Consider the following 121,896-nt stretch of genomic DNA (forward strand, 5'->3'; position numbering starts at 1 on the left):
GAGAAAACTGGCTAGGGCTATCCTATATCTTTTGATGGGAGCATTTAGTTCATTTACATCAGTGATTCTCAACCTTCTGACCCTTTAAATATAGTTCCTCATGTTGTGACCCAACCATAAGATTATTTTCATTGCTACTTCATAACTGTAATGTTGCTACTGTTATGAATCGTAATGTAAATATCTGATATGCAGGATGGTCTTAGGCGACCCCTGTGAAAGGGTCATTCGACTGCCAAAGGGGTCGCAACCCACAGGTTGAGAACTGCTGATTTACATTAAAATAGTTATTGATAGGTATGTAGCTATTGCCATTTTATTATTCATATTTATGTTCTTCTCATTTTTCTTCTTAAAGAAGTCCCTTTAATATTTCTTGTAATACTGGTTTAGTGGTGATGAACGCTTTTAGCTTTTTCTTGTCTGGGAAGCTCTTTACTTCTTCAATTTTCAATGATAGCTTTGCTGGGTAAAATAATCTGGGTGTAGGTTCTTGATTTTCATCACTTTGAATATTGCATGCCAATCCTTTTTGGCCTGCAAAGTTTCTGTTGAGAAATCAGTTGACAGTCTACGAGAAGCATCCTGACATGCAACTAACTGTCTTTCTCTTGCTGCTTGTAAGATTCTCTTTTTACGTTTAACCTTTGCCATTTTAATTATGATGTGACTTGGTGTGGGTCTCTTTGGGTTCATCTTGTGTGGGATTCTCTGCGCCTCCTGGACTTGTATATCTATTTCCTTTTACAGGTTAAGGAAGTTTTCAGTCATTATTTCTTCAAATAGGTTTTCACTTCTTGTTTTCTCTCTCCTTCTGCTTTAGAATGCAGAACAAATGTTTCATCAAACATGGTAGATTTACTTTTGGAATATATTTCTAAAAACTATACAATCTTTATTAGGGCTTTTTGCATAGTGAATTGTTTGCACCAGGCTACTAACAGTGATTTTCAAACTGTTCATTTTTTTTAATAATTATAAAATAAATATATTTTCAAATTCAACATTTTCTTAGAAAATCTTACATTCTATAAGATTTTTTTCCCTTTTCTGTCTTTATTTTATTTTTAAATATATTTTATTAACTTTTTACAGAGAGGAAGGGAGAGGGATAGAGAGTTAGAAACATCGATGAGAGAGAAACATCTATTAGCTGCCTCCTATACACCCTCTACTGGGGATGTGCTTGCAACCAAGGTACATGCCCTTGACCAGAATCGAACCTGGGACTCTTCAGTCCGCAGGCCGATGCTCTATCCACTGAGCCAAGCCAGTTAGGGCTCTGTCTTTATTTTAATGAAGCATTTGATGTACATTTATAAAAATTGCGAGCAGAGAGTAAAAAGAGCTCCAGTTGCTCCTCATGCTTGTCACCACTTGGTAGTGTCAGTCTTTTTAATTTTAGTCTTCTCATGGATAGGAAGGATAACTCATCCTGGTTTTAAGTTGTCTTTCCCAGGCACTGTTTTAAATTCTTTATTAATTTACTTCTTACAACAACCTTATGAAGTATGTACTACTTTTAAAAAATACATTTTTATTGATTTCAGAGAGGAAGGGAGAGGGAGAGAGAGATAGAAACATCAATGATGAGAGAGAATCATTGAATGGCTGCCTCCTGCATGCCCCCTACTGGGGATTGAGCCCACAACTCAGGCATGTGCCCTTGACTGGATTTGAACCCAGGACCTATTGAGCCAAACCAGCGAGGGCTGTACTATTATTATTATCCCCATTTTATGTATGGGGAAAAGGAGACACAGAAATGTTAACTAGTTTGCCCAAGGTCACGACATACTGAAGTGGCAGGACGAGGGTTCAGTCCAGGCATTCTGCCTCCAGAAGTCAGGCTCTTAATCCCTTTGCTGTGCTAGCTCTTCCCACGAAGTTCCTGGGTCCCACCATGGGGGTCATTTATATGGAGGGTTGGAAACAGCAGCCAGTCACCTGGAGAGAAGAGGTGTTGCCTGAGACAAAGCTTGATAGCCTAACGATAGAAGTATGAGGAGCCATACACAAGGAAACAGAAGAAGCTGCAGCTGCCAGCCCGTAGTTGGGGCTGGGCCAGGATGAGGGCCAAGGGCCCCGCGTCGCCATCTCTGTGTTTCCCTGCTGACCCTGCCAAAGGGTAACATGGCAGCTCTGCTTTCAACAGAGTGTGCACGGTCATTCACCCCCTTCAAACTGAGTGCCTCATTCACCCCCTTCCACTGTTCAAACACTGTTGGTGCCTGGGGAAGGGCCCTGTCTCACCCAGTCACAGTAATGCTGTAAGAATCTGTGGTGTGCCAGGGAAATACTATCCTGCAGCCTTGAATCTTTTTTGTGGGGAACAGGTGGGGTATAAATTATCAATGAACACACGTGCCTGTCCTATAAGGGAGTAAGGGACAACTAACGAAAGCACAAAGCCCTGCAATAATACCAAGTTTCCACGCATCCACGCCCGATTCGATGATACTCAAGGAACAGGCTCCTGGACTTCCGATTTTCAAACACAAGTGAGGCTTTTTTAAAAAGTAACTGAAGGAAATGACATAGTTTGGTAGCTTTTTACTTTGCCAAGAAGGCCATTAATAAAACAATAATCAATAACTTCTAGCACCATTATGTCATAAACGAAAGGACATATTAATAACTTCAAAAGTGAAAAAGACAATCTCAGAATGAGCTGGTCTTTTAGATGGAATACATTCGCTTATGAAAAATTCAGTACATTGTCCTAATTTTTCTCAATGGAAATGCTATCATTGCCAGGTGCTGGTTCCCAGAAACTACTGGTAAAGTAGGAAGTTTATGGTCTAAAGCAAGCATGTCAAACTCAAAGGCTAACACAGGCCAAATAAACAAGGTTGAAGTTTATGTGGCCGCAAAAAAACAAAAGCTTCAATTTTCATAGAAACATAGGTTTATTTCGATAGAGACATGCTGAATACAAAGGGATGAAATAAATGAGTCATCATTAACATAAAATAATAGAACACTTTAATAATAAAAATTAATATTTTTCTTGAACATTAACTTACCAGACACTGAATAACTGCACAAATTAATAAGCGTAACATAAATAAACCTATTTTTCTTGTTCTCTGAAAGCGAAATATTTCCTGTTGGGCACACCAAACAAGTCCAAGACTAATGATGTGGCAATTGGCTGCCAGAATATTCGCTGCTAGTATTAGTGGAGAGAAATGGTGCACAGGCGCGTAAGGAAAATGAATGCAACACGATAATAGTAATCAGTCATTAGAGAACATTGTAGTTCATTATTAATAATTATGTATAACAGGATATTGTAAAAATTAAGTTACGAAATTTTTATTAAAACGTACCTCACATACCGTTATATTGGCTGGGCCACAAAAAGTATTCATTGTGGCCTCGAGTTTGACATGCTTGGTCTAAAGAATCAGAGAAATAAGTTTAAATCCCATCTCTGTTACTATACCTGGAGCTTTGCCTGGCATTCTGGTTACCTATCTATTACTGTCTAACAAACTACCCCAAAACTTAGTGGGCAAACAACAACCATTTTATTATACGTATACATTCTCTGGGTCAGGAATTTGGACAGGGCACAGTACAGTGGCATGTCTACTTCAGTATTTACTAGAACTCAGCTGGGAAGACCCACATGGCTGGGGGTGACTCTAGTGACTAGGACCTAGTCACCTGGAGGCTTCTTCACTGACCTGCCTGGTGCCTAGGCTGGGATGGCTTGAAGGCTGGGCTCCGCTGAGACTGTCAACTGGAGTGCCTACCTGTGGCCTCTCCATGTAATTTGGCTTTGCTTAGAGCATGGAAGCCTCAGTATAGTCACACTTCTTTTATTTTTAAAAATATGTATTTCATTGATTTTACAAAGAGCAAGGGAGAGGGATAGAGAGTTAGAAACATTGATCAGCTGCCTCCTACATGACCCCTGCCAGGGATCCAGGACACGACCAAGGTACATGCCCTTAACCGGAATCGAACCCGGGACCCTTCTGTCCATGGGCTGATGCTTTATCCACTGAGCCAAACTAGTTAAAGCATCACACTTCTTTTATTAAGCCAGTTGGCTCAGTGCTCCAAGAATGAGTAACAGATAAGGCAGAAACTACATAGCTTTTTATGACATGGCTTTGGAAGTCATATGTTGGTGGGATCATTCACACCTTCACCCAGATTCAACAGGATGGGACATAGACCACACCTCTTAATGGGAGACATATCAAGGAATTTGCAACCACTTGTTGGCCACAGTGGGATGGTGGAGTAGGTGATCTGGCACCCTAGATCAAGGTGGGGTGCCGGTTGCTGTCATTGGGGCGAGCCTCTGGTGGTTACTGAAAATTCTTTGCTCCCGCACACCGCAGTACGGCCCAGTGCTTGCACCTGCTGCTGGTGCCAGCCCCGCTTGCACTCGCAGCCGGCGCTGGAGCTGCCACTCGCACTCGCTGCCGGTGCCCCGTGCTGGTCCTGATCACTTGGCATCATCAGCGGGTGCAAGTGGTGGCTGCCAGCCCAGATTGCCCCTGAGGGTTTCTCCACCTCCCCCTGCTCCTGAGGGGTGATCGGGGCAGCAGTTGACCCCGCTTGTACTCGCTGCTGATGCCGGCCCCAATCACTCTGCGCTGCCAGCAGGTGCGAGCAGGGCACCATCAGTGCATGGGAACAGCGGCAGTGGGAGTGGGGCTGCCAGTTGACAGGGGCTCGGTGGGAGGGGCCAGGCAGGGGCTCAGAGGATGGGCTGAGACCCGCCCCTGTGCCTACCTCAGCCTCGTGGCCCACAGTTCCTTTCAAGGTGCACGAATTCATGCACTGGGCCCCTGGTTGTAAGTAATGCTGCAATAAACATACACGGATGCATATATCTTTACATATAAGTGTTTTCATGCTTTCAGGTAAATACTCAGGAGAGAAATTGCTGGATCATATGGTAGTTGTATTTTTAGTTTTATGAGAAACTTCTATACTGTTTGCATAGTTGTAGCCATGTTTTTGAAACCACCACTTTGAGGTTATCACATTGGACCCTCACATGAACAACACAAATTATCATTATCCCCATTTTATAGAAGAAAAACCCGGGGCTCATAATGACCATAAAATTCACCCCAAACTAGTAAAGTACTGAGCTAATATATCTGGCTTCCTACATTTTCCTATGCTCATGGCCTCTCCTTTAAGCCTGCAGACCATACCCTCTCCCTAAGCAAGGGAAGGAATCGCAGGTGCCTAACGCTGCTCGAAGAGGGGCCAGGTCCTGCCTCCCTTTGGCTGATTTATTCCCATAAATTAGCCTTGCAGGCCAGGCCCGAGCTCCGCCTCTTGTTCTTTGGTTCCCATGCTGCCCGTTGGGCTCTGTGTTGGGTTTTGCTCGCTTGAGTTTTAACCATCTGTTTGCCTTCAGGGACCTTGCCTGACTCGTCCTCTGCCTTCAGCAGGCTGAAGCGTGAGGATTGACCCACTTGGCTGGCACCTGTTGCCAGGGGATTCGGACAACATAAGATATTCACCAGCGATGACACAGGTATGATAAGAGTTAGCAGTGACAGCTGGGCCATTCCTCACTGAGGTCCCTAAGGAGTTGGGTTGGTCAAGGGCCAGGGCCCTATAGTCAGAGTAATTTATTTATTTCTCTTGCTTGCAAATGCCAGAAGCCCATCCCACGTCCAAAGGACTAGGAGAGGGCTGCAGCAGCATCAGACAATATGTTCTTGCACATACTGTCCAAAGGCAAGAAAGAAAGAGCAGGACTTCTGGCATTCTTTTTTAGCCTCAGCCGAGGATATTTTTTCTATTCATTTTTAGAGAGAGCAGAAAGGGAGGGGACAGGGAGAGAGAGAGAGAGAGAAAGAGAGAGAGAGAGAGAGAGAGAGAGAAACATCAATGTGAGAGACACACATCAATTGGTTGTCTCCTGCACTGGCCCCATTTGGGCCAGGGATCGAACCTACAATGGAGGTACATGCCCTCGACTGGGAATTGAACCCACAGCCCTTTGACCTGCAGGCCAGTGTGTAACTATAGAGCAAAACCGACCAGGGCAAACAAGGATGAACTATTTGCCAGAAGCTCTCCACCCCTAGACTTCCCCTGGCATTTCAGAGGCCAGAACAGGGTCAGATGTCACCCCAACCAATCCCTGGCAAAGGGAAATGAGTTATTATACATACATAAAGTTTTAAAATAGACTTTACTAATATTCTAATGACTATGTATGGTATCAGGGGTGGGGGTGGGTATTAGACTTATTGGGGAGATTACTTCATAAGTGATATAAATGGCTAATGATTATGCTGTACACCTGAAACTAATATATTGAATGTTAACTTTATCTTTTTCCTTTTTATTGAATTTACCGGGGTGACATTGGTTAACAAAATTATACAGGTTTCAGGTGCTCAATTCCACAACACATCACCTGTACACTGTATTATGTGTTTGCCACCCCAAGTCAAGTTTCCTTCTATCACCATTTAGCCCCCTATACCAGGGGTTCTCAACCTGTGGGTCGCGACCCCTTTGGCGGTCGAACGACCCTTTCTCAGGGGTCGTCTAAGACCATCCTGCATATCAGATATTTACATTATGATTCATAACAGTAGCAACATTACAGTTATGAAGTAGCAATGAAAATAATTTTATGGTTGGGTCACAACATGAGGAACTGTATTTAAAGGCCAGAAGGTTGAGAACCACTGCGGCTATACCCTCCCCCATCGCCCCAACCCCCATCTTCCCCCAACAGTTACCACACTGTTGAACATCAACTTTAACTGAAAAATTTAAAAAATTTTTTAAAAAGCTTAATGCCACACCCTCAATGAAATGAATATGTGTCTGAGTAAGCTGTAAAATAAATGAGGGAACTCATTTAAAAATGAGTGTTTTTAATGTAAGGAAGGCCTGTATAAGCATAATTACAAACCTCAGAAGCCATAGAAAATACATCAATATGACCATTTAAAATTTTTGAGCAGTGTGAAAAGAAGAAAGTACCATGAACTATGGCCAAAGGGGGAAAAATGGCAAATTGGGGAAAAAAAACATTTTCAACTTGGATTGAAAGGCTTATTTTCTGAACATAAATATAAAATTTAAACCAATCAATAAGAAGACCAATTAAAAAACATAGTTACTGAAGTGAGATTCACATAATACATCATAATATTTTTTCTAATTTTTAAATTAACTTTATTGAAATATAATGTACATACAATAAAATCCACCAATTTTAAGTGTAAAGTTTTGTGACTTTTGACAAATATATATGATTATGCAATCAGGGCATAGAAATTTCCCTCTTACCATTTTGCAGTCATTTCTCTTTTCCCATACCTTGCATCTGAGGACCACTGATGAACTTTCTTTCTCTGTGTGTGTGTGCGCAAAAAAACCTCAATGGTGTGGCTTGATGTACTTTCTATCACTATGGTAGAGTTCAGAGAGGTAAAAGCAGTTAGCATTTGTAGAGGAAAACATTTTGTTATGTTTAGACTATCATGTAAATGGGATTATACAAGATGAGTCTTTCGTATCTGACTTTTTACACTTAACATAATGCTTTTGAGATTCATCCATGTTGTTGCAATTATCAGTAGTTTGTTCCTTTTCATTGTTGTGTAGTATTCCATTGAACGGATACTCTAGTGCCCTTTATCTTCAGCAGATAAACTCCAAGACACCCAGTGGATGCCTGAAACCACGGATAGTACTGAACCCTGTGTGGACTTTGTTTTTTTCCTGTACAAACATACATACATACATACATGCCTCACTTAAAGGAAGCCCTTTGGCTTCTCTTGGCATATTTAAATTTTGCCAGCATCACTACTCTTGCACTTTGGGGTCACTATTAAGTAAAATTAGGGTAACTTGAACATACGTCCTGTGATACAATGACAGTACATCTGATAACTGAGATGGCTACTACGTGACTAATGAGGGTGGGTAGCCTATACAGCCTGGCTCTCCTGGACAAAGGCATGAGTCACGTCTCTGACGGGATGAAGCACGTTAGCTGGAGATTTATGACACTGCTCAGGATGGCACATCACTTACAACTATGAATTATTTCTGAAATTTTCCATTTAATATTTTTCAGGTCAAGGTTGACCACAGGTAGCTGAAACCACTGAAAACAAAACCCTGGGTAAGGGGAACTAAAGTATCACAATTTGTTTATCCATTTAATAGTCGATGAACATTATTTCCAGCTTATGCACTTATAAATAAAGCTGCTATGAACACGTCTTTATATGGACGTGTGTATTCATTTTCCTTGGCTGAATATCTAAAAAGTGGAATTTCTAAGTCATACATAACTATATGTTTAACTTTAAAAGAAACTGCCAAACCACATTTCCAAAATCGTTGTACCATTTTACATTCCCTCCGGCAGTGTGTGTGAGAGTTCTAGTTGCTCCACATCCTTGTCAGAACTGAGTATGGTCAGTCTTTTTGATTTTACTAGTAGACATTCTGATAGATGTGTAGTGGTATCTCGTTCTGATTTCAAGTTGTATTTCCCTAACAATGTTGAGCATCTTTTCATGTCTATTTTTTTTGTATTTATATATTGTCTTTGGTGAAATATCTGTTGAAATATTATATATTTTAAGGTCTTTGCTAATTACATTATGTCTGTCTGTCATTTCTTGGTCCATTTCTATTGATTTATCCTCCCACCTCCAGCTTATGAGTCATGCTCTTTTCATACCTGATAATATTTTTGTTTGCATGTTAGACATTGTGAATTTTACCTCATTGAATATTGGGTTTTGTTGTTTTTCACTAAATAGGGTTGAACTGTTTTTTGTTTTTCTTGGAGCACAGTTAAATTACTTGGGATAAACTTGGTCCTTTTGAGTCTTTTTCCCCCCTTCCTTTATTAATTAAAATATTACATATGTGTCCTTACCCCCTTATTGCCCACCCACTCATGCCCTCACCCCCCACCCCTCCGTATCTGTGTCCATTGGTTAACTTATATGCATGCATAGAAGTCCTTTGGTTGAGCTCTCCCCCTTACCCCCACCCTCCCCTACCTTCCCTCTGAGGTTTGACAGTCTGATCAATGTTTCTCTGTCTCTGGATCTGTTTTTGTTCATCAGTTTATGTCGTTCATTATATTCCACAAATGAGTAAGATCATGTGATATTTATCTTTCTCTGACTGGCTTATTTCGCTTAGCATAATGCTCTCTAGTTCCACTCATGCTGTTTCAAATGGTAAGAATTCCTTTTTTTTTTTTTTTTTACCGCAGAGTAGTATTCCATTGTGTAGATGTACCACAGTTTTTAATCCACTCATCTACTGATGGGCACACGTAGGCTGTTTCCAAATCTTAGCTATGGTAAATTGTGCTGCTATGAACATAGGGTGCATATATCCTTTCTGATTGGTGTTTCCAGTTTCTTGGGATGTAGTCTTAGAAGTGGGATCACTGGGTCAAATGGGAGTTTCATTTTTAGTTTTTTGAGGAAACTCCATACTGTTCTCCATAGTGGCTGCATCAGTCTGCATTCCCACCAGCAGTGCATGAGGGTTCCTTTTTCTCTACATCCTCACCAACACTTGTCATTTGTGGATTTGTTGATGATAGCCATTCTGACAGGTGTGAGATGGTACTGCATTGTTGTTTTGATTTGCATCTCTCAGATGATTAGTGACTTTGAGCATGTTTTCATGTCCCTTGCCCTTCCTTATGTCCTCTTTCAAAAAGTATCTATTTAAGTCCATTGCCCATGTTTTGATTGGGTTGTTTATCTTCCTTTTGTTAAGTTGTATGAGTTCCCTGTAAATGTTGGAGATTAAACCCTTATTGGTGATAACATTGGCAAATATGGTCTCCCATGCAGTGGGCTTTCTTGTTGTTTTGCAGATTGTTTCTTTTGCTGTGCAGAAGCTTTTCATTTTGATGTAGTCCCATTTGTTCATTTTCTCTTTAGTTTCCATTGCCATAGGTCCTAGGGCCTAGGAGCAGTATCGATGAAGATATTGCTTCAGCATATGTCTGAGATTTTGTTGCCTTTGGATTCCTCTAGTATTTTTATGGTTTCCCGTCTTACATTTAAGTCCTTTATCCATTTTGAGTTTATTTTTGTGTATGGTGTAAGTTGGTGATCTAGTTTCATTTTTTTGCATGTATCTGTCCAGTTTTCCCAGCACCATTTACTGAAGAGACTGTCTTGACTCCATTGTATGTTTGACAAAGGAGACAAGGTCCTTTTGAGTCTTGCTTTTAAGCTGTGTTAAGGTAGACCCAGACAGTTTGCTATTTGTATTATTTTTAATCTTCACCCAAGGATATTTTCTATTTACTTTTAAAAAATTAATTAATTAGTTATTCAATTTAATATAGTTTTATTGATTTCAGAGAGGAAGGGAGAGGGAGAGAGATAGAAACATCAATGATGAGAGAGAATCATTGATTGGCTGTCTCCTGCATGCCCCCGACACTAGGAATCGAGCCTACAATCCTGGCATGTGCCCTGACCAGGAATCTAAACCCTGACCTCCTGGTTCATAGGTCGATGTTCAACCACTGAGCCACCCTGGCTGGGCTCCTTTGATTTTTAAAGAGAGAGTGGAAGGAAGAGAGGAGGGAGGGATGGAGGGAGGGAGGAAGAGAGAGAAACATCAACATGAGAGAGACACATCAATTGGTTGCCTCCCACACATGCCCCGACCGGGGCCAGGGATTCAACCTGAGGTAGATTCCCTTGACCAGGAATCGAACCTGTGACCGTTCAGTCCAAGGACCAACACTCTAATCACTGAGCCAAACATGCTAGGGCTCAGATCAGTTTTTAAACTAGAGCAAATGTTGCCCCAATACTAAGTTTGCCTTTGAAGACTCTGTCCAATGCTTAATGTTTTAAGAGGTCTCTCCATTTTGGCTGGCGTGAAGACAAAATATACCAGCCCTGTGTGAGCTCCAGGAAACGTTGGTATGCTGCTCTCTGTGCTTCCCTCCCTGACCTCCTAGCTCAGTGATGGCGAACCTTTTGAGCTCGGCGTGTCAACATTTTGAAAAACCCTAACTTAACTCTGGTGCCGTGTCACATACAGAAATTTTTTGATATTTGTAACCATAGTAAAACAAAGACTTATATTTTTGATATTTATTTTATATATTTAAATGCCATTTAACAAAGAAAAATCAACCAAAAAAATGAGTTCACGTGTCACCTCTGACACGCGTAATAGGTTCGCCATCACTGTACCTAGAATATCACCCATGCAGGTTCTGAACAGCACTCAGCTAAAGACTTGCGGGGCTCCCTCTCAGATGTCTGCAGCTCTCTCTGTGCCCTCCTCTCTGATACTCTGCTCCACAAATTCCAGCGGCTTCAGTTTTCCTGAACTCTGATTTCTGTCTCCTGAACTCTGTGAGGTTGCTGCGCTCCGTCTGGGTTCTCCTTCCGCAGTGACACCTGGAAACTGTTTTGAGACAGCAGCCTGAGGCAACTGTAGGCCCCACATCATTCATTGCCCTTTTGATGGCCATCACAATCCCGTGCTGCTGCTGCCCGATGCTTGAAAACAGTTGTTGGGTGTCTGTTTGTTTGTTTTTCTGGTTGTTTACAATGGAGGGAAGTTCCCAGGGCAGTTAGTACTTCATGGATGCAAGTAGAAATCTCTTTTTCCTATTTTCAACTGTAAAAATCCAAGGGGAAAATTTTGGCTCAGCTGATGTCTAGTGATCACTCAGGAACCAATCCAGGTGGCGAGAACATGTGAGAAAAGGACACCTTGTAAGACTGGGGTTCAGGAAGAATTATTCCCCTATACACAACGGAGAGGGCTTCCCAGGAGAAGGGGAAAAGGGTGCAGGCAAAAACAGACAGCAAGCACCCACTACAAACAACAGTTCATGTGAAAAGGAACGTCAAGTGAACCAGCGAATGGAGCTGTAAGAAGCGCATTGTCTAGAAGGCTGTATCTCTTTCCTGGCCTCGTGTTGTCCAGAGTCAAGGACAAACTGGAGGGGGGCTCGGTGGAGAGATGCAATATGTGTAACAGTTACACTGAAAGAGATAAAGCGAAATAAAAAAGCAAGTTTCTTCTCTGTTTGTTCTTTCCCCAATCTGTCCGTTGAAGCTTTCTCAATGGAACACATTTTTTTCCCCAACCCTGAGTGACCTCTGGGGTTGGTCCCAATAACTTTCTGTTCCTCTTCAGATAACAGAAAGACCTCCAGACGCTTTAATCTCATGAATAGTCTCATTTCATGAATTTAAATGCCCAGTTCTGTGTAATAGACAAACCTGAGGATTCCATGTATATGTACAGGGGACATGCTCCAGGAGAGAAACAGCATGCATAGGGCTTCTCCTCCATTTTTCCACCAAGACGATCTCTTTGGATCACAATATTCCACTCACCAAGATTTTTAACAGCATCTTCTGACCTCTCCAGGGAATGGGGTGGGGCTGGAGGGAAGGTTCCGTTGGCTTGGTACTGTGCTGATCTGCCCGGTAGGGGCCCAAGCTTTTTCCTGTGGGATATTGTCTTAACCATATTACCTTGGGAAAGGTATGGTGAGATTAGACACAGACCAAGAGAAAGACACCGAAAGTTTTCTTACACTCACACTTCCCTGGACAGAACACCGCATGCCAAGCAGGGCCACTCGGGGTAAACATGGGTGGGTTGCAAGGCAGAGGGAGAGAGTGTAACTGTGGTTTTTGCAGGAGAAAAGGACCAGGCAGGACAAGCAGTCTGATTGGCTGGTCTGAATAATTTCCATGGGCTTTCGGGCACAGGGGCTGCCCCTGGTTGTCTGGTACCTGGTCCTGGGGTGATTAGGGCAGGTGTATAGTGACCTGGATTTGACAACCTGATAAGAGAGGTGGTTGGGGGCGTGGACTTAATTGGCTGCCTAAGAAGGGAAACTGACCCACCTCTAGCCAGGGCCTCAAAACTGGATCAAGACAGCATTTAAACAAATATTACAGCTGGCCAGGGTTGCCAAATGGTTAGAGTGCTGGCCCCGTGCACCGAGCAGTCTCAGGTTTGATTCCCGGTCAAGGGTATGTGCCTGGGTTTTAGGTTCAATCCCCTGCCCCGGTCAGGGAGTGTAGGGGAGGCAACCAGTTTAGGAGTCTCTTTTGCATCTCTTTCTCTTTTTCTCTCTCCCCCTTCCTCTCTCCCTCCCTTTCACTCTTTCTAGAAAGCAATGGGAAAATATCCTCGTGTGAGGATTAACAAAAAACCCACAAAACCACACACACACACACACACACACACACACACACACACACACGACAGGTATTTTATGGGTTCTTTGGAGACCCTTGCCATAGAAGATGTCCCCTTATTGTGGTACATTTCCAGCCCCCTTTAGCCAAAGCTTGAGGTTTCCTTGCCTCTGCCAGCTCTCCCCTGTGCCTCTCATATCTGACACTGAATTATACATCACTTGAGCATCCGCAAAGGAGAGCGGTGCTCTTAGGCAGCACCAGAACAGGAGGGGAGGAAGGCAGCAGCAGAGCTGAGGAGCAGGGGACAAAGATTTTCCAAGCAGAAGGGAACAATGTGCAAGGACCTACATGATAAGGGCCAGGACTAGGGTGAGGAGAGAGGGGCACTTGCCCCAGGGGCAAAATTTAAGGGAGTGCCATAAAACACAGTAATCAAGATAAATAAATGTAATCTGTATTTTTAACCCCTGTCCCCCCTCCCCCCAAAAAAAAGAGTATGTACAGGATGCACATTTCCCCTTTTGCCTAAGGCTCCAAAATGGCTCAGCAGGACAGTGGTGCTGTGCAATAGCAGCTCTGGCTTCCTCCTGGCCAGGTTGTACCTCTGAGCAATTCCACACCAAATGCTGGGCAGCCCCCTGTGAAAGGCCTCCCCCAGGAAGTCACCTTTCAGCCGAGCCTTGGAAAAGCGGAGGTGTCTGTACAGCATGAGCAGGGACGAGGAAACAGCACCTATGTACGTCCAAAACGTTTGAAGTAAAGAGAGCTCTGGGATGTTGGGGGAATGGTGGTGGCAGTGAGTCTGCAGGCAGAGACTGGGTCAGGTAGGGGCTCAGACGTTTTCATTCGGGGAGATATGTGCCCAGATGTGGGGCAGATGGGAGGGGTGCGTGTGAGCCCCTCCTGCATCCGAGGAAGGGATGCCGGAATCCCGACCGGAGCAGGTAGACGGATTCCCAAGGTCCAGCCAGGTCCCCGCCTCCGTTTCCCCACCAGAGCACGGAGGGTGGGGCGCCAGCCAGCTCCCGGCCCAGCCAGCGGGGCCACCTCCGGTTTCCACTCCCGCGGCGGGTGCCCAGGGCGCACGGAGGAACCGCCCGAAACCGGCGGCGGGCCGGGGCGAACGGGCGGGGCGGGTCAAGCTGGTGCCCGACCCGCTCGCCGCCCAATCGCCGCGGGCCCCCCGAGCCCCAGGGGCTGGGGCCGCCGCAACGTGCCGCGGCTGCGCCGACGCGCGGGCGCAGGGCAGCGGGCGAGCGCGCTCAGTCTGGCGGCGGCGGCCGTGCGCGAACGGACGTGCCTGGAGCGCCGCAGCCGCCCCGCCGCCCCGCCGCCCCGCCGCCCCGCGCCCGCCGCCGCCCGCCCGGGCCGCGCCGCCCGCCCGCCGCCCGCCATGGTGTCATGGATCATCTCCCGGCTGGTGGTGTAAGTGGCCTTCTTCCCCGCGCCCCTTCCTTCCCCTCCGGCTCCGCGCGCGGCCCTCGGCTGCGTCCGCCGGGCGCTGCGGCTATTAATACGCGGCGGCCGCTAATTTTAGCAGGTACAGTAGCGGCCGAGGTCGCCGGCGGGCGGGCGGGCGCAGGACGCGGCTGCTGCCCTGCCGGCCGGCCGGCTCCGGGGACCGCCGGGCGGGGCCGCGAGCGCCGGGGCGCCCTGACGCTTTGTTCCCCGGGCCGGTGGGGTTTGCGGAGGCCCCGAACGGGCGCGCCGCGGGGACACGCGGCTCTCCTTTGGGAGACGTGCTGGCCGGGGTCGCCCGTCGCCGCGCCCCGCGGGCCGCCAGGCTTTTGTCAAACGAGCATGACAGGCTGAGCCCAGAGGAGCCTGGGGCGCTGCCTGCAGGGGTCCGCGCGGGGAAGGGTGGAGAGATGGAGGCGGGGCTCCCCGTGGGATGGAAAACACTCCTTTTTAGGTTTCTCCGATTGACAGCGGCCGAGGCGAGTCCTCCGTGCCCGATCCCTCCGGCGGGGGCATCGAGAGAGGTGGGGGCCGACATCTCCAGGAATGTACGGGGAATGCCCAAGTGACAGCCACCTGGGCCGCCGCGATGACACCTCCCAGGCCCTCAGAGCAGAGTCCTCTGGGGTGAGGCCTGTGTGAAGTCGCTGGGTGTGGGCGTGGGGGTCGTTTTTCTCTGTCCAGCCCCGGAGCTGAGGAGACATTTGACGAGCTCCTTCCCTCGTGGGTTTAGTCCCCTTTGGAGACAGACATGGCTGTCCCAGTCTTCTCTTTCCCTCACCATCCTCGCCTGAGTCGGGACAGATGTTGACGCCCGCTCGATAGAACCAGGGCTGGCATGGGTGGCGGTGGGGTGGGGTGGGGTGAGGGTTGGGGGGGGCAGGCTGGGAGGTGTTCCTGCGGCTTTCCTTTGTCTGGACTCCCTGGATCAGGCACCATGGCTCCCTGCGTTTGGAAACATCTCCCATTTCCTGCAGTTCCTCACTGGTTTTCAAGAAGCCGTTGGGGCAGCCTTCCGAAGTCTTTGTCAGCATTGTCTCCTGGCCACCATTCTGGGCTTTCCTACCAAAGCCAGAGAGTGTGCCTCGGCCCCCAGGTCTCTCCTTCCCTGCAGGCCCCTCCACAGCTGTTGCTACTGCTGGGGGTTTGTGCTGTACCTCGAGGTGGCATGTTAAATATTTAAGAGCTTTCTGCGGGCAGGACTGGCATGAATAATACAGGGAAGAAGCTGGCACGCCCAGCCCCACCTCACGCCTGACCAAAGCCTGCCTGGCCTCCAGGGTGGTAATTTCTCTCCTAAAGGAGTGCTGTGATCTTCATCCTTGCCAGTGGCTTCTGGGCGGCTGCAGGTGGGGCCAGAGAGTGTCAGCCAGCCTGGCTGGGCTCACTCTGTAGATACTATTGGGTGGGGAGTGTGGGCTTCTGGTCTGGGGTCGTCCATGTGACTGTTTCTTATTTCATTCACGTACCCCCAACTGCACAAGGCAATTGAAGGGGTGGAGAGGAAGGTCTATTTGGGAGGGGTATGGGGACTTGCTTTTACTTTCTAAAAATACCACACTTCCCAGAGGTAGAGCTTCAGAGACCTTAAATGACTGTGAGAACTGCCCCTCAAGTCAGCCTGGGACCCTCTCAAGTGAGAGTTTGTGGGATTCGGATTGTTATTCCCATTGTTGGCACCAGAAGGTCAGAGATATCCACCTGTCCCCTCAGTCCCTAGTTCTCCATAGAAAACCCAACATGGAGTGTGTCAGTGGGGAATTAGTAAAACCACTTTAGCCCTGGCCAGTAATCTCAGTGGTTAGAGCTCTGACCCACGCATAGAAGGGTTTTGGGTTTGATTCTCTGTCAAGGGCACGTACCTGGGTTGTAGGTTCGATAGGAAGCAACTGATTGATGTGTCTCTCACATCGAGGTTTCTCTCTCTCTATTGCTCCCTCCCTTCCACTCTCTCTAAAGATCAATGGAAAAAAACAGCTTCTATGAGCATTAACAACAACAAAAACCACTTTCATAAGCAGTAGCTGTTTCTTGTAAATAATACCTGTTCATTATAGGAAAATTAGAAAATAACTCAGAGATAGCTAATGATCATTTTGAGAGGTATAATCTTCAAGATCTTTTCCTCTATGTATATACTAGAGGCCCAGTGCACAAATTTGTGCACGGGTGGGGTCCGGCCAGCCTGGCCCCAATTGGGGTGGGGCTGGGCCTGTCGGGAGGAGGAGATGGTGGGAGGTTGGCCAGCTGCCCACCCTGATCAGCCTGATCAGGGCCGGGCCAGCCGTAGGGAGGGCCGAGGGTGATTTGCGGGCGGGCCCTGCCCCTGATCAGGGTGGAGGGGCCGATCTTGGGTGTGGCCGGGTGGGGGGAGGGGCTGCTGGAGGTTGGCCAGCCAGCCCCGCCCCCTATTGGGGTAGCGGGTGCGATCAGGGGTGGGGTTGGCAGGGGGAGAAGGGCTGGGGGGGGGGGGATGTTGTTTGGCCCACCAGGCCTGCCCTTGATCTGGGTGGGAGAATCTGATCAGAGGCGGGCTGGCTGCGGGGAGGGGCTGTGGGAGGTGGGCCGGCAGCCCCACCCCCAATTGGGAGGTTCCCTAGCCACAGTGGGTGTCATAGCGACCGGTCATTCCAGTCGTTACCGCGTTATGGTAGCTGGCTTTTATATATATAGATGTACATTATATTCATAATTGAAGGAAATCATGGACTTAGCCTAAATTTCCCCATACCTCTTAGCAAGGAGTAGGAATACTGCATTAGGAATCACAAAACCCTTGGTTCAAATCCCAGTCCTGCTTCTTGCCAAGAAATCGCAATTTACAAGAGATCCTAGTTCACAGGCTAGTCCACCTGATGTTTCTGTGCAAAGATTTCAATGACATAATATATATATAAATGGCCAGGCACCATGAAGAGCAGTAAATAAATGATGATTTCTTCTTTCTGCCCTGCCTGGTACCTAAGAGGATGTAAGAATTCTGGAAGGGGCTCTGGCTGGTTTTGTTCAATGGATAGAGCATCAGCCTGTGGACTGAAAGGTACCAGGTTCGATTCTGGTCAAGGGCACGTGCCCAGGTTGGGGCTCGATCTCCAGTGCGGGGTGTGCAGGAGGCAGCTGATCAATGATTCTCATCATTGATGCTCTCTCTCTCTCTCTCTCTCTCTCCCTTCCTCTCTGAAATAAAATTTTAAAAATTTAAAAAAAAAGACGTCTGGAAGAGGCTATCTGACTTAATCTATTCCTGTGGTTTTCAAACTGGCTTCCCTGAGGGCCACCCAGCTTTGGGCTCCCAGCCCTGAGTCAGCACAAGCAACTCCCCTTTTGTTTTATATATTGGGGTTTTAGATAAAATAGAACATGCAGAATGTATGGGTTTTACTAATAAAACCCATTGCTCCTATCCTCCCCTCTCATCTGTAAAACTGCAGAGAGCGAGTGCCTTGCCCAAGGACACGAGGTGAGCTGGTAAAGAAACAGGCTCTGGAGTTTTGGTCCAGTACCCTCTCTGCTTCTGCCCGGCTTGACAGTGGCTTTAAAAATCGATCTCTTTCACCCTCCCACAACCTCTGGTATGGAGTCCTGTAATTTTTGTTCACAGGCCGCATTTTCTGGAAGCAATTTTTTCATGGTTTTATAAGCCTCTGTCACATCAAAGAACCTTTCAGGAAGACCTGGTACTATGTTCTGAGGATGGAGAGGAGTCTTCCTTCTACCAGAGGCCTCAAGACGAGCTGGTGGCACCAGGGACAGCCAGCTGGTGCTGTGGATGTCTGTGTCACCATTGGCCGTGAGTGTTTTTAGGTCAGTGATTGTGGCTCATTTCCCTCTCCAACCTGTTGCCCCCTTACAAGGCTCTTTTTTGAAGTACCTAGCACCTGAGTGCACTCCGCAAAGGGTGGTTGTGTTGAAGGAAATCAGAGGTCCTGGGCTAAGCAGATGAGTCTGCCGGCATCATCCCCAGGAGGTGGAAGTCAATGGAAATATCCCTGGATTAATTTTTCCATTGATTTTTAGAGAGAGTAGGAGAGAGGGAGGAGGGGGAGAGAGAGAAAACATCTACATGAGAGAGGCACATCGCCTGGTTACCTCCCGTATGTGCCCCAGTTCCTGCAACCATGATATGTGCTCTTGACCGGGAATTGAACCCTCGACCATTCAATCCCTGGCTGACACTCTAACCACTGAGCAAGCCAGCCAGGGCAATATTTTGTTATCTTTACAAACAACTCAAGACCTAGGCAGGAAAGAATTTCAGCTGGGGAGAGTAGTATGTTCATGTGCACTGGAGAGGCCACACAGAGGTTGCCCTGTGCCTTCTTGGGAGAATGCTCTGTTTTGAAGCATTTATTCTAAAGAGCAGGAGTTGCCTCATTGTCTCCAGACAGAATTTTGACTGATGGCCAGAATGTTAGAGCCAGAGCATCCCACCATTGCTGGGGTTAGTGGACAAAAACTCCAGGTTGCTCCATGGGGAAAAAGAGAGTCCTACTTCAACCAGTTTTCTAAATAACGGATAGGTGTGCAGAAAAAAACTTATTTCTACATTGACATTTTTTTAAATGTTATTTTTTTTAGAAAGTACAGTGTGATATTTAAAATAGAATCTTAGTTTGTGGCTGAAAATTTGGCCAAGTGCTGGGACTGTGATTAAAATATGAGGTCCATGGGTCAGCGATGCACAAAGTGGGGTGGATTGGAAGGAATGTGGGTCATCCCAAGATGTTCCCCAACTGTTACAAAACAAGTGGGAAAGAAGAGAAAGACCATAAATTCTTAAACATCAGCTTGCCTTTCCTTTGGGGCCTGTTTTTAAAAAGTAGAGTGCAGAAAAATGATCCTGTTAATGGAGGGTTCAGGCTGGTTGAAGAGTTATTTCCTGGCACTGTGTTGTGACACAGGGCAGGAGCTGGGTAAATATTTAAATTGAATTGTGAGAGGAAAGATGCTGGGCTGGAAGCATTTTTGGGTTCTATCCCTAGCGCTGGTCTGACTCAACCTCAGAGACCTAAGGCCAAACTGCCCCAGGGCCCAGTTCCCCATCTGTAAGACAAGTGTTGGCCAGCACTACCTTGGAGGTCTTCTTAAGACATTAGCTTTAAGAGCAGTGCTCCTGCGGACCCCTTCCCCCTCCTCCCCAGCTGGCCCAGTGCACCATGTTTATTTATAAGCAGGAGTATCCTCAAGGAAGTGAAAAATACCAACTTAGGTTTCGCTGCTGTTCTGCTGCCTTGTCCTTTGTTTGGGAATCCCGCCTGCCTATTGAGAAGTAGCTGTTACGTACTTCTTCCAGCTGTGTCTTATTTGAAGGTTAGCTGACGAGTGAGGGTCTCACCTGGTTATTACTGGCTCAGTCCTCCCCCTCCTGCTGAAGTGGGAACCATCTTCGTTGGGGTGTTTATTATGTGGTGGGAGGAAGAGCACTTGGGAAGAATGAGAGAAAGGTGTCAGGCCCTCGGTAGCCACCTAGTGAGTCAGTCACTTTGTGTTGTATTTGTGTGTTTTCCTAGGGCAGTGGTCGGCAAACTGCGGCTCGGCAAACTGCAGCTCGCGAGCCACATGCGGCTCTTTGGCCCCTTGAGTGTGGCTCTTCCACAAAATACCGACTTCTGCGCATGGGCCACGAAGTTTCAATCGCACTGTACGTGCGCGCCCGCACGTGGTATTTTGTGGAAGAGCCACACTCAAGGGGCCAAAGAGCCGCATGTGGCTTACGAGCCGCAGTTTACCGACCACTGTCCTAGGGGGTTCCAGGGGCTGGGGCAAGGGAAGACTTGGCCATGTAGTAGTCACTGTATATGGAGGCACCAAGGATGAGCCACACACATGCCCATCCAGTTACCAGGATTCTTGGTGTCTGTGGGAATTTTTCTGAGAACCAACAAGAGCTAAGGGCGTTTATAGTGGGTCTATGGGGATGTTTTCCTTTCATTTCTGGGCATGGGAAGGCCCTGATAGAATGGAAGATGGGTAGTTATATACATACTAGAGGCCCGATGCATGGATTCGTGCACCAGTGGGGTCCCTTGGCCTGGCCTGCGGGGATCTGGTCGAAACCGGCAGTCCGATATCCCCCCAAGGGGTCCCGGATTGTGAGAGGGTGCAGGCCAGGCCAAGGGACCCCACTGGTGCACGATCGAGGCTGGAAAGGGACCACGGGAGGGCTCCAGGGCGTGTCCGGCCCCTCTTGCCCAGTCCCAGTCGGCTGGACCCTAACAGCAAGCTAACCTACTGGTTGGAGCGTCTATCCCCTCATGGTCAGTGCACGTCATAGCGACTGGTCAAATAGTCAAACGGACACTTAGTATTAGGCTTCTGTATATACAGATAGCTTGTCCTGAACTTCCCCATCTCATCTGTCTTCACACAGAAAGAAGCACATTGTTTTCCCTTTTGGTTTTTCAGTCATACCCAGGGGCTTTCCTGGGATTATAGAGAAAAAAGAAATACAGATAAAGGACCAAATACCTGGCACACAATGAGGGTCTGTGAAGGAATCTTGACAAGTAATCTGGTATAATAGGCCTTCAAGCATGGAGTGCCTACCTAGACCAGGGATGGCTAATGAGTTTCATCTCTCATGATTAGGAGGAGGCTGCCTCAGACACAGGAAGCTGGGTTGGGCTCTCTAGGGAATGAGTCCCTTGAGTGATTTGTGTAGGGAGGGTGGTCATGGGGGTACACATGTTGGTTCAGTGTTTGCTCTCCCAGACTTAGCCTGCTCCCAGTCAGAGGAGGTCTGTGCCTCTGGCAGAATTCTCTGCACTCCCCTAAATTGGTAAACAGAGAGCAGCATCCTTTACCTGAGTTAACACTTCCTCCTGACTTTCACTCCCACCAGGCCTTGTTCTTCACCTGGCAGCTCTAAGCCAAAGGTGCCTCCTTGATGCCAGCACAGGGAGCTGTCCAGCCTAGGGCCTCTCGTCTGCCTCTTTTGGGACAATCCCGCACATACCACGTTTTCCCTTTTCCCTTTGCCTTTCACCAATCACAGCTCAGTTAAAGTCTTCCTTGGCTTTGTCTTGTGTAGTAACGCATTCACATCCTTTCTACCTCCTTGTCTGGGTCCTCAGATGGTACTTTGGGCTTCAAAACGAGTTTCCCATTTCCTTCTGGTAACATACCCCATCCTGCCTCCTGCCACTCAGCCAAAGGAGTGGGCACATGACCCAGGCCTGGCTACACATTTCTCTGGGCACAGAGGTTGGTCCAGAGGTGGATATGTGGCCCAGACTGAGTCACTAGATCTTTTTTGATTTGAAGCTGGGAGAGGATAGCTTTGCCTACAGAGCCCAGAACTGGGAAGATGTGAAGGTGGGGTTGCTGGTGGCTAAATGCCCTGGTACATGGAGAAGGCCTGTAGACAAAAGGGATGAGTCTGACAAAGCAGAGATAAACAGATGAGAGATGGGCAGAGGGAGAAGAAAGCTGGCACAAGTCTTGATTCTAGCTACTCAGGCCCCATTTCCTGCCACTTCTTTGATGCCTTGAACTATTCCATATTCTAGAAGGAAAGCCTTGAGTAGTGCTTATGTTATTAAATATGTATTATAATGGTGAGGATGTACTGGGTTATGCTGCAGTAACAACTCCCAAATCCCAGTGACTGAAGACAGCAAAGGTTTATTTCTTTTTTGTTGTTGTTAAATATATTTTTATTGATTTCAGAGAGGAAGAGGGAGGGAGAAGAGATAGAAACATTAATGATGAGAGAGAATCATTGATTGACTGCCTCCTGCATGCCCCCTGCACTGGGGATCAAGCCTGCAATCTGGGCATGTTCCCTAGCTAGGAATCGATCCATGACCTCCTGGTTCATGGGTCAACACTCAACCACTGAGCCACACCAGCTGGGCCAAAGGTTTTTTCCTTGCTTTACCTGCCTGCTCACCGTGGTTGGACAGAGGCACTCTGCTCATTGTAATCCTTAGAGTCCCAGGCTGACTGCATCTCCTCTGTCGTAGGGTGCTATCATTGACCCACAAGGTAGCAGGATTCACTGGGGTAGAGAAGAAAACTGAGAATCATGCACTGTCTCTTAAGTACTCTAACTAGGAGTGACACATGTCATTTCTCACATTTCATTGGCCAAAGAAAATCATATGGCCAAGCCTGGATTAACGTGATTGGATAATTACAGTTTTACTAAACATCTGTGACCAGCCCTAGTGACCACCATATATGTTGAATGGATGAATCCTAGTCAGCTTTTCAAATCTCTGAATGTCTTTTTCTGTTGCTAAAGTTGGTATAAAATGGGATTTCCCCCTCTTGCAACTGGGAAAGTCCTGACACACTCCTGTACCTTTTTACTTGACAAAAATCTCACTCCCCTTTGACCCCTTGTCTTTATTCTCTTTGTGAGTTTAAAAAGGTTTTACTTTTGCCCTGGCTGGTTTGGCTCAGTGGATAGAGCATCTGCCTGCGGACTGAAGGGTCCCGGGTTTGATTCCAGTCAAGGGCACATGGCTGGGTTGTGGGCTTGATTCCCTGTAGGGAGCGTGCAGAAGACAGCCAATCAATGATCCTCTCATCATTGATGTTTCTATCTCTCCCTCTTGCTTTCTCTCTTAAATCAATAAAAAATTTGTGTTAAAAAAGAGGTCTTACTTTTGAGGAGAAATTAGCAGTTGTAAAGAACTGGTGCTGTTCCATGGCTCAGCCCTCGAAGGTGCCCTGTGATGCTCATTGTGCTCTATGTGTTTGTCTGATCTGTCTTTCTCCATGGAGCCTTGAGCCCCTAACTGAAGACTGATTTCTGTCCTCTGGGTCTCCCAAGTGGCCCATTCACATTGTACCTTCTGAGTGGTAGTTTGTGCATTTTACCTCCCCTTAAGGACCTCATCTGTTTCTTTGTCTCCCTCGCAGTTCTTCGGGTGTAGTAGGTGCCCACTCAGTACACATGGGGTCACAAATGAGTCAGGACCTTGCAGCTCAAATTGTAGCCTGCATAGCAGCAACACCGGCATCACCAGCAGCTAGCCAGGAATGCAGAGCCCCAGGTCCCACTTGTGACCTACAAATCCCTATGAAGCTTGAGAAGTGCTGAGTCAGGGACCACATCGCCCCAGTGAAATGAAAAGACATAGACTTGCCTAAGGTTCCCATTATTAGCTGTAGAGCCTCTCTGTTCTGAGAGATCCCAACCCTCATTTTTTATGAGTTATGAACGGCGTAATTGGACTCCCCCAACCCATTGTCCAACCAAGAGCCTTTCACAGATGGGCTGCCTAATTGTGATCTGTGTAAAATTTTGGGGTTTTGACTGTTGAGGTAAAACCTGTCAGACAGCATATTGAACTGAGAGACACTGTGAAACAGTCAGCAAATGCTGGGACGCCCAGTGGATTTACAGAAACGTGAAAGGACTTTTACTCCTGAGAGCATGAGGCTGAGAACCAGTGGTCCCCATGCGTCCATCTGAGGAAGTCTCAGTATTCAGCCGGCTCTGGCCCTCTTCAGGCCAGGCCCTGTAAGCTGTGGAATTCAGCCTTACCCGTGAGTCCACCGAGCTCCACCTCAAAATCCTCCCTGTCCAATCGACTCCCACCTCCACTACCACCACCCTGTTCCACCCCCAAATGATTGCTCTCTGCACCATTTCAGAACCCTCCTAATTGTTCTCCCTGTGCCTACTCCTGTGCCTCCAGTGATTTGTTTACAATGTAAAATAAATCATGTCATATCTATATAAAAGCTGTCCAGAGACTGAGTCACACTAAGAGTAAATTCAGACTCCTTACCATCCTCAACAAGATCGAGCAAGGCCTGGCCCCTGCCCCTGCCCCGACTTCACTTTATATTGCTCTCCCCTCCCTCACTCGGAGCATCCTCCTCATTGTTCCCAGAATATGACCAACTTGTTTTCTCTGCTGGAACACACTCCCCTCTCCCTCTTTCCGTGTGGGTCTCTGCTCACGTGTCACCTCTGCAGGAGGGGCCTTTTCTGACCACCTTCTCCAAAATACACCCCCCACACTCTGGCCTCTCACCACTCCCTGAAACAATGCTTTTTAATTCACTTGCCTACTTGTTTGTAGAGACTTGATCCTGTTTACAGCTGTTTTCTCAGTGCCTAGAGCAGTTCTAAGTTCATAGTAGGTGTTTAAAAATTTTTTGTGGAATGAATGATAACTTAGTATTCCCTTTGGGGTTGGAAGACTCTTTTTAAACAATAAATTTGTAGAAACTTGATTTGTGACCATGGCAAATAACCTAACATCTGTAAGCCTCAATTTTCTCATCTGTAAAATGAAAGATTTGATTTCTATTTCTGACAGTATAGTCTGAAAGCCCTCCCATAATAAAATGGAATTTTAAAATCTCAAATTTTTGAGTAAAATATAACAGCAATCCCCTTAAAATGTATAGCTGAGCATTTAACTGTAAGAGAATTTGCCAGAAGACAAAACAGAGATGGAATCATTTTGCAAGGATGTAAACTAGTGCTGTGGCAGCTGCCTACCAGGCTACCCTGAATTTTAGCTAAACAAAGCCATTTTGTTATCATCTCCCCTGGTTCTACAGGTCAGGAATTTGGACAGGATACAGCACACAAAACTCATCTCTGCTCCAGGATGTCTGGGCCCCAACTAGGATGAGGCAAATGGCAGCGGCAGGCTGGGCATAGCTTTCTTTTCATGTATTCTAGGGCTTCTCCCTATGATCTTTCCATGTGATTTCCTCAGCTTTGAGGCCTCAGGATAGTGGTGTCTCAGGGCTCCAAGAGTGAGTGTCCAAAAGCATCACTAGAAACTGCAAGACTTTTTATGGCCAAGCAGGTCACTAAGGCCATCTTAGATCTGAGAGGAGGAGACCCCTGTAGCCAATGGGAGGGGTAGCAAATAATTTGCAGCCATCTTTAGAATACCAAGCTGGAGAATAAGCCTTTAAAATGAAAAAGGTAAATAAAGGAAAGAATTGAAAATATAAGATGACTGTAGATCCTGGGGTGGACTGGGCATTAGGAAAAGAAGCAATTCTAAAAGTAGAAAATAAAGTATTGAAATTGAAATCCCATTGGATAGTTTAAAATGATGAGGGATTGAACACTGAGGGGATGATGTGTCCCATGCTGCATCTGGAAGCTAGAAGGGATCTTAGCGATCTCGGGCTGTTGTTTGACAGACAAGGAAGACAGGACCAGAGAGGAGGTCATTCATCAAGGTCACTAGCCTGATGGGCTAGGCCAAGACTTGAGGCCAGGTCTCCAGTTTCTGAAAGTATTAGGATGTGGAAGAAAGAGGAGCTTTGCTTATGTGGTTAGAGCAGCCGTGGGCAAACTACGGCCCGTGGGCCGGACCTGGCCCGTTCGGCTGTTCTAGCCGGCCCGCAGAGCCGAAGAGCAGAGGGTTCTCTTGCTCTCCCCTCCGCTCCTTCACCAGCAGCAGTGTTAACATGTATTAGTTCACACAAACACTCCATCCATGCTTTTGTTCCGGCCTTCCGGTCCAGTTTAAGAACCCATTGTGGCCCTTGAGTCAAAAAGTTTGCCCACCCCTGGGTTAGAGGGTTGGGCTAGGACGAGTGGGTGTCTAGAAGACAAATTTTTGGCTTGATAGAAGGAAAAGGTTTCCAGTATTTGGTGCTAATGTGAGGCAATGAGCTCCTGGCTTCAAACCCTAAGTCCTTCCAACTCTAGGCTCATTATTTTAATCTCTTCCCTCATAGCGGTTGAAGAAGAGAGGTCAGAGGTATTGGAAAGTTTCTCTTTTTCAGTGGGTAGGCCTTCCATCCTTGTTCAAGATCAATTGATTTCGTTTATTTATTCACTGTCCTCTTATTGACCATTTGCTTTGTGCCAGGCACTACACTGGGCACCAGGGGTGTAAAGATGAATGAGTTTCAGTTACATCTTTGAGAAGTTTATTAGGTTACATAGCCAGTCAGTGGGGAACTTGGACTTGAAGTCAGGGTTTTCCTGCCTGGCCAGTGCTCTTTCCACTGGGTGAGTATTTTGTGGGTGTGTGTGGAGGACTTCCCTAGCTTAAACATGGTATTTATCTCTATTTAGGCCTTCTTTAATGATTTTAATAAAATGTTGTCAATTTGTGTAAATTTCTTGTGCATTATGTTAGACTTGATATTTGTTGGTGCTATTATATTTAGGATCTTACTAAAAATTTTAGAAGGATGCAATCTTGCCAAATTGTAGATTCTTTTGGGCTTTCAAAGAGTTATGTCATCGGAGAATAGCATAGTGTTGTGTCTTTCTGATAACTATTCCTTTTGCCCCCTTACCCCTGCTGTCCTGGTTATGATCTCTAGTGTAAAATGCCTACAGGTGGCAAAGGCAGACATTCTTGCCTTATTCCCGATTTAAAAAGGAATGCTTCAACATTTTCCCATCACGTGTTGTGCTTGCAGTCGGATTTTCAGAAATGTTCTTTATCACTCTAAGTTTTCTTCTCTCCCTAATCTGCTAAGAGTTTTTATAATGAATGATGCTATAATTTATCTAATGCCTCCATTGAGATGATAACCTTTTTTTTTGCCTTTAAATTTATTAAGTGGCAAATTGTATTCGTTTACCATTAACTAACTTTGCTTTCCTGGAGAAACCTAATGTGGTCATATAATTAGGTTTATTTTTGTTATTGTTGGAACAATTCTAGATTCAATTTGTTAACTTTTTTTAAGCTACGTTGGAGAGGGGTATTGGCTGTATTATCCTAGTCTGGTTTTTGTATAAAGATTATGCTTGTCTCTTAAGCTAAGATGGGGTATATCCTCTTATCCTGTACTCTGGAATAGTTTGTGTAAGATGGGATCTCTTTCTTGCATGTAAAATAGATTAATTTGTCAGTAAAATCATCAGATCCAGGTGCTTTCTCTGTGGCAAGATTCCGATTTCTTTAATGGTTATACTAGTATATTTGATTTATTTAATGGTGATACTAGTATATTTTCTGTTTTCTTCAGTCAATATTAGCTTAGGAGTTCATTTATTTTGGTAATTTTCCAAATTTGTTGGGTTCCCCATTAAACTGTTTACATATAAGTACACAGTTTTTATACTAATTATTCATGTTTAAAAGTCTGGTAAAGTTAATGTCTTTCACTCAGATGTATCAAATGTCAGTGGAAGACCAGTGTGACTTCATTAGGTGCTTAGTGTATTGATTGATTGATTGCTTTTTTTAGAGACAGGGGAGGGAGGGGGCAGGGAGAGACAGAGGCAGGGGGCGGGGAGGGGGGAGAGAGAGAGAGAGAGAGAGAGATTGATTGATTTGTTGTCCCACTTATTTATGCATTCATTGGTTGATTCTTGTATGTGCCCTGAGCGGGGATTGATCCTGAAACCTTGGCATATCAGGACAATACTCTAACAAACTGAGCTATCCATCAGGGCCTGTTTAGTGTATTTAAAATGTGTAAATTTGTGCTTTGAACTGTCGTTTAATAATGTAAAATGGCATCACTTAAAAAATTTGCTGATAGCTTTAACATCGCGTTTGTACCCCATTCCTTTTTTCCTCTTTTTGTAGCCCTCTCATTAGATACATGCTAGATGTTCTTACTCTGTCTTCCATATCTCTTCATTTCTTATTTCTGATTCCTTTTTCTGTTTCTACTGTAAAATATTCATAACTTTCATGTCTGCCTTCTTAGCCATATCTAATCAGCTGCTGAAAATAGTCATTGGTTTTAAAATTCCAATGATATTTTGGAAATTTTATTTAGTTCTGTTGTAAAACCAGCCATATTTTGTGGTCTCTATTCCTTCTACATAGTTTATTTTACTTTTAAAAATATTTTTTATTGATTTCTGAGAGGGAGAGTGAGATAGAAGCATCAATGATGAGAGAGAATGATTGATCGGCTGCCTCCTGCACGCCCCACACTGGGGATTGAGCCCACCACCAGGGTATATGCCCTGACCGGGAATTGAACCGGGTTCAGGGGTCAACACTCAACCACTGAGCCATGCTGGCCAGACTCCTTCGATATATTTTAAATTAACTTTTATTCCTTTAACATATTAAACATTTATTTTATATTCCGAGTCTGATAATTCTAGTATCTAAACTCTTTTTGAAGGTCTAAATAGGGGTCCTCAAACTTTTTAAACAGGGGGCCAGATCACTGTCCCTCAGACCGTTGGAGGGCCGGACTATAGTTTAAAAAAAAACTATGAACAAATTCCTATGCACACTGCACATATCTTACTTTGAAGTAAAAAAACAAAACGGGAACAAATACAATATTTGTATTTGCACGTGGCCCGCAGGCCATAGTTTGAGGACCCCTGGTCTAAATCAATGGTCTCTTTCTTCTGTTGCTGTCAATCAAGGTATATTTTATGCTTTCCAATTTAAAGATTATATTCTTATTTATTTATTTATTTTACAATGATCCTATATTCTTTGAGACCTGGGGTAAAGATAGATTCCTTCAGAGATTTACATTGGCTTCTGCTGGGTGTCTAGAGGCACTACTAATACTAGACTACTAGAAAGTAATCATTGATCGGCTGCCTCTTGCACGCCCCCTACTGGGGATTGAGCCTGCAACCCAGGCATGTCTCCTGACCGGAAATGGAACCCAGACCTCCTGGTTCATAGATCGACGCTCAGACACTGACCCACAGTGTCTTGTGACTTTTTTACCTGACCATTTGGGTGGTGTAAATTTGGACTGCAAACTTGCGTGAGGGAAAGCTAGTGGCTACAGAATCGCAGGGGAAATATTGTTTTCTTTCCCCACACTGTAACAGCTAAAGAATGAGTATTATTTCCTTTTCTGTACCTTCAGGTGTGGCAGCAGGCTTATCTCTAGGTTACTTCTTTGGGGTCTGTATTAGGTTCCTAGGGCTGCTGTAACAAAATGCCACAAACTGGGTAGCTAAGAACAACAAATTTATTTCTCACAGTCTGAAGGCTACAAGTCCAGAATCAGTGCATTGGCAAAGCTGTGTTCTCTCTGAAGTTTCTACAGGAGAATATGTTCCTTGGTTCTGGTGGTTGTTGGCAATCCTTGGCCTTCCTTGGGTTGTAGATGCATCCTTACACCTTCTCCTTAGGTTGTCATGTGGCTTTCTCCCTGTGTCTGTCTCCTTTCCTCTTCCCGTAAGGACACTAGTTATACTGGGTTAGGGCCCATGTAATGACCTCATCTTAACTCGACTACAATTACAAAGGCCTATTTCCAAGTAAGTAAGGTGACATTCACAGGTATTGGGGATCAGAACTTCAGTGTATCTTCTTGAGGGACACATTCAATCCGTAACAGAATCCAGGCTTTACGGAGGGATGGCCTGTGCTAGTGTTACTCACAGTGTGATCTGAGGACCCCAGCATCACATCACTTGGGAATTTACTAGAACTCTAGATTTTCAGCCCCTGCCCCTGCCCCCAATGAAAATACCTGGATGTGGGACTGGGAATCTGTGTACCGATGAGCACTCCAGGCTTCCTTATGCAGCTGCAGCTCCAGAAGCATTGCCTCAGACTTCGCCCCTGTAGTTGACACCCCATTAAACCTTGTAACCTGAAGCTCAGTGCTTCAGTTCAGCAAATGCCCTTAATTTACCTTTCTGAGGATCATGTCTTACTTGGATTTTGGCATATGAGGTACCTTGACATTGATATAGTATAGCACTATGTCTTTAAAATTCTTTAAATTGATTACATTTTTTATTTGGAACCCACAGAAACAGTCAGAAGGGAAATAACAATGAATACCTGCATTAGTCTGACCTTGCATACCCACTCCATCTCTTTCGCCATAAATGCACGTCTCCCTCTTGCTTTAACCGTCTGAAAGTAGGTTGCATTCAGCATGCCGCTTCACCCCTCATACTTAAGAATGTCACTCAAGGACAAGATTATTCACTTACACTAGGGATCCTCAAACTTGTTAGTTTCAGGTTCCTTTTACACTCTGAAAAAATTGAGGAGCCCCCAAAACTTTTATGTGGCTTAATATCTTTCAATATTTACCCTATTAAAAATTAAAATGGAGACATTTTGAAATATGTATTTGTTAATTTAAAATAACAATAAAGCCCTAGCCAGTTTGGCTCAGTGGATAGAGCATCGACCTGCGGACTCAAGGGTCCCAGGTTCGATTCCAGTCAAGGGCATGTACCTTGGTTGCGGGCACATCCCAGTAGGGGGTGTGCAGGAGGCAGCTGATTGATGTTTCTCTCTCATCGATGTTTCTAGCTCTCTGTCCCTCTCCCTTCCTCTCTGTAAAAAAAATCAATAAAATATATTTAATAAATAAATAAATAAATAATAAAATAACAATAAAAACCCATTACATGTTAAAATAAATACCATATGTTTTATTAAAAATAACTAGGTATTACAGAACAAAAAAATGGTGAGAAGAAGGCATCATGAATTTTTGCAAGTCTCTTTCTTTTTTTCTTTTTGTTAATCCTCACCTGAGGACATTTTCCCATTGATTTCTAGAGAGAGTGGAAGGGAGGGAGGGTGAAGGGATGGGGAGAGATAGACAGAGACAGAGACATTGATGTAAAAGAAACACATCGATTGGTTGCCTCTTGCACTTGCTCTGGTGGGGGTGGGCGAGGCAGGGCAAGGATCAAACCTGCAACCCTTTCGTATATGGGCCAATGGTCTAACCACTGAGCATACTGGCCAGGGTGCAAGTCTATTTTATGTCAAGATTAATTGCAATGTGGAGTCTGAAATCTAATTCAAAAGGTTGATCTAACTTACACTTTGAATAGATCTTTTATCCATGTATGATTTTGTAGCATCATGCATTAGTTATTTGGAAATGATTGGTTCTGTATCAAATTAAATATAAATGTGGACATATTTTATTACACACTATCCAGAAATCACATTCACTAATATCGGCATCACTTTAAGTATTGGGGCACTGTCAAGTTCATGATGATGGATACAGCTTTTCCAAAATTCTCATTTTTGCTTGTAATCTCAAATTTTGTCATTGGCAACAAACACTATTTGCTTTTCCTGAAGTAATGGGCTCATTTCATTAATTTTCTAGAAAATGCTTGCCAGATACCCAAGTGGAATAACCATAGTTTGGCATTCATTCAAGTAACAGTGGTGTTCCATCGGAAAAAGCGGATAATCAGCACCCAGCTCAATGACAACAATTGCTTTTCCTCAAGACAATCGTCATACTTAGGTGTGCAGCAGTACTGTATGCATACTTCCTATTTCGTCACAGAATGTTAAAAACACCTGTCCTCAAGGGTTGATTTTTAATATAGTTGATTTTCACTGCATCATCATTCTTAAATGAGACAGGCATTTTCCCTAGTGCATTATGGTGAAGAGTAAATACAGTGGCTACTGCTGAGCTTGGTGCTGGAGCCTTGATTTGTACAAAGGCACCAGCAGCAGTTAACTTCATTGTTTTTTGCACACAATGAAAAAGGCAAATGTCTTAGTATTATTATTATTAAAATAGTTTTGACCTCGTGGACCCTCCTAAAGGGCTCCAGGAAACCCCTGAACGGGTTTTGGAGTCTGTGGATCATACTCTGAGAACTACTCACTCGTCTGTACAGTCAAAAACCTTTACCACACCTACGATATCACCTCTCATTCCATACCTTCATCCAACATGTGGTCCATACTCAACCACAATTTTTAAAAGATCCTTTATTGTTTTTTCTTTTCTTGTTTTTACTTGGATCCGGTTAAAGTTCACACATTGAATTTGGCTACCCTAGAACAGCCCCCCTCCCGCCCTGGAGTTTGTGGAGAGTCTAGGCCAGCTGTCATGCAGGACATTCTGGATTTGTCAGACTTGTCCTTAGGATTAGATTCAGACCAAGCATGGTGCTGCCTTTTGTCAGGAGAACAGAATGCCGGGCTGTCCCACAACTGGTAGTACTAAACCTGACCACTGGGCTCAAGGTTTGCTGTTTCTTTACATCAGAATTTTTAGTTTTAATGGGAGGGTAATTTGGACTGTCTTGTCTGATATTGTTGGAAACTGTGGTCTCCTTTTGATTCTTCATTGTCAAGGTTTGAAGGTATATCAGTTAGCATATTCTTTTGGTTATAAGAAAATAATACAACTCATGTCCTTGTTCTCCCACGCTAAAACCAAAAGTTAAATTCATTTTACCATAATACAAATAAGGACTTTATTGACACATATCTATACTCTCTGTCAGATGTTGCGTCTGCAGTTTGTATGCATTGTTTCACTTAACCCCCACTGTTTCTGGTGGGATAGGTATGTAGTATGACTTGCATTTTACAGATGAGCAATATGAGGTTTAGAAAAGTTAAGGAACTTGCCAGTTCTGAAATGTTAGAGCCATCGGGTCTGCCAGATTTCACAGCCTTTGCTGTGTCTGTGTTGAGTGTTGTGAGTCCCCTGTCTCTCTGAAAGCACCATTAGTAGTGGAAGGCGGTGTGAAAGCACCATTAATAGTGGAAGGCGGTGAGAGTGAGGGTCCAGTGCTTCTGCCAGCAGTGAGACTCATGGAGGCTCCGACGTTCTGTGGTCTGGACTGGCTGGTGCAGAGCAGCTGCATGGAAGAGGAGTAAATGGTCTTCTAAATGCAGCTTGGGTTCCCGTCTGCGGGGAGGGAGGCATGTTCCCGACAGCATGAGGTCAGGTGGAAGGGTGAGAATGTGCCCGTTGTGTTTGAAGGACCCGGGCTTGGGTTGAGAATTAGTGTGGTGACATCGTGGGGGTTCAGGTGGGAACGGTAGATTTCAGGTCAAATTACAGAGCTTTGACTTTAGGCAGGGGTGAACCAATGGAGGTTTCAGTAAGGGGGTGCCATGTGAAAGCAGTGTGTTGATGTCACGTATGAAGCAACAGAGGTGGAACCAGAGTCTTGTAGTGAGAATGGAAGTGATTGACAGAACCTTGAACCTCACATGTGTGGAATCAGAAAGAATTCTGGAAATCCTCTGGTCCCACCTTGTCCTGGTGCAGGGCCTCCTTCTGTGGTGAGATCTGTGACAGCTGTGCACAGGGTCACTTCCAGTGCAGGAGAGCAGAACTGTTTATTATATGGCCGTTAGCTTCAACACATAATAGTGAGAGTTACTCAGCATCTGCACTGGGGTGAATAGTGTCCCCCCAAAAGTCATGGTTACCTCAGAATGTGACCTTCTTTGGAAATAAGGTCTTCTCAAATGCAATCAAGTTAGAATGAGTTCATACCGGACTAGCATTGCTTCTAATCCAGTGGGGGGTGTCCTTGTAAGAGGAAGAAAGGTTGAACACACACGGAAGCATGCAGGGCACTTCCCCTGTGACTACGAGGCATTTTGGAGTGATGCTGCTGCAGGCCAGGGCGCACCAAGGGTGGCTGAGATCACTAGAAACTAGGGAAAGGCGAGGAAGGGTCCTCCCTTAGAGCCTTCGGAGGGAGCACGGCTCTGTTCACACATTGATTTCAAATTACAGCCTCTACTACTGTGAGAGAAGACATTTCTGTTGTTTTAAGCCAGTGGTTCTCAGCCTTCCTAAGGCCGCGACCCTTTAATACAGTTCCTCATGTTGTGGTGACCCCCAACCATAAAATTATTTTTGTTGCTACTTCATAACTGTAATTTTGCTACTGTTATGAATCGTCATGTAAATATCTGATATGCAGGATGTATTTCCATTGTTACAAATTGAACATAATTAAAGCATAGTGATTAATCACAAAAACAATATGTAATTATATATGTGTTTTCCGATGGTCTTCGGCGACCCCTGTGAAAGGGTCGTTTGACCCCCAAAGGGGTCGCGACCCACAGGTTGGCGACCCACAGGTTGAGAACCGCTGTTTTAAGCCATCAAGTTTGTGGTACTTTATTACAGCAGCCCCAGGGAAGTAATGCAATTCCTGTTACCTTGAAAAAATCATAGCTTCCTGTTGGCCTCCCTGTCGTAAGAGGAAAGGAGGCCACCCGGCATGATTCGTGCTTAGAGAGCCTGTGCAGGTGCCGGGTACTTGTCTCTCTCCTTTCTAGTGCTCACAGTCATTTCAGCAGTTCTATCCAGAATTGTACATTGATGTTCAGGGCCCTCCATGTGTAGTTCTTTTTTAAAAAATTTATTTTTCAATTACAGTCGGCATTCAATATCTATTTTACATATTATTAAACTTATTGGGATGGCATTGGATAATAAGATTACATATGTTTCAATTGTACAATTCTATAATTCATCATCCGTATATTGCATTGTGTGTTCACCAACCAAAGTCAGATTTCCTTCCGTCACCATATATTTGGCCCTCTTTGCCCTCTTCTACTCCCCCGCCACTTCCTCTCTGGTAACTTTCATTCTGTTGTCTATGTCTGCGAGTTTTTGTTTTATTTTTTTTATTTGTTGCTTTCTGTTCTATATCCCACATAGAAATGAAATCCTAAGGTTCTTGTCTTTTTCCATCTGAATTATTTTGCTTAACGTAGTATTCTCAAGATCCATCTCTGTTGTCACTAATGGCCATATTTCATCTTTCCTTATTGCTGTGTAATATTCCATTGTGTGTGTGTGTATGTATATATATATATATATATATATATATATATATATATATGCCGTATCTTCTTTATCCAGTCATCCATTGAAGGACACGTTATACACGTTATACACGTTTCCATGTCTTGGCTATCATAATAATGCTGCAATGAACATAGAGGTACACATGTTTTTACGAATAAATGTTTTCAAAATTTTCTGATAGATACCCAGAAGAGGGATTGCTGGGTCATGTGGTAGCCCTATTCTTAATTGTTTGAGGAACCGCCATACCATTTTCCACAGTGGCTGTACCAATTTATTTTCCCATCAGTAGTGTATGAGGGGTCCCTTTTCTCCGCAACCCCTTCAACACTTGTTATTTCTTGTCTTGTTTTTTTTTTTTTTTTTTTATTTTTTATTTTTTATTTTTTTATTTTTTATTGCTTAAAGTATTACAAAGGGTATTACATATGTGTCCATTTTATCCCCCCGCCCTAGACAGTCCCCTAGCCTCCCCTATCCCCCAATGTCTTATGTCCACTGGTTATGCTTATATGCGTGCATACAAGTCCTTTAATTGATCTCTTACCCCCCTACCTCCTGCCCCGCAACCCTCCCCGGCCTTCCTGCTGCAGTTTGACAATCTGTTTGAGGCAGCTCTGCCTCTGTATCTATTATTGTTCAAAAGTTTATAATGGTCTCTATTATCCATGAATGAGTGAGATCATGTGGTATTTTTCCTTCATTGACTGGCTTATTTCACTTAGCATAATGCTCTCCAGTTCCATCCATGACGTTGCAAATGGTAAGAGTTCCTTCCTTTTTAGAGCAGCATAGTATTCCATCGTGTAGATGTACCACAGTTTTCTAATCCATTCATCTACTGATGGGCACTTAGGCTGTTTCCAGATCTTAGCTATGGTGAATTGTGCTGCTATGAACATAGGGGTGCATATATCCTTTCTGATTGGTGTTTCTGGTTTCTTGGGATATATTCCTAGAAGTGGGATCACAGGGTCAAATGGGAGTTCCATTTTCAGTTTTTTAAGGAAACTCCATACTGTCTTCCATAGTGGCTGCACCAGTCTGCATTCCCACCAGCAGTGCACAAGTGTTCCTTTTTCTCCACATCCTCTCCAGCACTTGTCGTTTGTTGATTTGTTGATGATAGCCAGTCTGACAGGTGTGAGATGGTACCTCATTGTTGTTTTGATTTGCATCTCTCGGATGATTAGTGACTTTGAGCATGTTTTCATATGTCTCTTGGCTTTCTGAATGTCCTCTTTTGAAAGGTGTCTATTTAGGTCCTTTGCCCATTTTTTGATTGGATTGTTTAGCTTCCTTTTGTTAAGTTGTATGAGTTCCCTATAAATTTTGGAGATTAGGCCCTTATCGGATATGACATTGGCAAATATGTTTTCCCACACAGTGGGTTTTCTCGTTGTTTTGTTGATGGTTTCTTTTGCTGTGCAGAAGCTTTTTATTTTGATGTAGTCCCATTTGTTCATTTTCTCTTTAGTTTCAAGTGCCCTAGGAGCTGTATCAGTGAAGAAATTGCTTCGGCATATGTCTGAGATTTTGTTGCCTTTGGATTCTTCTAGAATTTTTATAGTTTCCTGTCGTACATTTAAGTCCTTTATCCATTTTGAGTTTATTTTTGTGTATGGTGTAAGTTGGTGGTCTAGTTTCATTTTCTTGCATATATCTGTCCAATTTTCCCAGCACCATTTATTGAAGAGACTATCTTGGCTCCATTGTATGTTCTTGCCTCCTTTGTCAAATATTAATTGAGCATATTGGTTCGGGCCGATTTCTGGGCTCTCTATTCTATTCCATTGATCTATATGCCTATTCTTGTGCCAGTACCAGGCAGTTTTGAGAACAGTGGCTTTGTAATACATCTTGATATCTGGTATTGAGATCCCACCTACTTTGGTCTTTTTCAGGATTGCTGCAGCTATTCGAGGTCTTTTTTTATTCCAGATGAATTTTTGGAGAGTTCGTTCTAGATCTCTGAAGTATGCCGTTGGTATTTTAATGGGAAGTGCGTTGAATTTATAGATTGCTTTGGGTAGTATGGACATTTTAATGATGTTGATTCTACCAATCCATGAACACGGTATGTTCTTCCATCTGTTTATGTCTTCCTCTATATCTTTTTTCAACGTCCTGTAGTTTTCTGAGTAGAGGTCTTTTACCTCTTTAGTTAAGTTTATTCCTAGGTAGCTTAATTTTTTTGGTGCGATGGTAAACGGGATTGTTTTTATAATCTCTCTTTCTGAAAGTTCACTATTGGTGTATAGAAATGCCTCGGATTTCTTGGGGTTAATTTTGTATCCTGCTACATTGCCAAATTCATGTATTAAGTCCAGTAGCTTTTTGATGGAGTCTCTAGGGTTTTGTATGTATAATATCATGTCGTCTGCAAATAAGGACAGTTTTACTTCCTCTTTTCCAATTTGGATGCCTTTTATTTCTTCTTCTTGCCGAATTGCAATGGCTAACACTTCCAGTACTATGTTGAACAGGAGTGGTGAGAGGGGGCATCCCTGTCTTGTTCCTGTTCTTAGGGGAAATGGTGTTAGTTTTTGTCCATTGAGTATGATGTTGGCTGTGGGCCTGTCATATATGGCTTTTATTATGTTGAGGTATGATCCTTCTACTCCCACCTTGCTGAGAGCTTTTATCAAAAATGGGTGTTGAATTTTGTCAAATGCTTTTTCTGCATCAATTGATATGACCATGTGGTTTTTTTCTTTCAATTTGTTTATGTGATGTATCACGTTTATTGATTTGCGGATATTGTACCATCCTTGCATCCCTGGGATAAATCCTACTTGGTCATGGTGTATGATCTTTCTGATGTACTGCTGGATCCGATTTGCTAAGATTTTGTTGAGGATTTTGGCATCTATGTTCATGAGGGATATTGGCCTGTAATTCTCTTTCATTGTGTTGTCTTTACCTGGTTTTGGTATTAGGGTGATGCTGGCTTCATAGAATGAGCTTGGAAGTGTTCCTTCCTCTTGAATTTTTTGTAGTAGTCTGAGGAGGATAGGTTTTAGTTCTTCCTTGAATGTTTGGTAAAACTCCCCTGTGAAGCCGTCTGGTCCTGGGCTTTTGTTTGCTGGAAGCTTTTTGATGACTGCTTCAATTTCTTCCATAGTTATTGGCCTGTTGAGATTTTTAGATTCTTCCTGATTGAGTTTTGGAATGTTGTATTTTTCTAGGAATTTGTCCATTTCCTCCAGGTTGTCTAGTTTGTTGGAGTAGAGCTGTCCATAGTATTTTTTAACAATCATTTGTATTTCTGTGGGGTCTGTTGTTATTTCGCCTCTATCGTTTCTGATTTTGTTTATTTGGGTCCTCTCTCTTTGCTTCTTGGTGAGTCTGGCTAGAGGTTTGTCAATCTTGTTTATCCTTTCAAAGAACCAGCTCTTGGTTTCATTGATTTTCTGTATTGTTTTTTTGGTCTCTATGTCATTTATTTCTGCTCTAATCTTTATTATCTCCTTCCTTCTGCTCACTCTGGGGTTTTCTTGTTGCTCTCTTTCTAATTCTTTGAGTTGTAGAGTTAGATGATTTACTACCATTTTTTCTTGTTTGTTGAGATAGGCCTGTAGAGCTATAAACTTCCCTCTCAGGACTGCTTTCATTGTGTCCCATAGGTTTTGGATTGTTGTGTTTTCATTGTCATTAGTTTCCAGGATGTTTCGAATTTCTTCTTTGATTTCATTGGTAACCCAATCAATATTTAATAGCATGCTATTCAGCTTCCAGGTGTTTGAGTATTTTGGGTTGTTTTTATTGTAGTTTATTTCTAATATTATGCCATCGTGGTCTGCGAAGACGCTTTTTATGATTTCAATTTTCTTGAATTTGGGGATACTTTGCTTGTGACCCAATATATGGTCTATTTTTGAATATGTCCTATGAGCATTTGAGTAGAATGTATATTCCCTGGCTTTCGGGTGAAGTGTTCTGAAGATGTCTATTAAGTCCATCTGATCTAGTGAGTCATTTAGGATTGCTGTATCTTTGCTGATTATTTGTCTAGAGGACTTATCCAGTGCTGTCAGTGGTGTATTAAAGTCCCCTACTATGATTGTATTGTTGTCGATGTCTCCTTTGATATCTTCCAGGAGTTTTTTTATGAATTTGGGTGCTCCTGCATTGGGTGCATATATGTTTACCAGGATTATATCTTCTTGTTGTATTGATCCCTTTAGTATTATGAAGTGGCCTTCCTTATCTCTTGTTATGGCCTTCACTTTGAGGTCTATTTTGTCCGATATAAGTATTGCTACCCCAGCTTTCTTTTCCTTTCCATTTGCCTGAAAGATATTTTTCCATCCTTTCACTTTCAGTCTGTGTGAGTCCCTTCTAATGAGGTGGGTTTCTTGTAGACAGCAGATGTATGGGTCATGTTTTTTTATCCATTCAGCCACTCGATGTCTTTTGTTTGGAGCATTTAGTCCGTTTACGTTTAAAGTTATTATTGAAAGGTACTTGTTTGTAGGCATTTCTTTTTTTGTGTGGCTGTTTTCTTTCTGAGCTTTTTATTTCTTATTTTTATACCAGTCCCTTTAGCATTCCTTGCATTGCTGGCTTGGTGGTGATAAACTCCCTTAGCCTTTTTTTGTCTGTGAAGCTTCTTATTTCCCCTTCAAGTTTGAATGATAGCCTTGCTGGATAGAGTATTCTTGGATTCAGTCCTTTGCTTTGCATCACTTTGTAAATTTCGGTCCATTCTTTTCTGGCCTGATGTGTATCTGTTGAGAAATCATTTGACAATCTAATGGGAGATCCCTTGTATGTAACTTTCCGTCTCTCTCTTGCAGCCTGTAAGATTCTCTCTTTGTCCTGAACATTTGCCATGGTAATTATGATGTGTCTTGGTGTGGGTCTTTTTGGGTTCACCTTGTTTGGGACTCTCTGGGCTTGTGTGACTTTTTTCTTCCCCACCTCAGGGAAGTTTTCTAATATTATTTCTTCTAATAGGTTTTCTAATCCTTGTTCATCCTTCTGTTGTTCTGGTACCCCTATTATTCGTATGTTGTTTCGTTTCATGTTGTCCCAAAGCTCCCTTAGGCTCTCCTCCTGTCTTTTCATTTTTTTCTCCAATTGCAGTACATTTTGGGTGTGTTTTGCTTCCTTGTCTTCTAAATCACTAATTCGGTCCTCCGCTTCTCCTAGTCTACTGTTGATACTTTCAATGGAGTTTTTCATTGCAGCTATATCACTCTTCATATCTTCTTGGGTCTTACTTAAGTTGTTGATTTTTTCATCTGTTTCTTCTAGCTTCTTCCAAATGTTATCGATTTTTTCATCTCTTCTCCCATTTGGTTGGCTGCCTTTTTGTTTTGTTGGTTTGTTTTGCTGTGCAGAAGCTTTTTAGTTTGACATAGTCTCATTTTGCTTTTCTCTTGCATTGAGGGGCAAATTAATAAAATCCTCTCTAAAAACAAGATCCGTAAGTTTATTACCTATGTTTTCTTCTAAGTATTTTATTGTTTTAGGTATTGTATTTAGATTTTTTATTTATTTTGAGTTAATTTTTGTGTATGGTGACAAATAGCAGTCTCATTTCCTTCTTTTGCATGTGGCTTTTCAGTATTCTCAGCACCATTTAATGAAGAGACTTTTTCTTCAAAGTATGTTTTTGGCTCCTTTGTAAAAAATTATTTGCCCATATATATGTGGGTTTATTTTCAGGCTTCAAGTCATTGATCTGTGTGTCTTTTTTTCTGCCATACTATGCTGTTTTGATTGTTATTGCTTTGTAGTAGAATTTGAAGTCAGATAGTATGATACCTCCAGGATTGCTGTGTATACTCAGGGTCCTTTGTGGTTCTGTACACATTTGATGGTTTTTTGTTTTATTTCTTTCTGTTTTCTGATTGCTCTGGATAGATCTTCTAGTACTATGTATCTTTTGGTCTCTTAGTTTTTCTTTGACCCAGTTATTGTTTAGTAGTGTGTTGTTTAATCTCCACATATTTGTGGGTTTTCCCACTTTCTTTTTGTTGTTGACTTCCAATTTCAAAGCACTGGGGTGGAGAATATCCTTGGTATGATTTTAATCTTTTAAATTTGTTGAGGCTAGTTTTGTGTCCCAGAATATAGTCTGTCCTTGAGAATGTTCCATGTACCCTGGAGAAGAATGTATAATCTGGTGTTCTGGGGTGAAAAGCTCTGTAAATATTGATTATGTCAATTTGGTATTATGTGTCATTTAAAGCCAATATTTCCTTATTGATTTTCTGTTTGGATGACCGTATCCATTGCTGTCAATGGGGTATTTAGTCCCCTACTATCATTGGGTTTTTTTTTTGGCAGTTTTTTCCCTTAGTTCTGTTAGTGATTGCTTTATATATGTTGGTGTTCCCTGGTTTGGTGCATATGTAATTAATGTGTTATGTCTCCTTGATGTAGTGTCCTCTTTATCATTATAAAACATCCATCTATGTCTGTTGTTACCTTTTTTATCTTGAAATCTACTTTGTCACTTACAAGTAAGATTACACCTGCTTTTCTCTGGATGCCATTTGCTTGGAGTATCATTTTCCACCCCATCTACTTTGAGTCTATGTTTGTCCTTGCAGCTGAGATGTGTCTCCTGAGGGCAGCATATTGTTGGGTTTTATTTTCTGATCCAACCCACTACTCTGTGCATTTTATTTGGTGAGTTCAGCTCATTTACATTTAGGGCGAGTATTGATATTATGAGGACTTACTATAGCCATTTTTTTCCCCTGAGAGCTCTATGTCTCCATTGTTTCTCTTCTCTTGTTTTTCTGTCTGTTGTTTGAATTTGGTGGTATTGTCTGAGTTTTTCCCATTTCCTCCTTTTTTTATGTTATGTGTCTCAGTTCTAGAGTTTTTGTGTGGTTACCATTAGGAATATGTAAGTTTCATATACAGGGTGGGACAAAAGTAGATTTTCAGTTGTTCGTTTGGAAAATAATACAATAATGCCCAGCTGGCATGGCTCAGTGGTTGAGTGTCAACCTATGAACCATGAGATCACAGTTTGATTCTGGTCAGGACACATGCCTGGGTTGTAGGCTTGATCCCCAGTGGGGGGCATGCAGGAAGCAGCTGATTAATGATTCTCTCTCTCCATTGATGTTTCTCTCTTTCCCTCTCCCTTCCTCCCTGAAATCAATAAAAATATATTTTTAAAAAGAAAATAATACAATAATGAATAAATAATAATACAAGAATAAACTGTGTTTTGTGTTCTCACAACCCTAGATCTACTATTGCCCCACCCTGTATACAGTAGTCCTTTTTCTTCTGATTGCATTTTATCTCCTTCCCTATTCAAGTTCAGTCTTTTCACACCCTCCCCTTTTGTGTTTTAGTTGTCACAAGTTATCCCTTTTTATGTTCAATACTAGTAGCCCAGTGCATGAATTTGTGCACATTGAAAGGAAGTTGATTAGAAGAAATATTTTAATATTGCTATTCAGCCTTTCTCTATAATAGAAGTGTCAACCAAATTTATGATCAACAATGACAAATGGAAACACATGTGTGCAATTGGCGCCAATGAGAACTTTATATGTATTGCGCATGCCTGAGTCAACTTAGCTTTTATATATATATAGAATAAATGTGCTTAATTAGACCTGCTTTCTGATTTAGCTAAACTTTTTCCAGCCCAGTGAAACACCCCAACTTCTCTTTCAGGTAATTGTCAGCAACACAGCAGTAAATATCAACATGAACCAGATTATTACTGTAGATCATGCAGGGAGAACAAAGGGTAAAATATTTAACTGCAGTAGTGTTTGACTATATTCTGCGCAGTGAGAAAACCTGAAGTCATTTTCAAAGTCCACCATTTCTTACTTCTTTTCAGTCAGGTCAAGTTTCTAAACTTTCTAACTCTCTGTTTTCTGGCTAATGAAAAGAAAATAGGATTCTACCAAGTCTCCTATCTACCTACTCCAGGACTTCTGTGAGGATCAAATGAGATGAGGTACAGGAAAATGTTTCACAAACATTTGGTTAAAGTGTAAAATATTTGCACCTGGCTATAAAGCAAGTCATGTTCCTGGGCTGAAGAAACTCCACGGAGGCTAGTCGCTAGGAGAGGAAGCTGGGCTTTGCTACGTGACATCATTACCTGACACCCGATGGTTCCTGGAGTGCAAGAGGGCACTCTGCAAAGTTGCTCTCGTACAGGGTGTGGAACGCAAACACAGGTGTGCAGTAAGCTAGATTTGGGGCCGACAGTACCCCAGCAACAACATAATCCACGGCCGAAAGTGGAATCACTCAGCCCCGCAAGGATCAGGCTTCCTCCTCTCTGGTTTTGGGTGCGTCACCCAAGAACTGCTGCTGCCATGTCATTGCAGCTTGGCAGCTCCTGCATTGAGCGTCTGCCCCCTGGTGGTTAGTGCTTGTCATATGGACCGGTCAGACAGGCGGAGGGACACTTAGCATATTAGCCTTTTATATATATAGATTGACTTCAGAGAGAAAAGGAGAGGGAGAGAAATAGAAAAACCAGTGATGAGAGAGAATCATTGATCAGCTGCCTCCCGCACACCCCCCACACTGTGGCTGGAACCCACAACCTGGGCATGTGCCCTGACTGGGAATTGAACCGTGACCTCCTACTTCATAGGTCAACGCTCAACCCCTGACCCACACCGGCTGGGCCATAAGTGAGATTCTGAGGTAGCCAGTTGCAATGGACTGAATTGTGACCCCCTAATTCATTGGCTGAAGCCCTAACCCCAACATGATGGTATTGGAAGAGGGGGCCTTTGGGAGGTAAGTAGGTTTAGATAAGATCATGAAGGTAGAGCCCTCGTGATGAGATTAGTGCCCTTATAAGGGGAGACAGGAGAGCCTTCTCCTTCTGCCGCATGAGGACGTAGAGAGGAGGACCCAACCGCGCCAGCTCTGACCTTGGGTTTCCAGCCTCCAGAACTGGGGAGATAAATTCCTGTTGCTTAAGCCACTCAGTCTGCAGCAGCCTAAGCTAAGACGCCAGTTATTCAAGGGGCAGGAACTCTAAAGAGCAAGAGTGAGAGTTGTGGAGGGCTGTGTCCTGCCATGAAGAGCAGGTGGAAGGTGGGCCAGCACAGAAGGAAGATGAGAGCGGTTCAGAGAGCACCGAGTTGGCAGAAATGCTGCTTGGCTTGCCCAGGACTCCACAGTCCCTGGGTCCAGACGCTTGCAAGCCCCTGCTGCCCTGGGTTCTTGCACTGCCCCGTGTCCTCCCCACAAATTCCCTGCATTGCTTACACCAGCTCCTGTCAGTTTCTGTTACGCCCAGAAGAATCTCCACCAGGACCCTCCTCGTTTCACAGATGAGGACACCCAGAGCGGAGGGGCCGGCCCGTCCAGGGCAGCACTGGTGAGTGGCGGGGCTCAGGCTGCAGATCCAGTCTTCAGACCAGCTCTCTCCCATCCCTGCCCTTCCAGGCTCTCACCGTGAACTTGGTGATCAGACCAGGGAGGTTCTGAAACCACAGCAGAAATGCTGTTACTCCTCTACCGCCAGCCTTTGTGTTCTGTCATATCTGGAAGTGCCTGTCCGGCATCACAGGTGTTTGCCCCCTTTTCTGTCATCCTGTCAACTTGAGTAGCAGGGCTGTCACCACTCGCATGTTTGCCTTTGAATCTACATATAAGCGATTCTCCGCCAGCGTGCACTGGCTGACAACAGAGGGCTTCCCGACCCTGCTCCCATTCTTCTCACGTGTCTTCCTTGTGTTGTGGTAATCTGATACACATTTCTATCAAGAACAGGTGGTCTTCTCTGAGCTATATGATAGGGAACACCTGATACCCCTGCCTGTTTAGTTTCTATATTTACTTTGAGATATATTTTTAAATAAGCTCATCATTAATTGGAAAATATACCACAATAGAAAGGAAAAGTTATTACTATTCCCCCTCCGCATCCCACCACGACTGCCTATAGCATTGTAGAGAATCTTTCCAGTAGCTTTCTACTTGCAAACTTAACTTGAAAAAATATATACTAGTATAGTTGTGCCCTGGCTGGTGTGGCTCAGTTAGTTGGACATTGTCCTGTGCACCGAAAGGTTGCCGGTTCAATTCCTGGTCAGGGCACATGCCTGGGTTGTGGGCTTGATCCCTGGTCAGGGGCGCGCAGGAGGCAGTCGATCCATTTTCACTCTTACATCAGAGTTCCTCCCTCCCTCCCTTCTCCCTCCACTCCCTCCCCCTCTTCCTTTCTTTCTCTCTCAAAATCAATTTAAAAAATTAAAACTATACATACATGTATTAATCTTATAAGCAGTTTTGTGTTGTTTCAAACATTTTGTCAATATCAGTGTTAATGGCTATATTCATTCTAGTAAATTGAGCACAATTAACGTGAGTGTATAGTGAATCCTTTGGGGCATGAATGGACAATAAATGAATACATGAAATGTGAGAGCCATGCCTCTTTTTATGAGACATTTTGTTTGTTGCTGATTGACTATAGGTAATGGTACGGTCTTTGCCTTTGTGTCTCAGATGTTTTCCTTATGCTAGAGTCCATGAACTGGATGACATTTGATACATGTCACCATGTCACTTTTCACACAGTAGTGTCAATTTACACCTGCGAGCCAGCACTGAGAAAGGCCCTCTCAGAATGCCACTGGACATCTCTCAGCCCTGGGCTCTGAACAAATACACGTGTAAGAATAAACACCTGTTTCTATTAGTGTTCTTTGAGGTCTGATAGGAGAACTCCCAGCTACCAGTTCGTAGATCAAATGACACTTACCAAGGGGGAGGGATATGCATTTTGTTCTTTCACTTGATAAAGGTACACTAACTGCTTGTCCCAAGTGTATGGGAAAATGTTGCCAAAGTGATACCGTAGACAGTTTTACCTAAAAATCCTTCAGTTGTCTTTTTTTTTTTTTTTAGTGGATAAAGATAACCATTTAAGCAAACTGGAAATATTTTATTAAATCACACTTTTTTCAAGCAAAAGGTGGGGAAATAGGGAACTAGATTGTCTTTACTCAACTATTTTTGCTGTATTCTGTGTTTTGGGGAGAGAGGCTATAGTGCATTAGAGCAGGGCAGGTGGGAAGTGTCACAGCAGAGGTAGGACTTGGCTTAGAGGGACCCTAGTGATGACCGAGTTAGAACGTCTGTGGTATGTTGTTTGGCCGGATTGGCAGGTGCGGGCCAGATGGCAGGACCCCCTCTCCCCTGCCATCTACTCTCTCTAAAATCAGTGGAAAAAATATCCTCCAGGGAGGATTAACAAAAATTTAAAAATAATGATAAAAATAAATAAATAAATAAAAATTATATAGAAAAAGAAATGCAGACTCCCAGAACCTACCTCCGACCTAGTGAATCAGACTCTGGGGGTAGCCTGGCAGTCTGTGCCTTACCAAGCCCAGCAGGGAATTCTGATGCACCCCCAAGCTTAAGAGCCACTGAAATAGGGACACTGAGCGAGGGTATATGATACAAGAGGAAATATCCAAGAGGCTATGGGAGATGGGGAGCAGGAGTCCAGGGAGGGGAGCAGGGGCTGATGTGGACCCTGGGGCTTGCCCGACAGGTGCACAGAGAGTAAGTTATGCTTTAAGGGAGGAAGTGGGCACAGGCTCCAAGAAGTCTTGGGGTGTCTGAGTGAGGCTTCTTTGGTTGCAGGTAACAGAAGTCTGCTCTAGATCAGCTTAAGCAAGAGGCATTCATGGGAAGGACGCAGGGGCAGCTTCTGGGATGCAAGGGTAGAGAGTCCACCTGACCTCCTGGAGAAAGGAACCAAGACAGCTTCTCTCTGGGCATCTCTCCCCCTCTCCATCTCTCTGTCCCCTTCTCTGAATCTCTCTTTCTTGATGCCTTGAACCAGTATCTGTTCAAACCCTAACTATGCGCCTGTTTTAGGCAACAATGATGGATTAAAAAACAAACAAACAAAAAGACTCTGCCTTCATACATGTCTGTCTGTCTCTCTTAGCTTCCAGTGTTGTCTCTACTTCCATTCCATTTTTTCCGTCTCTGCAGACATCATTTCTGCTGCAGTGAGCATTTGACCAGATGGGTTCGCCCTGTGGCGGCTGATTTACAGTCTTCATTTTAAGTAACCTGCCGGCGTCTGTGCCCTGATTCTGCATTCCCAGGAGAGGCAGAAATCCGAGAGGCCCAGTTTGAGCCCAGCGTTGGGCAGATCAGCTCTGGCAGGAGGCAGGGTTCTTGTACACCCCCTGGGGGTGGGGGCGGGTGGTCCTCATGAGAGAGGGGAATGGCAGCTTGGCAGTGCCAGACCCTGTTTCAGAGTGCACTGTTCTCATCTTTAGTAGTGCAATCTGTGGGGGGAATGCTTCTTGTTAGGGCCCGTGGTGCTTTTGTGTGCGCTAATCGCTAATAGCTAATCGTTAGAAACTATTGTTGTTGGGAGGAGCCTGTTGGTACAGAAAGGATGGATGCAATTCTCTTTTTCTTTTGGGGGTGGGTAGATAGCCTTTAAAGTCGTTCCTCCTACCCTGGGAGTCTGTGTTTACAAATGAAACAACAGGGTCTGGGCATCCAGGCCTGAAGGACGGTCCTTGGCTTGGAGGGGAGAGAAGGATATCACAGTGGCGTCTAGGTTCCCTTTTCTTAGCCGGAGGAGACTTGCCTTTCATGCAGGTGGTAGGCTGTGGTGACTTTACGTACGTTCATCTTTCTTGGCCATGAAACATAGGGCGTGGTTGCTAATGATTTTACAGGAATTGTTCCTTTTCCTTGGTTATGTTGGAATATTAATGAGACACCCCAGGGCATTTGTGTGAGTGGATCTTTACACACCTTCCTTGGAGGGGGACCTTCAACCCACTAGTTCCCTTCGCAGTCTTGGTTGTAAATTGCTTCTCTAACCTCCTTTCGCCCTCAGCATTCATTCATCCAGTCATTCACTCACTCACTCATATTTAGCGCACACCTGCTATGTGCAAGCGTTGTGCTGGGAGGTAGAGTTCCTCCTTCTTTGTATTTCAGTCACCGGCCTGCCACTTTCCTCTTCAGTTGTCCCTCCGGCCCTCAGCCCTTGGGTGGGCGCTGGCAGGTGTGCTCAGGGGAGTGATAGCAGGTCTGCGCATGCTCTTCTCCTTTCCTGGAATGCTCCCCGGCCTCCCTTCCTCCCCCGTCTGCTAACCCACTGCTCATCTTTCAAGACCTGCGGGAGCATCCCCCGCGTGGAGACGTGGAGACGCTGCTGATTGAGAAGCCCCGGCCTGGCTCACAGGGCGGCATTTGGGGGTGATGGTCTGTCTGCCTAAGTGTCATCCAGCTGGACTTGAACTTGGTGGGGTTTGGGATTGTCCCACTCACCTTTATGTCATGACAGTGATGGATAAGGATTGATGCTGCTGTGGGCAATAGGATGGGGAGAAAAGGAAAGGATCAAGAAGAAAATAAAACCACTCATCATTCCATCACCCAGAGATGCATTCTGGAGGGATCTAAGACTTCCTCAGTACAAAACTTTGGTGTGGTTGAAGTTGCTGTGCCTTTTGCTTTCCCATTAACATTAATATATCAGTATTTTCTTGCATCCAAAATATTTCTAAACAGGATTTTAGTGATCTTTTTGAATTATATAGTCAAGTTTTTGTTGGATATTTATTTCAATTTTTTTTTACATAATAGAAAGCCATGAAATGCCTTTGTGCCTTCATCTTTGCCTCTGGTGATTTCTTCTGGATGGATTCCCCAGAGTACGGAGAGTCCTTTGGTGTGATGGTCTGCCTGAGTACAGGAGGGCAGTCACTAGGCCAGAGGTATCGATGCTGTGAGCATTTGAGAAATAACGGCAACTTGCCTCCCAGGAAGAGTGTACCGATCTCTACTCCCCTCAGCAGCTTTTTGAGAGTTGGGTTTATAAATTCTAAAAGGAGATGGAGACAAAGAGCAAGGCCCCGCTGATCTCCTCATTGGCTGCGGCTTCCTTTTGTAGGGAGCGGCAGCTTTCCCTGTTAGGAGCTGGGGGCGGGGGGGGGGGGGGGGGGGGGCGGAATGCCTGTTGCTGCTGTTGCTGCTGAGGCTGTTAGCTTGGCCTTGAGTGACAAGGGCCAGCGCTACGGGCACAGCCTCGCTTTTCCAGGCAGGACTCGGGGACTCAGGGAGCCCCCCTGAGGGACCGCGCAGCCTTCCGCAGCAGGGAGGGAAGGCGCTGCTCTCCATTAGCCTCACGCCCAGTAATGAGGAGTTCAAGCTTCGGGAAGAGCATCTGGCGCTGTAAAGCCTAACGGGAATTAAAGGCAAGCAGAGCGTGGGGGAGCGTCTGCGGCTGTCACTGTCCAGGGAGGTCACTGCTCTGGCTTCGTGCATGCGGTCTCCTGGCCAGTTAAGCTCAGGAGCAAATGTGGGTTCCAAGAGGTCAGTCAGTTGCCTGATAGGGAATCGGACCTGCCGGGAACTGAACTTGCAGCCTGGTGGGTATGTATACTCTGTTGGTATTACTTAGTTATACTTCTGCAATTGGTGCTGTTCAGAGGACACTTGGAAATAAAATAAGATGATCCTGCCCAGCCATTGTGGCTCAGTGGTTGAGCACCGACCTATGAACCAGAAGTCACAGTTCAATTCCTTGTCGGGGCACATGCCTGGGTTGTGGGCTCAGTCCCCCGTGTGGGGCATGCAGGAGGCAGCCAACCAGTGGTTCTCTCTCATCATTGATGTTTCTATCTCTCTCTCCCTCCCCCTTCCTCTCTGAAATCAATATAAAATATGTTTTTTAAAAAATGCTCCTGCATTAACCCAGGAATACCTCGCTCGTATCTGCATGTAACTGGGAACTTGCCCACTGTAATGACATCAATAAAGTGTTTATAAACAAAAAACAAAAAAAATAAAATGATCGCGAATCAAGTGCTTATGTTCCAGCTGGATTGAGTATAGAGAGGATGAGCTCATGAATTATGTTTTAAAATTGACTTTAGATGGTGACTTAGTAAATGGAAAAAATAAATTAGGATATTTAATATGAACAAGATGGAAGACGGGAAACTAATACCTGGTGAGTATTAAAACATTTTAACACTCTGGTCTCTTTAAAATCCCCTTGTTTTATTTAATTCTGACTGTAGGAACTGTGGTTGTTTCTTATTTTTATAGATGAGGAAACGGAAACTTAGAGAAAGTAAGTAACTTAACTGAAGTCATAAAGCCGGTCAGAGGCAGAAATGAGATTCGAATCCATGTCTGTCTGCCCCAGAGCCCTGCCCTCGCAGTGTTCAGGGCGCTGTTGCCTCCGGCTCTGGCAGGAGCTGGGCGAGGGGCTGTGAGCTGCTGCTCTGTCTGCTCGAGGGGAAGGCAGGGCTGTGGCCCCGGGGAAAGCCTGCCGAGCTTTCTGCTGGGCCGCAATCTGCTCTGAGGAGCGCTGTGAGCCGGCTTCAGAGGGGACACAGGTAGCGCCGTTGGGCAGCTTCCAGCTTCTCCAAGCTCTGTGGGTGCTTGTGCTTGGTTAGGGTGATGTGCGTTCTTACACTAACGTGGCCACCTTCTTCACTCCTGGGTGCTGCTCCACTGGGTTTCTGGTTGTCTCAGCTCAGGAATTAGATCCCAAGCTTTTGGTGCCATCATAAGTTGGGTTGTTGGTGGTACTGCGGTGCAAAGGGCTTTGTGCACATAGATGCATAAGCTGCTGTCAGCGAGGCCTCCGCCAGCCCCAGGGCACAGTTCAGGTTGGAGAGGAGAAGGCTAAGGGGACCTGAGCTTTCGGGCATCAGTGGTCAGAGGTCTGAAGGCTGTGTCTTAGTCAAGGCACCTTCCCCTTTTTGTTGCTGTTGTTGCATGAACCAGGATAGATAAAACCAACTGGACTTTGCATGAGCCAAAGCGGAATTCTCCATTATAAAGAGGCAGGGATTTGCAGCTGGTTCCATGGGTGCTCCAACCAGGGTGGGAAGCTGTTGGGAAGCCTGCTGTTCTCACTCCTTCTTCAGTCCCTCCCCGCCCCCCCCCCCACGCCTGCCCCTCCCACCCCCCAAGCCCTGGTCTCGTCTCAGCTTCTCTAGCCACACCTGCTTTATATTCTCTCTCTCTCTCTCTCTCTCTCTCTCTCTCTCTCTCTCTTTCTCTCTCCTTCTGTTGTATGTGTTTCTCTGATTTTGTCTCTCTCCAGACTCCTACTTTCCTTGCATATAGGGCCAAACGTAGGCACCCAGAGTAGCAGCCCTCACTCCTGAGTCTGTATCTCTTTAGGTCACCTACCTAGCAGAAACTACTAACTCAAGTTTCTCAGCCCCAATGCCAACCTCTGGGACCAGACTGCTTTGAGTGACAGCAAATGCCTGTGTGTGCAAGGGTTCAGACAATGTCAGCAGTAGCGTCCTGACGGGATGCGGGGATGGTGGATGCTGAGGGAGGATCAGATGGCCTTCAGGGCCCCTTGTGGCCATAACAGTCTGAGCTGGGCTGCTGCCTCTGCTGCAGATACTTCCCCTAGACCAGTGGTCGGCAAACCATGGCTCGAGAGCCACGTGTGGCTCTTTGGCCCCTTGAGTGTGGCTCTTCCACAAAATACCACGTGTGGGCGCGCACATACAGTGCGACTGAAACTTCATGGCCCATGCGCAGAAGTCGTTTTTCGGCCTGGGCGAGTCTATTTTGAAGAAGTGGCGTTAGAATAAGTGGGGCGTGTCGGTCGGGCAGGAGATGGGAGACGTGGCACAGGCGGGCCACGGGATACGCAGCGCGGGGGCAAGGTGGGGGGGAGGCGCGCGCGATTCATGCACGAGTTGAAGATGGGAGTGTTGGAAGGGGTCGACCTCAGCGAACGTACCTCAATCAGATTGAGGACGTTTTTAGCAAAGGCCAGCTTAGGAGTACCCTAATTAAGTTAATAACAATGTACCTACCTATATGGTTTAAGTTTAAAAAATTTGGCTCTCAAAAGAAATTTCAATCGTTGTACTGTTGATATTTGGCTCTGTTTACTAATGAGTTTGCAGACCACTGCCCTAGACTATGCATGCATGGGGAAGGTTGGGGGGACATATACAAGTACTTATTGGTGACCCAGTATGGGAGGGACATGTCCAGCATAGCAGTATTTTAACTACTATTATTGCTGAGAGCTTGGATTGTGGGTGATTTTGATTTTTGTTTCATTATTTTCTGTGCAGTAGTCCTCTCTTATCCATGATTTTACTTTCTGCAGTTTCAGTTATCCCCATCCAACTACAGTCCAAATATTTTAAATGGAAAATTCCAGAAATAAATGATTTGTAAGTTTTAACTCAAACATGTCAAACTCATGGCCTGCGGGCCGCATGTAGCCCACAACGAATATTTTTGTGGCCCAGCCAATAAAACATATGTAAGAAACATTTTAATAAAAATTTTGTAACTTAATTTTTACAATATCCTGTTATACATAATTATTAATAACGAACTACAACGCTCGCTAATGACTGATTATTATAATCATGTTGCATTCATTTTCCTTATGCGCTTTACGCGCAGGCACACCATTTCTCTGTACTAATACTAGCAGCGAATATTTTAGCAGCCGATTGCCATGTCATTAGTCTTGGACTGACTTGTGTGGTGTGCGCAAAAGGAAATATTTTGCTTTCAAAGAACAAGAAAAATAGGTTTATTTGCATTATGCTTATTAATTTGTTCAGTTAATCAGTGTCTGGTAAGTTAATGTTCAAGAAAAAAATATTAATTTTTATTAAAATGTTCTATTATTTTATGTTAATGATTACTCATTTATTTCAGCCCTTTGGATTCAGCATGTCTCTATTGAAATAAACCTACGTTTCTATGGAAATTGAAGCTTTTGTTTTTTGCAGCCCACATCAACTTACACCTTGTTTATTTGGCCCGTGTCAGCCTTTGAGTTTAACATGCTTGCTTTAACTTGTGCGCTGTTCTGAGTAGCGGGATGAAACCTCACACTGTCCCATTCACTCCCACGGGAATGTGAGCATTTCTTTGCCCAGGGTATCCATGCTGTACATAGAATTAATGTTGCAGTATCACACTGTTTGTGTAACCCTTGTTCTACTTAATAACGGCCCCAAAGTGCAAGAGCAGTGATATTGCTGATGCAGATATGCCAACGAGAAGCCATAAGGTGCTTCCTTTAAGCAAAAAGGTGTGTATGTGTACGACAAAAACATAGTATCTGTGCAGTTTGGTGCTGCCCACGGTGTCAGGCATCCACTGTGGGCCTTGGAACATCTCTCCTGCGGGTGAGGGGAGACTGCTGTCTTTAAAGCATTGTCTACAACCAACAAACAAGTAACATTCCACGCTCCTGAATGATGGCAGGGCACAGGGCAGAACCGCACGAGGTGTGCGCAGGAGTTGGTGGAGGGCGGGTGAGGCTGGTGGGCTGGGCTGAGGCTGGGTGGTGGAAGCCCTGCTTCAAAGGTAAGCAGTTTGGAAGTTTTCTTTGGGCCGTAGGGAGCTATGGACGTGTTTTGAGCAGTGGAATTTCTCGATCAGGAATGGTGTCAGTTCTTGTCACCCTGGCTTCGCGTCATTGCTTGCTTGTCTGTACATCCACAGAGATGAAAACACACCCATGTTTTCCTGTTTTCCAGTCCATCCATTCTTTGTTTTCCACCCTCCCAGAGGACAGCTGTCAGCACTCTGCCTGGCTGACCCATGGTTCCCACCTGCTGGTGACAAGGGTTACAGCAAAAAACAATGCCCCCTTTGGCCCCTCTGCCTCTGCTGCAGTTCCCAGGAATACACCAGAGCGACCGGTGACTGTCCATGTGTGGCCTGAGGGCCTTGTAACAGCTCTGCTTGCTTTGCTTATCACCACCATTTGGGTGTTTGCTCTCTCAGGATGTGGAGTGTGTGAGAGGCGGGGATAGTGCATGCTCAGCAGTATCCACACAGTCCAAGCAGCTGAGCAGCAGCAGGGCCGGGCCTGGGTGAGACCGAAGTCATGGGAAGAAAGAATGCCTGAGCTGGGGGAGGGGGTGCTCCACCCGCCTGCTCCCTGCTGGCTCACCAGCGACTATACCAGGTCGGTACGATATTTACCAGGTCAGTAGGTCAGTATTTCCTGAATGAAAATGAGACTGCCAAGTCCAGTCACCAGAGTGGCTCGGTTGATTGAGCATCGTTCTGTGCACCGAAAGGTGGTCAGTTCAGTTCCCAGTCAGGGCACATACCTGGGTTGTGGGTTTGATCCCCGGCTGGGGCATGTGCAGAGAGCAGCTGACCTCTTTCTCTCCCTCCCCTCCCCTCCCCTCCCCTCCCCCCCCCTCCCCTCCCCTCCCCTCCCCTCCCCTCCCCTCCCCTCCCCTCCCCTTCCCTCCCCTTCCCTTCCCTTCCCTTCCCTTCTCTTCCCTTCCTCTCTCTAAGCATGTCCCCAGGTAAGGATTAAAAAAAGAGAGAGAGAGGCTGCCTAGCTAAGGGGAGTGGGGGGGGGGGGTCCAAGATCACCCCACCAGTTCAGATCAGAGTTGAGCCTAGAACCAGGGTTCCTGACCTTCAGTTGGGACTCCTTCCCCTGTGCCACATCCCCCTTCACTGCACAGGGTCCCAGAGGTGTCATTCTGGGCCCTGGCTGATTCTTCTCCCAGACCAGGCCCCTTTTCCCAGGGCCCTGTGCTCTGGACCCTCCTACTCCTTGAATTCAACCACTTCCCAAACCAACCAGCCATCTAATCAACAAACCAGTCAGCCAGCACTTCTTCTCTACCCGCTGCCATGGCAAAGGCACTGTAGAACTAGCCACACTAGAATGTGGGAGACTTCCAGTTCCTTTAGTTGTACCCCCAGGGGCATCTCCAGAGATGCCTCAGCCCATGCATTTCTCCACAGACAGTCAGGGTTGAGGTGGGAGGTAAGATCCCACTACAAACTGTGCCATTTATAGTAAAGCTTTCTTGGGTCGAATGCGCATAGGCCAAGGGAGTAGCATAAACTTGTCAGTCATCTTCTCTCTCTATTTTGGGAGGGACCCAGACTTGACTTCATGTGTCCTCTGAGACTCTCCAGAACCTTCTGGAAAAACGCATTTCCCTGATGTCACACATCCAGAACCCAGGAGCGAATCAGAGGGTAGGATACTTTTATGATTCCGCTGGGACAGTGGAACCACTTCCCACACCTCTGAAAGACACTGTGTTCTTTCCCCAACCCCACCCCCAGGGGACTGCCTTGCAGGCAGTGGCCGTCCTGGGTCTCCCAGCCACCGGGCATTCCTGGGTCTTATGGACACAAGTGCTGGACCCAGCCTTCCCCCGGGACTGGGTAAATGACTCCCACGGAGGCATCGCCCCTCCTGGTGGTGGGACGCCACAGACCGGGCCCTCGGCTTAGAGCCTCCACCGTGGGGGAAATAATTTCACAGATCTGTGCAGCATTTTCGTCTTCAGCATTTTTTATTGCATGTCATCGCACTTGACCTTCCCACCAGCACCTGTGGGGACACCTCAATGGGCAGAGGAAATGAAACAGGTGAGGCTCCTGGGCACTTACCTAAGGACTCTTGTGTGTTGAGTGGTGCAGCACAGACCAGCATCAAGGCCCCCCAGCTCCCAGGCCTCCGAGGTGGTCCCTCCTTCTGTGTGCAGCTTAGAGTTCACGTGGCTGTACAGCCAGGCCACGTCCCCCATTCACAGGAGCTGAGCAGCCCTGTGGACAGGGACAGCCACAGCGTGTTCTGAGTGTGGAAGATCAGAGGAGTGTTAGACAGGCATGTGGGGGATTCTGGGGGACAAGGGGGAGACCACAACACACAGGTACTGACTGAGTCCCTCACTCTTTCGTTTGTCTTCAGCAGAATCCAAGCTGTGTTACAGTTTGCATGAGCCTTGGTAAGAGGGCTGATGTGTTAGACCCGTGGTTGGCAAACCGTGGCTTGCGAGCCACATGCGGCTCTTTGGCCCCTTGAGTGTGGCTCTTCCACAAAATACCATGTGGGGGCGCGCACGTACAGTGTGATTGAAACTTCGTGGCCCATGCGCAGAAGTCGGTATTTTGTGGAAGAGCCACACTCAAGGGGCCAAAGAGCCGCATGTGGCTCGCGAGCCGCGGTTTGCCGAGCCGCAGTTTGTCGACCACTGTTAGACAATTTTATTTTAAATAAGTTGCTTCTCATGATGATTTAAAAAAATTTCCTCAGCAAAGCCAAGGATTCGTGGTAATGCAAATAATGGGTGATTAAACTATGTTACTGATTTTGTTCGATCAAACAAGTGGGAACGTCACTGATTTAGCGCCCACACTGTGAAATCCCACATTCTTGTCCAGCCTTGCCTTGGACTTGCTGTGTGACATGAGCCCAGTTATTTGCGTCGTCTGATTTTATTTGCATCTGTGAAATGGAGATGATAACCATGCCCACATCATAGAGGTTTTGTACATGCAAAAGGCAGGTAGAGCACCTACAGCCGTGCCCAGCACCCTGCCAGAGCAATCACTGGCACCAGTTATGATGTGATGCTAACTCTTCTTTTGGTCAAACTGTGAAGCTTTCACTTTTGGTGTTGGTTTCCTGGACAACCCCACTAGGACAGTTCTTCCATAGGCCCCCCTGTGATCGTGGCCCTATGGCACGCACAGATGGAAAGAACGCATATTGTTTTCATTCTGAAGCAAACATTCTGAAGGCCCCTGACTTGGAGGAAGAGAAGGAAGGAGGGGGCAAACATAGGAGACACGTGGCAGATAAATGGAGCCAGTAAGTTAGGGGTGGCAGGCTTCAAGGTCACAGCAAGTGACTGTGGAGAAGGGAGGGTGATGCAGAGCTCTGAGGCTGTGAAGTGCAGTGTGAGGCCCCGTCACAGGTAACTGGGAGGAGTGTGTGGGCACAGAGCCCGGCCTCGCCTCCTCTCTAGAGGCACACACCTCTTCCTCCCCTCTTCTGGGGCTGACGTGAGCACTTACAAGTAGCTGTAGATCCTCCTAAGTATTTTACCGCTTTCCTCTTGACCTTGTAGAGAGAGTTTTGTAAATCTATGAAGTGGGTTAAGTTCCCCGAGAGACATTTCCATGCTTTGTTCTTTATTCACTCAACAGACATTTTTCAAGTGGCCACTTCAGCAGGGGCTATGCCAGGCACTTGAGACCCCACTAACCACCTAGGACTGCGTGGTTTGGCTGGGGACACTGAGTCAGCCAGCACAGTCAGCCCAGGAGGACACAGACAGGCCCTGTTGTCAGGCTGCCCAGACCCACATCCCAGCGCTGCTCCTGGCTGGGGTCTCCTGGGTCCTTAGTGTCCTCGTCTATGAAACGGAGTAGACTTGGTGAACTGGGCGGATCCAGAGCCATGGAAGCAGGGAACAGAGTGTGGGATCTCGGAGGGAAGGCCGGGAGGTGGGTGGGTGGGAGGTGATCAACCAAAGCCTTTGTATGCATATATGCATGGCCCATGGACACAGACAATAGGGTGCCGAAGGCCCGGGTGGGGTGGGGTGAGGTGGAGGGGATCAGTGGGGGGGAAAAAGCGGGCATATGTAATACTTTCAACAATAAAGATTAAACAACAACGACAAAACAAAACAAATAAAATGGAGTAGAATTCTTATCCCATATGGGTGTTGAGGGTTAAGTGGGGCATGTATACAACCTATAGAGCAGTGCCTGGCATTAGTAGTGCTCAGCGATATTGATATCATAATTTTAAATGTCTTATTAATACGACAGCATAAGGGCTGTAATGGACTCAAATAATATCAAGAAAATTCTGAGGGACAAGCGATCAAAGACTCACAGAAGTGGCTTTGTTGAGATGGATCTTAAAGGATTAGTGGGACTTTATCAGGAAAAACAGTTGTGAGGCTGTGGGAAGATCCTGCATTAAGATTTAGGCAGGATGGAGAGCAGGCGGGAAGTCACAGTTGTGAGTGATGAGCATGGCTCATTGTGGGGACAGCTGCTGCTGGTGAGATCCGGAGGCCGAGGGAGGGCTGGGGAGGGGCGGGCAGGGGACTTGCAGGGGCACTTGGTATGCGTGGACATAGATCCCAGCCCCTTTTGGCTTGAACCTGCTTCATCTGTTACTTCTTGTCTCCAAAATAGATTTAGACGTACTCAGCATTCTAATCCCATCCTCCCTTCCCTGGGCAGTGAGATTCTCAGTGTGCTCCTCTCCCTGCCAGGGCTATGGAGATTTTAGGGTCTGAAAAAGCAGATTTGTCTTGCTGTCCCCATGCTGTCAGGTAGGGGGACACTGGCCACCCCTTCACATCAGGCCTCCCGTCCGCGCACCCCTGAGGGGTCCCAGTTCCGTGACCAGAGGTGTCGCTGCTCGTGGGAGCTCACAGAGGAGCAAATAGCGGCTGTTGAGTTTGCACTTGTCTCTCTTCCGCCAGCCGCACGCTGCCTCCGGGCAGGGGCTGGAAACCCTCCTGGCAGACCTGGCTAAACCGGGGCATCTGTGCCAGGGGAGCCAGGGGCACGTTGCCTGAGGCTCTGCTGAATCAGCCATTGCCATCTGGCATCCCCTTGCTGTCGAGAGCTCAGTCCCAGCGTCATGAATGTGCCCTGGATGGCTCTGCCCTTTACTTCACCAGACAGAGAACGCCGGGTACTTGCCGAGCACTTGCCAGGCCCACGGCGCGGTTATGAATGAGACAGAGACCAGCCTTGGCTTTGTGGGGCATGTAACGTGGCAGACAGACACTGAACAAACCACCGCAAGTGTATGCGTAAGGGCTAAGAAGAGGGAACCTAATCTTCAGGGTTGAGGAGGTCAGGAAGGCCTCCGGGAGGGAAGCAGACGCTGGTATCTGAGAATGCCCGGGAGGAGGGCAGGGCGGACACTGGGAGACCTCCCTCACCAGGCGGGCTCATTCCTGGACCCGGTGGGCTTCCCCAGGCTGTGCCCCCGCAGCACGCCTGGTGCCTCTCTCTCTCTCTTAAATTTCTTCCCTCCCACCTGAGGCCTGCGTTTTCTCCTCCCCTCAGACACTCGTCCCCTCTGCGGGCTTATCGTGTTCCCCACACATAGCCCTGCCCTCACAGAGGATGAAGCCGGAGGACAGTGTTAGTGAATGGCCAGGCTGGGAGGGGGCCGCCCTGGCCAGGGCCCCAGCCGACATCAGCCAGTCTTCAGAGGCTTTACTCCGCAACGGTCATCGGACCTTGACATGCAAGCGGCTGACCGCTCTGTGCGCCGGTGTCCCGTCCGAGAAAGAGGTTCCGCTAGCCGAGGCGGCCTGAGGACTGAGGCGATGCCTGTGTAGCACGTAGGGCGAGGCCTGTGTGAGGCAAGGGTGCAAAAACCCTGTCCCTGCCAGCATCTCAGAAACGGACTCTGCTCAGTTAACTGGTTTTCCCCGGCAGCCGGAGGCGGAATGTCAGGGTGTTGCCTGGCCGCAGCGCTGTGGGAACGCTGCCCACTGCGTGGTAGATAGCATCTGGGCTCCGAGTTTTCTGTACGACCTCTAAATACTGAGGAGGGAGCCAGGGCTTTGGGGTTCCCAAATGTGGAGCCTCCTTGCAGGGACCCCGGAAGCTCTGTGGGTGGGTGTTCACAGGAGATGTTGGCTCCTGGGGGGTGGGGAGCCATGCACCTCTGGTGCCCACTCAGTTTGCATGTGAACGGACACCTGGGTGACCTGATCTGTCAGGCGAAAGGCATAAACTCTTCCAGCTCCAACGTCCTGTCAAGTCATACATTTAAAAACATCCATTGTGAGCCTACTGTGTGGCAGGTGCTAGAAATACATTGTTGAAATAAAACAGGTCCATTCTGTGCCCTGAAGACATTTACAGTCCAATGGGGAGATCCTGTCAATCAAAGTATCCTCCAAACACTAGTGAAAGAGCACCCTGATAATATGCACATTGGCTGTGAGGGCGGGGGGTGGGTTGGGGGGGGGGGGGGGGGACTGACCCAGCTGGAGGTGAGGGAAGGCTTCTGTGACCAAGTCATGGTGGAGCTGGGATCTGGTGAACAGGCATGTGAACCAGACACAGAAGTGGGGGAAGATTCCAGAAGGAGACCACAGCCCAGGCAACGGCTTGTGGGGGGAGGCGGGGAGGTGGGAGGTGGAGAGAATGAGGTCGGGTGGGGCTCTACCAGGCAGCCCTTAGAGCAGGGGTGGGCAAACTTTTTGACTGGAGGGCCACAATGGGTTCTTAAACTGGACCGGAGGGCCGGAACAAAAGCATGGATGGAGTGTTTGTGTGAACTAATATAAATTCAAAGTAAACATCATTACATAAAAGGGTACGGTCTTTTTTTTTTTTAGTTTTATTCATTTCCGGCCCGCAGGCCGTAGTTTGCCCACGGCTGCCTTAGAGGCAGGACTGAGAGATTCTTTAATGACCCGGTGCAGCCCTGCCCTCAGGCAGTGAGAGCTGCTGCCCAACAGTCACGCTGGCCTTATTTTTGCTTCTTCGTCTTAAGAGCAGCGAGACGCAGGTTAATGCGGGTGGGGATGCATGCGGCTTGGCCTGCGTGGATTTGCAATTGGAAAGCGGATTCCGGCCGGAGGATGCTGAAATCAAGCAGGAGAGGCGTGAAATTAGAAGGAAACTTTTAGTGAGCTGGTTTCAGCAGTGAAGGAAGCCCACCGTGCCTGCCGCCTGCCGCAGGCTCATAGAGCATCTGGGGATTAGCAGCAGGAGAGGAAGGTCTGACCTTTAATTTGAGTGTCTTACTGTGCAGGTTGGCTTCCCACCCCACCCCATTTTTGGCTTCCATGACCCCAAATCACCCTTGTAGGTTGTAACAGGAGGTTCCAAAGCACATCCCAGCCAGGAGCAGACTTCAGGGCATTCGGAAACCATAAGTCAAGCCCACGGCAGCACTTTCCGTAGCTGAGAGAATGGTTCCTGCCACTGAAGACAGACATTTCCCATCATGAATGAAAATCACATTTCTCTTTCTCTCTCTCTCTTCCCTCCAGGCTTATATTTGGCACCCTTTACCCTGCATATTATTCCTACAAGGCCGTGAAATCAAAGGACATTAAAGAATATGTGAGTAGCACTTTGGGGAGTGAACTGGGTGTGAACGGGCGGGAGGAGGTGGGCGCTCTCTGATGTGATGCACTGGCAGCAGGCTGAGGAGTCCCTTCATCGCTCTCCTCATGAGACCTACGTGGTGTGGCCCAGGAATCCCCTCCCCGCCGACACTTCCTCTTTAGAACTAGAGTGCAGAAGGGGGGAACGCAGGGAGGTACAGCGAGAGGAACCGAGGCCCCCAGTCTACCACATGCCACTGTGTGGTCTGGGCTGAGTGACTTCACCTCGCTGAGCCTGTTTCTTTGTCTGGAAAACACTGTGTAGACCAGAAAGCACTGTTATTGGGAGACAGTCTAGCACCAGGGGCAGGAGCAGGGGTCCTGGGACCAGCAGACCCGGTTCAGCTCCTGGGTCTGCGACTCGGGCTCTATCCCACACCAGTTCTGCAATTCAGATGCCCCAGGATGTAAGCCCTATTGCTTTATAAGCTTTTAGAGGGCGGGAGTTGTTCATTATTCTACAGCTATTACCCCACAGCACCTAGCAGAGGGCAGAGCACGTGGGAAGGGGCTCCTTGGTTTGGAGGATGCATTGCTGTTGAGTGGATTTGGGAGCCGTGGTCACGGCCCTCGATGTGCTGGGCACCTCTAGACAGAACCATCGACCACCCCTGACTGACAGAGACCTGCAGGGCGGGTTGAGGGAAGGAGAGAGACCCAGGTCCAAGTACAGAGGATGTGGATTTTGTCAGCAAGAGCCTGAAGTCAAGTGCTGGCTCTGATTTGCTTGATGCATTGCGTGGCGAGAAGCTGGCTTCCAAGAGCCTCCTTTTCTTCACCTGAGCTGCGGGGTGAAGAGCAACAGCCCTGACCCCCAGTGTCGTGAGGGACAGAGGGTCTTCGCTCTCCCTCTGTGACTCAGAGGTGTCACTTGGCAACTTTGTCAAGTAAAGAGGGTTGGAAACATCATCGTTTCCTTTCTCGGAAACCCCGGGACATCTTTATGATGAAACCAGCCATCTCCCAGTCAACTGCAACCAGAATTGACCACCCTCCCCTCTCGGTTTCCTAGAACTGCTCGCCCAGGCTTGCCTTTGCTACTAAGCAGGGGGTCCAGACAGGGGTGGGTTCTCCCCAGAGACTGGGAGCCTCTGAGCGTGAGCTGTAAATAGCTGTTAAGTTATAAGCACAGAAGCTCATGAGTCTCAGTTGACCTGGCACAGGGGTGAAGCATGAGGCAGCCTCTTCCAGGTCTCCCTTCCAGCCCAGGGCGCCCGGCAGCTGTGCCAGGTGAGGAGGCAAAGCTGGGGTCACTGTGGTTCAAGGCCCCATCTTCTGCTTTGCAGGGGCAGAAACTCAGCTCTGTCCGCTCTTCTGGGAGAGATCAAAGCCTGGTAAATTGTTTTGCTCTGACCAATCTCACAGGAGCCCGGTTTGTCACTAGAAGGGCAATTCATAAATTTAGAGTGAAACATATAACTGACAAGCAGAGCAGCTGTGTGTGTTGGCTGGTGAACACGTGTTTTTCCCGAAAGGAAAGCTTGAGAGTAAAGATGAGACGGTTTCTTGGTAAACATGGAATTGGAAGAAAGGAGCTGAATAGTGTTAGGGAGACTGGCACGCTCACACGTGTACACTCGCTTCTCTTCTCCTTTTGACCATGGATCCATTTGTCCAGGAGAGAAACCTGGGAATTTCCTTGTACCCCTGCCTCTCCCTCACCACCCAGCCATGCACACACCTGATTGGCAACTACGTCCCTAGTCCCCTAATAATCTGTCAGACCAGGTCTCTCCGTTTCTGCAGCCACTCTCTTAAACAAGGTTGTCATCATTTCCTCCCTGGAATGTTGCAGTAGCCTCCTCTGCTAGTTTTTATTGCTCCTGTAACACATGACCATGAATTTAGGGGCTTAACAAAGGCAAGGCTCTAGGGGAGAATCACTTCCTTGCCTTTTTCAGTTCCTGGAGGCGGGTCACCTGCATTCCTGGGCTGGAGCCTCTTTCTCCCTCTTTCAGGTCCACTGTGTTTCATCCCTGAACATCCTCCCATAGTCCCATCTCCCTGTGGCCACCGCCGGGTCAGGGTCTCCGCCTTAAAGTACTCATGGGACACACTGGGCCACCTGATAGTCCAGGATGGTCTCCCATCTGAAAGTTCTTAGCTTAACGACTCTGCAAAGGCCCAGTTGCTGTAGACATATTCATGGGTTCTGGAGACGAGGATGAGGACATCATTTGGGGGCGGCAGGGGCTAGTGTTTTGCCTGTCACACTTCCTAATTGGTTCTCCTGCCTCCTGTCCCTCATCTCACACTCTGTTGTCTATACTATAGACTCTATATAACTTCTAGAAGCCGTTGAACAGTGGGAATACTCATTTCAATCCCCTGAGATCCTTGAATGACTGCTTCTCGCCTGCAGCATCGAGTGCGGACCCATTATACAGGCTTGAACACCCTCTGTCTTGCTCCTCCCTGCTTCCCAGCCTCTTCTCTACGAGCATTGAGTGCTCTCTGTCCCATACTCAGTGTGGCCTGTGGACCAGAATGAGTAACATCACCTTCGAGCTTGTTAGAAACGAAGACTCTCGCATCCTGCCCAGACTTCCGGAATGAAAATCAGACTTTTTACTGGATCCTCCATTTGAGAAACACTGCTGTCAACATTCATAGCTTCTTATGTCTTTTCCAAACACACTGCACTTAAACAGAAAGGAACTTATGGGAATTCCTAGGACAAACAAGAAGGCTGGGGGGAAGATACTCAAATTGGGGAGGATCCCAGAAACCTGGTGACAGGTATGCTTATGCCACAGGAAAGATCTAGTTAGGAAGCTGCTGCCAGTATCGTCACCATGGACACTGGCTTCTGGCTGCCTGTGCCTTTGGAACAGTCTGTGAAGATTCGAAATCCTGGCTAGGGGCATTTGAAGCCTAGATAATAGGACTTGCTGCCCAAAAAGACAATCTCAAAATTAGAAGGCTTTGGATACTGGTAATAAACATATTTTTTACATATTACATATAGTTATATTCAATAAAATTTATGATGTTTAATGAAATTAAAATACAGTATATAATATGACTATATATACAGTGTGTGTGTGTGTGTGTATATATATATACACACACACACACACACACATATACAATATATATATTTCCATTACAGTTACTTGTTTGGTTGCCCAACATTGACATCCACTCCTTTACCCAGGTTTTGGCTTTTAAAAAACCTTCCAACAAGAATTCTGTGCAACTCATTTACTTGTTAAATCCAAATTTCTTCAGCTGAGTCCAGCTGCAGGTCCAGTACCTCGCTTCCTCTGGCTCTGACAGGATCTAATCTTAATATTCAGCACTCTAAAAAATTAAATGATCGAGTGAACCACCCATATACTCTATTAGGGGGAGAAGGAGAATAAATAAAAATAAAATTAGTTAAAATATTTAAATCTATACATTACCAAAAAAATGAAGAAAATCTTGGTAGAAGCTACAGTCCTTAGTCATGCAAGTGGTCATAAGTTCATAACTTGTGTTTATGTCTTTTGTTAAAAGATAATCTTTAAAGGGTAAAATCATGACTCTTGTACAAATATAAAATTAACACGTGTAAAAATTTTACATAACTCATTAATTAATGAGGGAACCAGTAAGTTGCTAAAAACACATCAAAGGAGATTCCAAAGAACAGACACATAACCAATCAGGAGTGATGAAATGAATTGTTTTAAAATATTCAACTGATTTCTTAGGCAAATGTGGAAATCAAAGTTGTAAAATAGCTCAAAAGACATTGAAAAACATGACACCTGTGGGACCAGGGTAATTCAGAAGGTGCTCTGGGCCAGTGGTCGGCAAACTGCGGCCCCGTGAGTGTGGCTCTTCCACAAAATACCACGTGCGGGCGCGCATGTACAGTGCAATTGAAACTTCGTGGCCACATTCAAGGGGCCAAAGAGCCACATGTGGCTCGCGAGCCACAGTTTGCCGACCACTGCTCTGGGCACCTACAGGTCCATAGCACATCCAGCATTTTTTCCTTTGCTTCCTTCTTCCACCATCTAATGCATGCTCCATCAGAGCGTTGGTTCAGTAAGCAGCGGTTCTCAACCTGTGGGTCGCGACCCCCTTGGCGGTCGAACGACCCTTTCACAGGGGTCTCCTAAGACCATCCTGCATATCAGATATTTACATTACGATTCATAACAGTAGCAACATGACAGTTATGAAGTAGCAACGAAAATAATTTTATGGTTGGGTCACAACATGAGGAACTGTATTTAAAGGGCCAGAAAGTTGAGAACCACTGAGTTAGAGCTTCCTTATCCAGGGTGTGGCCTGAATCTTCATTCCTGAGGAACGTGAGGCCTTAGTAATCCTGCCTCTGTGAGTCATTGACTTTTACCTCTGAGTGAGACTGTAGTCGGAGATCCCCCAGGACCGTTAACTTCCTCCCCTGCACATTGTGTAGCAGCAACCCTGGTTCCCCTGACCATCAGGATCAGTCACCCCATCGAAGCCCCTGAGTCCCTTTATTATCCACTTCCGAGTGGCATGGTGGTCCTGAAGTGGTCAGGTGACTGTCTAGTCCGGTGATGGTGAACCTTTTGAGCTCGGTGTGTCAGCATTTTGAAAACCCTAACTTAACTCTGGTGCCGTGTCACATATAGAAATTGTTTGATATTTGCAACCATAGTAAAACAAAGACGTATATTTTTGATATTTATTTTATATATTTCAATGCCATTTAACAAAGAAAAATCAACCAAAAAAATGAGTTCACGTGTCACCTCTGACACGCGTGTCATAGGTTCGCCATCACTGGTCTAGTCTCTGCTTCTATTTCATTGGAACCAATTGTATCCCTGCTAGAAGCACCTATCCTCCAGGCACTAAAATTATTAAAAAGTAGAACTCGGAAGTTTAGGGTTGAGAAGCAGAAAGGCTGTGAGTCAGAATGTTACGGCACCTCTCACAGACACCAGCGGTGTAAGTTACCCGACAGCCCCCTGAGTCAGAGGGAGAGGCTGTCCCATCTCAGTTCTTATCTGCTCATATGAATGAATCCAAACAAGTGACTCCAGGTCATGGTGTTGTGTTCAAGTGAATTTATTAAGAAAGTAAAACATGCAAATTTATTAAAGGAACAAGGCAAGCAATCATCCAGCAAAGATTGTGTATGGGCTCTCTCGGCAAATCTGAGGAGCGAGTGGGGTGGAGGTTTCTGCCTTATATATGTTTCTGTCTATAGATTATAAATCTCTCTGCTGAATATCTTGGGTGCAGATTAGTTTTCAAGGTCCCCCTTTCACTTTGTTGTGGCTTTCCCAGAATTTGTGGGAAGCACCTGGCAGTTTTATCTTGCCAAGCCCCAAAACTGATGGCTTTTTTGTTTAGGGAGTGAAACAAACTGCTCTTTTTTCCTCCCCCCTTCCCCTCTCCTTTCCTGCTTTCTCTACTTAGAGAGACTTTTAACCATTTGCTCTCAAGTGTCTTTGGTTTGGGGAAGATAATGGCTTGTTACTTACAAGCCAGCTGCAAGCTGTCCAAACTGCTTGGCCACGTTTAATTTTCTTGTCTCAGTTTCCCTATTCCTCCTGCCCTGGAATGTCCCTAGCTTCTGGCTACGCTGTAACAAGACCAGTGAATCTCAAACTTTAACATGAGTACAAATGAACAGAGGATTTCATTAAAATACAGATTCTGATCCGTAGGGTCTCAGGGGGGGCCTGAGAATCTGTATTTCTAACCAGCTGCTGCTTGATTCCGATGGTGCTGGTCAGGCAAGGGCTTTTCACAGATGTCTGCCATCTGGGGGTCCATCCACATCGTTCCAGAATGTGACCTCGGCCCAGTACCAGTCTCAGCCACCCTTCCATGTACCTCATGGTATTGCCAGATCCTTACCTTGTATTTTAAAATGTACTTGGGATTTGCTTTAATCAGGGATGGTGAGGCATGCAGACACAGAAATGACTGTCATGAAGAAAGATGTTTTTACTCACAGCTCCTTAAAGGTGGGAGGCCCAGCACACCTCCAGGGCCAGAGCAGGTGGGCCACAACCCCTACTGGTTTCTGCAGGGAAGTCAGGTAGGCAGGGCAATCAGGTTTAGGGTTGGCTAGCTGGAATAATTTCAGCAGGCGGTGGGGTGTGGGGGCTGCCCTAGCTGCCTTGGTACCTGGCCTGGGGTTATTAGGGCTGGGGAATATTGGCCACCCTGTGAGCCTCTGTATGGGCTCTGGGTTGGTGAGTTTGCATATGAAAAGTCCACCCTGGGGCACGTCTTTTTCTCTTTCTAAGAATTGTCTGGTCCTGGGGAGGGAAGTCTCTCCCTAATCAGCAAGGCCTCCGATGCCAAGCATCAAAGAGTACAGAAAATAAGAAAAGAGTTCATACACCTGGTGGCAGTGTAGGTGCATTACCTCAGGACACTGCTCCTTCCAGGCTCAGTGCGCTGCTCAGAGTTCTGCCTGTGAGGGAACTTCACTTCCTCATTCTCTCAGGGCCACCGGGCTATGCAGCTGTCCACTGTGAGCTCCTGCCAGCAGCTGGTGCAGAGGCAGCTGTAAACCAGGCTCTAATCGTCGCTTCCTCGGTCATTAGGCATAGGGAGTGCCCTGGGAGGCCGGAGCGGGCCCAGATGCAAGAGGGAGTGTGGGATACTCAGGAAATAGGGTGACTGATGTAGGGGAGGATCCAAGGGTGAGGTGAGGCTACAGAGGTGGCTAAGCCTGCTGCCTGCAAAGCCCATGGGGCGGGCTCTTGCAGGCTGCCAGGAGCCCTGGAGGCTTCGTGATGGGTCCTGGTGTCTCAGCCCATCTCTGTGGCTCATGGAAGGTCTCTAGGCTCTGCTTCCCACCCTCCTGCTATGACCTAGGATCACAACTTCTCCTATGTCCTCACTGCTGGGTCCTGCCTGGATCAGTCCAGAGGGACTCCCTAGCCCCGCTGTCAACTCTCCATTCCAGAGTTGCTCCTGGTCAACACCTCTCAAATTGGCCATAGTTCCCTCTCTCTCTTCTGGATGCCATCCTGCCCATGCTCTCCACGTCTTGCAGGGAATTTTGGATAGAATCCCTCAAACCTGGCAACTTCTCTTTCATACCTTGGAAAAAATAGCCATCATTTGGTTACTCTGTGGTTTGATGGGGGAAAACATTTCCTGGTAGTTTATTTATGGTTTCCATCTGAGCCACCAATATCCCATTTACCTTTTGAGGCTCAGTGAATCATTCTCACACTGTCCTTTCCGCATGAAAGCATTTTAAGGAGAAGGGGTTCATGATGGAAACTTCTTCAGGCTAACACTTCAAGCCCCTCACCCCCATGCCTCCTTCATCTTTGGCCATGGCCCCACTCTCCCTCCTGAAATTTGGTCTTGCCTTTCCAGAGGCCTATTGGGCATGCTTCTTAGATGTCTCCTGGGCCCTCAGACTGCCCTCGGGTTCCTGGAGCTCAGCCTCTTCTCCCTAAATTGACCCTTTGTTTACTTCCTTGCTGGTGTGAGTGGCTCCATGTCACACCATGCCCCGACTTCAACAGGCCCCTTTCCTCCCATGTATACCCATCATCTATTCAGCCGGTACTCATGGGGAGCATCTGTTACCTTGAAACCATCCTAATTCTCTATTTTCTTTCCAAAAAGCCACGTAGGCCATTATTTCCCAAAGCATATTATTCTCAGTCTTTTTAAAACCCATCCTTTCTTTCCCATTGACAATGCCAACATTCTAATCCAGTCATTCAAGACATACTCACTGAGTACATACTACCTGCCAGGAGCTGTTTGGGGGTACTAGAGCTACAGTGGTGTGCAAAAATAACTGGCTTCCACTCTCAGGGAACTTACAATCTAGTAAGAAAAGCATAGCAATAAGCCGGTGCTTTCAAAGCAGAATGTTCAGTGTTACGACGGGAGCATGTATGACACTGTGGGAGAGAAAAAGGAAAGTGCACTTACCCCAACTTTGGACACTTCCTAGAGGAAATGACCTTTGGGCTGAGATCTGAGGGCTGAAATATGGAGGCAAAGGAAGATGCCCTGTTCAGGTTCATTATAACGAGTGGAAAATTCAAACAAGTGTGGGTGAGACAGAGGGCTTTCTATCGAGGTAATTAGGGTCCAGTTCATGCAAGGACGTTTATAACATTTTAAGGAATTTGGGATTTATCTTAACCATTGAAGACTTTAAAAGCTTGGAAGGAGAATCATCAAGTTTGGATTTAATAAGATCATTCTGACTGGAATATGGAGGACAGATTGGGAAGGAGGCAGAGGTAGAGACACCAAGCAAAAGATGGTAGTAGTCTGATGAGTTCATGCTTTTGGAAGACTAGGATGGGGATGGTTTGTAGCAGCGGTCGCCAACCGGTGGTCCGTGGACCATTGGTGGTCCGTGAGGTCCGAAAGGTTGGTGACCGCTGGTTTGTAGGATGGGTTGGGGAGGGGAAAGCCTAGAGACAAGGGAAATGGGAGAGAGGGGACCACGACCTCAACTCAGGGTGAGAGGCAGTGGAAATGGAATGGATGCTCATGTGGGAGAGATTTTTAAAAAGATCTAGTTTCTGCAAGAGGCTGGGGATGAGGGGTTTCTCACAGGAGAGAATCTTAGTGAAGATTATCACCACTCCATCCCAGAGAGACAGCCTTGCTACAGTTCATTCCCGGGTGTGTCTCTGTGAAGGCCTGGCAAGTTTACTTGGAAAAATTACCTGAGTGAATCCTGAGTCACTCCTGGTCCACAGGCCTCCCTGGCTCACCTGAGGGCTAGTGAAGGTCACCTAGGGTCCACCTTGACCTTGAGCCTGGGTCAATCGTGGAAACAGCCCGTTTGCCTCCAGCCCCAAGGTTTGGGGTGGAGCTAGACATGAGCTTGGGAAGGATGGGGGGAGTGGGATAGACATGCAGCAGCACTGCCTCGACGCGCCCCAGCATCTGGGCCTTTTCTTCTGGTTGTTGGGCAGCCATTCACCCTTGACCTTCTCTACTAGCTTTGTTACTTTTTCGTTCAACAGGTCAAATGGATGATGTACTGGATTATATTTGCACTTTTCACCACAGCAGAGACATTCACCGACATCTTCCTTTGTTGGTGAGTACTCCAAGAATTGGGGCTTTTCCCTCCTAACGATGTTCTCTTCTGGCGCTGGCTGGCCTCCTGCTGTCTTCCTGCTCCTTCTTGGGAACATCAGTAGGGGATAGTGTTTGTCTTCTGAACTCTTTCCCAGGAATATCGGCATTTCAGTCTTGCTGAATGGAAATCCTGTCTGCTTATGGGGTGAATGAGTGAATGGTGTGCAGGATTCAGACTCCAGAATTGTATGTTACCTGTGCCCTAAACACTTCTTTCTTTGGGCACCAAAAAGATAAGCTCTGTTTGCCTGCCCTTGACTGGAAAATGGTGAGTAGCACCTTCTTTCCTGACAAGACTTAGGCACCTGTCCCTCCCTCTTTTGGGGCTGAGGAGACGGCCACAGAGGAGAGGCTTTTATTCTCATAAAAGATTCGTTGTCTGCCCCGCCCTGCTGCACATCCTGCAGGTGCGTGTGCCTTCTTGGCCGCCAGTGACAGTGTCTGGGTGAGTGGCACCCGTGTGGCCTGAGCCTGCAGGCTGGGGCTGGAGCGCCGGCTCTAACAGAAATGAGCACGGCCCGGCAGGGGTGCCAGCTGTTGCCAGGCATGGCGTGGGATTTGCTGAGGGAACCTGGGTCCTGCCTTGCTTTGGCAACAAAAGAAAACAAACCAGCTGTCAGAAGAGGCCGCGGGCTCGAGCTGGGTGTGCATGTGTGTGCACACCTTCATGGGTGGGGAAAGGAGGAGCTGGGCCTTCAGCCCCGTGCAGGCAGGACAGGTGTGTCTGTGCCGGCTCCGGCCCTTCCCAGGCCCAGGGCAGCATTGCCAAGAACCTAATGGAATGTGTATTTCTCATCTCTCCCCAGGTTTCCATTCTATTACGAACTAAAAATAGCCTTTGTAGCCTGGCTGCTCTCTCCCTACACAAAAGGCTCCAGCCTCCTGTACAGGAAGTTTGTCCATCCCACGCTGTCTTCAAAAGAAAAGGTAATGCATGCTGCTCTGCCTTTCCCTCCTTCCAGCAAGTGAAAACTCTGAAAAGTGATAAATAAAAAGGGCAGATTATTTTATTGCAGAAGACCCTTGATTGGCTCTTATTTATCCCTAACAAGTTGTTCCGTCTGGTCTTTTTTTTTTTAAGTCTATTTTTCTGACATGTTTACAAATAGTTGTGAAATTCTCAGAAAGATATTGTTTGTCATTATTTATTGTAAAACATTTTCATAAATTGAAACAAAAGACAGAAAAGATTCACTCATAATTCTACTCCCCAAACTGAATTTCCTTCCTTTTATCATGCTTAGCCTTTTGCAGACATGATTTTTGTTTGTTTGTTTGTTTTTTAATCCTCACCCAAGGATATTTTTCCATTGATTTAGAGAGAGTGGGAGAGAGAGGGAAAGACAGAAATATCAATATGGGAAAAACATATTGATTGATTGCCTCCTGCATGAGCTTGGAGGGCCTGGGCCATTGAGGAGCCTGCAACCAAGGTACGTGCCCTTGACCAGAATCAAACCTGGGATCTTTGGGTCCCCAGGCTGATGCTCTAAGCCAAACCTGCTAGGGACAGACATGATTTTCACATTGACTATTAAAATTACTTTTTTTAAACTTAACATAGATAGGAAAACAGAAGCATTGAGAGGTTAAAAGACTTTGACTTGTACCCAGGTAGCTACCCGGGTAGCTTCTAATAGAAACTAGAATATAAAAATTTCTAGTACAATGTTTGCTTTATTGTTCAATGATGAAATGTATGCTATCAATGAAATACCTGTTATTTTGGTAATTACCAGTTGGTAAGTATTCATGAGAGCAGTAAACATAATTTGTTTCATGATCTTTACGTGTTGTGTTTGTTTTGCTTCAAAGTACTTTACACACATCCTTAAAATAAAAATGTAAAATTTTTATAATGTCAGAGGTGGGGAAAAATAAGTTTGATCCCTGGACCTGGTCAGGATGTGTGCAGAAGGCAACCAATTGATGTGTCTCTCTCACACTGATGTTTCTCTCTCTGTGTCTCTCCCCCTCCTTTCCACTCTCTCTAAAAAATCAATGGAAAAATATCATCAAGTGAGGATTAACAACAATAACAAAAAATTAAAGAATTACAACATATATTTTGAAAAATAACTTAATTTATAAGATAATGTCACTATTTATACAATTATTTTTTGTTTAACATCTCCACTGAACCTAATTTGCCAAATTTGCTTTCAATGGATTGTTCTGTAGTTGTTTTTTAAATATTTCATACCATAATGAATGCAAAGTCCATTAAAATAAACACTGATTTCTCTTACTAACCTGTTATAACTTCTTTTTTATGCATAGCAGTCTTTGTAACCTTTCTTTAAAATAAAATTTTAAGTGCACCAAAAAAGCTCAAAAACCAAACAACAACATAACTTAACATAGGTATGGTATTTGTATTCTGAGATCGTAACATGTTTTTGCATGTACCGTAATTCATTTTCACTTGGTCTTCGTAATGACCAAGTAAACACCACCATGCGTGGAATTTAGTTTCTTCTTTTGACTTATTTTTTTTTACTTAGAATAAATTCCCAAGAGTGACATTATTGGTTACAAATTGTATAATTCATTAATTATCTTATGTGACTTTCTAAACTGATCATGTGATAGGCTTCTTTAACGTGAAACAGGAGCACTTTGGTGGCTTTCTGTGTTCATCTGCGTTATTATGAAAGTGGAATTCTTCTAGGAAGGCTTTGGGGAACATGTCAGTGGGGTGAGCAGGCTACATAGACATCTCTGAGAATCCCTCTAGAAGCGATGACACCGCACTTCTTGCCTCACAGGGCGGATTTTGAGGAGTGGCGAGCCCACTCCTGACCTGGTTATCCAATCCCTCTTCTTCTACCTTCCTTTCCCTGAAGGCTGTCTCACCCTGCAGCTGCCACTGTGATTTCATTGAGGTGAAGGCAGCTAACTCCTAAGAACTGCCCGGAGTCACTTCCAGGCAGTCAGGGTCACAGGGACACTGACGGTGGTGACTGCCTGGGGAAGCCAAACAAGGAAGGAGCAGGGGTTGACTGCCCTCCTGCACCTCCGAGCAAAGGACATGCACGAATGTGCTGACCTGCAAAGGAGACGGAGGCCACTGTCCCTGTCTCACCGGACCCTGAAATGAGCCAGTGATGACACAGCAGCCGTTGTATGAAACAGACCCACTACACACACACGCGCACACACACGCACGCACGCACACACGCGCATACACGCACACATGCACACACACGCACGCACTCACACACGCACACACACGCATACACACGCACGCACACACACGCACACACGCGCACACACACACACACACACACACACACACACACACACCTGGAAGGAATAAGCCAGAGTGGATTCCAATGGGAACGAAACCAGGATTTTACTCTGTTTTAGTCACGAAGGCAACCTCGTCCTCTGTCCCGCCTCACCTTTACCTTAGGGCAGTGGTTCTCAGCCTTCCCAATGCCGCGACCCTTTAATACAGCTCAGCTCCTCATGCTGTGGTGACCCCCAACCATAAAATTATTTTCGTTGCTACTTCATAACTGTCATGTTGCTACTGTTATGAATCGTAATGTAAACATCTGATGTGCAGGATGTATTTTCATTGTTACAAATTGAACATAATTAAAGCATCGTGATTCATCACAAAAACAACATGTAATTATATATGTGTTTTCCGATGGTCTTAGGCGACCCCTGTGAAAGGGTCGTCCGACCCCCAAAGGGGGCGCGACCCACAGGCTGAGAACCGCTGCCTTAGGGGATGATGCTGAGGTGATTTCTGATTTTGGCCGTTATTTCATTCTCTGCAAAATGATCTGCCTTATCAACAGAAATAACACCTATCTCTTTCTATGTCCTAATCCCTCCCGACGATGAACACATGGGGAGCTGTTAGGATATAGCGTGAAATAGCCATACAGTCATAGGATTTTAGAGCTGCAAGGGCCTGGCTCCCAGAGGGAAGGAAGGTCTCCGTGTCCTCACGGGTGGAAACCGCCCTGTGTCAGACGCTTCACGGGGTGACCTCATGCCATCCTCACTGTGCTCCCCGAGGAGGTGCTATCGCTGCCCTGCTTTTCAGAAGACAGAACTGTGTGCCAGGGTCTGACAGCCAATTAGTGGCGGGTCTGGGGTTAGACACTTTATTCTTGGCATTCTCTGCCCCCCAGGGTCCTTCCGTGGCTCAGAGCGTGGCTGTGTGTAGCAGGGTCAGTCAGTGAGTGGCTGTGTTTCAGAATTCCCTTTTCCATTCCCCTGCACCTCCTCTGCCTGTCTCCCTCTCCCCCCTCATATTTACTCTCTCACACACCCAAGGTGCCCGTGACTTCAGTCCCGTGGGGAATCGTGACTGGGCAAGGTGCCAAGCCCAGGCCCCAGGAGAAGGGAGAAAGAACAGATCCTCTGAACCCTCCTGCTCAGTGTGTCTCTGTTTTCCTTTGACAGGAAATCGATGATTGCCTTGTCCAAGCAAAGGACCGGAGTTACGATGCCCTTGTGCACTTTGGGAAGCGAGGCTTGAACGTGGCGGCCACAGCGGCGGTGATGGCTGCCTCCAAGGTACTGTGCTGGGCCCTGACCTCCACGCTGCATGAGCGTCTCCATCCCTCCAGCTTGCTCTGCTCACACCCCTGCAACCTGCACGGGACAAGCTGAGGACCAGTCAGTGGTTCCTTATCCTTTTTGGGGGTCCCTTGAAAATCGAATGGAAAAAATGGTGAACCTCGGCCCCAGAAAATGGCTGGCGTGCGTGCGCACACAACGTACACAATGTTAAGAGGTTCCCTGAGCCCCTGAAGCTCCTCTGAGGGTCCCAGGTCAATACCTTCTCAATTACTTGGAGCTCCGGCCTCCCTCGGAGAAATAGAGGAGGGAAGGGAGGGAGGGAGAGCTTCTCTGCAGCTTCCCAGGGTGCACTGGGAGGGTCCCCTAAACGCAAGCTAGGCAGGCAGAGGCTCCCTGAGCGATGGGCTCCACACTCGGGGCCCAGCAGCCCCAGGAGAGACCCAGGCTCCCAGAGGAAGTTATGTGGCTCAGACCTGGAGGGCGAGGGTGCGTGTAACAGCAGCAACGAGAGGTATCAGGTGGGGGAGGTTTGAAGCAAGCACTGGTCTTGTGGGCTGTTGTGGTGTAAGCTTTACTTCTCTCTTCCATCCAGCCTGTTCGCAGGTCCTCTGTTTCCCTCTTGGTTTCTTCTCGCATCACTTTCTCCTTGTCGTTGTGTCAGTTCATCAGCATGTGTTCGGCCCTGTAACATTAAATGGGTAGATGTTTACTCTCAGAATAAGTTCAGCAGATTGTCCTAGTTTTCCTGGTGACTACACCTCGCCCCAAATCCACGTGTGGGGACGCGAGTTGTACTAGCAGAAGGAAGCTGGTCCTGGGTGGCGAAGTGAGGGCTCGTAGGCAGAAGGGAGTGGAGCTACGAAAGGGTTCGGAAGAGGGCGATGAATGCGGATCTTGGTGCTCCGGGGCCCTGAGAGGAAGGTGTGGCGGAGCGTGCGGACAGCCAGCTGGGTCCGCAGACGGAGCCGGACTTTCTGTGCCCTGGTTCAGAGTGACGCCCATTAGCAACAATTCTGGGAGAAAGACTCAGCACCCGGACTGAGTGTCTGTTTGAAAAGCACCTTCCACCTGAAGTCAGGGAGTTCTGCACACACAGGCTGGGAGAGAGAAGGAGACCCAGAAGGGGATGGTTCCCATTTCAGAGGAGTGGCTCCTCTGTAACAGAACTTTGTACCGCTGGTACCCGGGGGCCTCGCCCAGCTTGGCACAGTAGCTGCTGCCGGGTGATGGGGCCCAGTGAGTATCTTTGGAGGGAACATTCCGCTTTGGTGTCCCAAGGAGATGTATCAGGATTCATAAAGAATTCCAAGATCTTTCTGTTTGCGATGCAACCGGTTTTATGCTTTTATTTTTGAGCTGAAAGAAAAGAGAACTCAGAATGACTAAATTTGAATTCATCAAGCCAACTTTACAACATAAAGCTACAGAAGCCTTCCTTCAGCTCTTCTCTCTGTCCCACCTCCTCTGCTTCTGAAGCCTGAAGGGAGATGGGTGACTGCTCCTTACCCAGCTCAGAGCATAAACGTGGTACATTTATCAGGGTGGCTCAGTACGGGCCACCTGTCCACTCCGCCGCTGTGTATAAATACTCTTCTGATGGTGAATTTGTAGGGCCATCCTTTCCCAGGTCTGCCTCAACTGGAGCTGCCAGTGTCTCGATACCATCTTGGTCAGGGCTTCCCACTCTGACCTGATGGGGAAGCCCTGAGCCCAGGTCTCCTGCTAGGCACCTGCAGCTAACTAACCTGCAGGACGCTCCAGACAGTCGGAAACTTGTCTCAGGAAACAACTTCTCATAGTTCTTTCCAGATGGACTAATGTGGTGAGGGATGCCTGCTTGCTGCGGAACTGGGCTTCAGAGGAGAAAGTTTTCTGCCTTTGGGAGGCTTTGCTTTTTGTCTCTAAATAGAAATGTCTTGGGAGAAGAAACAAATCTTCTCTTCCAAAAATAATGCCCTCTATTTTTGAAACAGTTTACTTTTTATATTTTTGCTAAAAAAAGAAGTAAACTCCAATTTGGCTGAGGGGCACATCAATGGTTTCCATAGCAACAATGCATCACTCCAGGCAGGGGTCAAAGGACAAAGACTCATTAAGGGGTCGCATTTAGCTCTCCTGCCCAGACCACCTGGGGAGCTTTATTTTTCATTTTTTAATAGATTCTCAGATGTGCTGAATCTGAATCTCAGGCGGTTGGCTCATACATCTCTATTTTTAACAACTTCCCCGGATGAGTTTTTCAACAGCCAGCTCTGTGTGGGTCACGCCGGAGGCCCCATCCAGAACCGTAAATGCCCAGGTGACTCGGGTTAAAACGTGAGCCTCTTTAACATTCCTGGGGTGCGCACTTCGCTTCTTAGGAGCATTAACCTTGAGAATGAGAACGCCAGGGGAAGAGTCAGAGCAATCAGTGGCTGAGCATGGACCTGTGAACCAGGAGGTCGGGTTGATTCCCGGTCAGGACACATGCCTGGGCTCAAGCCCCAGTAGGGGGCATGCAGGAGGCAGCTGATCAATGAATCTCTTTCATCACTGATGTTTGTATCTCTCTCTCCCTCTGCCTTCCTCTCTGAAATCAATACAAATGTATTTTTTAAAAAGACACCCTGCCTAGTCACCTATGGCTAGGATGACCACGTAATTTACTGTCCAAACCAGGACACATCTGAGAGTGGAAGGGGTGCTGTGAGGATGATGCTGGACAACAGGTTTAACTCGGCCTGTCCCAAGCAAATGGGGTTGGTGGTCACCCTGCTCATGGTTCCATTTCACATCTCTTTGACCCTGCCTGTCTCTTGCCAGAAAGCACCCTCAACTCACAAATCAGTTCTCACTCTCAATACCACACGGATGCAGGAGAGAGTGGGAGGTAAGCGAACGACTCTTCGTTTGAAGGGATTAAAAGGAGGCTGGGACCAGTGACTGGGTGAGGGTCACCCCTCCCTTAACTTCTGCTCTTTTTTGCATCCTTGGATGGCTCCCTCCGAGGAAACTGCCCTGCTTACCTGGAAAAATAAAGGGCTTTGGGCTATACTCCCAGTTAAATTTTTTTCCCCTTAGAACTTTGAGCCCTGAACCCTTCCACTAAAAAAATAAATAAATGTTTGCAGGGTTTTTGTTTGCATCACCGTGAAGTGTGAAGAAGTTTTTTAAAAACCATATCATTGTACAAATATAAGTTGTCATTATTGTTAATGTTACATTAGAACTGGAAATGCTAAAACAAACAAAAATGACACACGGGAAATTTCTCCTCAGGCCTATGATCCCTCATCCACCCCCAGTGTTCCCTCGGAGGAACCCCGTCCCTGGAAGTGTTGTACCTTTTCTGTGTCGTCCCTGGGGACACCCTTCTCCAGCACCTTCTAAGTGTCCCGTCTCTGACTGCCTCCTTGCCTGGACATCGGCTGTTTCCTAGCCTGTAATTACACCCCCAGGGAAATGGAGCTTCAGGCCTCGTGGAGACCAGACTTGGGAATCTCTCTCCCTTTTTAAAAACAATGCTCTGGAAATGCATTTATTAAGCAAAACACTTTCTCTCACAAACAACCGTAGTGAAACCCATTGATCAAGACCAGGAGGTTTCCAGGCCCCCTTGTCCCCCTTGAAACTTGAACCACATCTGAGGTCTCTTCCACCTGCCCAAGTCTCAGGCCTGGTCAACCGACCTTGCTTTCCACTTGTCTCAGAACTTGAAAATAAGGCTTCGTTCCTGCCCCTGGGGATCCCCTCTCCAGAGCAGTAGCATTGGTACCCATCCCGTTATTTTTATTTATTTTAAAATATATTTTATTGATTTTTTTACAGAGAGGGATAGATAGAGAGGGAAACATCGATGAGAGAGAAACATCAATCAGCTGCCTCCTGCACAGCCCCTACTGGGGATGTGCCCGCAACCAAGGTACATGCCCCTGGCCGGAATCGAACCTGGGACCCTTCAGGCCGCAGGCCGACGCTCTATCCACTGAGCCAAACCGGCCAGGGCCCAATCCCGTTATTAAAGTCATGTGTTGAAGGCCGAGGCTCTAAGTCAAGCAGGCATTCTGGAAATCAGGGATTCTTCTTCCCCAGAGTGTGTGAGGGTTTCCCCCCAGAATCAAATACTTCCCGTTGGGATGCCAGCTTCTGGAGGTGAGGGGCTCTGGATCCTTTTCCTTTTTTCTTGCTTAGAAAACAAAACAAAACCAAAAACCAAGCAGTGCCCACTTGTTTAGTGTTGTGCTGCATAGCTGCTTGTTGAACCTCGATGATTGATTTGAAGAATAAACCTTTTTTATTTCTCCCATCCTGCTCTGTTCAATGTGGTGACCACTTGCCACCTCTGACTGTTTACATTCAAATTCCTTATTTTTTTTAATATATTTTATTGATTTTTTACAGAGAGGAAGGGAGAGAGATAGAGAGTTAGACACATCGATGAGAGAGAAACATCGATCAGCCTCCTCCTGCACACCCCCTACTGGGGATGTGTCCGCAACCCAGGTACATGCCCTTGACCGGAATCGAACCTGGGACCCTTCAGTCCGCAGGCCGACGCTCTATCCACTGAGCCAAACCGGTTTCGGCTCAAATTACTTATTTTTAAGTAAGCTTAAAATCCAGTTCCTCAGTCCTCGGACGCCATTTCGTGTCCTCAGCAGGCGCCATGGCTGGGGATGGCACAGTTATGGATCTTTTTACCCTCGCAGATAGCTGTCCTGGCAGCACTGCTCCACGCCCTCTGTTAAGCCTCTGGGTTCTCTTTGCCGCGCCTTCACCCCTTCGCCTGCAGTGCTCTGTCCTGACAAGGACCCCCACTTATCCACTCAGCACTTTGGGGCTCTGTGTATGAGGTTCACTAGGAAAACAGGAGATGGAAACTCAGCCTAAAGCTTCCCCTGTGGTGTAGCTTTCATTTCTTCCTCCTCTCCCTGGTCTGGTCCTGCTCTCTTCAACACCATGACCATGACCTCCACGGCTCTGACTTGCCATCCAGCTCGGGCACTTTGCCTGCAGTAAGGCCAGCAGCCACCAGGGGGTAGCCGCGTCTTGGTTGTAGCCCTAGCATCCGAACAGCTAGGTCCACGAAGTGTTTTCTCATTGTTTTATTCCTCCTCAATTTTGTTTTAAACATGCAACAAATTCTACAAAACACTCAGTTCACAAATCAGTTATCACTCTAAGAAAAGAGCACTAAGAAAAGAGACCTCAGAATTACTCAGCCCAAAGGGTTAAACATTTTAAAAAACCCTCTCCCTCGTATCCTCTCGTATCCATCACTGCTTTGGCTAGACCTCTTGTTTGAATAAAATGCTGCTGTAACTGTATTTTTGGAACCAGAAGCTCGTTCTGGGAAGGTCGTGAGCGCAGTGATCGAGGCTCTGGCCGGGCGGACTCACGTGCCCTGGCCCTTGCTCTCTTCCTGCAGAACCACCTGTGTGTGCAGGTCACCAGAGGGCAGGTGTCGCTTTTCCTTTTACAAAGCCTCCCTCGTGCTTAGAAGGTATTTTCAAGGAAGAAGAGAAGACGGCTGTCCCCTCCAGGTCCCCGGGTCTCACTGCTGTGGCTTCACACCCTCAAGCGACCAAGGAGGACAGGAAGCCTCGCGCTTGTCCCTTCACCCCTGAGGGCCCTGTCCAGCCACGGGCTAGCTCCCATCGGGCTAGCTGCCTTCTCTTGTAGCTGAGGACCGTGTGCCATAAAGTTAATATTTGGAATTCACCACGGCAACCGGTTTTAAACACCAAGATTATCTAAACTGTCATGGACAACTGCTGAAAAAGTTTGGAAATATTCCCTACCCTCTCGCCTCCCGCGCAAATGAGCTTCCACCCAGCTTAGCTTTCCTAAACACGCTGCCGCGGAACCGGCCGGACCTCAGACCAGTGCGGTTCCGCCACACTCCCCTTGTCATTCAGCGCCCCACCATTCTGGACCCCTTTCCCTAAACGTTTCTCCTGGGAATGTCACCTCTCCTCACTCCACGCGGCGGGTGGCGGGTGGCGGGTGGACTAACACGCACAAAGCCCAGCATCCCAGGCCGCTGAGGAGGGAGGGCTGGAATTCAGACACGGGTGCTGGCCTGTCACTCGCCCCTCTCTGTTCCGTGCTGACCCGTGGAGATTATATGCAGCCGTGTGCATCGGGCGTCAGAGGAAAGAGAGAAGCCTGGTTGAGCCTCGGGGGTCTGAGGAAGCACTTTTAGGATCACATGTGAGGGGAAGAGCTGTTTCTTGGCTGTGATGATGCGGCAACTTCTTGGTCACCTTGTCCTTCCTGGCACTTCTCTCCCTGAGTGTGGGGTAGGATTTCTCCCCGGCTCTCCTCTCCCTCCCAGGGCCACCAGCGGTCACCTGATGCACCTGCTTCCTCCCTTCCCTCTTCTCCTCACCCTCCCTTCTAGCTTGGACTATTGCAGTAGCCACCCACGTGGTCGACTGCTCCTCTCCCTTCCCGTTTGAGGCCTGTGCAGTCAGAGCCCGCTCCCAGCCTCCTGTCTTGTCCCTCCTTACCTTTGGTTCTTCTTGGACTGCCCTCACAGCACCACTGTGCACAATTTCTAGAATTTTCTCTTCCCTGCTCATATTGGTTCTTCACCTGCCCCAGTTTCTGCCTGTTTGAAATTCAGTCCACCTTCAAGGTCAAATGCTGCTGCCTCACAAAACCTCCCCTGATTCCAGGTGGAACTGGCCTCTCTTACTCTTGTAGTCATTTATATTCGTGCCTTATCCTCCCCAGGGGGTGTCAGTAAACGTTAAAGGAATGAAGGACTGTCCTGGCCCATAGCGCAATTCTTAGCATTGAGTTGCTTTGGAGATAAGCAGACTGGGGTTAAAAACCCAGCTCCCCACTTACTGATGAACCCCTGAGCCTCAGCCTCTTCACCCGCAGAATGGGCATGAGAGCGGCGCCTCCCCAGGTCAGCTGAGACAACGCACATAGACTTCACAGGAGGTAGCGCTCACCCGAGGGATTAATAAAGGCTACCTGCTGCTCCCCTCCCCTCAGGTTGGTTTGCTCTCTGAGGCTGATCATGGTCTTCTCTTCACTGTTGGGCAGAATAAGAGAAATAAGTCAGATGCCGCCATTGGGCAGGTGTTTGCAATTCAGGAGAGTTTCCCACTCTGTGGATCTATTCTAGCCCCTCTGCTCCAGTCCCGGTCTGCCCTGCCCGTGCCGTGTCTCCCTGGGCAAGCACTCGCCTGCCCTGGGCTTGGTCCCTCCTGGCTCTGGGCTGGACTTCCCATGCAGTGACCTCTTTCTCCTCCTCAGCCTCGAGGTGAGTGGGTCCCCGTGGGGCAGTTTTCTACACATGAGCACCTGCCCCCTCCCTCCCCCTCCTGTCCCCTCCTGCCCCAGGAGAGAACGACAGGCAGACCACGGTTGCTAGGGCAGGAAGGCACCTAGATGCCATCTTCTGTAGCCCGTGCTTCACAGGGGAGGACGCGGGGGCGGGATGTGGAGTGGCCTGCCCGAGGTCTTACAGCCGAGCTGGGCCAGGGCGAGAATCTCTAGTTCCCAGTCCAGCGTTCCTTGCATCGCTCCGAGCACCCCTGACCCCACTCCCCTCCACACATGCTGGACTGATGGCCCCTGACCATTTTCTACTTAGGTCACACCACCAGGCCCTGAGGACCTGAGCTGAGGGCCTGATCTGCCCCTGAGAATTTAGAGTCAGCCACAGCCCTGGATACTTTTCAGGTTGGCTGCCTGCCTTCTGACCATTTTATATCAATTTTATATCAGAAGGCAGTTAAGAAGGTGCATTAATATGCAAAGCCAGCCAGCAAGTGCTGCCAAGGCAGCCCCCTCATGGCCTCGAGGCGAGGCTGGGGCAACACTTCAGTGCAGGAGGGGTCCATACCAGGTAAAGGGATGTGGGCCGCATGCACCTGTTATCGTGAGATCCGGTTCTTCAGCCCCGAGGATAACGTGGGCACGTGTGTAAGTCTCACCCCAGCTCCACTTGCACTAACAGCCGAGCAAGCTCACCTGGTGGATGCTCTCTGTCCTTCCTTCCCTCTCATGTCCCTCCCAGCAGGCGCAGTGCCACCTTTCCCTGCAATGAAGAGCTCTGCTGGCCGTTAACCTCCCCCAGGGCCTCCTCTCCCAAGAGGAAGCACGGAGCAGGCGAAGCTCCCAGCTGAGACAGTTCACCTCAGTGGGGGGCATCTACCTGCAAGGGCAGGGATAGCCCCGAAATCCCAGCACCTGGGTGCTGGCCCACCTCCGGTGACCAGGCCCTGGTCTGGTGTCCAGGGACCTGACTCATCTCTGCGTGTCATTACTCAGCACAGCCCGGCCTCACCTCCTGGCCCTGCTGTTGAGCTCAGCGGCCCTTCTCTCAGCCCCTGCGTCCAGCCTGTTCCAAACCGGCCGCCTCAGCGGTTCATCTCCCACTCAGGGCATTTCCCAGAAGGGAGGCTAGGAAACAGTCTTGCTTGCAGAGGCCCCTGTGCGCCGCCGCAGCCTGAGGGAGGAGGAGAGAACAGGTCCCGGCGGCTCTCCGGGTGCGCCACACGGTGCCTCCAGGATGTCCTTATTCTAAGTCCTGCTTCCTTCGCAGGCTCACTGCTCAGAGCCTTCGGCAGGCTCTCATCAGAGCTCACACGTAGGCAGCCCAGTACACGTTTCCCAGGCCGCTCTCATTACGCCCTGGCCTCGGACCCTCTTCTCAGACTGGTCCAGTCCCAGTTTCCCACGTGCTCCTCGGCTTTCCACCCCCCTGTTGGCCACACCACTCACCAGCCACAGTCTCCTTCCCTTTCTGTCTGACCGTGCAGTCCGTGCCGTGCTCAAGCTTGCGCTCCTGTACGAGGCCTCCCCGGGGGCGTTTCAACCAACAGTGCGTCTCTCCCTCCCCTGATTCCCGTCACGCACCTGGTCATCTTTGTCATTTGCCGGACTTGTGTGCATTTATGTCCTGATGCCCCAGCTAGACTGTGAGCTCCGTGGGAGTAGGAACCATATCATGTTTCATATTCACTTTGTTTCTCTGCAGAGCTTCACACAGAGCTTTGTAAACACCACTGTTTCCTGCAAATAAATGAGCGAGTGAGTGAGTGAATGAATGAATGAGTGAGTAAATGAGTGAGTGAATGAAATAAGTGAGTGAGTGAATTAGTGAATGAATGAATGAGTGAATTAGTGAATGAATGAGTACGTGAATAAATGAGTGAGTGAATGAGTGAGTGAATAAATAGATAATGAGTGAGTGAATGAATGAGTGAGTGGACTAGTGAATGAATGAGTGAGTGAATAAATTAGTGAGTGAATGGAGAAATGTGTCAGTGTAGGAGGCGAGGGTACCGTGGCTCCCTCCAATCCTGTTTGTAGGCTTGGTGCCCATGGCATTTTTTCTTTTCCCCTTTATCAGGTGGCTCGACTCTTTCATTTTGTCTACTCTTTGGACCTCAGAGAAGGGCAGGTAACCCCGCTGAGAGGTGTGACTAACTCCAGACTGATCCAGTGGGGTAGAGAGGCCAGCAGCCCCCACAACCCACCCACGCATGGTCTGGATCAGAGCCAGGTGCCTCCCGCTGACACCTGTGTGTGCGTATGCCTTAATCCCAGGGCCGGGTCCCACTTCTCCGACCTTCCGGAGCCTCTCACTGTATTAATTGGGTAGCGCCTAACTTACCCATCTGACTTTCTTTTTCTTCTCTCTGATGCCTGGGACGTGAATTCAGTTTGATGATTGCTGCTCTGGTGGGGAGAAGGCCTCTCTCTCTCTTGTTTGTTAATCCCTGTCATGTCACAGACGCGGCAGTCTTCACGCAGCATGTGGTGAGGAGCCTGTCTGGCCCGCTGTGGAGCATGTGGGGCTGTGAGGGAACTGCCAGTGAGGTGGCCGCACCGGGGTCCCAGAAGGAACTACTAACTCTGAATTGCTAGTGGAAAGTGTGGCTGTGCTGGTGGCTCTGCTGTCCATTGCCTGTCGCACTAACACCTCTTGTCTGTACTCTCATTGTTGACAGTTGAGGCGATTAGACACGCATGAGGTGAGATGGGCTGAAATGTGTGCTGGGCAGCAGAACCCCGACACCCTCCTCCCCCGTGGCGCTGTGCCCCTCTGGAAGAGGGGACCTCATCAGGGGCTTGCAGACAAGCTCAACTGCTGTGTTGAGTCAGGGCTCAGGGGCCAGCCTGCAGGCATTCTATTGGCGGTGAATTGTTTCACTTGGATTACCAGGTCACAAAGGTCTGGTCTTCTCTGAAGGGCCCCCCCCAGCCCCCCGTCAGTAAGAAAACATTGAAATATGCAGAATTGGCTGTGTGTTCGCTACATAGCTTTCTTATGCCTTACAAACTGGGGGGAGGATTAGAAATTAAAGCTCTCAGATTAATAGAAAATTTAGTGACACACTTTACCTCTTGAAGTTCAGTTTTCTAAGAGTTTTACCTAGGAAAAAAATTAATCAGGAATAGCCCTACCTGGTTTGGCTCAGTGAATAGAATGTCAGCCTGCAGACCAAAGGGCCCCGGGTTCGATTCTGGTCAAGGGCATGTACCTTGGTTGCAGGCTCCTCCCCAGCCCGGGCCCTGTCAGGGCTCATGCAGAAGGCAACCAGTCGATGTGTTTCTCTCACAGTGATGTTTCTTTCTGTCTTTCCCTCTCTCTTCTACACTCCCTAAAAGTCAATGGAAAAATTTCCTCGGGTGAGGATTAACAATAACAACAACAATAATAATGATAATCAGGAATATCATTGCCTTTGCCCCCAAGATACATCTGTGGAATTTCTGCCGTTCTGGAGAGCACCTCTGGGAGAACCACTGGGCCTCATGTGCTGTCCTGCCCAGAAAGCAGCAGGTTAGGCCAGTTAGAGCAAACAGCACGCAAACTGAGGGGAGCCAAGAGCCCAAGAGCCGACAGTACAAGCAGGAGATTTGTTTTACCGGAAGCTGTGAGGGGTTCTTCCGGGAGGGGTGCTGAGGACAGTGCTGACTTGTGCTGTTACAGCCCCAGGGGCAGGTGTCCAGATGTGCCTGGAGGAGGCGGACCTGAATTCATTAAATGGCCCCCAAATTCTTTTCTTAGCTTTTCCTGTGGCTCATATTCTGAATTCAGTGGTGACTAGGGGGAATTTATACAAGACATTTAAAACACACACTCATGGCCTCTCTGGCATGGGTCAGTGGTTGAGGGTCGACCTATGAACCAGGAGGTCACGGTGCGATTCCCGGTCAGGGCACATGCCTGAGTTGTGGGCTCAATCCCAGTGTGGGGCGTGCAGGAGGCAGCCAATCAATGATTCTCTCCCATCATTGATGTTTCTATCTCTCTCTCGCTTTCCTTTCCTCTCTGAAATCAATAAAAATATGTAAACACACACACACATTGCAGGAACTTTTTCACCCTTCCTCAGAGTTACCTTGGGGGTGGGGGAAAGGCAACATGTATTCTAGAGATTCTCAAAGAATTTTATTTTTATTTATTTTTGTAAATATGTTTTTATTGAGTTGAGGTGGGGGAGAGAGAGGGAGAGACATTGATGTGAGAGGGAAACATCGCTCGGCTGCCTCCTGCACACCCCCTGCTGGGGATGGAGTCCTGCCTGGGAATCCAACCGGCGACCTCTCGCTGCAGGTGCATGGGACAGTACCCAGCCAGCAGAGCCACACTGGTCAGGGCTCAGAGCATTTTAGAAACTCTCCTTTTAGAACTGCAGTCAGATTCAGACAGTGAGCCATGGGGGAGGGTCATACATTCTGGATCTCAGAATCTTCCAGGTCGGGGGGATCTCGTTCCTCCCTTTAATTTCCCAATGCAACTGCAAGGCTGAGGGGACCCCGTGGTCTTTGCTGAGGTGAGGCGCTCGGGACTGCAGGCCAGTGCATCACAGTTTCTGAAGGTGCCACCTCCTTCTCAGTTGTTTTTGTTTTGTTTTTAAGAAGTTCTTTCTTTTCTTTTTTATTTTTAATGGCATTTCTCAGCAGCATGCAAGCTCTGTGTTCACCAAATGGCGTCCTCCAGGTGATCTTGAGAGAGTGCTGTGGGAGTTGTTAGAGGTAAAATCGTAATGACTCCTTAATGGTTAATGCATTCGTGGTACAGAATTCTAAAAGCACAAAAGCGGGCATGCAGTGAGAGGAAGCTCATTCCTGTTCCTGCCCTCCACTGACGTGGCTTCCTTATTTTATTATAGTTTTTTGTTAATCTTCACTTGAGGATATTTTTTTCCATAATTTTTTTTTTTTTTTAGAGAGAGAATGGAAGGGGGGAGAGAGAGAGAGAGAGAGAGAGAGAGAGAGAGAGAGAGAGAGAGAGACATGGATGTTAGGGAAACATTGATTGATTGCCTCCTGCACCTGCCTTGACAGGGGCGGAGAAGCAAACCTGCAATCCAGGTGTGTGCCCTTGACGAGGAATTGAACCCATGACCATTCGGTCTGTGAGCTGATTCCCTAACCACTGAGCACACCATCCAGGGCTGACACGGCTGTTCTGAAGGAAACCCTGTAACCTTTCAGCAGGCGCTTTCACTAGTCCCTTCATTTGGCCATTAGCACAGTGTAACTTGGATCCCCATCTCCTTAGCAGACAAACTTCCAAGACCTCGTCTGGGATGGACTGAAGTGGCAGCTCTGAGTGGTGACAGCTCCCACCTGCTTCCCATCTTCACCTCCACCCCCACCCCAAGTCCTCCAAGGCCAGGTCAAGTGCAGTCTGCTCTGGACACCTTGCCTCTCAGATGTGTGCCCTGTGTCCTGTGCACCCTGTAGACCTCTGGCATCTTTCAGACATTCCTGTGGACAAAGACCAATTCTGTGTTCAATAGGGTGCTCTTCAGAGCTGGTGCCCTGACGATGCATTGGGGTGGGGGTGGGGGGTTCCTGTCGCCCTGTTTTACACAGGAGCTTGCTCAGTAAATGGCCATGTGTTCATTCATTCAAGTCCTTGACCCTCTAATGTGTACCGGGTGGATTGGTGGGTGCCAAGGCTGCCATAGTAAATAAACAATCTGGAGGGGAAGGCGAAACAACGAACAAGCCAACAGTCAAATACGATTGTGTGGAGTACAGCAAATGCGCACAGACTGCGCTGAGGGCATGAGGGGAGCTGAGCCGGCTAGAGAACGCTCCTCTGAGGAAAGCAACCATTTCGCATTGAATCTAAAGATAATCATCTTAATGCACTGCTAAGGAAGAAAACAGTGCCAATTAAGTTAGGACACTTAGAATGTTTACTTCTCCTTATTAAAAAGACTCTTGGGCTTGTTTAGACATAGGTTTTTCTGTGTGTCACTTTTGTACATACATTGAAGGGAACATATAAACACCATGTATTGGCTGAGGTCTTCCTAACCTCACGTCTTCGCTTTCAGAGTCTGACTCCTCTGAATCACTTTTCAACTCAGCTGATCCGTACCATTTATGGCCTTGCCGCTGGGCTCGCTGGCCTGCCTGCTGAGGGTGATGCAGGGCCATCGTCTCCATCTCTGTCTCCGGGAGGGAGTCAGTGCTGCTGCGGATTCCCCTTCTGCCAGCTGGGATGCTGCCACTTTCTCTATCCTACCAGAAGGTGCCAGTGAAGTGCTGTAGAGTTTAACGACCTGGACTCATTCTCCTCCAAGTGGTTCTAATTGGTTTGCTAATTGAACACGCAGGGGTGTCGGTCAGTCACGCCATGGGGAATGACAACCAAGGGCATTTGTGTGCAGGCAAGGACAGCGATGTCACAGCAGCAGCAATTGTAAGACCCACCCCAGTTTCAGATGAAGACTATGTTTTAGGATTGAGGAAGTCAATTTAAAAATCTGTAAAAAAGAAAATCATTTCCAAGAAGTCGAGGAGTCAGTGGGTGCCGTCATTATCCCAGCGACTTAGTGATGTGGGGGCTCTGGGTGGACGGCTCTGTGCGTCTCCTGGTCACAAGGTGACAGTGGTGCCCACTCAAAGGCAGAAGCAGGGAGCAGGGTCAGGCCTTTCCCCTGTTATCAGGAAGAGGAAATACCTGCCCCAGAAATCCCTTAGTGGATTCACCTTCCCTCCCCTTGGCCAGGACTGCCTCGCATGGCCATCAATGGCCACAAGGGAGGTTGGGAAACCTATTTTTTCTCATCATTTCAAGAATGCGGTTGGGGATGACGTTTGGATAGTCACCTAACAGTGTATCCCACTGTCATCAGATACATCTGGGGTTCACTGGGTTAATCCAAAACACTGTAGGACTATCAAAGCTTTTAATATGATAATGTGGCTCATCAAATTACGGAGAATATGCTATTAAGCTCTGCCAAACTTGGGGAATCCAAATTTATTTTTCTAAAATGGAGAACCCAACTTTGCTTAATGCCAGTGAACAACTCTTGCTTGTTCCCAGAATAAGGAAGTGAAGGTTCCCTGGAGCGGAGCAAAGTGGCCCCACTGGGGGGTTGGGTTTGTGGGGAGTGAATAGAAATGGGGCTTTGAGTGGAGACAGGGCGGGGCTGAGAGGCTTAGAGATTAATGCTGACCATCTCGGCTGCTTTTGACGGGTACAGCTAATTTGTTTTCAAGAGCCTGGTGGCCCTGCCGCTGGGACTTCCTCGCAGTCAGGGCTAGGTTGGCACCAAGCTATTATTACCTCCTCCTCTGTCCTAACCTCTGCCACTTCCAGTCTTCATGATGCCGGTGATATTGGAGCCAGGCTGGCTGGCTTCCGGGAGTGGATCGAGGCCTTTGTGAACTGGACATGGGTGATGCCTGCTGCCGCTGTCCCTCAGCTGCTGCTGAGCGTTGTGAGAGCTGGCAGGCCCACTGATGGTTAGTTCCTGGTCATCTATTTGGGCTTGGGATCATGAAGCCCCCTCTGGTCCTTTGGCCAGAAGTCATCTTTTCTTTCCTTTTCTTTTCTTTTCTTTCTTTTTTAAATTTCCACAGCAACCTGTGTGTCTTAAGCACAGCAGCAGATACCATCACAGGAGGTGACATTTGTTGTTGTTGTTAATCCTCACCTGATGATATTTTTTTTAAAATATATTTTATTGATCTTTTACAGAGAGGAAGGGAGAGGGATAGAGAGTTAGAAACATCAATGATAGAGAAACATCAATCAGCTGCCTCCTGCACACTTCCTACTGGGTATGTGCCCACAACCAAGATGCGTGCCCTTGACCGGAATCGAACCTGGGACCCTTGAGTCCGCAGGCTGACACTCTATCCACTGAGCCAAACCGGTTACGGCTGATGATATTTTTTCCATAGATTTTTAGAGAGAGTGGAAGGGAAGGGAAGAGACAGAGAGAAACATTGATGTGAGAGACACATCGATTGATTGCCTCCTGAATGCACCACTGGGGCTGGGGAATGAGCCTGCAGCTGAGGTGTGTGCCCTTGACTGGGATCGAACCCAGGATTCTTCAGTCCGGGAGCCGACGCTCTAGCCACTGAGCCAAGTGGGCTAGGGCTGGAACAGTTAATATGCATAGGGCTTTGTCGTGGATTCTTCTATGGGCATAATCTCACTTCGTCCTCCCCGCCATCCTGCCCTGAGAACGCTCTTCTGCAGACGAGAGGCGTGAGGCGTGAGGCGGAGAGCGGTTCAGGTCCCCCAGCTGTTGGGGATAAGGCTGCGTTTGAGTCCAGGGTGACTCTAGAGCTGTCGCTCTTCTTCTTCGATCTCCGAAGCTTCTGGTCTGGCACCGTTGTCTTACTTGGACATTGGTGTTCCCGCATTTCGTCAGAAATCAAGCTGTGTTTTTGGTATTTCCTAACAACACCCACACAGTGCCTTGCCCTCGATGGGAGATTACGGACCAGGTGAATGAATAACGGGGAGGGTAAATGGAAGAGCGAGTCAGGAGCGGTTTTCCTGAATGTTAAGCTAACATTGAATTACTCCTTTATAATGATCAGAGTATTTTCTCTCTTTTCAGAATCAGTTTTTGTTCTTTAGCCATCTAATTTCTTCTAAATTCTAGATATCTAGATTCCAGAATGTTCTGAGTAAAATAATCATGGCTCATTGCTGATAGACGTGGAGAGCACTGCACTGGGCAGCGGGTCCTCCCTCGTGCTCTTGGCAGAGACCACCCAGCGTTCATGTCTAGACAGTGAGGCCTCAGACCCCATGTCCCTGGTTCCAGAGCAGGTCTGAGTGACTGGGGTGATTGCTGCCTTTTTTCACATAACGTCCTCCCAAACCCCTTCGCCTGGATTTATCGTTCTGATCGTATATATTTGATTATTTAAACAGGTTTCTTTCCGTTGTTCGTTTCTTGGAGGCATTGTCTTCATACCTTTGGGAGGCGGAGGACTTACCTTTTCATTTTAATGCATCTGTTTTATTCCGACATTCCTTCTACACCTGTGCACACGCCCCTGTTCCCTCCCCTCAGGAGCTCAGGCGCACTTGCTCCTTTGTCAGCGGCTCTCTCTGAGGTCAGACGGTGAACTGCTGTGCTCTGGTGGCCTGTTTTCATGACTCTTTTCTTATTAAGTAAAATGAAAGAATTCCCCAAACCCTGCTGCCGCCTCTGAAAGCCTCTGACAAAGCTTGTTTGTTTCATCAGGCCCCCCACCACACACACACACACACACACACACACACACACACACAGCCCCAGCCCAGGGCACTCCTGTTAGCCGGCTCATTGACTTTGTGCTGATGTGTCGCTTCTGTTGTTTGGAGTGCTTTATTGTCCCCAAGCCCTCAGCCCTCCAGAGCCACTCTTCCCTCATATGCAAATGCATGTCCCTTTCCCATCCCCCACCGTCCCGCGTACCTGTGGGAAGGCTGACGCCCCCAGCATTTCTAAAGCCCAGAGTTCATTCCTTTGCTTGGTGGTTACTTGCCTGTCACCTTTCATTCAAATCTCAACCCAATTCTCAACAACCCAGTCTCCTACCAGCCTCCCCGGCCCGGCACTCCCCAGCTCCCCTTCTCCCCCAAACACGGTCCCTCTGCAGCCCCGAGGCACTAAGAGGCCCTAAAGCACCGCCCTGTCCCTGAGCCTCCCGCTGACCCCTTTCAGTCGGATACCCATTCTCCCCTCAGGCAGCCAGGACCTTCCCTTCAGAACTGTAGTGGGTCATCTTGCTTCCTGAACAAAAGAACAGTTTCCCCCTGAGCTGAACTCCGGCTCCCTCCCAATATGCAGTGGTTACAGCCGGCAGGGTTTCTCCACGTCCTATTTCCTTCCTGCTCCATCCCCTTCGGGTATTTCATGAAGCTCCGATGCCACAGGGGAGTAAACGTGCTCATAAACAGGGATGTGAGCAGACAGAAGAAATGCTGCCGTCGCACAATTACAAGAACTGTCTGTATTTCCTTTCCTGTGAAAAGAGTACGGGTGGGACACCCATATTACTAGGTTCTGATTTTCTAACCAAATACTGGAGTACTGAGAGCTGAAGAAGAGGTTTCGGTCTATAAACCTGAGGAGCAGCGGTCAGGTCCTGGGCGGCAGGCGACGGCCACATCCTCAGCCCCCGTCTGGGTTGTCTGTCTGCGGCTCCTAGAGGCGGCCGAAGGGGAGGAAGGAGCCGGAGCCAGAGGAGCACCTGCTGAGCCCTGCAGTGGCCCTGGGATAGTCCCGACCTTGACCCTCAGTGTTCCCAGCAAGTCCCTCCGGGTCTCTGTTCCCACCTCACTGACCACTGACCGGCAGAGCTTCCTGTTGTCTTTGTCGTGCCTGCCCCACCACTGCCCCTGGTCCGTGGTCTGGCCTCTGACGTGTGTCCCTCCTGTGTTGTGCCCAGGGACAGGGTGCCTTATCGGAGAGACTCCGGAGCTTCAGCATGCAGGACCTCACCACCATTCGGGGAGACGGTGCCCCTGCTCCCTCAGGCCCCCCTCCCGCGGGGTCTGGGCGGGCCGGCAAACACGGCCAGCCCAAGATGTCCAGGAGTGCTTCTGAGAGTGCTGGCAGCTCAGGTATGTCACTCCCCTTCTCCCCTGTCCACCTCCCCAGCCTCACTTCCACAGAGAGGCCCCGTCCACTGTGTGCCTGTCACCGGGCCCTGGCCCAGGGGCTTGCCACCAACACAGAGTTCATCAGACCATGCCGGGCCGGCCACGGGCAGAGCACCCCTGCGGCCAGGACAGGGAGCTGACCTGTGGACTCTGACTGGGGGAAGGTGTAGGTCACCTGCACCACATGCGATTGTCTGGGGCTGGGGTGGTTGGGTCGCAGTGCCTGGACCAAACCTAAAGGCGGCAGGCACAGCTGGCCGGGCCCAGGCAGCCCTCTCTGCTCTCCTCTCTGACCTCCCTCCCAGGAGGGCTTCCTGTCTCGAGCACCTGAGGGCCCTTCCCACCTACCCAGGACTTAGGGCTCCCTGGTTCCTTTCACCTGCATGATTACTTTCTGTCCCCTCTGCTCTGAGGTCTCAGAGCTGGGGAGGCTCGGGCTTTACGGAAACCGCGCCTCTGCCTCTGGTTGTCAGACTCGGGGCACGAGGTTGCCTGTATTAGGACTGACCTGGGGACCTGGCAGCTGGGCCCACCTGCAGAGATTCTGAGGTTGGGGTGAGACCCAGAAGCGGTGCAGCGTCCCCGGGACATCTGGCCCAACCCTGGGTTTCAGGCTTGTGAAGGTGGGGCATGGGTCAGTGTAGGGAGCTGGGCCAGGACTCACGATTTCCCAGGCTGTTCCTTGGGGGAATGCAGGGACCTTGGCCCCCAGGAGCTGAGCACGGCCACTGCCAGCAGAGGGTGCTGGTGAAGGGGGCAGGAGACAGGTCTGGGTGGCCGCCTCCGCCCTCGCCCTTGTGGGAAATGGAGCTTCGGGTGGGAATTGGGCCATTTCTTTGGATTCTGTGGCTGTGATGTGTGCCTGATGGCTGCCTTGCTCTTACATATAGCAACAGGGACATCCAGGCCATCTGGACCCTGACTGTGAGGTGTAGCCTGCAGGTGGCACCTTGGCCCGAGCCCCTGGGAGCCCGCCTGTCTTTGGGAGGTCTCGGGCGTGGCTGGGAAAGGAGCCCTGTGGCCTCCCAGCGAATGCCAGCCAGGCGCCCTCCAGGGAAGGCCGGCCAGCCCAGAGCCAGCCTGTGTCCACCAGGCTCCTCACCTCGCAGCATAACCCTTCACTCTCCAACTGGCTTTCCTGTTGGAGAGGAGGTGTTTATTTTAACCCTGGCAGGGCTGGGAGGCGAGGCGTGGCCATGGCAGGGCAGGCCCCCTGAGGGAGAGGTTACCTCCTGGGGAACCCACCCCAGGAGAACTTAGAATGGAATCCCAGAGGCCAGGCCGGGAGGGACTCAGGGGCCACTTAGTCTAACCTCTGATTTTACCAACAAAAGGACAAAGGCCCAGGGAAGGGAATTGCCACCAGGGTCACCCGTGGGTGGCCTTCTCCTGTGGCCTCCTGGCTCCTGGGCCAGTGCCCTCCGTTTGCTCACTGACCACCCAGGTTTCCTGAACATCTACAGCTTCTGACCCACCTGGCACCCTCTCAGGGACAGGGAGGGAGTGGCATCAGGTATCGCCTCCACCTTGAGCAGCTCATTGGCTACCGAGCCTCAAAGGCAAGCTGTCATTCGGAAGAAAAAAGGGGCCCAACTCTGTGAGGCTCAGAGGGCAAAGCAAGCACCGATGGCGTAGAGTTCCCAGCGGGGATCACCTATTGGCTGTGTGGCCTGGACAAGGGTTTGCTCTCCCTGCACCTGAGGTTCCTTACCTGTGCTCGAGGAATGACAGTTCCCATCTGCAGGGTTATGAGGATTCTAGTGAAATAACCATGTAAAAGTGCTTCGGACCAGGCCTGGCACTCTCTGTAGTCGCTGCCGTTATTGTCCTTGTTATTTCATTCACCTACGAAAGCACTTTATAACATGAAAGAGTCCAGGAGAGAAACGAGCTGCCTGTGAGGCAGTGAGACCCCCGGCATTGGAAGGGCCCAAAGCAAAGTTGAAGGGTGTTTGTGTTGGTGTTGGCCCCGCGCTCCACTGCAGTGACCTGCTCTGACACCCCCCGGGAGGCAGTGGGGAGTGCCCTGGCTGCAGGCCAAGCAGGTGGCGCTCCGTGGAGAACCCGGACCCCCTGTGCTGCGGCGCGGCCCAGCGCTCCACACTGCCCGCCCTGGGCACCTGTGTCTCGGGCAGAGAGTGGAGGTGCTGGGCCAGCAGGGAGGACAAAGGCCACGTGGCCTTCTTCCCAGCTGTTCTGGGAGCTAAAACAAAAGTTATCTCAGAAAGAAAGACAAGGTGAAAGATGGCCCAAGGCCTGAGCCTGGGGCAAAGGCGCCCCAATCTGGGGCCATCATAACCCCTAAGTTGAGGGGTGGGGTGCCTAGGAGGAAGTCTGGCAAAGAAGGCCCAGCCCCAAAGGCTGGCGTGCCTTCCCAGCCCCCATGTGGGCCTTGGACACGGGCGTGGTCTGGTAGGAGAAAGGCCCGAGTCTGGGCTGCCATCCTGGCCGGGTGACACTGACCTGTGCAGGCAGCACAGCGAGGAGATGTCACCAAGGGTCGCCACACGTGTCCCCCTGGGCCTTTCTCGGAGTGATAGCCCAGGAGGTCGCTGCCAGATTTGACCTCCGCACAGAAGATGAGCCCAATCTTAAGTTTTCTCCGCCAGTGAAAGGTCACAATCCCTGTTCAGCCTATGTCTTAGGGCTGTAGGGAGAGCAGACAAGTAATTTGCAAACCCTGGACGGTAGCAGGAGTTAAGGCAACCTGGGAGAAGACAGTTGTGTGCAGCCAACAGTTCCAGTGTGCATACTGTTTGATCCTGAAAACATGATGCCTAGTGAAAAAAGTATAAAACAGAATAAGATCTTATTTAACAAGCCATCCTGTATAATAAGAGGCTAATATGCAAATTGACGTAACGGTAGAACAACAGGTCGCTACGAAGCACAATGACCACCGGGGGCAGACACTTAATGCAGGAACTCCCACAGGGGGAGTGCTGCTCTGCCAGAAGCTGGGCTCACGGCTGGCGAGTGCAGCGGTGGTAGTGGGAGTCTCTCCCGCCTCCGTGGCAGCGCTAAGGATGTCTGACTGCTGGCTTAGTCCCGCTCCTGGGGGGGGGGGAGGGGGTGGGCCTAAGCTGTCAGTCGGACATCCCCCTAGGGCTCCCGGACTGTGAGAGGGTGTAGGCTGGGCTGAAGGACTCCTTGAGTTCACAAATTTTGTGCACCGGGCCTCTAGTGTAAAATAAAAACATATGCCCAATGTGCAAAAGAACAATATGGAGTTTGCAAGAACACATTGCCCTCCTTAGAGAATGAACTGGGAGGTGTTTTGTCAGGCACCATCTGTTGAAAGACACTGGAGCCTGTGAAGGGTACAGAGGGAGCTGAAAGGATGATCCTTGCTTTCCGTGAACATGGAGACACTCAGCAGGTATTTAGTGAGCACCTGCTGTATATCAAGGCCTGGGTGTACACCAAAACCAGTGGAGTGTGCAAAGCAGCAAATTAGGCCTTCGAACAAATGGCCAGACACAAGCATTTGGGGGGGTCAGAGGTCAGGCTGAGGTTTCATAGAGGTCACTCTGCCCTGGAAGGTGTAGAAAGGAGGGGCTTCTGGGTGGAGTTACTTCACAGAGGGAATTTTGACCCCAGCCCCTGCCTTCCCTACGGCTGCCGGATACAAGAACTAACCTCTGTGGGCTGGGCAAGGGCATTTTCCAGCTTCTGGGTTCATAACCCGAGAGGAAGCTGCATCTGGAATGATCCCCTCCCCTGCCGTGGTGTCTCTACAGAGACCCACATCCCTGGGACCCCGATATTGAACACACTGGCATCCCACACTTCCCTGGGGCCTCCCTGTGTGCCTGGGCGGTTCCTGTCAGAGGGGTTATCACTGATGGTGCCCCATCCCCACAGTGTGCACCTGCTGCTCCACCTGCAGGACCAGGAAAGGTGAGTAAGCAGCCCATCTGCGTGCGCTGCCCTCGCCGCGGGAGGAGGCTCTAACCTCACGCTGGCACCTGACCTGGCTCCCTTACAGCTGCATGGTCTGTGGGGAGGGGTTAGGAGGCTAACTCCTTAAAACAGCAAACCTGCGTTAGCTGACTGTGTCTGCGGCTTCACTAGGCAGATGTGGCTCAGGGTCTCTGAGTTATAGTAGGATGTCGGCCAGGGCTGCCATCACCTGAAGGCCAGATGGGCTCGAATATCCCCTTACAGGATGGCTTTCTCATGGCGGCCTCAGTCCTTACCACACGGGCCTGTCTAGGCAGCTTGAGTGTCCTTACAGCCCCAGAATGACTGGGGGGGTGGGGAGAGAGAGAGAGAGAGAGAGAGAGAGAGAGAGAGAGAGAGAGAGAGAGAGAGAGAGAGAGAGAGAGAATGAGTGGATGCAGGAAGTCACCGCACCTGTTAGGACCCAGTCTTGGAAGTTGCACGTCACCATTCTGCCTTGTTCTGTTGGTTGGAAGTGAGCCCGTAGGTTCAGCCCACACTCAAGGGAAGGGAGTTAATCTTCACGTCCTGGAGGCCTGTCCAAGACTGTGTGGGGCTGTTTTCAAACCAGCACAGGGTCGTGCTTCCCTGAGCTCCGGGAGGAGGACTCGGGAACTCTCCAGCCCTCCCTGTGATGCAGCCCTGCAGGCCGGGCTTTGGTCCTGCTGCCACTGAGGGAGCCCTGGTCCCGCTTTGCCACTTACTAGCTATGTGACCGCATGTGAGTCACCTAACCACGCTGGGCCTTGTTCCCTCAGCTTCAAATGGAGATGAAGATCCCGTCTCCCCTCACCCCCTCATGTGCTGCTGCGAGAGTGGTGTGAAGGGGGTTTGGAGGGGTGATGGTGATGATGATGATGGTGGTGATGGTGGTGGGGATGATGGTGGGGATGATGGTGGTGGGGATGATGGTGGTGGGGATGATGGTGGTGGGGATGATGATGGTGGGGATGATGGTGGTGGGGATGATGATGGTGGGGATGATGGTGGTGATGATGGTGGTGATGATGATGGTGGGGATGATGATGGTGGGGATGATGGTGGTGGGGATGATGGTGGTGGGGATGATGGTGGTGGGGATGATGATGGTGGGGATGATGGTGGTGGGGATGATGATGGTGGTGATGATGGTGGTGATGATGATGGTGGGGATGATGATGGTGGGGATGATGGTGGTGGGGATGATGGTGGTGGGATGATGGTGGTGGGGATGATGGTGGTGGGGATGATGGTGGTGGGGATGATGGTGGTGGGGATGATGATGGTGAGGATGATGGTGGTGGGGATGATGGTGGTGGGGATGATGGTGGTGGGGATGATGATGGTGGGGATGATGGTGGTGGGGATGATGGTGGTGGGGATGATGATGGTGGTGGGGATGATGATGGTGGGGATGATGGTGGTGGGGATGATGGTGGTGGGGATGATGGTGGTGGGGATGATGGTGGTGGGATGATGGTGGTGGGGATGATGATGGTGGAGATGATGATGGTGGGGATGATGGTGGGGATGATGATGGTGGGGATGATGATGGTGGGGATGATGGTGGTGGGGATGATGGTGGTGGGGATGATGATGGTGGGGATGATGATGGTGGGGATGATGGTGGTGGGGATGATGATGGTGGTGGAGATCATGATGGTGGGGATCATGATGGTGGGGATGATGATGGCTGTAACACGGAGCAGCTAGGAAACCTGGGGGGGGCGGGGAGGAGCCTGGGTCCCCTGGGCCTGCTGCTGTCCTCTGTGTGGCCACTGGGTGGGGCCATGGCCTCTCTGCAGTTGGCCACGTTACTGCCCTGACCTGCTCCCGCTGTTTCCCTGACCCCAACGGGACAGCTCAGGGCCTAGCAGTGGTGCCTGGCCCCCCGGGTCCCTTCCCCCCACTGGCCTGCAGGTGCCTGTGGTGTGAGGGGCACAGTGCCTGGCTCCCTTCCCCCCACTGGCCTGCAGGTGCCTGCGGTGTGAGGGGCATGCACAGTAGCTGGCTCCCTTCCCCCCACTGGCCTGCAGGTGCCTGTGGTGTGAGGGTCACAGTGCCCGTTACCGCCTGTGTGCCAGCCCCATGCTGCTGAGGCTGGCACGTCCTCCCACGTCGGTGGCGAGTAGGAGGATGTGAAGCTGCGCTATAAGAAGAGCCTTTTGTGCTATATTTCTTCATTTTGAGGCTTCTCAATGCCAAGAATTTTCAAGGCTGTAGAAGACTTGGGGGTTTGGGAGGCCATAAGCCCGAAGTGTGAACTGACAGAGGAGTGATGAGCAGGGCACAGGGAGACCACCCGCCGGCCCTGGCTACGACTCTGACCGGCCACGTGTCCCCTGGGGCCTCCTGATCCACATCAGAACGGGGAGGGCTATGTGTATAATTATTGTCATACACCTGAAACCAATAGTGTCGTCTGTCAGTGACATCTCAAAGGGAGGGCAGGAGGGTGAGAATGAATGAAGGAGGGAGGAGAGAGAGGGAAGGAGGGGGAATGAAGGGAGGAGAGAGGGAGGGAGGGTGAGAATGAATGAAGGAGGGAGGAGAGAGAGGGAGGGGGCTGCATGCAGCTGCTGCCAGCACACGGCTGGCGGATCTCGGGCCTGACAACCATGCAGTCCCAGTGGCCACAGGCGGCTGTTTTTTTTCCTGTCAATTCGTCCTTTAAGCTTTTGAGTTTGTAAATTCCGTGAACCATTCAGAAAGCCTCTGGTTCTGAGGTCCTGCCACCTGGGGACCAGGGAGAGGAAAGCTGCTTTCTCCAGGACAGTTCTGTGCAGCTTGCTGGGAAGTACCACAGGTCTCAGTCCCCTCCTCTAAAGGGTAGCGTTGGGCCCACAGCTCCGCCACCTCTGCAGTGAAGGTGTGGTGGAAAGTGCCAGCAGATCACCGGTGTTGGGGGAGCTCTGTTTTGCCCGGGCGGGGGGCGGGAAGTGGCGGGGGTGGGGGGTGGGCTGGAGGCCAGCTCTGGGCAGTGACAGTGCCGGAAGCCGGCCATCCTTGCTGATGCTGGGGTCCCACCCCAGCAGACATGGGAGAGTTCTGCGGGTCACAGGTACTCTGGTTAGAGGGCCCTCCTGGTCCCCAGAACTGATTTTCATTTGCTTCTCAGGTTACAGGAGAACATTTCCCCCTCTGCTCCATTCCTGCCCCTCTGGCAGCCGATTCCCTATTGTCTCCTTCATCTTTCTCTGTCTGTTTCGGTTCCCTTTCTCTGTCCCTTCCTCCCTCCCTCTCTTCCTCCCGTGGTGGAATATAGAACTGAACTCTAGTGCTGCTGGGAATGAGTGGAGAGGGATTTTGTTTTTAATCGAGTGTGTGAAACACCGTTTTCCAAGCAGAGTCACCCCTTCCGTTCTCCATGGGGTGGAGGGTGGGGCGGTGTCTTGCTGAGTGTGGTGGAAGGTCCCCTCTGGCTCAGCGGAGCGGTCCGCGGGCAAGACGTGGGGGGAGTGTGTGCATGCGGGGGTGGGGTGGGAGTGGGGGTGTGTGCGTGCATGCTGCACGGTGTGTGAGTTCCATCTCCAGGACCTGCCCTCACACAATGTTCTTTTCTCTCCCCGCGGTGGCTGTTGGACGTGGATGTAAGTGTTCCAGGCGGGCGTGCTCCTCACATGTTTGCCGTGTGGGGTGTTGGCTAACCCGGGGCTTGTCCGCTGCCTGCTGGGTCAGGGCGCCCAGGGCTTGGTGCTGATGGGTCTGCTGGGCCTTTAAGGGCTGGGAGCCTGCCAGTGTCTCCCCCCTGCCCTCACGCTGTCCACAGAGAGGGGAGGAGCTGCTTCCCAGTCTGCGGTAGCCCCGCTGACATCGCTAATAATACGGATGTCAGCCCGTTGCCCTGCTGTGAGAATCCCAGGGACCCCTGCTCTTTCCAGCGGCCCCCAGCGCGGGCTCCAGGCCCGACTGCCACCTCCCGAGATCTGGAGCCGGTTGAGGCCAGGACCTCCCACAGGAGACGCCTCCCTTAGCAGTGGTCTCCTGCCAGCCACTGGTCCTCATCTTCATCCTGGTGCCCCTCTTAGCAGGACCATGTGCTGTGGGGTTTCTTTCTTTATAGTGCTCCCTGCTCCAGAAAAAAGTCATCTCCTTGCAGACATATAGATGATAGATCAAGCCGCAGTAAGGGAAGTGACGCTGGAGGAAAGGGAGCAGGCAGGTAAGATGGAGGCAGAGGTGAGGAGAAAGCTTTAAATGCGTGCCCTGACGTGGACTGTCAGCGGGCGTCCCTGTGGCCGCTGCAAAGAGGGAAATGCGGTCAGAGATTGTGTCACACGCACAGCCCACCGGCGGCTCAGTGCGCCCAGGTGCTTATTCTCATGGCCACGAGGAAGGCTGAGTCCTGCAAACAGCACTCCTGGCGGAAACTCTCAGCGAACAGTGCTCAGCAGGGCTCTGCTCTTAGTAGTAGGTTCTCTCGGTCGCTTCCGTCCAAGGCCGCTCTGCCCCCGAGCTGCCCACACTCGCTCCTTAGCTCAGGCCTCTGCCGAGTTGGACACTTGCTCTCTGTTCCTGCCTGGATATCTGGGTTCCCTTGACCTGTCACCCCGAGTGAGCGGAGGATCACTTCTTTCCTGCCCGTTAGTCTGTGCTTGAGTCAAAGCCATGTGGTTTCATGCTGAGCTAGTGGTGGTGGCGGGAGTTACTGTTGTTACGATTTTGGCATTTTTGGCAACGTGTGAGTTCATTCTCAGCCTCAGCGACTCCAGCCTGGGTGGCTGAGCCGAACTGCTGGTGCCTGAGGGCCTTGTGGTGACGCTGGGCCGCCTTCTGGGCCCCAGAGTGGTCAGTACCGCAGAAGCCCTACACCGGGATTTAGAGGCACAAACTCAAGCCAGCCCTGAGCCGGCTCCCGGGATGCAGGGCTCCTGGGAGGGGCGGAGCTGGCCAGGCTGCTTCTGCAGTTTCTGGTCTGATCCGAGGACATCTGTCTTTTTCTCTGCCCTCAGGCCCGAGGTGTCTGTGCCCGGAAGCAATTTCCTGTGGGTGGGTATTGAGTTCTGATTGGGGACAAGAGCTGATGTCACTACCGCACCTTGTTCAGGATGGGAGGGAGGATCTGCCATGCACCCAGGATCAGGACGCTTTCTAGCAGCTGAGGCAGTGAGACTGACATGAGAACCAGGGCGCGCAGCACCAGCCCGGTGGTACGGACTCCAAGCGCTGTCAGGGTGAGGGAGAGGAGAGGCCGGGAGGGCCAGAGTGTTCAGGGAGGGGTCCCTGGAGTTGTCAGTCTTCATGTTCAACACTCCGAAGGGTGCAGCTGACTTGGGCAGGGGAAGGGACCAGAGAATAACTTAAACCCAGAGAAAACAGGCTGGGGGACACACAGAGCAAAGAAATAAAAGGAATCTTAATGATCTCAGGCTTGGCCCTTACGAAAGTGCTGCTGAGTAGGCGGTTAAGACAACTGTGTTCTCGTGCTGCCACCTGCTGGCTATGTGGAGTACTGCAGCAATAGTTGGGGAAGCTGCTCACATTTAAGGTTCAGTTGTTAGTTTTACTTAACCCACACCTGGTGCTTTATAGTCTAGCGAGTCCCCTTTTGATGGAGAGAACACATTTGTGGCTGACTGTGTTTGCAGGAGCAGGAGTATGGTGTAGTCGTTTTTGAGGAGGAGGAGGAGGAGGAATAGGAAGAGCGCTGGTTTCTATCTGCTGGCCTCAGGGCAGTGGGCAGGATGATTGAGAGCCCCCTGTCTTTGCATTTTGTGATTGTAGGTAAAAGCAATAGACAAAGTTCAGAAAGATGTGTCTGTGGATGTCACAGAGGCTGGGTATGGGCACCTGGACTAAGATGCACTGTCTGGCCAGGTGGCATGGAACATGCTCAGCCTTGAGCATTTAAAAAATGCTGTGCACTTCGTGACGTGGGCTAATGCGGGAGCTCTCTCTGTGGAGGCGTCGCGGCCGACTAAAGCAGGGCTCCTGCTGTCATTTTTTAGGTGAAGGCTACTACTAGGCTCTCCTTTGCTTCTATAGGACTTGGCCTTGGAAGTAAACATCTGCGTAGCTTTGCTTAAGCTTCACCGTGAGGCTTCCCGGCATTTCACATGCTGTTCCTCAAAGAACACTTGGAGCCCGGCCGGCGTGGCCCAGTGGCTGAGCGTCAGCCTGTGAACCAGGAGGTCACAGTTTGATTCCCAGTCAGGGCACATGCCTGGGGTGTAGGCTCGATCCCCAGTGGGGAGTGTGCAGAGGCAGCCGACCAGTGAGTCTCTCTCATCACTGATGTTTCCATCTCTCTCTCCCTCTTTCCTCTCTGAAATCAATTATATATCTCTCTCCCTTGGAGCTGGACATGCACTGTCAGCATTGTTGTAGAATGGAGAAGGCTGCTACTCCCCTCTTGAAAGTACTGCCTCTCCTTTTCAGAGGGGACACTGTCTCCACAGCATCCTTCTGGTGTCAGGTCTAAGCTGCAGGGGTTGACTCGTCCCAGTTAAGTAGCGTCTTTCTTCTCCCAGGGAAGCAGTGCCCGTCCCGTTGGTAGCTCATCGTTCGATTCTGAACCTGTGCCTGTTCCTGTGCACAGTGTGTGGTCAGTCGCAGCTGCTCCCTCACCATCCGGCCCCTGCGGGACCCCCAGAGGACGCTGGAGCTGCTTCAGCGGGAGGATTGAGCTAACAGGCTGACCCTTCGTGCTGTGTGCTAACCTTGCCCCGGCTGCCCTCCCTGCTCCTTTCCACACTGACCCTCCTCGCTCACTTTGTCTCCTCTGTGTAGATTGTAAATGGACATTAAGTGGTTGAGGGAGATGTGGCTGAGGGTGGTGTGAAGGCCTGGGAGCCCCACCAGGTCCAAAACCCGTTGGCCTTTTCCGACGAGGAGGAGGAAGACCTGCTGGATTTCATGTACAAGTATAAGACACTTCGAAAGACGGAGATCCCCCTGGAGGTACACGGCGTCTGGGCTGGGGGAGCGTGCGTGTGTGCAAGGGCGTTGCCCGGGAGACCTGGGTGTCCTGGAAGCGTCTCCTGGGGCACCCAGCGTTGCCCAGCACCTGGGGCGGGAGGATCTCCCTCCATTTGACAGGCGGCTGGCACTAGGCAGCATCCAGTTACTTGCCAAGGGGCAGAAAAGACCCTAGCAATTTATTTTATTTTATTATTATTATTATTATTTTTTTAACTCACATTCTAGTGGGAGAGACAGAAAAATAAGACCAATAAGACATGAATATCATGGTAGATAATGATATGTGCTATGCAGGAAACCAAAGGCAAGGGGTGGAACAGGGCATGGGGAAGGTGTGGGGATTTGCACCTTCAGGTGTGTTGTGCAGCAAAAGTCCCACTGAGAAGTTGAAATAAGGACCTAAAGGAAGTGAGGGGAAGGGATTGCCCTGTGGAGGTGTGGGGATGAAAGTTGCCAACCCTAGCAATTTAATTGGAGATGGGATATAGTGTTCAAAATTTTTGAAATTGGTTTATATTTTTAAAATAAACCTATGTAAGTGAAAAGCAATCCAAATGAGTGTTTTGGGGAAGAAAAATGCAGAACATGTTATTTGACAAGGTTTTATAAGTATATTAGCTTGTTTATCACTGTATCTCCAAAATATAGCAGAGTGCCTGGTACAAAGTAGATATTCATAAAGTGTTATTAAAGGGACACAGCGCTTTAAAATAACCAAAAGCAGTACACTTGGTATCTGTGCTGTTGCCAGATGTAGATGTGGATGGACTTTGGCAGGAGGGCCAAGCCTGGAGCCTCATGGGCCTTGCTCTGAGCCTTGGGCTCAGGCGCAGGCCTGGCAGAATTGGGGGTCCCCAGTCTTCCTCTCGGCCCCTCTCGTCGCCTCTCCTATTCCCCATCTGCTGGTACTGCGGCCTGAGAGTCCATCTGAGGCAGCTTGGGGTCCCTGTCCATGAGGCCCAGATGAGGAAAAGCACTGGAAGGTTCCCCTACATAAACACCAGGGCGGGGCCCCATTCACACTAGGACTGCAGTCAGCAGACTCCTCTCCAAGGTGGGCCTCTGGGCGATGTTGAAGTAGAGGTTTTAGTAAAAGTTCTGGGTGTGGACACAGCTCGAGGGGTCCTTTAGGGCCTGGGCAGCCCCGAAATGGGAGAGGACTCGTGGGGAGGGTGCCAAACGCTTTCTAGGGCCCGAGGGTTTTATTTTTTAAAGCTGCTTTGCTGGTCAGCAGCCTGAGGCAGATCACTCACTGAACAGGTCAGTGTTGCTCGCTGCTGTAAGGGTGCGGTGGTCCTGACCCCAGTGCCTGCTGGGCAGGAGCAGCACTGGGAGCCTGACAGGACCTGCCCTCGGGAAGTGTGGGGGGGCGGGGACTGAGCAAGCACACCTGTCCAGGGTGCAGAGCCCCCCTTGTCCTCTCATGTAGGAGCCACTGTGAGAACAAAGGTGACGATCCTGGTGGTGCGATGGGCCTGGGGGAGGGCTCAGGAGTGACTTTTGGGCTGGGTGGTACAGAGGACCAGAAATAGCCAGAGGGAGAGGGAGAGGGAGAGGGAGAAGGGCTTCTGGTGGAAGCAGAGCTGGGAAGGACAGTGTGTGCAGGTAAAGGTGAGTGCAGAGCTGGTGTGAACCCCCTTGAGCGCTAGGCTGGGAGAAAACTCTTTACATTTAAAGACAGTGTTTCACTCTGCTGTGTGGTTTGCCATGAATGAATGAAAGGGGGCTGGACACCTGGTGATGGGAATGTCAAGCTGCACCAAGAAACATGGGGCGGTTCCGGAGGAAATAACAAAGGGGGCAGAGACGGGAGGCAGGTGTTTCTCCCTGCTGAGTCACTCGTTAAGGTCATTTCGCTCCCGAGGCAGGAACAAGAAAGGTGCGTCATCCTTCGCTTGGGGGACAGGGAGAGTGCGATGGGGTGGCCTGGCCTTCCCGGGGGCGCGGCTCCCAGCGACGCCTGGAAAGGGGCTCCGGTCCTGCTCTGAGCCCCCAGCCCAGCCCTGGGCCAAAGGGACCAGATGTCTCACCACAGCCCAGCCAGGCGCTGTCCGCACAAGTCCACGTTCGTGCACAGTGAGATGCCTTTCTGTTTCCTCGCCAGGCACCGCCTAGACTCCTTCGATCCCGCTTCAGGAAGAAAAGTACCTCATCCTCAGCCACTGAAACCACATGAGGGAGACAGCCCACAGCACCGGATGCACAGAACGTTCCTCCTCTGCCTTAAGAGCTATCCACTGACAACACGGCGTCTGCAGCTGGTGTGCTGTGCAGCCTCAGACATGGCCTTTTCTCCCTCCCCTTTTAGGATATTGTTTTCTCCTTGTCTTTACTTTGCTGGGAAAGGCTAAAGGGCAGGTAGTGTTTGGGGGGTGGTGTGTGACCCTAAGTCTTCTGAGGCTAGTAATTTTCCAGTTGGGTTGTCATTACAGACAGCAGTGTTTGTAGAAATACAAGGGAATCACCCTCCCTGCTGAGATGTACATTTGTAATTTATTTGTTGCATACTTCATTTTTAGTCCTGTAAATGCAAACAAAGCCATTTTTTAAAACTGTTTTTTTGTTCTCGGTACTAATACTTTGGACTACAGTGTACATATTTATGGCTTTTGGCTTCATATAATGGACTTGCCAGGGCTGCCAGAGGTTCTGATAATGTAAGATAACTACAAACACAGAAGTTTAAAAAATGTTTCTGATTCCAGAGCACCTTAGATTGTGCTTAGAAAGCGTCCAAATAAACTCCAGTTCAGCGTCCCTTTCCCTGCGGACGCCGGTCCATACGCAGACAGTTGTTTTGTCCGTATGTCGGGGAGAGAGGAGCAGGGAGGTCAGGGACACAGCCCAAGTAAGAGAAGTCACAGGAAGCTCGTCTTCCCCTTGGGTTCAGGGTGAGGAGCTTCAAATCCTTTGGGGGGAGGCGGGAATTACCATTTGCCTCAGGCAGGTGGCTCACCCGTGGGAAAATCCTTGGGGATGTGGACTCAGAGCCCACGTGAGGAATCATTTTGAATGTTTCAAAACTTCCTGATGAATGACTATTTCTCCTCCACAGTAACCTGGCTGTGACCAACCTCCCCAGGCGGAGGGGCTTACACTGAGCGCCTTCCTCTACAGTAGAAACCCCCATCTGCCAAACAATGCAGCACTAGAACCGTGCTTTCAGGTGTGTGCTATAAAACACCGAGGCACCGTGTCACACCCCACACGCCGGGTTCTGGGGGATGTTAGAGGCCGAGACCTTCATGGATGCGACTTGCTGCTCAGCTCCTTCCACCCTTGTTCCCCTTCTGGCTCGTGCAGTGTGAACGAGAGGGAAGTCGCAGGCTTATGGGCATTTCATACAAGCCCAGATGGCTTAGTAGGAGAAGAGCAGAGCGCACTACCCAAGGGGGCTCCCTCCTTCGTGAGGAACTTTGTTAGGAAAGGCGGGTCTGGATTAAATAGTATTTTGGCCCCAGGTAGCTGCTCTCCCCTTGGAGCTGATCCTAAACGCTGGTGTGTACTTGTGCTTGGAGCTGGTGTTTCTTTCCGTGTGATGCATGCAGTGGCTACAACCCTGTTATTTACAGCTCTTGGATTGTGTTTGTTCGTAGATATGCCCTGAAGACTAGACAGTTAGTGTTACCTACCACATAGAACTTCCCGTCAGCCAGCTGTCAGCGGCCCCAGTGAAAGGCTGTTCCGCTCATTCCCCAGCCGTGGGATGGCATCAGCGGGCTTCCCTGATGACACACTGCGACATCCCAGCCCCCTCGGCGGCTTCTTCTTCAAGTCGACTGTTATCAGACACGCATATTTAAATCCATTTTTCCCATAATTACTCTGAGGGTGACTTTGTCATTTACAAAAAGGATTTAGGAAAATAAACCTAAAAACAAATTTGTACTGTAACTCAGAGGACAAACGGAAGCTGTCTTTTCATTGTCTGTGCCTCACCCCCACTAAAACCTGCTTAGGGAAGACAGAAAGTCTGTTTCCTTTAAGCTCACTGAATAGTTGCAGACAGAGGAAAAATGTACGCTTTGGTATGTATCTGTCAGTTGGGAGTACCCAGGATCATCAGAAACAAGTACATAAAAAGCTTCACTTAAACAGCTTCCCTCTCTTCCCCCAAATAATGCCTGTAGCAGCAGAGATTATAATTCTAATGGGAGCAAGCTAGATTTTCACTATTTTGCGATAGACAGTTTTAACAAGTACAGACGATCAAGTTTGCACTTGACTATGCCAAAAACAAGTTCCAAGCGCTCTCCTCTCAGACATGCTGTATTACTTCTCCTTTAAGACTTAAAAATACAAAGCTATCCAAACTGCTGTCTTAATGTAAATGTAACTATTTTTCCTTCATGTGTTGATTAGGGAGTTGGTTTCTCTTAAAAACACTCATTGTACAACTGAGACGAGCTGTCATATTTCTGGCAAAATGTGTTTACTTATTCAGCAAGCCGTTCTGTTGGTGTGTGGACTGACATACAATGTGAACGCCTCCAAGTGTACATGTAGTGGCGTGGTGTTGTCTTGAGGATGTAACTACACGTTTTTAATTGGCTGGTAGACACAGGCTGTTTACAAAATGCCGGCTCAAAAGTCTGCAATTGTCTTTTCCTGTAATAACTTTTGGTTAGTTGCCATTGAACACCTGATCTGTTTCTGAGGAGGTGGTGGGTGGTGTACCTGTACACTGGAGAGTTTAGTCATAATCCCCGCTGGCTGTGTGAACAGCTTGCCCGTTCGCTGGACCTGAAATGTGTGTTCTCTGCAGAGGCTGTCTGTGTTTGTGATAACAGTGCTTGTCCACAGCGACCACCGTTGAGCACCTTCCTCATTCTTCCCCTCGCGCAGTATTTGACACGGTAAAGGGTGAGCTTCGTTCTCAGACAGCTGCCGTGCCGGCCTGTGACTGTGCGTACTCCCCTAGTTAGTCCTGTAGACCCTAAGAACGCTCTGTAATAAAACAGCAAACTGGACTGTGCATCAAGGGGCGTAAAATCCCAGGATTCCCCAGGCTGATGTTCTGCTGTTTTGTTATAATGCTTGGTATATATCTTGAATAAAGTCTTAACAGTTTTCTTTTAAAAAAAAATACCTTTGTAATGTTGGGCTTATGAGGAAAGAGAAAATACTTGTAAAAAAATGTGAACGAAAACAAAGGTGGAAGGTACAAGGATTAGAAGCTGAACGCTCAGCCACTAACAGGCGTGTGCCTGGTGACCTGGCCCTGAACCCACCGCACAGAACTGCTGCAAGGAAAACATTAAACGACACCAGTGTTTTGAAAAACAGGTGATCACATGAATATAAATCTGGTTGTCTGTTTGCTTTACATTTTTAAAGGTTGCTATAGAAACCGGGTAGCTCTGAAACTAGGTACCAGTTCAACTGGAAGGCAGTTTAATTCTGCGAGCAGACTTTTGCCTGTCGTTTTCCTCTTGGAACCTGTGTCCTCATCTGCAGGGCAGAGAGAGGGTGGTGCATGTGGAGGCGCACTGGGGCTACGCCCGCCCTGGCACCACTGCAGCCCTGGCCAAGTCCAATGTCAACCAGGTTAAGAAGTGACAGAAAATTTAAGAACTGATGGTGCAGTGTCATGAAGTATCTAGTATTTACAATGCTAGATTATAGTCCCTTATTGATTTAGGTACTAATTTTCATGTTGTTAGAAAACTCAGGAAAATACACAGGATCCCAAGGAGTTAAACCTGGGTTCTGAGTGACTTATTAGTTGTATTTTGGGTTACTTATTAACCTTCTGTAAGATTCAGTGTCCTCAAATCTAAACTAGGGATAAAGAATATCTCCTTGCAAGGTTGGTATGAGGATTAGGAGCTTTGTAGAAACATGCCCATCCCTAAACCCCCCACAGAACAAAGATCACAGACATGAAAATCCCCTTTCCCTAAAGCGTTTACCACCAGCCCTTCCATTCCTGTCCCTCTGGATGCTGAGGCCTGCTGCATCCTTGTCTCTCCCGTCCCAGGCCCAGAGGAGAAACCAAAGTGCTCTAGGCCACAGTGACAGAGCCTTGTCCACATGTGCACTCAGGAGTCAAGGCGGCAGAGAGGCGGGGGAAGTGCCTCCCCGCAGCTCCTTCAGGCACAGCCTGCATCCCTCCACCAGCGGCAGGAGCCAGGAGGTGGGGATTGCCGGGAAGCCTTGTCCGTACTGGATTTCTGCCATCTCGGAAGTCTGAGGAATGAAAGCCCATCCAAGCAGAATGCCATTCCACGCATCAGGCTCTTACCTCATCTCAGATGGAACGTCTGTCCTTTATGACTTAGTCCCATAAACAGACGCACTTGGCCGTCTAGGTTTAGAACTCGATTGTCACCCCTTTTCCTTTTAATGAACACACACTATTTCAAAGAATTTCTCTAATGATCCTAGCACGACATGATACAGAATTTCAATTTGTTTATCTTTCCCCTTAATAACAATAGGGGACCTTCGTCTTATCGTCAGCTATTAAAGGATTTGAAGCAGTAAATAATGGTTTGTCAACCAGGCAAAGTGCTACTGTTTGAATATTCTTTCCAGATGATTCTGATGGGAGAGCTGAGAACCACTGCCCTAGATTTTACTCAGTCAACTGTGTCTTCCTCGATGCTTCTTCCCTGACCCTCTTCAAATGAGAAGTGCTCATCTCTTGCATCATCTCTAAAATGGCTGAGAAGACTTCTTCCCCTTAGTTTCTAGTGTACCTTTGGAAAATTTTGGAAAAAGTGTATCCTCACAATTAAAATATGAACTATCAAGTGGATAAACTAACTTTTTAAAAATACAGTATCGCCCTGACTGGTTTGGCCCAGTGGATAGAGCGTCAGCCTGGGGACTGAAGGGTCCCGGGTTCGATTCCAGTCAAGGGCATGTACCTTGGTTGCGGGCACGTCCCCAGTAGGGGGTGTGCAGGAGGCAGCTGATCAATGTTTCTCTCTCATCGATGTTTCTAACTCTCTATCCCTCTCCCTCCCTCTCTGTAAAAAAAATCAATAAAATATATTTTTTAAAAACAATACAGTATCGCCCTGCCTGCAAGGCTCAAGGGTTGAGCATTGACCTAAGAACCAGGAGGTCGAGGTTCGATTCCTGGTCAGGGCACATGCCCGGGTTGCGGGCTCCGTCCCCGGTGGGGGGCGTGCAGGAGGCGGCCGATCTATGATTCTCTCTCATCATGGATGTTTCTCTCGCTTCCTCTCCCTTCCTCTCTGAAATCAATAAAAAAAATATTTTAAAAAATACAGTATCTTTCAACTTGTGAGTAAAAGTTTCTATCTTCATTTGTGTAGCCACTTCTGCTTACTGAATGGGCTCACTCATAGGCTATTTCATTTGCTCTTCTCTCTTTAAAAAAACTGTCCCAATAAACTAAGAACTGCTGTGAACACAGTGAACCTAGTAAATACACCAGCTATGTGCTGCCTCCCGTGCTCACCTCTAAGTGAAACTGTCCTCGTAATTACTTTTTGCTCCACATGAATTGCTAACACAGCCAAGTGAGTCAGGGTGGGCTCCTGGCCTGAGAACAGCCAATCCCTGCACTGTTTGTGACAGGAGATGAGACCTGGTGTTAAAAGATAAGCTGGCCAGTTAAGAGCTCTTGGCAATTAGAGACAGGCGCTGAGGGTCATGATGTAGAAAAGAAGCAGAAACTATAAGAGTGAGCAAAAGCTGTGACAGACAAGTTGGTGAGTAGACAATGGAGCCTACAATCTATAAAGAACTGAAACACATACATGCAGACCCCAAGCCTAAGGACCCACATTCCCTGCTGCTCAGCTCCTGGAGGTGCCTCCATCCAGGCTCCCCATAGCATCTGTGCTCTTCCCGAGGCTGCAAGTTGGTTTAGTTCTGGGTGGGAGATGGAGGTGGGCTGGTGGCCTTGAAAACGAGGTCACACTGCTTGAACTCTCTTTCGCTTTAGAGTCTTTTTATGTCCTAACCTGAGATTTTTTGTAACTAAATAAGCCTAACTGGAACAACAAGTTAAGCCATGACCACTTGTTAAAAGTAGTCACTAATTTTATCCCTGAACAAAGCTGGGAATGTTTAAGCCATTACATTTTAAAACTCTGGTAAGTTTAATGTTGGTTCTATATATATGTTTCCGTATCAGTTAGTACATCAACTCTTACATTCATTTTTGCAAAGACATCATATACCCAAAGATGCGTATCCAGTAACGGGAATCGCAGCCCTTCTGACCTACACTTTCAGGTTCGTTCGGTCATGGTACTTCTGGTAAGGGTCATCAGCATACCAGTTTCGCCTCTTCCAGAAGGACGTCGTCATCTTATCGAGGAGTTTACTCTGGGTTTTATTGCAGAACACAAATTCCCTCAGGCGCTTTTTCCTTGCAGCCGTCTTCTTCCATAATTTTTTCTTATAACCAGCCTGTTAGATGATATTACAAGGACATTTCAAACATTACATTAGCTTTATTACTCATGGTTTATGGGCCCAATGGCAACAAAGACCGACTTTCATTGGGGCTGGTATGTTTCTCAGAAAGATGTGATTCTCAATGGGGGTTGGATAGAGAAAGCATGGGTACTTTGAAAAAGAAATATTAACAATTTAATATTTTGAAAAAATTTTAAGTTAAAACCACAGAAAATAAAGCTAAATAAATATATGTGCCTGGTGAAGTACAGGGTAATGATAGATAATAGCTTACTTTATATGCATTACCTTATTATCTCTTAACAATCTTCAACAACATACTATTATTCTCATTTTACAAATTAAAGAGAAATAGCTACTGATTAGAAAGGTTATGTAGCAGACTGAGGTCAGAGGACGTAGGCACTACACTACTTTTATTCCTAAAGTGGAGGAGCATGAAGGGCGTCCCGGCTAGGTTGGTAACATTTATGTTCATTTAAGGGGCCAAGTATTATAAGGGCCAGGAAGCACAGTTCTCAAATATATTTATTCTTTCCACACACTAGGGACCAATTTCTGTAGTAAATACTTTTGTGAGGAATAATGAATACAGTAAAACTATTACTAGGAGTGGTGAAGGAATGGTTAACCCATGTTTAACCCAGAACTGTCATAAATGTATTATTAAATTACATTTATACTTAAATGACAATTATTAAAATTATTTTAAAGAATTAATTTCTGAAGAAACAGAAAATTAGATTGAATATAAAAACTATAATCATAGCCTGTTTAAACAAGTAGAGACCATAGGTGCCACCCCGGTTAATGTTTGTCTAAAACCACAGAGTAACTTACAGGGGAGGGGAGACGAGAACCCACTCCATGTGTGAGTCCTTGAGTCCTTTTAAGTCAAGCGCTTCAGGGCACTGTACTAACTGAACAAAACCACAGCTCTTTGCTGAGAAGGTGCTCTGGGTTTCTGACAAGTCTCTGTGTCATCACTGTGACCAGCAAGCCCCATAGTACAGTGATGCTCAGAAATCAGTTAACATGCCCGGCCGGTGTGCTCAGTGGTTGAGCGTCAACCTATGAACCAGGAGGTCACAGCTCAATTCCTGGTCAGGGCACATGCTCTGGTTATGGGCTTGATTCCCAGTAGGGGGCACACAGGAGGCAGCTGATAGATGTTTCTCTCTCATCACTGATGTTACTATCTCTCCCTCTCTCTTCCTCTCTGAAATCAATAAATAAATGAAAGAAAGAAAGAAGAGAAAAGAAAGAAAGGAAAGGTTAAGAGTTCTGGTTTTAAAATGCTAGAGATTAGATTTTTACTACCCATTGATTACAATTTAAAATTGAAAGATTCAAATCAAAATTCTCATATCTGTATAATAATTTTGTAGTTTACAAGCCAAACTGGGTCCCTGTGGACCTCTGACTTACAACTAATTTGCTGTCCTAGCCATCACTGCCAGTATCATTTGAAGATTACTCTGTGGAATGCAACAATGTGAAAACATCTGAAACATTTAGACAACCTCTAGGTTCAGAAATGGAAGGGGAGAATAAACAATAAAAATTAGGGCACCTGGATGGAACTGTCCCACAGAAAATACTTTGGTTTTTTTTTACACATTAGTGTGAATTAATCTGACCAGATTTGTTATTTTCCTCTTAAAATTAGATTTTGCTGAAACAGGCCTTTCTGCAGATGGAATACTTTCTGGGGCCCTGAATGGGACTAGATGTTATGACTGGAGAATTTGACCAGGTCCCCCACAACAACATGAGGGTTTCAGGCCCCAATAAAAGAGACATGGGAAGGCAAAGAAAACCACCCATTTCATTTGATCTAGGGTCAGGTGAGGACCTGGAAATAATTAGTAGAATTAAAAGGGAGAGTAAATGTTTCCAATAGTCCAAAATTTTCAAAATTCACAACTATTACCTCAACTACTTAGTTCACCTACGTCAGTGGTCGGCAAACTGCGGCTCGGCAAACCGTGGCCTGTGAGCCACATGCAGCTCTTTGGCCCCTTCAGTGTGGCTCTTCCACAAAATACCGACTTCTGTGCATGCCACGAAGTTTCAATCGCACTGTACGTGCGCGCCCGCACATGGTATTTTGTGGAAGAGCCACACTCAAGGGGCTAAAGAGCCACATGTGGCTCTCGAGCCGCGGTTTGCTGACCACGAACCTATGTGGATTACATGAACTTTTATCAACTAGTGTAGGAAACTACTACAGAATTGTTCCAGTGGAGAAATGGGCTGAGAGTGCCAATCAACCTATTCACTTACAAAGTTAGGGTTGTTTTAGAGATAGGGGATAATCCTTTCAACCTATCAAATAGTGACAAAGTCCTACCAATTGTTTACTTTTATAGGGAAGCAAAATTTGATCTTTAAAGAATTACTGGTTAACTTCCAAATAATAAAAGGACTTTAGGGTTTGAATAGTTATCAAAACTCAAAGGTGGTTTTACAAAACTCTGGTTGTCTGCTGCTTTCTAAGGATCAGTTACTGTTTCCATGAATAAGGACATGAACAAAAAAGCCCCTGGTCATGCTCACAACACTCTGTGGGGGAGGACAGAGCCGTAACAATTTGGCAGCCCCTTAGGCTGTGGTCTGTGGCCAGAGCAAGTACTGGAGTTCTGGCCGATATGGTCCGCAATTACACTCTCCAACAGAGAAACACATATAAAGTTTTTAAAAAAAGTGTATGTGGGGTTAACGTTCTGCCATCAAGATTAAGCCTGGAGAATCCAACTCAAAGTGGGCTGAAAAGCTCTTCAGTCCCCAAATCTGAGCCATGTGAGTAACGCCGGCGGGAGCCGCCTCGGACGTAATACTGGAGGGTTACACAGAGCCTCCCACAGGTTATCGCGTTACCCACAGGGAAGCCAGTCATGGAAGAGACCTGAGATGATCCTGTCCCACACTGAAGACTTTCACCATGTGAATAATGTTTATGAAGGTTTAAACGTGTTTCCTTCACAGGGATTCACTTACAGGACGTGAAGCCTGCCACGCCAGCACTTAAGCACAGCACGGCAACAGCTATGGGTACAGTGGGAGAAATAGGTCAACGAATAGGCTGAACTCAGCTTCATTTCAATCTGCTCACACTCCTTTTTCAATCAAGTGACAGCTGAAGACCCACCTTCCTCCTCAGCCAAAGGCCAGAATGGAGTCGGAGAAACCTGTAGATGACAGCTTTCACAGTCTTTCTCTTGCCTTTTCGTGCACTGTAGTATGTTACAGTTCTGACCGGTAGCTTCAGGACATCTGGAAGCAGGGGGGCCACTCTAAAATAGATTTTTAAAATTTTAACTGAGCAGTAAGAATGATTAAGTGATAAAATCCATTTCTACACTTAGAAATAAGTAGTTCCACAGGAACACAGCTGACTTTCAATATACATTGTTTCTTCCAAAGATCCATGAATGTATGCATACATAAGAACAGCAACTATCACCAACTTGCATGTCGGACTGTCATCTACCCTCTCAATCCCTAGGAGAGAACTGATTCTATTATATTTCAATCACCTGATTTTTAACCCATCTGCCCACTAGATTGTCACCTCCTAAGGATTTCAACTTGTTTATCTTTGTATACTTTCTGCCAAGTACAGTGCTAGGCAGCCAGGTGTGCTTAACTAAATGCCTGCTGATTGAATGAGCACCACATGCAGCCCACCCTTGCAAGCTGAGCATCTTGCTAACCCTCCACTTGCTGACAGCTTCCATCCAGGAAACCACACCCAGAAACCAGAAGTGTGCTGTCTGGTAGTCCCTGCTGCAGGCACACAGGCATATGGATGTCAATCCTAGTCTCCCACTCCATCAGGCAAAGTCTATGCAACAAACGGCAGGTACACAAAAGTATCCCCTATTTCTAAGATGTCTTTGCAGGCATGAATATTTTAGAATTTTTGTCCAAGAACATGTTTACTAAGATATACTCTACCTATTGAGGATTGTTCCAGTGTGCCCCCATGCCAGGTTTCTGATACATGTCGTAAGTCTGGGCGCAGAGGAAACAACTGGAGTCTGAACATGACAAAGATGTCGGGTGGACAGTGCAGAACTGAGACAGGCATTCTTGGCACTGTGTCGATAGGCTGAAGACGCCAAAACAGTCAGGGGCCGTAAGATTCCTGTAAAGACGGAAAAGCATACATGCTTAATACGACACACCCACATATGAATCCAGATATTTAAAATTAAGTAATACAAAATTTTTAAAGCAACTAAGTGTTATACATTATCAATGTGTCCTCAAGATCAGACTCACCTGTGGAGCTTTTTACCAACTTTATTAAGGCAAACTTACACACCAAAAAATTACCCATTTGTGTACAACCTAATGCTTTTTAGTAAATTTAGAGTTGTGCAACCATCGCCACGATTCAGTCTGATGTGTCCTAGTTCTATGTTCAACAGTACAAAACAAAATATATATAACATGAATTCCCACCCGCCAGACCTTACGCTCTGATGAGATAGAACCCCGCACAGAGTGCAATGGCAGGGCAGACACGAAAGCTCGACAACTCCTGAGAGTCAAGACTGGCAGGAGAAGGACGCAAAGAAAACAGCAGAGGTACCTGAACTCTCATCTAGAAAATGAACAGGCCATGAGAGGAAGAGGTACACAATCCAGGTAGGATAAAAAACATGCAAAAACAAGGCTGAGACAAATGTAAGCCTGGAGCGGGGACTGGACCTGCCACAGGAGCTGAGCACTGCGTGCCCGACTGTATTGGAAATGCCTGGGGGGAAGCAGTGGGAAACAGGGCGGGCAGATCAGAGGGCAGATCATGAAGGCTCTAGATGTGTGGAGTCCCCTTTATCTGGGAGGCAACCAATCAATGTGTCTCTCTCACATCCATGGTTCTCCATCTCTCTCTCCCTCTCTCATCCTCCCTTCCACTCTCTCTCTGAAAATCAATGGAAAAAATATCCTCTGGTGAGGATAAAGAAAAAAACAAATTTAAAAAATAAGCTGTCACATCACTTTTAAGTGTTTTCAATGGAATCTACATGTCATAGTGAGTCGATACCCACCTATGTCATCTATTTCAAAAGCACAAGGACAATAAATTCAAGTTGATGACAATAAGAATTTCTTTTCATCAAAAGATACTTTAAGTAAACTAAAAAGGCAAGCCAAAGTGGGAAAAGATATTGGAAAACACAATTAAATGAGAAAGTTTGCATATCTAGAATATATAAAGAACTATAGGGAGAACCAAGATGGCGGCATAGGTTAACACCGGAGTTTGCTGCTTTGAACAACTACTTCAAAAGTGAAACCAAAAAACAGAAGGGACATCACCCAGAACCACTGGAACGCTGGCTGAGTGGAAGTCCTACAACTAGGAGGAAAGAGAAACGCATACGGACACTCAGAGGAGGCGCAGTGCTGAAGTCAAATTCTGAGGTGCTGAGTGCGTGGAGCGGGCTGGCGGCGGAGGGCGCGGTTGGCGTTTCCAATCGGGAGGGAGTCGCAGACTCTGAGCTTCAGATCCGGGCGAGTCTCTAGGGACCCAGACTCAAACGGGAGAAGCGGGACTGTCTGGCTTTGGTCAGAGCGAGTGCAGCTTTCTCTCCGAGGTGTGCAGCGGGTGCTGGGACTCAGAGAGGCAGAGCCCCTGGGGACAGGACTGAGAGCCGCCATAACTGCTCTCTCCGGCCCACCCTGTTGATCCTGTGCGACCCGCCCCGCCCAAGCCCTGCACACAGGCATTTGCCGGATAGCCTCAGGCAAACGCCAGATTAGCACCTCCCTAGAGGACAGAAGTTCTCTCACTGCTGACACAGCTGATTCTCATAGCCACTTGGCCTGGAGGTCAAACCCTCCCTGGAATTAGCTACAACAATCAAGATTTAACTATAAGACTGCGAACAAAGACCACTAGGGGGTGCACCAAGGAAGCATAACAAAATGCGGAGACAAAGAAACAGGACAAAATTGTCAATGGAAGATATAGAGTTCAGAACCACACTTTTAAGGTCTCTCAAGAACTGTTTAGAAGCCGCCGATAAACTTAATGAGATCTACAAGAAAACTAATGAGACCCTCGATCTTATATTGGGGAACCAACTAGAAATTAAGCATACACGGACTGAAATAACGAATATTATACAGACTCCCGACAGCAGACCAGAGGAGCGCAAGAATCAAGTCAATGATTTGAAATGCGAGGAAGCAAAAAACACCCAACCGGAAAAGCAAAATGAAAAAAGAATCCAAAAATGCGAGGATAGTGTAAGGAGCCTCTGGGACAGCTTCAAGCGTACCAACATCAGAATTATAGGGGTGCCAGAAGATGAGAGAGAGCAAGATATTGAAAACCTATTTGGAGAAATAATGACAGAAAACTTCCCCCACCTGGTGAAAGAAATGGACTTACAGGTCCAAGAAGCGCGGAGAACCCCAAACAAAAGGAATCCAAAGAGGACCACACCAAGACACATCATCATTAAAATGCCAAGAGCAAAAGATAAAGAGAGAGTCTTAAAAACAGCAAGAGAAAGAGGCTCAGTTACCTACAAGGGAATACCCATACGACTGTCAGCTGATTTCTCAACAGAAACTTTGCAGGCCAGAAGGGAGTGGCAAGAAATATTCAAAGTGATGAATACCAAGAACCTACAACCAAGATTACTTTATCCAGCAAAGCTATCATTCAGAATTGAACGTCAGATAAAGGGCTTCACAGACAAGGAAAAGCTAAAGGAGTTCATCACCACCAAACCAGGATTATATGAAATGCTGAAAGGTATCCTTTAAGAAAAGGAAGAGGAAGACAAAGGTAAAGATACAAATTATGAACAACAAATATGCATCTATCAACAAGTGAATCTAAGAATCAAGTGAATAAATAATCTGATGAACAGAATGAACTAGTGATTATAATAGAATCAGGGACATAGAAAGGGAATGGACTGACTATTCTTGGGGGGGAAAGGGGTATGGGAGATGCGGGAAGAGACTGGACAAAAATCGTGCACCTATGGATGAGGACAGTGGGTGGGGAGTGAGGGCGGAGGGTGGGGCGGGAACTGGGAGGAGGGGAGTTTTGGGGGGGAAAAAAGAGGAACAAATGTAATAATCTGAACAATAAAGATTTAATTAAAAAAAAAAAAAAAAAAAAAAAAGAACTATAAATCAATAAGACAACTGAATAAAAAAATGGGCAACATATTTAAGTGGGTACTTCATAAAAGAAATTTAAATGGCCAAAACCGGTTTGGCTCAGTGGATGGAGCGTCGGCCTGCGGACTGAGGGGTCCCAGGTTCGATTCTGGTCAGGGGCATGTGCCTGGGTTGCAGGCACATCCCCAGTGGGAGATGTGCAGGAGGCGGCTGATCGATGTTTCTCTCCCATCGATGTTTCTAACTCTCTATCTCTCTCCCTTCCTCTCTGTAAAAAATCAATAAAATATTTAAAAAAAAAAAAAAAAAAGAAATTTAAATGGCCACTACACATGTGTAAAGGTATTTTAGGCTCATGACTAATCAGGTAAGTGCAATGCAAACCACAGTGAGACATCACTAAATATATACCAGATTGACAAAAATCTCTAGGTCTGACAATACTAATTGTTGATGAGGAAGTAAAGGATACAATGCTGGGGTGACTTTAAATAAACACATCACTGGCCGTAGCAGGCAGTGCTGAATACACACACACACACACACACACACACACATATACACACACCTTAGAGAAACTCTGGCACTCACATAGCAGGACACCAGGTCAATCAGCTTTGTACCTAACTGCCCCAAACTGAAAACGCCTATCAACAGTAAAATGGAGAATTGTGGGGTAGTCTCTTAAGAGACTATTATTTAGCAGCAATGAGCGCGGACCAGAGGTCACAGTTGGATTCCGGTCAAGGGCACATGCCCAGGTTGTGGGCTCCGTCCCCAGTAGGGGGCGTGCAGGAGGCAGCCGATCCATGAGTCTCTCTCATCATTGATGTTTCTCTCTCTCTCCCTCCCTCTCTCTTCCTGTCTGAAATCAATAAGAAAAATACATATTTTAAAAAGATGCACAATTAGATGCTGAAACTATTACAGAAAAAAAAAAGAACAAGGCAATAATAATGAGAAAAGTGTTTATATTTGGCCCCAAACGGGACTTTGATGGGGAGGCTCCCAGGGTGCAGAAGAGGCTCTGGGTGTTCTGTGCCCTGACCTGGCTGCAGTTTTCCGATGTTCGCTTTAGAGCTACAGGCATATGGGCTCCGCACCGACCACCACAATAAAGCAAATACCACAATAAAGCAAGTCACACGAATTTTTGACTTCTCAGTGCATGTAAAAGTTACATTTAGATTATACTGTAGTCTATTAAGTGTGCAATAGCACTGTGTCTTAAAAAAACAATATACTTACCTTGATTAAAAATGTTATTGTTAAAAAATACAAACCATCACCTGTGCCTGTTGGAAAAATGGAGCCAATAAACTTGCTCCACACAGAATTACCGCAAACCTTTGCTTTTCAAAAAAAAAATCCCTGCCAGGTGGCTCAGGGGTTGTCTCTACCTCTGGCCCGGGAGGTCAGGGTCTGATTCCCGGTCAGGGTCAGGGCACAGCCCGGGCTGCAGGCTGGACCCCCAGGAGGGCGGGCAGGAGGCGGCCGATCTCTCTCCCCCTCTCCCTTCCTCTCTGAAATCAATAAAAATGCGTATTTTTTAAAAAAGCAGTATCTACAAACTGCAACAAAACCAGGCAGACCGGTATGTAAGCCATTCGAGTATGTTACATACATTTTTCCTTGTTATTTCACAAATTAAAAATAACCCATGTAAAGAAACTCTTATGTAAGTTGGAAATTTTACATCGTAGCTTTCAAAAAATATTTATTTTTGTTGATTTCAGAGAGGGAGAGAGAGAGAAACAACAACGATGAGAGAGAATCATGGCTCGCTGCCTCCTGCACGCCCCGCACCGGGACGGAGCCCGCAGCCCCGCCTGTGCCCGGACCGCAGGGAACCGTGCGCGTCCGGTTCATAGGTCGATGCTCAACCACCGGGCCACGCGGGAGAGGTTTTGCTCTAATTTATTTTAATCTCTATTCTCCCACAGGATTTTGCTCTCATTTATTTTTCGTGAAAGTAACTTACTGTAATCTTACCACATCTGAATGACCTTTACCTTTTTGCAAAAGTCCTCTTCCAACTAAGCTAAGTGGCTTTCACCCCTGTCCTCCCCCTCGCTCCGGGAATCCCGGAGCCCGTCCCGTGCGGGGCTGGTGAAGGCACCGAACCGCCGCCCCCCGCGCGGCCTGCGAGCCGCACACCCGCTTCCTCCGTGCCCGCCGGCGAGGCGCTCTGCGCGCCGGAGCTCGGGGTCACCCCCACTGCGCGAAGCTCCGAGACTCAGACAGCGGCCAAGGTCAAAGGTCGTGAGGGGTGGTCCTGGCCCCTTCCGCCCTGCCCTCCGGTTTGTTCTCGAAGGAAGGGGGGATGGCGAGGAGCCCGTAAGAAAGCCAACTTCGGGACGCGCAGGTACGCGAGGGTCCAAGAGTTTCTGGTTTCAAATAACGAGACGCCCTCCCCCCGCTTTTTCCTGTTAACTTCCACTCCATCCCGCGCGGCTCCCCTTCTGTGAGGGCAAGAACCGAGCGCGTGGCTCTCCCACTGACCTGATGCTACTCTCACCGCTCCGGCCAGCACGGGAGCCGCCATCTTGCCTCCCGCCCTACGGCGGCCGCGTTGGGTCTAAAAGAGCCAGGGTAAAAGGGCACTAAGGAAAACGAGGTGGAGTCAAGGAAGGGGGGGAAATTAAAGGAAGGGCCGGCCAGACCAACTTTTATTGAACGTCTTGTACTGGTCAGGCTGTCCTTTACTGTAGGCTCTTAATACATTTTTACTGAGCATTTGACTGAAAAATCTTATTTAAAATACAGAACATAGCCCAGCCCGTGTGGCTCAGTGGTTGAGTGTCGACCCATGCAGGGGAGGTCACCAGGCCTCTCTCTGCTCTTCCCCGCTTTTGAGGATGTGAAGGAGGCAGTTGATCCATGATTCCCTCTCATCGATGTTTCTACCTCCCCCTCTCCCTTCCTCTCTGTAAACATCAATTTAAAATATTTAAAAAATAAAATA

The 121,896-nt window shown here is 47.9% G+C and overlaps 2 protein-coding genes across 5 annotated transcripts; one reads left to right on the forward strand and one right to left on the reverse strand.

The window, feature by feature from the left end:
• The first annotated feature begins 14,539 nt into the window (after window positions 1-14,539).
• On the forward strand, window positions 14,540-108,970 carry REEP1 (receptor accessory protein 1). 4 transcript variants are annotated; one of them, XM_036333899.1, is made up of 10 exons: window positions 14,540-14,621; window positions 60,914-60,986; window positions 69,994-70,070; window positions 70,918-71,038; window positions 74,537-74,650; window positions 84,012-84,164; window positions 92,321-92,495; window positions 96,399-96,434; window positions 103,204-103,355; window positions 105,481-108,970. In XM_036333899.1, exons 1-10 carry the CDS (start codon window positions 14,590-14,592, stop codon window positions 105,550-105,552), a joined length of 1,005 nt encoding a protein of 334 aa, XP_036189792.1. In that variant the 5' UTR covers window positions 14,540-14,589; the 3' UTR covers window positions 105,553-108,970. The 4 variants fall into 4 exon arrangements, with proteins under 4 accessions (XP_036189792.1, XP_036189793.1, XP_036189795.1 ...); XM_036333900.1 differs by lacking the exon at window positions 96,399-96,434; XM_036333902.1 differs by lacking the exon at window positions 84,012-84,164 and having other exon boundaries at window positions 105,481-108,969.
• A 2,460-nt stretch (window positions 108,971-111,430) lies between these two features.
• On the reverse strand, window positions 111,431-121,549 carry MRPL35 (mitochondrial ribosomal protein L35). The gene is made up of 4 exons (XM_036333904.1): window positions 121,434-121,549; window positions 115,737-115,926; window positions 114,928-115,072; window positions 111,431-111,767 (listed from the first exon to the last, which is right to left on the reverse strand). Exons 1-4 carry the CDS (start codon window positions 121,474-121,476, stop codon window positions 111,579-111,581), a joined length of 567 nt encoding a protein of 188 aa, XP_036189797.1. The 5' UTR covers window positions 121,477-121,549; the 3' UTR covers window positions 111,431-111,578.
• Window positions 121,550-121,896: the final 347 nt, after the last annotated feature.

This window comes from Myotis myotis, unplaced genomic scaffold, assembly GCF_014108235.1.
Source record: "Myotis myotis isolate mMyoMyo1 unplaced genomic scaffold, mMyoMyo1.p scaffold_m19_p_14, whole genome shotgun sequence".
In the NCBI taxonomy this organism is placed as follows: Eukaryota; Metazoa; Chordata; class Mammalia; order Chiroptera; family Vespertilionidae; genus Myotis; species Myotis myotis.

Excerpts from the sequence above, each read along its gene's own strand:
- REEP1 (XM_036333899.1), top strand. The coding sequence starts at position 14,590 with ATGGTGTCATGGATCATCTCCCGGCTGGTGGT. Across the intron at positions 14,622-60,913 it reads ATCATCTCCCGGCTGGTGGT|GCTTATATTTGGCACCCTTT; the intron begins GTAAGTGGCCTT and ends TCTTCCCTCCAG. Across the intron at positions 92,496-96,398 it reads TGAGAGTGCTGGCAGCTCAG|TGTGCACCTGCTGCTCCACC; the intron begins GTATGTCACTCC and ends CCATCCCCACAG.
- MRPL35 (XM_036333904.1), bottom strand. The coding sequence starts at position 121,476 with ATGGCGGCTCCCGTGCTGGCCGGAGCGGTGAGAGTAGCATCAG. Across the intron at positions 115,927-121,433 it reads AGCGGTGAGAGTAGCATCAG|GAATCTTACGGCCCCTGACT; the intron begins GTCAGTGGGAGA and ends CCGTCTTTACAG. Across the intron at positions 115,073-115,736 it reads ACTGGAACAATCCTCAATAG|AGTGGCCCCCCTGCTTCCAG; the intron begins GTAGAGTATATC and ends AATCTATTTTAG.